The 144,179-nt window shown below is 49.6% G+C and overlaps 1 protein-coding gene across 4 annotated transcripts; it reads right to left on the bottom strand.

Annotated features, from left to right (window-relative positions):
• Positions 1–34,468: 34,468 nt before the first annotated feature.
• LOC121280096 (sodium- and chloride-dependent taurine transporter-like) lies at positions 34,469–117,956 on the bottom strand. Of its 4 annotated transcripts, none has more exons than XM_041191728.1 (15): positions 117,797–117,956; positions 117,148–117,214; positions 116,086–116,313; positions 70,902–71,036; positions 69,298–69,532; positions 63,007–63,139; positions 61,108–61,242; positions 59,822–59,925; positions 59,528–59,652; positions 52,926–53,038; positions 48,836–48,973; positions 47,603–47,705; positions 38,915–39,015; positions 37,236–37,406; positions 34,470–35,364 (listed from the first exon to the last, which is right to left on the bottom strand). In XM_041191728.1, the coding sequence occupies exons 3-15, from the start codon at positions 116,309–116,311 to the stop codon at positions 35,212–35,214; spliced, it is 1,872 nt and encodes a 623-aa protein (XP_041047662.1). In that variant the 5' UTR covers positions 116,312–116,313; positions 117,148–117,214; positions 117,797–117,956; the 3' UTR covers positions 34,470–35,211. The 4 variants fall into 4 exon arrangements, with proteins under 4 accessions (XP_041047663.1, XP_041047664.1, XP_041047662.1 ...); XM_041191727.1 differs by having other exon boundaries at positions 117,148–117,211; XM_041191729.1 differs by lacking the exon at positions 117,148–117,214 and having other exon boundaries at positions 34,469–35,364.
• Positions 117,957–144,179: the final 26,223 nt, after the last annotated feature.

Below are 144,179 nucleotides of genomic sequence, written 5' to 3'. Positions count from 1 at the left end.
TGCCCCCAGTTTCATTTTATTCTTCGGCTCATCCGACGCCTCAACAAGAAACTTTGTCTCTTTCTTTCAGGTGAAATGGAACACAAGCTCCAACAACTCATCGACACCAACGCCCATCCAGGACCCTCCACCCCTGCCTGTCCCTCCGTCCCCACCCCATCTTCCAATCCCAGCCCCAGCCGTGTATTCACTATACCCCCTGACCTTCCCCTCTCCGATGCTGAACGTTCAGTGCTCAGCAAAGGAGTTAGTTTCATTACCTTACGCCCTCATCTCAATGAATTTCGGGCTCGGCACGATGCTGGACTCTTCTTCCACGGTCTTCGTCTCCGGGCTCACTTCTTTGGGCAGGAGTCCTCTCCCCATTCAACGGATCCTATCACCCACCTCCAATATTCTCCCTCCACCTGGACCTGTCCCTCTGGATTCTTACCTTCTCTTGATCTTTTCATTGAGAACTGTCGGTGTGACAGTAGTCATCTCAATTTCTCTGCTCCTCTCACCCATTCTAACCTGTCTCTCTCTGAACTTGCTGCACTCCGTTCTTTCAGGTCCAACCCTAACATTGTCATCAAACCCGCTGACAAAGGTGGTGCTGTTGTTGTCTGGCGCACTGACCTCTACCTCTCAGAGGCTGAGCGTCAACTCGCAGACACTTCCTCCTACCTCTCCCTGGACCATGACCCCACCACTGAACATCAAGCCATTGTTTCCAGGACTGTCACTGACCTCATCTCCTCTGGAGATCTTCCTTCCACAGCTTCCAACCTGATAGTCTCCCAACCTCGGACGGCCCGCTTCTACCTCCTACCCAAAATCCACAAACAGAACTGTCCCGGTAGACCGATCGTGTCAGCCAGTTCCTGCCCCACAGAACTCATTTCTTGCTATCTTGACTCCGTTCTCTCTCCCCTTGTCTAGTCCCTTCCCACCTACATCCATGATTCCTCTGACACCCTACATCATATCAACATTTTCCAGTTCCCTGGCCCCAACCGCTTCCTCTTCACCATGGACGTCCAATCCCTCTACACCTCCATCCCCCACCAGGATGATCTGAGGGCCCTTAGCTTCTTCCTCGAACAGAGGCCCGAACAATCCCCATCCACCACTACTCTCCTCCATCTGGCTGAACTTGTTCTCACGCTGAACAATTTCTCCTTCAACTCCTCTCACTTCCTCCAAATAAAAGGTGTGGCTATGGGTACCCGCATGGGCCCCAGCTATGCCTGTCTCTTTATGGGGTATGTGGAACATTCCTTGTTCCAGTCCTACTTCGGCCCCCTTCCACAACTCTTTCTCTGGTACATCGATGATTACTTCGGTGCTACTTCATGCTCTCGTCGGGACTTGGAAAAATTTATTAATTTTGCTTCCAATTTCCACCCCTCCATCATTTTCACGTGGTCCATCTCTGACACTTCCCTTCCCTTCCTTGACCTCTCTGTCTCAATCTCTGGTGATAGACTGTCCACCAATATCCATTACAAGCCTACCGACTCCCACAGCTACCTCAACTACAGCTCCTCACACCCCGCTTCCTGTAAGGACTCCATCCCATTCTCTCAGTTCCTTCACCTCCATCGCATCTGTTCTGATCGCAACAGTTCCTCTGACATGTCTTCCTTCTTCCTTAACCGAGGTTTTCCACCCACGGTCGTTGACAGGGCCCTCAACCGTGTCTGGCCCATCCCGCACATCCGCCCTCACGCCTTCCTCTCCCTCCTAGAACCATGATAGGGTCCCCCATTGTCCTCACTTATCACCCCACCAGGCTCCGCATTCAAAGGATCATCCCCCACCATTTCCGCCAACTCCAGCATGATGCCACCACCAAACACATCTTCCCTTCACACCCCCTGTCGGCATTCCGTAGGGATCATTTCCTCCGGGACACCCTGGTCCACTCCTTCATCACCCCTTACACCTCAACCCCCTCCCATGGCACCTTCCCGTGCAACCTCAGAAGATGCAACACCTGCCCCTTTACTTCCCCTCTCCTCACCGTCCAAGGGCCCAAACACTCATTTCAAGTGAAGCAGCATTTCACTTGCACTTCCCTCAACCTAGTCTACTGCATTTGTTGCTCCCAATGTGGTCTCCTCTACATTGGAGAGACCAACCACAGACTGGGTGACCGCTTTGCTGAACACCTTCGGTCGGTCTGCAAGCATTACTCAGACCTCCCTGTCGCTTGCCATTTCAACACTCCACCCTGCTCTCTTGCCCACATGTCTGTCCTTGGCTTGCTGCATTGTTTCAGTGAAGCTCAACGCAAACTGGAGGAACAGCACCTCATCTTCCGACTAGGCACTTTACAGTCTTCCGGACTGAATATTGAGTTCAACAATTTTAGTTCATGAACTCTCTCCTCCATCCCCACCCCCTTTCCGATTCCCCCTTCCTTTTTGTTTTTTCCAATAATTTATATAGATTTTTCTTTTCCCACCTATTTCCATTATTTTGAAATGTATTTCCATCCATTGTTTTATCTCTAGCTTTTAGCCTGTTTCGATCCCCCCACCCCACCCCCACTAGGGCTATCTGTACCTTGCTCAACCTGCTTTCTACCCTTAATTAGCACATTCCTTAGATAATATCACCACCTTCAACACTTCTTTGTCCTTTTGCCTGTGACATCTTTTGGTTATCTCCACCTATCACTGGCCCTCTATCCAGCTCTACCTGTCCCAACCACCTCCCCCCCCCTTAAACCAGCTTATATTTCACCCCTTTTCTATTTTTCCTTAGTTCTGGTGAAGAGTCATATGGACTCGAAACGTTAACTGTGTTCCTCTCTGCAGATGCTGCCAGACCTGCTGAGTTTTTCCCAGGTATTTTTGTTTTTTTTTAGAAAGGTTATGTTCTTTTCCAATCCAAGTTGACACCGTTGTTTCCTGATGCCCTCGAGGGGCAACTATAGACTGGCAACAAATGCAGCTTTGTCAGCAATGCCCACATAATAATAACCTTTTAATAACAATTGGAAATGTATTTCTGCCACATCCAGTTTGCTCAGGACAATGGGTTAAAATTCTTCTTGCTTTCTATATATGCACTAATGACTTGTGACTGCAATGCTCCAGAAAGCTATAAATATTTTCATGTTCAGAGTTACAGACGGATTTCATTATGTGTTTATTGGGTGCAGGTTCGTGGAATTCAGTTTCCTTTTCAGTCCTATCTTTTTGGCCAGGTCATGACACTTTAGAATGTGGAATAACTTTAACTGTATCTATTCTAGAATGAAGGGGATGGATGTTCCTCATATGACAGAATCGACACAAACTCCTTTGGCATAAGTCAGTCAGCGGTGGTGTTAGCGGGAGGGGTTGTGCCCATGAATATCTTCAAAGCATTTCTGAAACTCAGTGAACTTTAGGTGCTATCTACAGACAGTAAATAATTGCCTGTGACAAGCCATTGTGTGCTGATGAGATTAGGGTAAATAATTTACCACAATAGGATCTGGAGCCAATAACTCGACTCAGGTAGAAGATCCAGAATAGAAAGTTGAGTTACTGCCTCGCTGTTTGGTCTAGGTACTTGAGGCAGATAGTGAGGTAGATAAGACAGTGCCTATGGACTTTATCTTAATGGATTTCCAGGAGTTATATGATAAAGGATCCACACAAGAGATGGGGTGGAATTGTCCCAGATTTGCACTAAGTGCAGGAGTGGGCAGGAAAAGGAATGTTGCACCCGTCAGCCGCAATGGCGGCTTTCCACGCTGTATCGCCCCATTCCCGCTTCATCAGCCGTGCATTCCCAGCAAACGCCCTGTTTTGATGGCGGGTGGGCGGGGTCTCGTTTTACTGTCACCTCGCCGCTTCCTCAAGCCAAGCTCCACAGTTAAAGTGCAGCCACGCGCACACCTCTCGCCGCTTCCAACCCAGGACCCGCTGCATGGAAGACATGGCCCCGAAAGGCAAGAAGACTACAGCCCTCCCACAGCCACCCCACCCACCTCCGATTCAGTGGCGCCTTCTGGATGTCATGGGGGCTCAGCCCGATGTCTTCCACCCCCGCTCTGGGTGAGGGACAGCGAGCAAGGTCATGAATCCCGCTTGGGAGGCGGTGGCAGTGGTGGTCAGTGCCAACGCCCTGCAAAAGAGGACAGCTGCCTAGTGCCACTACAGGATGACAATATGCTGCACCCGAACACAGTTGCTCAATCTACGTGCGGCTCAGTTGAAGGGAATCGTTAATCAATGCCAGCATCTCATGCCGATTTAGATTGTCATTGGTCACAGATGTAGAAGAAACGTTCGCTGCCATTTTCTTTTTACCGTTCCGCCAGGGTAACTCACTCTTCTCATCGCTCTCAACTCACACACTCCCAAACCCATCACACACCCACAGGGATCTCACACCTCAAGGGACAACACCACTAACTCCCACACACACCCTCACATCTCCGTCAGCCTCATATCCCCTCGAGCTCTCATCCTCATCCTGTCCATGGTCTCTCTCACCACACAAACATTCCACCCAGTGCCATGTGTTCCTGCTCACTCCCTGTCCCCCTGTGTTCATGCAGGAGAAGCTGGCTCACATCAGCAGAGAGAGGTCCCACATTGGGGGTGGAGTGGTCCACATTAGGCCCCTCACTCCCTTTGAGGTGTGTGCCAACGTGCTGACTGGTGAGGATGTGGGTCGTGCCTGTGACAACGGTGAGATCGGTGGCGAACACCCACCTGAGGATCGTGCACCACATCATCCCTCCCTCAACACAACTGCGAGTGTCTCTCTCTCTCTCTCCTGCTATTGACTCTGCTGCCATGTGCTAATTATCCCTACTTCGGTTCACAGGGAGCTCTGCCGGGGGACAGACCCCCTCAGCCAGCCAGACGCTCAGCTCCATCCAGGTCCTCACCTCCAGCCAAAAGGACACCTCCTACCAGTGAAGAGCTGGAAATAAGCAGCCTGGAAGACCCGTCACAGTGTTTACCCACACCCTCCACCAGTGCAGAGACACACACCTCAGGGGGATCTAGATCTAGAGCAGGCTCGGGTTCACATTCTGGTGGTCACTGCACAGACACACGCCCACAGCAGGAGGAGGCAGGTTCAGCCTAGCTCCCCGGCACTCGGAGGACTGATGGGGAAGAGGCATCTGTGAGATCTGAGCCAGATGATGAGCCCCTGGATTCAGCCTTCCAACTCATTGTGAAGAGTCAGCAGAAGGTGAGGGAACACTCGCAGAGCTGTTGGAAGCCCTCAACAGAGTGGCATACGACTTGGAGGAGTGCATCCACCTGCTGTCTGATGAAGTGGTGTCCACATGTGTGCATATGAAGGCCTCCATGGGAAGGATGACAGGTGCAATGGGGCCGCTGGTCCAGCAGAACGTGGAGATGCACGTAGGCCTGCGCTGCCATTGTGGTAGCCATGGGTGAGTTCCTGCAATGCAAGAGGGGAACCTCGATGTCCCTCCAGGTGCTCCTTCCTCTTAAGTAGTCAGGCCAGGATCCTCAGGCACCCAAAGGGGGGGAAGAATGGCAGCTGGACACCCCTGGGTCATCCACTCAGGAATCTCAGAGGTTGTCCTCTTCCTCCAAGTCTCCTCTGCCTGTGAGGGCCTTAACCCACAGGGGGGCACAGGCATAGCAAGCCAGGGCCCTCAAGGCCTCAATTCTCCAGAGGATGGATGCCAATGTCATCAGAGCCAACCAGTGCACAGGCTGTCTCCACCCCTGCTGCAAATGTCAGGGGCAAGTACCTAGAAGTTATTTTTATTCATGGGATGTGGGTGTCACTGGACAGACCAGCATTTATTGCTCATCCCTAATTGTCCTTATTCAGAGGCATTTAAGAGTCAACCACATTGCTGTGGGTCTGGAGTCACATGTAGGCCCAGACCAGGTAAGGACGGCAGATTTCCTTCCCTAAAGGACATTATTGAACCAGATGGGTTTTTATGACAATTGGCAATGGTTTCATCAGCGGACTCTTAATTCCAGAATTTCATTGAATTCAAATTCCACCATCTGCTGTGGCTGGATTCGAACCCTGGTCTCCAAAGCATTACCCTGGGTCTCTGGATTACCAGTAACCAAACCGCTACTCTACCACCTCCCCATATAGTGTCCAGCCTAGGAAAGTTAAGAAATTCTGATCGCAGTTGGTTCGACAGGTGAACACAGTTTGTCTCTTTATAATCTGGAAATATATTCACTTTCACTGAATATTGTGTAATTGTGTCTTTCAGCTTCATTGACAGACTCCCCGAGTCCTCTCCCTGCATCCCCCCCACATCCCCCCTCTGCCCCCACATCCCCCCCACATCCCCCCCACATCCCCCCTCCACCCCACATCCCCCCCACATTCACCCCAACACCCCCACGTCCCCACCACATCCCCCCTCTGCCCCCACATCCCCCTCATGCCCCCCACATCCCCCCACCACCCCCACATCCCCCCACCACCCCCACATCCCCCCACCACCCCACATCCCCCCCACATCCCCCCACCAACCCCACATCCCCCCCACCATCCCCCACATCTCCCCCCACATCCCCCCTCTGTCCCCACATCCCCCCACAGCCCCCCCACATCCCCCCCACATCCCCCCCTCTGCCCCCCACATCCCCCCCACATCCCCCCACATCCCCCCCTACCACCCCCACATCCCCCCCACCACCCCCACATCCCCCCACATCCACCCTGCCCCACATCCCCCCCACATCCCCCCACATCCCCCCCTCCTCCCCCACATCGCCCCCACATCCCCCCACCACCCCCACAGTCCCCCCATCCACCCCCACATCCCCCCACCAACCCCACATCCCCCCCCACCAACCCCACAGTCCCCCCACCACCCCCACATCCCCCCCACCACCCCCACATCCCCCCCACATCCCCCCACCACCCCCACGTCCCCCCCACCACCCCCACATCGCCCCCACATCCCCCCACCACCCCCCACATCCCCCCACCACCCCCACGTCCCCCCCACCACCCCCACATCCCCCCCACCACCCCCACATCCCCCCCACATCCCCCCACCACCCCCACATCCCCCCCACCACCCCCACATCCCCCCCACCACCCCCACATCCCCCCACCAACCCCACATCCCCCCCACCACCCCCACATCCCCCCCACATCCCCCCACCACCCCCACGTCCCCCCCACCACCCCCACATCCCCCCCACATCCCCCCACCACCCCCACATCCCCCCCACATCCCCCCACCACCCCCACATCCCCCCACCACCCCCACGTCCCCCCCACCACCCCCACATCCCCCCCACCACCCCCACATCCCCCCCACATCCCCCCACCACCCCCACGTCCCCCCCACCACCCCCACATCCCCCCCACCACCCCCACATCCCCACAACCACCCCCACATCCCCCCCACATCCCCCCACTACCCCCACATCCCCCCACTACCCCCACATCCCCCCCACCACCCCCACGTCCCCCCCACCACCCCCACATCCCCCCACTACCCCCACATCCCCCCACCAACCCCACATCCCCCCCACCACCCCCACATCCCCCCACCACCCCCACATCCCCCCCACCAACACCACATCCCCCTCTGCCCCCACATCCCCCCCACATCCCCCCACCACCCCCACGTCCCCCCCACCACCCCCACATCCCCCCACCACCCCCACGTCCCCCCCACCACCCCCACATCCCCCCACAGCCCCCACATCCCCCCTCTGCCCCCACATCCCCCCACCACCCCGACATCCCCCCACCACCCCCACATCCCCCCCACATCCCCCCACCGCCCCCACATCCCCCCACCACCCCCACATCCCCCACCAACCCCACATCCCCCCACCAACCCCACATCCCCCACACATCCTCCCACCAGCCCCACCACCCCCACATCCCCCACCGCCCCCACATCCCCCCCACCGCCCCCACATCCCCCCATCACCCCCACCTCCCACCCACCACCCCCACATCCCCCCCACATCCCCCCACCACCCCGACATCCCCCCCACCACCCCCACATCCCCCCCACATCCCCCCACCACCCCCACATCCCCCCACCAACCCCACATCCCCCCACCAACCCCACATCCCCCCACCAACCCCACATCCCCCCACCACCCCCACATCCCCCCACCACCCCCACATCCCCCCATCACCCCCACATCCCCCCACCACCCCCACATCCCCCCATCACCCCCACATCCCCCCACCAACCCCACATCCCCCCACCAACCCCACATCCCCCACACATCCTCCCACCAGCCCCACCACCCCCACATCCCCCCACCGCCCCCACATCCCCCCCACCGCCCCCACATCCCCCCCACCGCCCCCACATCCCCCACTACCCCCACATCCCCCCCACCGCCCCCACATCCCCCCACCGCCCCCACATCCCCCCACTACCCCCACATCCCCCCCACCGCCCCCACATCCCCCCACTACCCCCACATCCCCCCCACCCCCCACATCCCCCACCACCCCCACATCCCCCCCACCCCCCCCCCCCACATCCCCCCACACCCCCACATCCCCCCCCGCCCCCACATCCCCCCACCACCCCACATCCCCCCCACATCCCCCCCTGCCCCCACATCCCCCCCACATTCCCCCCACCACCCCCACGTCCCCACCACCACCCCCACATCCCCCCACTACCCCCACATCCCCCCCACCACCACCACATCCCCCCACCAACCCCACATCCCCCCACCACCCCCACATCCCCCCCACATCCCCCCCACCACCACCACATCCCCCCCACCACCCCCACATCCCCCCCACCACCCCACATCCCCCCACCATCCCCCCACCACCCCACCACCCCCACATCCCCCCACCACCCCCACATCCCCCCACCCCCCACATCCCCCCCACCACCCCCACATCCCCCCACCACCCCCACATCCCCCCACCACCCCCACATCCCCCCACCACCCCCCACATCCCCCCACCACCCCCACATCCCCCCCACCACCCCCACATCCCCCCACCACCCCCACATCCCCCCCACCTCCCCCACATCCCCCCACACCCCCACATCCCCCCCACCACCCCCACATCCCCCCACCACCCCCACATCCCCCCCACCACCCCCACATCCCCCCACTACCCCCACATCCCCCCACCACCCCCACTCCCCCCACACCCCCACATCCCCCCACCACCCCCACATCCCCCCCACCACCCCCACATCCCCCCACCACCCCCACATCCCCCCACCACCCCCACATCCCCCCACCACCCCCACATCCCCCCACTACCCCCACATCCCCCCACCACCCCCACATCCCCCCACCACCCCCACATCCCCCCACCACCCCCACATCCCCCCACAACCCCACATCCCCCCACCACCCCCACATCCCCCCCACCACCCCCCCACATCCCCCCCCACCCCCCACCCCCCCCCACATCCCCCCACCACCCCCACATCCCCCACATCCCCCCCACATCCCCCACCACCCCCCCACATCCCCCCACCACCCCCACATCCCCCCCATCCCCCCACCACCCCCACATCCCCCCCACCACCCCCACATCCCCCCTGCCCCCACCCCCCCACATCCCCCCACCACCCCGACATCCCCCCACCACCCCCACATCCCCCCACATCCCCCCCACCACCCCCCCACATCCCCCCCACATCCCCCCCCCACCCCCCCCCACCCCCCACCCCCCCAACCCCCCACCACCCCCACATCCCCCCCACCACCCCCACATCCCCCCACATCCCCCCCCCCCCCACCCCCCCACATCCCCCCCCCCACATCCCCCCCACATCCCCCCACCACCCCGACATCCCCCCACCACCCCCACATCCCCCACACATCCTCCCACCACCCCACCACCCCCATCCCCCCACCCCCCCATCCCCCCCACCCCCACCCCCCCCCCCCCCCCCTCCCCCCCCCCCCCCCCCCCCCCCCCCCCCCCCCCCCCCCCCCATCCCCCCCCCCCCCCCCCCCCCCCCCCCCCCCCCCCCCCCCCCCCCCCCCCCCCCCCCCCCCCCCCCCCCCCCCCCCCCCCCCCCCCCCCCCCCCCCCCCCCCCCCCCCCCCCCCCCCCCCCCCCCCCCCCCCCCCCCCCCCCCCCCCCCCCCCCCCCCCCCCCCCCCCCCCCCCCCCCCCCCCCCCCCCCCCCCCCCCCCCCCCCCCCCCCCCCCCCCCCCCCCCCCCCCCCCCCCCCCCCCCCCCCCCCCCCCCCCCCCCCCCCCCCCCCCCCCCCCCCCCCCCCCCCCCCCCCCCCCCCCCCCCCCCCCCCCCCCCCCCCCCCCCCCCCCCCCCCCCCCCCCCCCCCCCCCCCCCCCCCCCCCCCCCCCCCCCCCCCCCCCCCCCCCCCCCCCCCCCCCCCCCCCCCCCCCCCCCCCCCCCCCCCCCCCCCCCCCCCCCCCCCCCCCCCCCACCCCACACCCCCCCACCACCCCCCCCCCCCCACCCCCACCCCCCCACATCCCCCCACCAACCACATCCCCCCCACCCCCATCCCACCCACCCCCCCACATCCCCCCACTACCCCCACATCCCCCCCACCCCCCCACATCCCCCCCACCATCCCCCCACATCCCCCCTCCCCCCACATCCCCCACATCCCCCCACATCCCCCCTCTGCCCCCACATCCCCCCCACACCCCCACCCCACCCCACCCACCCCCACATCCCCCCTCCCCCCACATCCCCCCACCACCCCCGTCCCCACACCAACCCCATCCCCCCACCACCCCCACATCCCCCCACATCCCCCCCCCACACCCCCCCACCACCCCCACATCCCCCCACCACCCCCACATCCCCCCTCACCCCCATCCCCCCCACATCGCCCCCACCATCCCCCACACCCCCCAATCACCCCCACACCCCCCAACAGTCCACCCCACCACCCCCACATCCCCCCACACACCCCCCACTCCCCCCCACCACCCCCCACCCCCCACGACCCCCCACCCCCCCCGCCCCACACCCCCCACATCCCCCCACCACCCCGACATCCCCCCACCAACCCCACATCCCCCACCAACCCCAACACCCCCCAACCAACCCCACATCCCCCCACCACCCCACATCCCCCCCCACCCCCACATCCCCCCCACCAACCCCACATCCCCCCACCACCCCCCACATCCCCCCCACCAACCCCACATCCCCCCACCAACCCCACATCCCCCCCACCAACCCCACATCCCCCACACACTCCCACCAGCCCCACCACCCCCACATCCCCCCACCGCCCCCCACATCCCCCCACCACCCCCACATCCCCCCCACCGCCCCCACATCCCCCACCACCCCACATCCCCCCCACCACCCCACATCCCCCCCACCGCCCCAATAACCCCCACCACCCCACATCCACTCCCACCGGCCCCATAACCCCCACCAACCCCACATCCCTCCCACCGCCCCCATATCCCCCCACTAACCCCACATCCCTCCCACCGCCCCCATATCCCCCCCATCACCCCCACATCCCCCCCACCGCCCCCACATCCCCCCCATCACCCCCACATCCCCCCACCAACCCCATATCCCCCCCATCACCCCCACATCCCCCCACCAACCCCACATCCCACCCACTAGCTGTTCAGCTGCACACAGCTGGCTCACCAGTGATTCTGGAGGGAGAGGTGTGTGTGTGTGTGTGTGTGTGTGTGTGTGTGTCGGGGCCTTTCAGAGCCTCGTGCCAGCCTCTCGCACACACACACGGAGCCTTCCTCGATCACACTCATCCCAACGTCCCCAGCATTTTCAATGCCGCCTGCCGGGGTTCTCTTTCAGTTGTCTATCTGAGCCGACCTGCATCTCCACCCACCCACTGACCGTCCAACACGAGTCTGCTTTCACTTTCGGATTTGCAAGCCTGGTGCGTTTAACATTCTTGTTCAGCTCCCCCACCCTCAGTCACCCACGTCCTTCCCCCCATCACTGTCGACCTCCCTGACATCACCTTCCAACTCCCCACCGTCACCTACCAACCGGAACCCTTTTCCTTCTGGGATATCCAGGAGAATGTGTATGTTCCCTATCGCCCCCGGGAATCCCAACCCCATTCACATTGACCTCCCCAACCTCCTCCTTTCCACCCCCAGGGTCCGTGTCTGCCTCTGTCCCACCAACTGCCCTCGCCATCCCTTCTACCGATACCATTGCACCCTAAACCTCCCACCCTACCACCTCACTCTGCCCTTTGTTATTCTCACCATTCCCTCCTACATGCCCACCCTCATTTTACTCCCCAGGAGGCAGTCATCAACTCTAGAGCCCCCTCCCTTGCATGTTCACCTGGACATCCCCCCACCCCTGCACTCCTTCCCCCCCTTGGAACTCCTCCCCCCACAGAAATTCCTTGCCCCCCCACCCCAGACTCCTTCCGCCCCTGGACTCCGTCCCCCCACAACTTAGTCCTTTCCACCTTACTGCCTTCTTCCTCCACCCTTATTCATTCCCCTCTCTGGACTCCTTCCTCCCCCCCCCAAGGCTCCTTCCGCCCCCCCTTACACCTACCTCCCCAGTTGCTGTATTCTCCCCCGTTACCCCCTCCTTCGCCCGTACTACCTCCCCCCTCTCACCTTCACCACCCTGACACCTTCGTCCTCCCCTCCCACCCCTCGTCTCTCACTCACAGCCGGTCTTCCCCATCCACCCCCTCAATGGTTGCCCACGCAGACCAGGGCCAAGAGTCACTGATGTCCCGAAGCAAACCCTCAACGGCGATTTCCCACCCTCCGTGAGCTGCTCCACAGCAGAGCCATACCCATGAGAATCCACCCAGCTTGCCATCCGGTAGCTGCCGGGATCCAGCGTCTCCTGCTCCTCGGACATCTGTGGTGTGAGCAAGGACCCTGGCGGTGAGTCTCAGCCTCTGCACATCACACTGGTCAAGGTGCGTTCTGCACAGGAGCATTTTCTTGCCGAGGTGGGTGGTCAGTGTGATGTCGGGGGGAGGGATGATTCCATCGATGATGATTATAATGGTGTGCGGCTATATTAAAATGAAGTGCCTGATGTCTGGGCGGTGGGAAATGCAGCCAGGCTGAGTGAACAATTGCAAACGGGCGGGAAATCGATGTTTGGTCTTCCCACCGGATTGTCCGCTGATGCCCGCCACAATACCCAATGCCAGCGGGCACGGAAAATTCCCCCCATTCTTACCAAATGTTAGAAATTAAGGATAACGTTTTGTGGCGCTCGAGCATTTTCCAGCATTTGATTAGATGATGTCTGACCTGCGCATCTCTATTTACCCACCTCTACCATGTTCTTGGCCACTCCCTCACCCTGCCTATATCCAACTGCTTCCTCGTTGCAGCCTCTTTACCCAGCTTTGTAACATCAGCAGATTTACGTTGCACTCTGCCCCTTCGCCTAAGTCATTAATATAGATTGTAAATAGCTGGAGATCCGGCACTGATCCTTATGGCATTCCACTACTCACAGCCTGGCAATCTGACAATGATCTCTTTATTCCTATACTCTGTTTATTTGTCCATGAACTAATCCTCAATCCATGCTAATACAGCGCCCTAATTCCATGGACCCTAATTTTGTGAAATAATCCCTTGTGAGGCACTTTATTGAATGTTGTTTTGAAAATCCGAGTACACCACATCCACTCGTTTCCCTCACCTACCCAGCTAGTTACATCCTCAGAAAGTTCCAACTGATTGGTCAAACGTGACTTCCCTTTCCAAAATCTGTGTTGACTTCACGGTGTCATTGGCCTTGTTAGTGAACTCAGATTCCAGAGACTCAGTGTATGGGTTTGAATCCCACCAGGGCAGATGGTGGAATTTGAATTCAATAAAATTCTGGAATTAAACGCCCACTGATGAAATCATTGTCGATTGTTGTAAAAACCCCATCTGGGTCACTAATGTCCTTTAGGGAAGGAAATCTGCCATCCTTACCCGGTCTGGCCCTACATGTGACTCCAGACCCACAGCAATGTGGTTGACTCTTAAACGCCCGCTGAACAAGGGCAATTAGGGATGGGCAATAATTGCTGGCCCAGCCAGTGATATCCACATCCTGTGAATGGCTAAAAAAAATTCTGCCCAATCATGTTATGATTTTCTAAGTGCCCGGTTACCACCCTCCATAATAATAGATTTCAGCTCTTTCCTGAAAACTCATAACAGGCTAACTCCTGTTTTCTGTCTCCCTCCCCTCTTCAGCGTTGGAGTTACCTTTACTCCCTTCCAATCCATGGGAGCTGCTCCAGAATGTGGAATTTAGGAAGATTAAAAGCAATGGACCCACTCTTGCTGCAACCTGCCCCCCCACCCCCCACCTTTAAAAGCCTGGATGTGGGTCATTAGGCTGTGGGGGACTTTTAAGTTTCATAAACTTCTCCAGTGTTAGTTTTTGCTAATACTGATTTCGTTAAGTTCCTCATTCTCCCTTCCTTCTCTGCTATTTTGGGAGTTATTATTTGTTTCTTCTACTGTGAAGGCAGACACAGAGTCATGTGTTTAACGTCTCTACCGTTTCTTTATTCTGCATTGTAATTTCTGTTCTTTGTGCCTCAGGGAGGATTACTTAAATTAATCTGTCCGCAGCCTGCCTGCTCCCTGAGGTGTGGCGCCCAGAGCTGAGTGCTGTCCTCCAGGTGACCTCAAGGCTCTCATATGACTGAGGCATCACTTCCTCATTCTGTATTCTGAACGTGTTGAGGTGAAAGCCAACTTTCAACCATCTCTTTCTTTTTCTAGCGCCCACTGCATTATGGCAGCGGCAGGCGACCTGTGACCGCCCGCCCTCCCCCCACCCCCCACCCAGGGCTCTGAGTGCAGCCTGCGAGACCCTCGCACGGCAGGGCGGCCAGATTCCGCAGGTTTCCCTCCGCGTGGTTTTTACTAAAGTGATGCGTACACAAAGCGAGGGTGTGTGAAGCGAGGCGTGTGCTGATTGCGCGCAACATTGACTGTGAGAGCCCGTGCGCTCCCTCGGTGTCCAGTCAAAGCTCTGCTACAACTCAATCGGTGGTCCCCGCAAATTCTTATTCACGGGGTCATGGTTAGTTCACATCCCCGATTTCAGTCTTGCGGCTCACTGAGAGGGACGAGGGCCACTCACGCGGCCCACTCTCTAGCCCAGGCTGCCCGTCACTGCGTTATGGTGGACAACTGAGGTGTGAGGGCCGATCGCTTGGGAACATCGCTCATCACATTCCACCAGTGATCAATCAGAGAACATTAACAGAATTACCTGGAAAAACTCAGCAGGTCTGGCAGCATCGGCGGAGAAGAAAAGAGTTGACGTTTCGAGTCCTCATGACCCTTCGACAGAACTTCAGTTCTGTCGAAGGGTCATGAGGACTCGAAACGTCAACTCTTTTCTTCTCCGCCGATGCTGCCAGACCTGCTGAGTTTTTCCAGGTAATTCTGTTTTTGTTTTGGATTTCCAGCATCTGCAGTTTTTTGTTTCTGTTTTAATCATAGAACATTCCCTACCTCCTGTCTCCTAACTCCCAACCAATGACTGACGTTTATCGCAGGGTTACCTCCAATACCACGCACTCTCACTCTTGCTAAAATTCCCTTGCGTTTGTCGCTGGACTGAATTCACAAGGGCATCATTTCAAAAGCTGCAGATAAACTCAAGAATGTAATAAACAGTTAGGAGAGCAGAAAGAGACTTCAGGAGCATAGGGAGAGACTGCAGAAATGGCTAGAGACGTGGCAGGTAGAATTTAACACGGAGAAGGGTGAAATGCATTTAAGAAGGAAGAATGAAGAGGCAATCTAACCTCAGATAAAAGCAAAAAACTGCAGATGCTGCAAATCCAAAACAAAAATAAAAATACCTGGAAAAAAATTTCCAGTTCCCTGGCCCCAACCGCTTCCTCTTCACCATGGACGTCCAATCCCTCTACACCTCCATCCCCCACCAGGATGGTCTGAGGGCCCATAGCTTCTTCCTCAAACAGAGGCCTGAACAATCCCCATCCACCACTACTCACTTCCGTCTGGCTGAACTTGTTCTCACACTGAACAATTTCTCCTTCAACTCCTCTCACTTCCTCCAAATAAAAGGTGTGGCTATGGGTACCCGCATGGGCCCCAGCTATGCCTGTCTCTTTATGGGGTATGTGGAACATTCCTTGTTCCAGTCCTACTTCGGCCCCCTTCCACAACTCTTTCTCTGGTACATCGATGATTACTTCGGTGCTGCTTCATGCTCTCGTCGGGACCTGGAAAAATTTATTAATTTTGCTTCCAATCTCCACCCCTCCATCATTTTCACATGGTCCATCTCTGACACTTCCCTTCCCTTCCTTGACCTCTCTGTCTCAATTTTTGGTGATAGACTGTCCACCAATATCCATTACAAGCCTACCGACTCCCACAGCTACCTCGACTACAGCTCCTCACACCCCGCTTCCTGTAAGGACTCCATCCCATTCTCTCAGTTCCTTCACCTCCATCTCATCTGTTCTGATGATGCTACCTTCAAAAACAGTTCCTCTGACATGTCTTCCTTCTTCCTTAACTGAGGTTTTCCACCCACGGTCGTTGACAGGGCCTTCAACCGTGTCCGGCCCATCTCCCGCGCATCCACCCTCACGCCTTCTCCTCCCTCCCAGGAACATGATAGGGTCCCCCTTGTCCTCACTAATCACCCCACCAGCCTCCGCATTCAAAGGATCATCCTCCGCCATTTCTGCCAACTCCAGCATGATGCCACCACCAAACACATCTTCCCTTCACCCCCCCCGTCAGCATTCTGCAGGGATCGTTCCCTCCAGGACACCCTGGTCCACTCCTCCATCACCCCCTATACCTCAACCCCCTCCCACTACACCTTCCCATGCAACCGTAGAAGGTGCAACACCTGCCCCTTTACTTCCCCTCTCCTCACCGTCCAAGGGCCCAAACATTCCTTCCAAGTGAAGCAGAATTTCACTTGCACTTCCCTCAACCTAGTCTACTGCATTTGTTGCTCCCTATGCAGTTTCCTCTACATTGGAGAGACCAAACACAGACTGGGTGACCACTTTGCAGAACACCTTCGGTCTGTCCGCAATCATGACTCAGACCTCCCTGTCGCTTGCCATTTCAACACTCCACCCTGCTCTCATGCCCACATGTCCATCCTTGGCTTGTTGCATTGTTCCAATGAAGCTCAATGCAAACTGGAGGAACAACACCTCATCTTCCGACTAGGCACTTTACAGCCTTCCAGACTGAATATTGAGTTCAACAATTTTAGCTCATGAACTGTCTCCTCCATTCGCACCCTCTTTCTGATCCCCCCTTTTTTTTCCCAATATCCCACGTATTTCCATTATTTTTAAATGTATTTCCACCCATTGTTTTATCTCTGCCTTTTAGCCTATTTTGATTCCTGTACCTTGCTTGTCCTGCTTTCTACCCTTAATTATCACATTCCTTAGATAATATCACCACCTTCAACACCTCTTTGTCCTTTTGTCTGTGACATCTTTTGGTTATCTCCACCTATCACTGGCCCTCTATCCAGCTCTACCTGTCCCACCCCCACCCCCTTAAACCAGCTTATATTTCACCTCTCTTCTATTTTTACCTAGTTCTGCTGAAGAGTCATACGGTCTCGAAACGTTAACTATGTTCCTCTCCGCAGATGCTGCCAGACCTGCTGAGTTTTTCCAGGCAAACTTACCTAATTGTTGCAATTTTAGAGGGGGCAGGAACAGAGAAACATGGGGGTGTAAAATCTTTGGAGGGGACAGGACAATTTGGGAAGGCTGGTAAAAAGCAAAGTCTCATTGGTTTTTTAAATTGAGCCGTACAAGCAAGTAGGTTATACTAACACTCAGTAAATCATTGGCTTGACCTCAGCTGGAGTATTGTGCCAATTCTGGGCACTGCGCTGTAGGAAGGATGTCAGGCCCTGGAGAGTATGCAGACCAGATTCACCAGAATGGCAACAGGAAAAAGGAACTTCGGTTACCTGGACAGATTGGAGAAGCTGGGATTGTCTTCCTTTGAGCTGAGGTTAAGGGGAAATTTGATGGAGGGGTTCAAAACCATGCAAGGTTGGGTGGTAACCAGAGGGACACAGATTTGAGGAGATTGGCAAAAGAACCAGAGGCAAGATGAGAATTAGTTTTACGCAGCGAGTTGTTGTGATCTGGAAGGCGCTGCCTGAAAAGCCGGTGGAAGCACATTCAATTACTTTCAAAAGGGAATTGGATAACTGCTTGAAGGGGAAAGCATTGCAGGACTATGGGGGGAGTGGGACTAATTAGAGAGCTCTTTCAAATTTTACCCACATGCGCTTGTGTCTTTCCTCTAAGTCATTGCTCCTCAATTGTAATGTCTAATTTCCCTGTCCTTTTTGAAGATCCTATTGCCTCAAAGATTCTGCTCCAGTTTGTGCCCAGCCACATCTGTACAATGGCTCCTACAGGTTTTCTACTCTTTCACGGGATGTGGGCTTCGCTGGCTGGGCCCAGCATTTATTGCCCATCCCTAAATGCCCCTTGAGAAGGTGGTGGTGAGCTGCCTTCTTGAACCGCTGCAGTCCATGTGGTGTAGGTACACCCACAGTGCTGTTAGTGAGGGAGTTCCAGGATTTTGCCCAGCGACAGTGAAGGAACGGCGATATATTTCCAAGATAGGATGGTGAGTGACTTGGAGGGGAACTTCCAGGTGGTGGTGTTCCCATCTATCTGCTGCCCTTGTCCTTCTAGATGGTAGTGGTCGTGGGTTTGGAAGGTGCTGTCTAAGAAAATCATTGCCCTACAAGCTGATTTGAGTTTTCCAACACATTTATTTTATTTCTTATCTATTTGTACCCAGAACTCTTATCTTGGGAACTATCTTCACCCTGTCTGTACATATTATGGGTTCGGTATTTTTCATGTTTTTAGTCACTGATGTTAGGTAAACACTGGTGACTTAATATGTTATAAATTTTAACACTCCTGCTTTATTAATAGCATCTTTATTATTTCTTGTTGCAACTGGTTCCTGTTGTATTTATATTACCCTTATCTCCTTTTGTACTTTGACCTTTGTTCCAACCTCTCTCTCCTTATCTTTAGGTTATTTTTATGTTCATTAGGAACCTCCCCTCTTTTTATTGGTTTAGGATCATCTCTACTGCCCTATTTAGCCTCCCTGCCAGGACCTTGGTGTCAGCCTTGTTCAGGTGCAGGCTGCCCAAACAGGGCAGCTCCCTCTTGTCCCAGCACTCGTGCCAGAATCCCTTTGTCCCTTCATTCCCACACCAGGCTTTTCAGTCACACATTCACTCTCCTGACCTGACTGCCCCCACGGCAATTAGTGTGTGGTTGAGTTTACTTTTGCAGGCCTGGTTTTTAGTTTAGCTCCAATACTTCCTCAGTGCACAGTCCTCACTGTCCTTTCTGATGTCCTTGGTTCTCTGATGTCAGCTGGATCTTCACCCTCCCCTTCCCAGTAGTTCTCCGGCCACATCGAGACAGGGGAATGTCGATTTTGGACTTCCAGAAGGCATTTGATAAAGTTGCTCCTGAGAGGCTGTTTGCAAAACTTTGGAACTCCTGAAACTGAAGGCAAAACATTGACACGTTTAGGAAATTAGCAGCAGATGGGGAGATGGGAGAATTGGCAGGATGTGACTGGTAGAGGGAGATAGAGTGAGAGAGCGGGGGGGAAAAGAGAGGGGGAGCTGGTGAGAGAGAGAGTGGGGGAAGAGAGAGACAGAGGGGAGAGAGAGGTAGAGGGAGAGAAGGGGCGCAAAAGAGAGGGAGAGGGGGAAGACAGAAGGGAAAGGGACAGAGAGGGACAGAGAGAAAGAGGGGGAAATAGAGGGTGAAAGCGAGGGAGAGAGAGGGTGAAAGAGAGGGAGAAAGAAAGAGAGGGAGAGAGGAAAAGAGAGAGAGGAAGGTTGGGAGAGAGGGGGGATGGGGCAGACAGAGAGAGGTGGAAAGAAAGAGACAGGGAGGGAGAGGGCGATATAGAGAGGGAGAGGGAACTAGGGTGAGGGGGAAAGATCGGGAGAGAAAGAGGGAGAGTGGGGAAGATAGAGAGAGGGAGAGAGAAGGGGCAAAGAGAGAGAGAGAGGGAAAGAAAAAGAGAGGGGGAAAGAGAGAGAGAGGGGGAGAATGAGAGAGGGAGTGAGAGAGGGAGAGGCAAAGGGAGCAAGGGCGAGAGAGAGGGAGAAAGAGAGAGAGGGAGGCAGAGAGAGGGGGAAAGAGAGAGTGAGAGAGAGAGAGAGAGAGAGAGGGAGAGAGGGGAGAGAGAGGGGGAGGCAGAGAGAAAGAGAGAGGGGGGAAGCCAAAGGGGGGAGAGAAAGAGATAAGGAGAGAGAGGGGGAAAGAGAGAGAGAGGGGGAAAGCAAGGTGGGGGGAAGAGAGAGGGGGAGGGAAAGAGAGAGCGGGAGGGGTAAGAGTGACAGAGAGGGTGAAAGAGACAGAGTGGGAAAGAGAGGGAGATGGAAAGAGAGATGGATAGAAGGAGAGGGGGAAGAGAGAGAGGTGGGGAGAGAGGTGGGGGCAAAGGGAAAGGGAGAAAGGGAGAGAGAGAGGGAGAGGGAAAGGGAAAGAGGGAGAGAGGTAGAGAGAGAGAGGGAGCAGAGAGAGAGAGGGAGAGAGAGAGAGAGAGACAAAGGGAGAGAGAGAGAGTGATGGGGAGAGAGAGGGGGAGGGGGAGAGAAAAAGGAAGAGGGGGAAAGAGAGAGTGGGGAAGAGATAGTGAGGGAGAGAGGGGGAGAGAGGGGGATAGAGCGAGGAAGATGGAGACAGAGGGGGAAAGAGAGAGAGAGAGGTCAGGAGAGAGTGAGAGAGAGAGGGAGGTGGAGCAAAGGGAGATAGGGGGAAACAGAGAGAGTGTGGGGAAACGGAGAGAAAGGGAGAGAGACAGAGGAAGAGGGAAAGGGAAAGAGAGAGGGGAGCGAGAGAGAGGGAGGCAGAGAGAGAAAGAGAGAGGGAGGGAGTGAGGGAGGGAGGCAGGGCGAGAGAGGGGGAAAGAGAGGGATAGAGGGATAGAGGGAGAGAGGGAGGGTGAGAGAGAGAGAGGCATGGACAGAAGAAGGGGGAGAGGGGGGAAAAGAGAGAAAGAAAGGGAAAGAGAGAGGGAAAGAGGGAGAAGGAGGCAGGGAGAGAGAGGGAGAAGAGAGAGAGGGATAGAGGGAGAGAGAGAGAGAGAGAGGGAGGAAGAGGGGGGCAAAGAGAGAGAGAAAGGGAAGGAGAGAGGGAAAGGGGGGCAAAGAGAGAGAAAGGGAAGGAGAGAGGGAAAGAAGGAGAGGGAGGGAGAGAGGGAGGCAGGGTGAGAGAGGTGGGAAGAGAGAGAGGGGGGGAATAGGGGGGAGAAAGAGAGAAAGGTAGAGAGGGAGAGAGGGGGGAGAGAGTGTGAGTGAGGGGGGAGAGGGTTGGGTGGAAGAGAGAGGCAGAGAGAGAAAGATAGAGAGAGGGAGAGAGGGAGAGAGGGAGGGTGGAAAGAGAGAGGGAGAGAGAGAGGGGGGAGGGGGATGGAGAGAAAGAAGGGGGATGGAAAATGAGAGAGAAAGAAAGCATGAGGGAGGAAGAGTCAGCAGGAGAGAGGGAGAGGGAAAATGAGAGAGAGCGAGGGAGGTGTTGAGGGAGAGGGGAAGAGAGATAGTGAAAGAGAGGGAGGAAGAAAGAGAGAACTGAGGGGAAGAGGGAGAGCGAGAGTGCACCTCTAGATGAAGGTAACCGATGAAGGTTTCTCAATACAGCTGTGATTGATACTGGCCACAATTACCAGACTGCTACTCTCGTGTGGAACCCCCCTCCCCACCCCACAGGGAAAGCCACAGCCATCTCATAGGCATGGCCAGAGTAGGGGCCGCTGGTTAAAATAGTTCTTTGGAACACTGGGCCTCTGGTCTGTCACCCTCCAGACACTGATTGGAATTCAGTCGCTGTGCTGGGGGGGGTGGAGTGCAGTGGTAGTAGGTGCTGGGGGGGTGGAGTGCAGTGGTAGTAGGTGCTCGGGGGGTGGAGTGCAGTGGTATTAGGTGCTGGGGGGGGTGGAGTGCAGTGGTATTAGGTGCTGGGGGGGTGGAGTGCAGTGGTATTAGGTGCTGGGGGGGTGGAGTGCAGTGGTATTAGGTGCTGGGGGGGTGGAGTGCAGTGGTATTAGGTGCTGGGGGGGGTGGAGTGCAGTGGTATTAGGTGCTGGGGGGGTGGAGTGCAGTGGTAGTAGGTGCTGGGGGGGTGGAGTGCAGTGGTAGTAGGTGCTGGGGGGTGGGTGGAGTGCAGTGGTAGTAGGTGCTGGTGGGGTGGTGGAGTGCAGTGGTAGTAGGTGCTGGGGGGGTGGTGGAGTGCAGTGGTAGTAGGTGCTGGGGGGAGTGGAGTGCAGTGGTAGTAGGTGCTGGGGGGGTGGAGTGCAGTGGTAGTAGGTGCTGGGGGGGTGGAGTGCAGTGGTAGTAGGTGCTGGGGGGGTGGAGTGCAGTGGTAGTAGGTGCTGGGGGGGTGTGGATTGCAGTGGTAGTAGGTGCTTGGGGGGTGGAGTGCAGTGGTAGTAGGTGCTGGGGGGGGGGTGTGGAGTGCAGTGGTAGTAGGTGTCTTGAGGGCTTTTGGTTGGTTATCCACCCCTTGTGGGTGGGGAGTTGTCACCATGTTTAAAATGGGCCAGAGGCAGCAGCTTCCTGATAAAGCAGAGCAGCCCACACCAACTCTCCAACCCTTCCACCTCCGGTTCTGTCTCCAAAGAATCAAGAATTCTGCCCACGGTGTCTCACAAGGATCTGGGTTTGGGACTCAACTGATCACCTTCTTTATTAGCAAGTATAGTAGCTGTGGGTATAGCCCCTCCTGCTGCCTATCAAAGGTCACATGATGTTCTATGACGCTCCGACCAATGAGTCCTAAGTTCCGGCAAACTGAGGGGGGTTGGGGGTGGGGCTTCCCGACGAGGGTCCTGATCGAACATGGAGCACCTGAAAGGCTCTCTGTAATAAAGTTTATCTGTTTCTTGTTGAAACCTGTCCAGTACGTCAAGTCATGACATTTGGTGACGAGGGTAAAATATCTCCCAACTCTGCACCTCGCCCTGTTACTGTGGGTGCATCGAATGTTAAGATAAAAGAAAAGACTACTCACCAGTCATGCTGCTCTTTGGCAGAATCGATCCTTACGATGTGACTATGGAAGACTGGAGCCAGTATGTGGACAACCTTGGGCCGTATTTCGTAGCGAATGAAATTACCGCGGAGGGGAAACAGAAAGCCACCCTGCTGTGTGGGACATACATCTGCAACCTGACAGCCCCGAGCGTGCCCAATTCCACGTCCTATAATAAATTAGTGAACCTCGTGAAACATATTTTCAGCCGAAGCCATTTGTAATAAAGCAACGGTTTAAATTTAATTCCAGAGTTAGGGACCCAGGGGACAGTCCATCGCAGCCTGTGCAGTGAAGCTGAAGTAGTTCACAGAGCACTGGGACTTCGGGGACACATTAAATGAGATGCTGCGGGACTGATTAGTTTGTGGGGCTCAGGACAACACCATACGGTGCTGTTTACTCACAGAGGCCGACATCAACGTGAAGCGCACCCTAGAAATCCCCCTCACCATGGAAAGTGCTGCGAGAGACTCACAGGCTTTGCAACACATACAACATGGCTCCATTCTTCATGTGGGCAGGAGCTTAACACTGAGCGTGGTGTGAAAACCAGAGACACAGCATCGCAGCCAGAGGCAGTATCCACCATTAGAAACATGAAAAGGCCTAGTAAGAACACTTCAGTAGCAACTGCGACCACAGACCAGACACCTGTAGATTCAAGGAGGCAGAATGTCATTACTGCTTCTGTGAGAAAGATCACGTGGTAAGTCAATGCCGTAAAGCAGTAAACCAACACCATTGAATTAAAGAATACAGCAGAACCTGAAGCTGCCGACACCGGTCTTTATTCCCTGTATAACGTCACCACTGTAAAAACCAAACCAAAACTGTCACAATCCAAGTTAATGAGAAGCTACTAATAATGGAGGTGGATGCAGGAGCCTCAGTGGTTGGAGAGCATACTTTCAATACCTTAATGAAGATAGACAGCCAATAAACCTGGAGCAGATAACCACTAATTTAAAGACATGCGCTGGCGAATCTATTCAGGTAAAAGGCATCGCCACAGTATCAGTGTCTTACAGGCAGCAGACAGCCCAGCTTCCTGTGATAATAGTGACAGGAGAAAGACCCAGTCTCTTAGGCGGAGACTGGTTACAGAAAATCAAGCTTGACTGGTCTGAGATATCTCACCTGAAAACAGGAAGAGTTCTTGAACTGCTAAGGAAATATGATGAGGTATTTTGGGGTGAATTAGGGAAGTTAAAATGTGTGCAGGCCAAGATATATGTGGATCCTCAGGTGACACCACATTTCTTTAAGGCTAGACCTGTGCCTGATGTGTTGAAGGAGAAGGCGGATGTAGAACTGTGCCGGTTAGAAAATCTGGACATCATCATCCAGCCTGCCCAATTATCGGAGCGGGCAGCACCAGTGGTTAAGCGTGACCAAACCATATGCATTTGTGGGGACTATAAACTGACCATAAACAAGGCAGCAAAACTAGACAAGTACCCATTCCAAGTATAGACGACTTATATGCAAAGCCTGCCAACAATTAGAACTGGACAGCCCATCGAGAGAATATGTGACCATTAACATTCACAAGGGTCTTTATCAGTCCACTCGTCCACCCTCTGGAGTGTCGTCTGCATGCGCTATCTTCCAAAGAACAACGGAGAGTCTTTTGCAAGGACTCCCTTGAGCGGTAGTCTACCTAGATGATGTTCTGATCACAGGGTCAACTGAGACTGAACCCTTGGCTAAGCTGGAGGAGGTGCTAAGAAGGTTCATGGAAGCTGGCGTACAGTTAAGAAGGAAAATTGCACATTTCAAGGGTTAGAAGTTACTTACCTGGGTCACAGGGTGGACGCCATGAGTTTGCATCCGGTAGAAGAGAAAGTTTGGGCAATAAAGGATGTAGCCTCACCATCCAATGTAATCAAGTCCTTCCTGGGCATGATCAACTACTATAGCCACTTCTTGCTGAAATGATCAACTGTGTTAGCACCATTACACTTGCTATTAAAAAAGAATCATCATTGGTTGTGGAATTCACAATAGGAAGAAGCCTCTGTGAAACTAAAGAAACTGTTGTTTTCATCATGTTTACTGATACACTATGACCCATTGAAAGAGTTGGTATTAACATGTGATGCTTCTCCTCATGGTGTAGGAGCTGTGTTATCACATCGAATGGAAAATGGATCAGAAAGGCCCATTGGCTATGTCTCGAGAACCCTCTCCACAGCCAAGAAGGGTTATTGCCAGCTGGAAAAGGAAGGTTTATCAGTGATATTCAGAGTGAAGAAATTCCACCAGTGTCTGCATGGACAACATGTCACCATTGTGTCAGACCATAAACCATTAATGGGTTCAGAAACACAGAGTTAAGCTGTCAAGGTGGAATTTTGTTGTGGGGATCAAGAGTTGTCGTCCTATCACAAGGAAGAGAACCCCTTCTGACAGAGCATCCAGGCATATTGAAGATGAAAATGCTTGTGCGAAGCTATGTCTGGCTGTCAGTCATTGACAGACATTGAAAGCATGGTCAAGAACTGTCTCCACTGTCAGCAACAACAGAAGTTTTTTTTTACTCATTCATGGGATGTGGGCCTCGCTGGCTGGGCCGGCATTTATTGCCCATCCCTAGTTGCCCTTGAGAAGGTGGTGGTGAGCTGCCTTCTTGAACCGTTGCAGTCCATGTGGTGTAGGTTTACTCACAGTGCTGTTAGGGAGGGAGTTCCAGGATTTTGACCCAGCAACAGTGAAGGAACGGCGATATATTTCCAAGTCAGGATGGTGAGTGACTTGGAGGGGAACTTCCAGGTGGTGGTGTTCCCATGTGTCTGCTGCCCTTGTCCTTCTAGTTGGTAGTGGTCATGGATATGGAAGGTGCTGTCGAAGGAGGCTTGGTGAGTTCCTGCAGTGCATCTTGTAGATGGTACAACTGCTGCTACTGTGCGTTGGTGGTGGAGGGTGTGAATGTTTGTGGATGGGGTGTCAATTAAGCAGACTGCTTTGTCCTTGACTGTGTCAAGCTTCTTGAGTGTTGTGGGAGCTGCACTAATCCAGGTAAGTGGAGAGTATTCCATCACACTCGTGACCTGTGCCTTTCTGATGGTGGACAGGCTTTGGGGAGTCAGGAGGTGAGTTACATACTGCAGGATTCCTAGCCTCTGACATGCTCTTGTAGCTACAGTATTTATATGGCTAGCCTAGTTCAGTTTCTGGTCAATGGTAACCCCCAGGATGTTGATAGAGGGGGATTCAGTGATGGTAATGTCAATGAACATCAAGGACGATGCTTGGATTCTCTCTTTTTGGAGATGGTCATTGCCTGACACTTGTGTGGTGTGAATGTTACTTGCCTCTTGTCAACCCAAGCCTGGATATTGTCCAGGTCTTACTGCATTTGGACATGGACTGCTTCAGTATCTGAAGAGTCACGATTGGTGCTAAACATTGTGCAACCATCAGTGAACATCCCCACTTCTGACCTTATGATGGAAGGAAGGTCATTGATGAAGCAGCTGAAAGTGTTTGGGCCTAGGACACTACTATGACACCAACAGTGAGGAAGCACTGATTTTATGGCGCAGCGGGAAAATCTGAGCCTGCCCACCAGCGTTCCGGAGTGTTCCCTGTGAATGAGGTATTAATGAGATGGGATGCTCCGGGAATGTGAGGATATGGCGCAGAAACCTCCAATCGTGGCCGGCTGGTAAAGCGACTCTTTTCAAGCCCACCGCTGCACTCAGCGCAAATCTGGAACAATTCTACCCTAAGTTTCAGGATAAGGGGCCGATCATTAGGGCTGAGATGAGGAGAAATTACTTCAAAGTCTTGGTGACACATTGGAATTCTCTACCTGAGGGGGTTGTGGAGGCTCCATTGTTGAATATATCGAAGGCTGGAATAGACAGATTTTTGGCCTCTCAGGGAATTAAGGGATATGGTGAGCGGGAGGGAAAATGGAGTCAAAGCCCAAGATCAGCCATGATGGGATTGAATGGTGGAGCAGGCTCAATGGGCTGAATGGCCTTCTCCTCTCCTATTTCCTGTGGTCTTGTCTATTTCCAAGTTGGACAGCCAAGTCCCAGCCGTGTATGTGTGCGTTGTTAGGTGAGTTGTTAGGTAGAACCTGTAGCAAGTTTTCGAAGGCCGGTCCATCCACAAAGGCAGTGAAGAGTCTGATCCGGGTGACTACAAATCGCAAGCTGGGGCTGCCCTTGAAATTCCTTGTGTAGAGGAGGGGGTGTGCCGCCCTTGCCTGGAGAGTGTGGCTCCTGTTGAGTGTAGATCAATATTTTGGAGGGAGGTTGAGCCCTGGAGGCCCCTCCTGTCAGATCACTCATCAGCTCTTTGTTGACAATGATGGTGTCAGCCCTGCAGCTGTGCCATTTGGCCTTTCATTAAAACCTGCATCACTCAAAGCGATCGCAGAGTCCCAGAAAGGTTTGCTTGCTATGAGTCATATATTTAGTCAGCTCCGAAAATTTCCATGGACATTTCTAGGTCGGCTGTGATGTGGTCAAATTCTTTCAATGTTTTTGCATTCCAGCACACATCAGGAGGTGAAATATTGGACGGGATTGGGAACCACTGAACATCTGCAGCTCCGCTATTACAGCTTGTTCAATAATACTCCTTGAAGACAAGGAGCCCTTAACAAAGGTCAGAGGTGACCAAGTATCCCACACAGGGATTGCCATGGAAACTACCTCAGTGGAATGTGGGAGTAGGGGGGGGGTGGATTTGAAAGCTGTAGTTTGTTGTGGTCACTCTGATATCCGGTAATTAAATCCAGGTTATTACATAAGAGATTGTTCTATGTCTCCGCAGGCTTTCCAACTCCCTGAAGAGAATTAATAAGTTGTCTATAATCCCTGACATTGCAGGATGTAAGTTGGGAAGGAATTGGCTGCCAGAGGGAGAGAGAGAAGTCAGAGCGATTTAACAAGTGAGATTACCTTCTCTTATGGTGACGTAGTGTACACACTGTGGGCTGGATTTTCCCATAGCTTTCAGGACCCCCAGCATCAGGACCAAATGGGGGTCCCAAGACCAAACGTTGCAGGGGCAAGAGCAGCTCAGGATATTCCCACAGGCTCATAGGCCGCCTACATGCTTGGTGGGCGGGTCCTTGACGCTGGGGCCCAGTCACAGGGCCAACAGCTCTGGAGCCTCGCCAGCCCACAAGGAGAACTGGGCACTGCTGAGGCAGGCCGGTGATCACAAGGGCCTCGCCGGGGGGCTGCACACACATATGAGCGGCATCCTCGCCAGTGTGTCGTAGGATGGAGGAGCAAATCTCCCACTGGATTGGTCTTGGCCACGACTGCAGTCTTTTATAAACACAGTTCTCCGAGCAGCAGGGGGACGTCCAGCTACTACCCACCCCGATCAGCCACGGGGGAGATGGCGGCCTCTGGACATGGGCAGGGGTCTCGCTCCTCTGTTGGGGAAAAAGAAAACGCCCCTTTGGGGAGGCCATAACAATGTGAATTTGGTGCCCGCCTCTCCATCGGATGTGGCCAATCCCAGCACCACATGGCCAGGAGAATTCAGCCATGTTGCTGATCCTCTCTCTTGGCCTAATTTGGATCATTCCATTCTTCCCAACGAGGGAGGAAGAGTGCAAACTGCTGGAGCTTTTTAATCAACTTGTTTAATGGTTCCTTCTACTCAGGATGCTGAGGTAAACTCCCCTCCCGAAAACATTTCAACTTATGATGCCAGCAGTCCTGCTAAGTTCGGGTACAGCTATGTGAATCTCAACAAAAAGAAACATTTCTATAGTGACTTTCCCAACCTCAGGATGTCCCAGACTGCTTCATAGCCAATAGTTACTTTGGAACTGTTCTAACGTAGGAAACAGGACATCCAACTTGCACACAGCAAGATCCCATGTGATAATTTATTTTTCAGTGATGTTAGTTGAAGTACTAGGGAAAGTGACATGCCTCTTCTTCCGACAGAGCTCATATGATCTTCCACATTCAGCTGACATAGCAGAGCCTCAGCTTAACAGCTCACCTGAAAGACAGCCCTCCCTCAGTACTGACCCTCTGACAGTGCAGCGCTCCCTCAGTACTGACTCTCTGACAGTGCAGCACTCCCTCAGCACTGACCCTCTGACAGTGCAGCCCTCCTTCAGTACTGATTCTCTGACAGTGCAGCACTCCCTCAGTACTGACCCTCTGACAGTGCAGCACTCCCTCAGTACTGACCCTCTGACAGTGCAGCACTCCCTCAGCACTGACCCTCCGACAGTGCAGCACTCCCTCAGTACTGCACTGGGTGTATTATCCTGGATTTTCTGCTCACCTCTCTGAGTTGGGATGTGAATTGATGGGAAAGTGAGACTGTGACCCTGTCAGTTATGGCTGAATATGCCTCACAAACAAGAAACGAATGAAGAATGAAACTTCCAGTGAAAACTGTAAACATTTATTCATTTTTTTTTAAACTTGTTTTATTTTTCCACACGGTACAAGATCAACATTTCTAATACAATTCTCGAACCATCACCTAAGAAAGCACAGGACACTTGGATATACGGTATAATATAAATACATATCTTTATATCTTTTCTTTCCTTCTAAAAAAATGCAAACGGCTAAAAATGGAACGTTTAATCTCGTTCCACAACAGCACAAAACGTCCAAGAGAGGAATGGACAGGCGTCACTCATCCATGACCTGTTAACAGCACAAGAGGGGGGAGAAAACCACACAGTGCTTCAGTTTTGCTCCCCGAATATACTCATCTGAAATCCCTCTTCCACTTTAAGGGAGGGGTGGGAGTGGGAGTGAGAGAGAGAGAGAAGGGGGGAGGGAGAGAGCAAAATGGAAGGAATGGGGTAAGGGAGGGTAGGAAAGAACAGTTGAGACCAGTGCTCTTATTTCCCAGCTCTTACTGTTCCTTTTGTTCTGGGAGGGAGGGGTGAAAGAAATGCAGAGAGGGAAGGGGGGGGTGGTGGGGGGAAGGAGGGGTGGGGGAGCGAATGAGGAACATTCTTTCAGGTAAGGAAGAATGGATTTCAAATGCCTGGGGGTCTGAAGTGTGGGTGGAGAATCAGGGAAGGCTCCCCCTCCCCCTCCCCTGTGCTGTTAGTTCAAGCCTAACGCCTGGAAGGTCAGGGGTGAAAGTTCCTGCCAGCTAAATCAAAATGAATCTACAAAAAAAGGATAGAGAATTACCAGCTTGTACATGTTGAATTAGGAGACACACTCCTTCTCAAAAGTTTTAAAAATAAAAAAAATACACATTGTTTTTTTCCAAAAGCTTATTCACTATTAAAAGTGTAGCTTAATACCTATGTTCATGATGCGTAGTTTTTTGACACAAAAAAGCCAGAGTAATGATGAAATGTGATTGTGAAGTTCCGGGCTGGTCAATATTTACAGATGGAGGAATAAGTCAACAGTTTCTGAGATTTCTTTCTGCCCAAGTCAGATTCACATTGCCAACTTCAGTCAGGGTATTTGAGTCAATGAACCAAAATATGAAACACAGCAGCACCACAAGGGTGATGAAGCTTCTGTTAATACACTAGTTACCTTCAACATTAATTAAAGCAGCCAATTCCTTTATAACACTGTATGATTCACTGTAGTGCACACTGCACTAGGGCCGCGCACTGCCCGAGATCCTCATGGGGTTGAAGCCAGTGCAGTTTGCATGGCACACAATGATTTCTGTCTCTCTCTCTCTCTGTGTGTGTGTGTGTGTGTGTGTGTGTGTGTGGGTGTGTGTGTGTGTGTGTGTGGGTGTGTGTGGGTGTGTGTGTGTGTGTGTGTGGGTGTGTGTGTGTGTGTATGTGGGTGTGTGTGTGTGTGTGTGTGCGTGCGTGCGTGCGTTGGAGTGAGCACCTGGCCCAGTCCTCCCCAAAAAAATTTCCACTTGCTTCTATCTGCACGGGCCCTTTCATCGATCGGTTCCCTGCTTGCAGCCCAACTCCAGACCCTAAACCCAACCTTAATACAAGGCTGGCAGAGAAAACTATAACTCATGCAAAGAAAAAAAGTCTGCCCCTCGACCCACCCTGTGCCCCATGAAAACGTCTGGGGGTGGGGGTGGGGGTGGGGGGGCGGTGGTGGGGCTGGGAATTTCACTGCAACAAGTTTCCTCACCATTTTGGTGTCAAGCCAAGTGCTTTAATAGCTTGGCTTCGTAATGTGTGTTTAACTCTCTGAAGCAATGTTTTCTGATCGACCAAACTGAAAAAGACCCCCCCAAGTCAAAAACAACTTTTAACATGGACTTCTCCTTTGTGAAATGTTCTCTGAATCAGGTCCAGCTTCTCAAAGTGGCCAATAAATACAGTGTGCAGTGAGAGGGGGGTGGGTCAGGATTTTATTGAGCTGTGAAATGTTTCCTTGTCAAAACACTGGAGTTGAGGCTGGGAGGAGACCCAGGGTCGTGTGAGGCTGTGGGACAGAGCCTGGGGTGGGGGAGGAGGAGGAGGAGGAGGGAATCTGTGGCATTCAACACCCTGTGACTCCCAGGGAGCGATCAGGATGGGGGTGGGGGGGAGAGATCAGGTCCCTGATCCCCAGTTCTGACCGGGCCTCCTGGAGGCTTAGCCAAATAAGCAGCTGACCCGCCCAGCAAACTGCCCGACACCCCCATCTTTGACACTCTTACCATTTTTAAAAAGTGCCGAAAGAAAATGAAGAAACACAATTTTATTGTCTCTGCTTTTCTTTGCCAACAGATTTGCTCGAGTGTGGAATCCCTGTCAGTTTAATCATTCACTTGTCAGTTGGAAAGAGTCAATATAAAAGTCCTGGAGCTCAGAGCCACTCATTCATTATTATCTCACTGTTCTAACTGCCGACATTGACCCACCTTTCGTCAGTGATCACACCCCCATAATATTGCTCTGCCTCATGAGCTTGAGGACTTGGACAGAATGTAAATTGCTGCGGTGAGAAATCTTTATGCTTTGTACAGCGGGGACTGAAACTGCCGTTAACATAAATCGGAAAGAACATACCCTCCCTCACCTCCTACAACCTCCAGATTAAAGCACCACAGCAAAGCAGTCATAATAACTCCTTTCCCCACCCTATCCCACTCACCACCAGCAACCCCCCCACCCCCACAGCTAACCCTGGTGTCCTGCGCTGCAAACTCTCAGTCTAGTTTCTCATGAATAAGAGAATATTCATTTAGATTGTGTGGAGAGAGCTCGTCTATCAGATGGATGCAATTCTGGACAGGTTGTCAGTGGGGGGGGGGGGGGGGTGGCGCAGACATGGGGTGGGTGGGAGTGAGAGCAGAGTCAGGTTATGGGACCGTCATCTAAAGGAGATGGGCCATGTGATATTACCAGTGTGCTGGGCTCTTGGAGCGATGTCTCATGGTTACAGCACTGGTCTTGATCAACTGGCCAGAGTGAGTGGAAAACTTAATTTTTTATACATTTGTAGGCATCGCTGGCTAGACCAACAGTTATTGCCCATCCCTAATTGCCCTGGAGGAGATGTTGGTCAGCTACCACCTTGACTACAACTGCGTGTCTTGCTTGGCCATTTCAGGGGGCAGTTAAATATTAGCCACACTGGTGTGGAGACTACAGTCACATTTAGGCCCAGACTGGGTAAAGAGAATAGGCTTCAACTCATTCAGCTAGTGCGATAGGAATGGAGTTTAGTGATTTGCGGGATCAGATGGAAGGTTAGGGGCACAAACCATCTCCAGCCAACAGAACAGGCAGTCAGAGCGCTGAATTAACCAGATAACCAAAAGCACTTCAATAGGTACCGTGGTCTGGTCTGGAAAGTGGGGTTTGTCTCTGATGGTTGAGTTGGATGCCATGTTTTGGAGGTTTGAGGAATTCTCTTTAGGACAATTTGGGGGGTGTTTAGCTGTGAATTTCCCTCTGAGGAGATTGATTGTTTTTTTTTTAAAAAAGTGTGCCCTCGGGCATTTATCACCTGTCCCTAGCTACCCCTCAAGAAGGTGCAAGTGGGTCTACTATCTCAGAGTCCTATCGTGAGAGAGTGGAAAAGGCAGGATGGATGGGTTTAATTATTGACACATTCTAGTCTGAAAGCTAAATCACTGCCCCACCCTTCAAAAGACTTCCTTTCTCATATTAAAACTGCAGAGCCATTGGCCTCCGTCTGGATCGGGTGTGAGGTGTGTGTGTGTGTGTGTGTGTGTGTGTGTGTGTGTGAATGAGGGGGGTGGGGAAATGAGAGGGGCTGGAGAATATTTGGTTAGTTACTAACACAGGGATAAGGACGGAAACATTCCCCCGCCCCCCCACACTCTTTTCCATTCTACTTTCTCAGGTCATTTAAAACAAAATTTTTTTTTAAAAAATCAATGTTTTATTTTTAAAAAACGGTTTAAAAACAGGCCAATGATTCGAAAGGAATGGGATCAGTCGTCAGTCCTTTTAAAACCATTGTTACAACAAATGCAGTGTGTGATAGAGAGAGAGAGAGAGACAGAGAGAGAGAGAGAGAGAGAGAGAGAGAGTGTTTCTCTACACTCTCCTGCTTTGTTTATATATTCAGTGATACAGACTAGAAGTAACGTGTTGCTGGAACATTGGCAACACTTTGCACAATAATTATAAAGCCTATAACAAGGGGATTACAGATTGAAAAATAGGCTTCATACGAAAAAAGAACAAGGGTTAGAAAATCTTCATTGGACTCCCTATAACATTGAACTGAAATCATCAGTATTGTTATATACACAATGATTGTAGTTTAAAAAAAAAGCCACAGGTACAATGTCATATTATTTCTTTTACCACACACACACACACACACACGCACACACACACACACAAAAAAAACTTAAAACATTGTGCAACATTTTTTTTTTAAGCTTTTTGTAAATCTATCAACTGCAAGTTATTCACAAAATAGCTCCCTGCTGTTAATAACCCAGTCCACTGTGGTTTGGTCCAGTGCCTTGTGGGATCAGGCCTCTCACCTTGACCGCAGGGAGAGGGAGGAGGGGTGGGGGGGGGGGAAATGGAGAGGGGGAGGGGAATGGTAGGTGGAGAGGGAGGGAGAGGATTGAGGAGTGGTAGGTGCAGAGGGAGGAGAGGGATGGAGAGGGGGAGGGGAATGGTAGGTGGAGAGGGAGGGAGAGGATTGAGGAGTGGTAGGTGCAGAGGGAGGAGAGGGATGGAGAGGGGGAGGGGAATGGTAGGTGGAGAGGGAGGGAGAGGATTGAGGAGTGGTAGGTGCAGAGGGAGGAGAGGGATGGAGAGGGGGAGGGGAATGGTAGGTGGAGAGGGAGGGAGAGGATTGAGGAGTGGTAGGTGCAGAGGGAGGAGAGGGATGGAGAGGGGGAGGGGAATGGTAGTTGGAGAGGGAGGGAGAGGATTGAGGAGTGGTAGGTGCAGAGGGAGGAGAGGGATGGAGAGGGGGAGGGGAATGATAGTTGGAGAGGGAGGGAGAGGATTGAGGGGTGGTAGGTGCAGAGGGAGGAGAGGGATGGAGAGGGGGAGGGGAATGGTAGGTGGAGAGGGAGGGAGAGGATTGAGGAGTAGTAGATGGAGAGGGAGGAGAGGGATGAAGGGGAAGGGGAATGGTAGGTGGAGAGGAAGAAGGGGGTTAGGGAGGGGTGAATGGGAGGTAAAGGGGGGGAGGAGGGGGAGGGAGCAGACTCCTACAATGCAACAGTGTTTTGAACTGAATTCCTGTTTCTTGAATATTTTACCTTAAAAAAAAGAAAACGAATTGGGGGGGGGGGGGGTCGCGTAGGGGAAAATGTGGGGGAGGAGGGAAAGGATGAGAAAGAAATCGGAATTCCAATGGTTCTGCTCCAAGCTTCATCACCTGATCACACCACCAAAGCAATCAAGGGAGCCTCTCAGACCTGCCTGCAACACTTGCGGGTCTGCACATCAGAATATTGTGTTGAAGTTCATGATGAGGAGGTGGGGATGAAGAAGGGAACTGAGCAAAAATAAAGAATAACCTCCAGAGGGTCACCTTAATGTTGGGAAGACAGTTAGCGTCTTCATGCAAGGATCAGGAAGCAAGATCTAGCCTTCAGATTGGAGTGAACAGTGTTCGAAACGCTTGCTAGTGATTGCTTGAATAAGATACGTAGGTTAGTTGCTTCCATTGTTTTATTTAATGTGAACTCTGAGGGGGTTAACCATTGAGTTTAGACCTAGGTCTAGGATGAGCACAGCTTTAGGGTATGGGGATATCTGGTCCTAGAAAGGCTAGAGTTTATGTCAAAAAAAGCACAATTTTAGTCTCTCATAGAGAGCTTACATCGCAGTCTCTATTATTATCTGTGTGGGTTTTCCGACATCATTTCCTGCAGTCCCATTGGGACTGAGTGGAACTGTGGCCTCAGCATCCAAAGCTAGGTCTTTTGGTTTTCTTCCTTCTCCTTTGGGTGCAGTGAGCATCTTTATCCGCTGGTGGGGGAGATCAGAGAGGAGACACAATTAGAACCGATAGCAACAAAATACAGACAAAATCACAACACCGAGAAACAACTATTCGGGATAGAATTGATAGATGGAAAAATGTGGGTTGCTTCGGAAGAGCCAGCATGGATTCATTGAGAGAAAATCCTATTTAAACAAGTCGCTGGAGTTTTTCTTTTGAAGAGGTAATAGATAGGGATGATGAGGGTAATGTTGTTGATGTGGTGTACATAGACTTGCAAAGGGCAGTTGATAGAGTGCCACATAATAGACTTGAGAGACAATTTATAGCTCATGGAATAAAAGGGACAACAGTAACATGGATACAAAATTGGCGGGAAACAGCAAGTAATGATTAATGGATATTTTTGGGGGCTGAAGGAAGGTTGCAGTTAATAAGGCATACAGTAGCCTAGGCTATATTAATAGAGGCATAGAGTACAAGAGCAGTGAGGTTATGCTGAACTCATATAGGACACTAGTTAGGTCTCAGCGGGAGTATTGTGTACAGTTTTGGGTGCCTCACTTTAGGAAGGATGTGAACACGTTGGAGAGAGTGCAGAAGAGGTTTACAAAAATGGTTCCAGGAATGAGAAACTTCAGTTATGAATATAGTTTGTGGGGGGGGGGTGGGGTTTGGGACTGTTCTCCTTGGACAGGAGAAGGCTAAGTGGAGATTTGATAGAGATGTTCAAAATCAAGAGGGGGCTGGACAGAGTAGACAGGGAGAAGCTGTTCCCGCTCGTAAACAGATTGAGAATCAGAGGGCACAGATTTAAAGTGTTTTGCAAAAGAGGCAAATGTGATGTGAGAAAAAACTTTTTCACACAACGAATGGTTCAGGGCTGGAATGCACTGTCTGGAAGTGTGGTGGAGGCAGGTTCAATTGAGGCATTCAAGAGGGCATTAGACATTTGAATAGAAACAATGCGCAGGGGTACGGGGAACAGGAAGAAGAATGGCACTGAGTCATAATGCACTTTTCGGAGAGCCAGAGCAGACACAATGGGCCGAATGGACTCCTTCTGCACCATGATTATTGTGGAATGGGAGGAGGCCACTCAGCCCCTCCAGCCTATCCCACCATTCAATTAGATCAGGGCTGATTTGTATCTTAACTTCATCCACCCACATTGATTCCATAACCTTGTCAAAAGAACAATCGATCAATCTCAACGTTGACATTTTCAATTGATCTCCAGTCTCAGCAGCCTTTTCTGGGGGGGTGGTGTGGGGGAAAAGTTCCACATTTCCACTCCCCTTTGTGTGAGGGAGCGCTTCCTGACATCACCCCCCAACAGCCTATCTCCAATTTTAAGGTTCTGTCCCCTTGTTCTGACACACCGCTCCACCCCACCAGAGGAAATACTTTCTCTTTATCGACCCTATTACGCACCCCTTATACATACGGAGTCATACATCCTGAGGTTGTGAAAGGCGCTAAACAAATGTAACTTCTTTCTTTCATGCACTGGATGCAGAAAATCTTCCTGAGCTGCAATGCTCAGAACATAGCACAGCACTCCGAGTGGAGTCTGACTACAGCTTTAAGTAACTGTAATATAACTACCAACCATTATTAGGGGCTGGGAGGAGGCCTGAACGGAGCATAAACGCCAGCAAATCAGTCAAATGGCCTGTTTCTGTGCCGTAGATTCTATCCAGTTCTAAAAGCCTGAAAAGTATTCTATTTGGATTCCATTCTACGAACAGGTGGGAACATAGTCTGCATTGGTCAATGGAACTTGCGGAATAATATTTCGGCACAGACTAGAAGGGCCGATGACCTGTTTTCTGTGCTGTAGTGTTCTATGGTTTAAGTGTCAGGTCTAAACATCTAGCATCCATTAAAACCTTACCTCAATTATTGGCCCATCCAATTGAATAATCTTGACAACCACTACCAGTGGGATGCATATCATGGAGGACAGAGCCAATAACCAACCCAAACCTTCTGCCCAGTGAGGGAACTTGTAGATTTTGTTGTAGGTCAATGGCGTGTACTTGGCAAGAGAGAAGACAAAACAGGCCTATAAGGGAAAAAGGAAATAAACAGTCACATTGAAAACTCTGGTGCAACCAAAGCAAAAAAATCTCCCTCTACACTGTCTCCATCAAACACTCCCAGGGCAGGTACAGCACGGGGTTAGATACAGAGTAAAACTCCCTCTACACTGTCTCCATCAAACACTCCCAAGACAGGTACAGCACAGGGTTAGATACAGAGTAAAACTCCCTCTACACTGTCTCCATCAAACACTCCCAAGACAGGTACAGCACAGGGTTAGATACAGAGTAAAGCTCCCTCTACACTGTCTCCATCAAACACTCCCAGGACAGGTACAGCACGGGGTTAGATACAGAGTAAATCTCCCTCTACACCGTCCCCATCAAACACCCCAGGGCAGGTACAGCACGGGGTTAGATACAGAGTAAAGCTCCCTCTACACTGTCTCCATCAAACACTCCCAGGACAGGTACAGCATGGGGTTAGATATAGAGTAAAGTTCCCTTTATTTCATCCTGTTCTCCGTCTAGGGAAGTTTTTCTGCTCTACAATGTGAACTGTTTACAGAAATGAGGTAGCTTCTGGGCATAATTGAGTCATGTTGTGTTGTGGAGCCAACACTTACTCATAACTGGATTGAGAAGAATCCAAATGTATTTCTTGTGCAAGGCTAAAAGCCAGAGGGAACACGTTCCTGTCTCAGCAGCAGTCTGGTCTGGATCAACCCCCGGAGTTGAGCGCTGAGGGGATTTGGTGTTTGACTCACACCGGTGGCCATGGAAACATTGAACAAAGTGCGTAGATTGCTCCATCTTTACTGCTAAGCAACATTTTCTCAAAGCTGAACAGTGATAGCTGAGCTGAGGGATGAATTAGTGCAGAAGGATGGAGATTTCTACTCCCCTCTCATTCTCTCCTGAGCATGGGAGTTGAAGTTATTGCTCATCTTTGCTCCTTCCTTCCCACTTTGTGTCATAGTGGCTCTGACCAGCTCACTCACTTTGGACTGATGCTTCTTAGCAGTGTCAATGGGTAACACACTAACCTCTGTGTCAGAAACAAGCAGGTTTGTGTCCCAGTCCAGAAATTCAACCCCTAATCCAGTCCGATAACTGCTGTGCGGTACTGAGGGAATGCTGCCCTGCCAGAGGCACCATCTTTCAGATGAGATGTCAAACAAAGGCCCCATGCATCCTCTTAAGGCGGAGGGATGCTAAAGATCCCATGATCCCTATTGGAAGTCAAGCAGGGGCGTTTCCCCTGATGTCCTGGCCAATACTTATCCCAAACCAACATCACTTAAATGGTCATATATCACATTGCTTTTGGTGGGATCTTGCTGTGCACAAATTGGCTGCTGAATTTCCTACCCTACAACAGCAACTATGTGTGAAAAGTACTTCATTGTCTGTAAAATGCATTGAAATGTCCTGAGGATGGGAAAGGCATTATAGAAATGCAAGTTCTATCTTTCTTCCTGGCAGTGCATTCAGGCGATTGAGTGACAGTGGATTGAGATTCTGAACTCACCATGCACAGCAATGGAGTGACTACAGTCCAACTCCACTTCATCCAAATCCCAGGCCTGTAGCCAATCATGTCTTCAATTGCATCATAGAAATCATCAGCTCCTGTTGTGGTTGGAAAGGAGATACATTATTTGCCTATGAGACAAAGTCACACACGCGGCTTCAACCTCATGTTGCCTGACCACCTGTGTCCCCTGTCAGCTCTGACCATCTGCCCACTGGATCACTACAATCCCTCTGACCAACACAATTAGACTGGGCAGCTCAGTCAAAGTTCAATCAACAATAACTTGCACTGAGAGTCCTGTTGCCATTTTGTTCCCCTTCTCTCGGCTGATTTTTGGTTTTAGCTTCGTCTTTGCTTTAGGGACAGCAGTTGTTCATCACCCGGCCAACCACACCTCCTCTAGGCACATCTTTTTGGTTCTTTACTTGTCCCGTCACCACTCCCTTTAGAGTCTGGGCCATCAACTCATCTGTGATTTAATCTCTCCTGTCACATTTCTAACGGAGCCCAGTTCTGATGAAAGGTCAGTGATCTGAAACGTTGGGCTGGGTTTCTTTGTGGGCTACCAGACCCCAATGTTTGGACCCTTTGGGGATCCTAAGCCTGGTTCTGGCTGGCTGGCTGCAGTGAAACATCCCAGAGGCAGCTGTAGGGTGGACCCTCAATGTTAAGGCCCAGTTACAGTGCCTCTAACACAATAAAACATCCCAGGGCGCTTCAGGAGCATTAATCAAACAAAATTTGACACTGAGCCACACAAGGGGATATTTGTTCAGGCGACCAGAAAGAGACAGTTTTAAAGGAGGAGGGGGTAGGTAGCGGGGGGGAGACGGTTAAAGGGTGAAGGTCTGATATTAAGCCACTCAAAAGCTTTTACTCCAGCTGATATTTTTTCCTCTCTCACGAAACTGCAGACTCAAGGTTGGTGAAACGGATCACCTGAATGTCACCACTCTACTGTTGGTGGGATCTTGCTGTGCACAAATTGGCCGCTGCGTTCCCTACATTACAACTATTCAAAAGTATTTCATTTGCTGTAAAGGGATGTCCTGAGGCCATAAAAGGGGGCTATGGAAAGGCAAGTTCTCTCTTTCTTTCCTGTCAGGGGACAGGATTGGAGTTGGCCATTCTGCCCCTCAAGTTCTCCAACCAAGCGATATGGCACCACTTGGGACCTCAGCGGTGTGGCTGCTCTTCTCGAGGACATGTCCGTGTGGGAGACGAGAGCCCCCATGGACAGTACCATCATCCTCCGAGTTATTCGAGGAGCAGGTATGTTGAAGCTCAACACTTGCTTTCAGCATCCAGAAGGATTAATAGATTACCCAGGCAGTCTGTATGAGTTCATAAACCCCAGAATGCAGTCTTTCCAGTTTCATGCTAAATAGGGATGTCTCGTTCTCTGGAGAGTGTCCGCTAGAGGATCCTGGGATTGCCCTTTGGGTTATACAATTCCTAAAACAAGGCACAGGAGCAGAAGGATCTTGGGGCACAGATTCACCAACCACTAAAAGTAGCATGTGCAGGTTAGGCCATAAGTAAAAGCTAACAAAGCACTAGGGTTTGTAATCCAGAGGGGACTGGACTGAAAAGCAGGGAGGTTATGTTAAACTTGTATCAATCTTCAGTTAGACCACACTTGGAGCGCTGTGCTTATTTCTGGCCTCCATATTATAGAAGGGATATAGAGGCACTGGAGAAGGTGCAAAAAAATATTTATTAGGATAGTACCAGAACTGAGAGGTTATAGCTATCAGGTAGGACAGAACAGGCTGGGGCTCTTTTTTCTGGGAAAGAATAGGCTGCGAAGTAACCTGATAGAGACCTTTAAAATAACAAAGTGGTTTGATAGGAGGGTTAACGTGGAGAAGGTGTTTCCACTTGTGTAGGATCGTCCAAAACTAGGGGCCATAAATATAAGACAGTCCAATGGGGAATTCAGGAGAAACGTCACCACCCAGCGAGCGGGGAGAATGTGGAACTCGCTCCCACAGAGAGTGGTCAAGGGAAGCTGGATAAACACATGAGGGAGAAGAGAATAGAAGGATATGCAAAGGGGGTGAGGTGAAGAAGTGGAGTGAGAGGAGGCTTATGTGGAGTATAAACAATGGCACAGACCTGATGGGCTGAATGGCCTGTTTCTGTGCTGTAAAATTCTACATAACCATCCTTTAATAACCAACATTTCGTCAACATTAACAACAGCACCCTCAGTGCAATGACTTGAGTGTTCACTAAAAAATTAAATTGCTCTCTCCCAAGACTTGCACCCAGTCAAGCCTTTCGGTGTGATAGGGATCTTTAAAAGGGAACATGAAACTCAGCCAGAGTGTCGTAAAGGCTGGAAATGGGCAGGAGGAGCAGCTGCAAGTCTGAGATAAAAAAGTATTCAAATTCAGCTAACCTTATTTTACCTTACATCACAGGACAAACAAATGGAACAGCACTCATGTAAATTAAAAAACAGAATAAGCTGATTCACACAGCGAACGGGATTACAGGGAGGAGGATTCTGCACAATGGAGACCTTTCTCTAAGGGTCATATAACCAGTGGCCGTTTTCACCCTGATAAGAAAATCAAAATACTGCAGACGCTGGAAATCCAAACAAAAAATGGAAAATGCAGGAGACGCTCAGGCAGCATCAGAGGAGAGAGAAAGAGAGTTAACGTTTCAGGTTGATTGGTCATTAACCTGAAACATTTCTCTCTCCGCAGAAGCTCTCTGACCTGCTGAGTATTTCCTGCATTTTCCGGTTTTAACCAGGCTCCAGTGTGTGATTACTGCGCAGGGACCAAGGTTATTGGAAGACAGTTTACTCTCCGGAGGGTGGGTGTATAGGGGCCAGAGCTCGAACATGCAGGCACCACCCACCCACCACCCCCACCCCCACCAGGGGATCGCCAGCCGATCACAGGCTCTCCCTAAATTCTGTCCTTAACGCTGTTCGGCTATTAGCAGCTGATCGGGAATGGAGATTTCAGGATACAGGCAGCAGCTGTGGTTGCAGGGAGTGAATGACAGCAGTGATGACACACAGATTTCACTTACGCGGCCTGTGTGAATTTTATGTAGAATTACATACAGATAGAGTTTACAGCACAGAAATTGTGCTCCACATGAGCCTCCTCCCACTCCTTTTCATCTCAGCCCATCCCCATATCCTTCCATTCCTTTGTCCCTCATGTGTTTATCCAGCGTTTCCTTAAATGTATCGAAACCGATCACCTCAGCCACTCCCTGTGGGAGTGAGTTCCACATTCTCCCCATTCTCTGGGTAAAGAGGTTTCTCCCCAAATTCCCGAGTGGGTTTATTATGGACTATCCTATATTGCTGGCCCAAAATTCTGGTGTCACGCCCCACCCCACCCCACACAACATGGGGACATCTATCTCTACACTCTCGTAATTTTAAAGACTTCCAGTTTCGGTTTTCTGAAGAGACACAGACTGTCCTTACTGATATATATATATATATAACCTCACAGGACTGGCATCAATCCAGTGAAACTGTGGCAATTCAACTGTCAAAAATATCCTGCATAAGTCTAGATATGCTACTTCAAATATCATAATAGGGTGCAGGTCTGTCACTGTATAACACTGGGGTACAGTACAGGTGGGGACGGGTCTGTCACTGTATAACACTGGGGTACAGTACTGGTGGGGACGGGTCTGTCACTGTATCACACTGGGGTACAGTACAGGTGGGGACGGGTCTGTCACTCTATAACACTGGGGTACAGTACTGGTGGGGACGGGTCTGTCACTGTATCACACTGGGGTACAGTACAGGTGGGGACGGGTCTGTCACTCTATAACACTGGGGTACAGTACTGGTGGGGACAGGTCTGTCACTGTATAACACTGGGGTACAGTACTGGTGGGGACGGGTCTGTCACTGTACAACACTGGGGTACAGTACAGGTGGGGACAGGTCTGTCACTGTATAACACTGGGGTACAGTACAGGTGGGGACAGGTCTGTCACTGTATAACACTGGGGTACAGTACAGGTGGGGACAGGTCTGTCACTGTATAACACTGGGGTACAGTACAGGTGGGGACAGGTCTGTCACTGTATAACACTGGGGTACAGTACTGGTGGGGACAGGTCTGTCACTGTATAACACTGGGGTACAGTACTGGTGGGGACAGGTCTGTCACTGTATAACACTGGGGTACAGTACAGGTGGGGACGGGTCTGTCACTGTATAACACTGGGGTACAGTGCTGGTGGGGATGGGTCTGTCACTGTATAACACTGGGGTACAGTACTGGTGGGGATGGGTCTGTCACTGTATAACACTGGGGTACACTACAGGTGGGGACGGGTCTGTCACTGTATAACACTGGGGTACAGTACAGGTGGGGACGGGTCTGTCACTGTATAACACTGGGGTACAGTACTGGTGGGGACAGGTCTGTCACTGTATAACACTGGGGTACAGTACAGGTGGGGACAGGTCTGTCACTGTATAACACTGGGGTACAGTACTGGTGGGGACGGGTCTGTCACTGTATAACACTGGGGTACAGTACTGGTGGGGACGGGTCTGTCACTGTATAACACTGGGGTACAGTACTGGTGGGGACAGGTCTGTCACTGTATAACACTGGGGTACAGTACAGGTGGGGACAGGTCTCTCACTGTATAACACTGGGGTACAGTACTGGTGGGAACAGGTCTGTCACTGTATAACACTGGGGTACAGTACAGGTGGGGACGGGTCTCTCACTGTTTAACACTGGGGTACAGTACTGGTGGGGACAGGTCTGTCAGTGTATAACACTGGGGTACAGTACAGGTGGGGACAGGTCTGTCATTGTATAACACTGGGGTACAGTACTGGTGGGGATGGGTCTGTCGGTGTATAACACTGGGGTACAGTACTGGTGGGGACAGGTCTGTCACTGTATAACACTGGGGTACAGTACTGGTGGGGACAGGTGTGTATAACACTGGGGTACAGTACTGGTGGGGACAGGTGTGTATAACACTGGGGTACAGTACAGGTAGGGACAGGTCGGTCACTGTATAACACTGGGGTACAGTACTGGTGGGGACAGGTGTGTATAACACTGGGGTACAGTACAGGTAGGGACAGGTCGGTCACTGTATAACACTGGGGTACAGTACTGGTGGGGACAGGTGTGTATAACACTGGGGTACAGTACAGGTGGGGACAGGTCTGTCACTGTACAACACTGGGGTACAGTACTGGTGGGGACAGGTGTGTATAACACTGGGGTACAGTACTGGTGGGGACGGGTCTGTCGGTGTATAACACTGGGGTACAGTACTGGTGGGGACGGGTCTGTCGGTGTATAACACTGGGGTACAGTACTGGTGGGGACGGGTCTGTCGGTGTATAACACTGGGGTACAGTACTGGTGGGGACGGGTCTGTCACTGTATAACACTGGGGTACAGTACTGGTGGGGACGGGTCTGTCACTGTATAACACTGGGGTACAGTACTGGTGGGGACGGGTCTGTCACTGTATAACACTGGGGTACAGTACTGGTGGGGACGGGTCTGTCACTGTATAACACTGGGGTACAGTACTGGTGGGGACGGGTCTGTCATTGTATAACACTGGGGTACAGTACTGGTGGGGACAGGTGTGTATAACACTGGGGTACAGTACTGGTGGGGATAGGTGTGTATAACACTGGGGTACAGTACTGGTGGGGACAGGTGTGTATAACACTGGGGTACAGTACTGGTGGGGACAGGTGTGTATAACACTGGGGTACAGTACAGGTAGGGACAGGTCGGTCACTGTATAACACTGGGGTACAGTACTGGTGGGGACAGGTGTGTATAACACTGGGGTACAGTACAGGTAGGGACAGGTCGGTCACTGTATAACACTGGGGTACAGTACAGGTGGGGACAGGTCTGTCACTGTATAACACTGGGGTACAGTACTGGTGGGGACAGGTGTGTATAACACTGGGGTACAGTACTGGTGGGGACGGGTCTGTCGGTGTATAACACTGGGGTACAGTACTGGTGGGGACGGGTCTGTCGGTGTATAACACTGGGGTACAGTACTGGTGGGGACGGGTCTGTCACTGTATAACACTGGGGTACAGTACTGGTGGGGACGGGTCTGTCACTGTATAACACTGGGGTACAGTACTGGTGGGGACAGGTGTGTATAACACTGGGGTACAGTACTGGTGGGGACAGGTGTGTATAACACTGGGGTACAGTACTGGTGGGGACAGGTGTGTATAACACTGGGGTACAGTACTGGTGGGGACAGGTGTGTATAACACTGGGGTACAGTACTGGTGGGGACAGGTGTGTATAACACTGGGGTACAGTACTGGTGGGGACAGGTGTGTATAACACTGGGGTACAGTACTGGTGGGGACAGGTGTGTATAACACTGGGGTACAGTACTGGTGGGTGCAGGTGTGTATAACACTGGGGTACAGTACTGGTGGGGGCAGGTGTGTATAACACTGGGGTACAGTACTGGTGGGGACAGGTGTGTATAACACTGGGGTACAGTACTGGTGGGGACAGGTGTGTATAACACTGGGCTACAGTACTGGTGGGGACAGGTGTGTATAACACTGGGGTACAGTACTGGTGGGGACAGGTGTGCATAACACTGGGGTACAGTACTGGTGGGGACAGGTGTGTATAACACTGGGGTACAGTACTGGTGGGGACAGGTGTGTATAACACTGGGGTACAGTACTGGTGGGGACGGGTGTGTACAACACTGGGGTACAGTACTGGTGGGGACGGGTGTGTACAACACTGGGGTACAGTACTGGTGGGGACGGGTGTGTATAACACTGGGGTACAGTACTGGTGGGGACGGGTGTGTATAACACTGGGGTACAGTACTGGTGGGGACAGGTGTGTATAACACTGGGGTACAGTACTGGTGGGGACAGGTGGGTATAACACTGGGGTACAGTACTGGTGGGGACAGGTGGGTATAACACTGGGGTACAGTACTGGTGGGGACAGGTGGGTATAACACTGGGGTACAGTACTGGTGGGGACAGGTCTGTCACTGTATAACACTGGGGTGCAGTACAGGTGGGGACAGGTCTGTCACTGTATAAGACTGGGGTACAGTACTGGTGGGGACAGGTCTGTCAGTGTATAACACTGGGGTACAGTACTGGTGGGGATGGGTCTGTCACTGTATAACACTGGGGTACAGTACTGGTGGGGACTGGTCTGTCACTGTATAACACTGGGGTACAGTACAGGTGGGGACGGGTCTGTCACTGTATAACACTGGGGTACAGTACTGGTGGGAACAGGTCTGTCAGTGTATAACACTGGGGTACAGTACTGGTGGGGACAGGTCTGTCAGTGTATAACACTGGGGTACAGTACAGGTGGGGACAGGTCTGTCACTGTATAACACTGGGGTACAGTACTGGTGGGGACAGGTGTGTAAAACAATGGGGTACAGTACAGGTAGGGACAGGTCGGTCACTGTATAACACTGGGGTACAGTACAGGTGGGGACAGGTCTGTCACTGTATAACACTGGGGTACAGTACTGGTGGGGACAGGTGTGTATAACACTGGGGTACAGTACTGGTGGGGACAGGTGTGTATAACACTGGGGTACAGTACTGGTGGTGACAGGTGTGTATAACACTGGGGTACAGTACTGGTGGGGACAGGTGTGTATAACACTGGGGTACAGTACTGGTGGGGACAGGTGTGTATAACACTGGGGTACAGTACTGGTGGGGACAGGTGTGTATAACACTGGGGTACAGTACTGGTGGGGACAGGTGTGTATAACACTGGGGTACAGTACTGGTGGGGACAGGTGTGTATAACACTGGGGTACAGTACTGGTGGGGACAGGTGTGTATAACACTGGGGTACAGTACTGGTGGGGACGGGTGTGTATAACACTGGGGTACAGTACTGGTGGGGACGGGTGTGTATAACACTGGGGTACAGTACTGGTGGGGACAGGTGTGTATAACACTGGGGTACAGTACTGGTGGGGACAGGTGTGTATAACACTGGGGTACAGTACTGGTGGGGACAGGTGTGTATAACACTGGGGTACAGTACTGGTGGGGACAGGTGTGTATAACACTGGGGTACAGTACTGGTGGGGACAGGTGTGTATAACACTGGGGTACAGTACTGGTGGGGACAGGTGTGTATAACACTGGGGTACAGTACTGGTGGGGACAGGTGTGTATAACACTGGGGTACAGTACTGGTGGGGACGGGTGTGTATAACACTGGGGTACAGTATTGGTGGGGACAGGTGTGTATAACACTGGGGTACAGTACTGGTGGGGACGGGTGTGTATAACACTGGGGTACAGTACTGGTGGGGACAGGTGTGTATAACACTGGGGTACAGTACTGGTGGGGACAGGTGTGTATAACACTGGGGTACAGTACTGGTGGGGACAGGTGTGTATAACACTGGGGTACAGTACTGGTGGGGACAGGTGTGTATAACACTGGGGTACAGTACTGGTGGGGACAGGTGTGTATAACACTGGGGTACAGTACTGGTGGGGACAGGTGTGTATAACACTGGGGTACAGTACTGGTGGGGACAGGTGTGTATAACACTGGGGTTACAGCCTCCCTATGAGAGTTCATAGTCATCATGTAAACTTGTCCTTTTTGGGTTTGAGATGAAAGGAGAACGATCACTTACCATACACCCAAGCTATTGCAATACATTCAAAGAATGCCACCCAGAGAAGGCACATGCCGCTGGCTGCATAGTAGTCAAACAGCTGGAACACATACAACCCACCCTGTAAGGAAACAGAGAACATTACATCACTCAGAATAGAGAGAACAGGCCCTCCATTGCTGCTCTCCCTCCAACTCCTTAAAATGAGGGCCAAGCTGTTCAGGGGTGATGTCAGGAATCAATTGTTCCCAAAAGGGGGAGTTGAAATCTGGAACTCCCTCCCTTAGAGAGCTCTTCAGGCTGGGGTGAGGGGGTGGTCAATGGAAAATATCGAAACTGGGGAACGATAGATTTTAGTTGGGTTGTTGGGTAAGGGGATTAAAGTTTCTGAATGGAGCTCAGATACAACGATCTGAACGAATGGAGGACCAGCTTCAAGGGGTGGAATGCCGCTTGCGCACGCTCCTTACCCCATCGCTGCCGGTGGGATCTTGCTGTGCACAGGTGGTCTGCTGTGTTTTTCAAGCATTACGGCAGTGACTCCGCTTTAAAGCGCTTCGGGACATCCTAAGGTGGTGCAGGGCGCTATAGAAATGCAAGTCCTCTCTTTCTAAGGCGGGGCACCTCTTGCTCAGTACGACTGCTAACGGCTGCAGGGTCCACGTGAGCTGCTGATCGTGGCTGCAACTTTCTGCTGCAGTTTAATGAGCCCTGATCAGAGCCGGAGACATGAAGAGCCCTCAGAAACCAATCCGATGGGGCTGGGAACGCCAGGGCACTGTGGCAATGGGTGCCCATCGACGGGTGGGCGAAAGCGGGCCACCCCGAGGATGGGAGTGTCGCACGACCGATGGCGAGAGCGTTGGGGGCGGGGCCGGCAGAAGCAGGAGGGCCGTCTGAAGAAACCCTCCCCAGGAGTGCCCCGGCCTCGGTTGGCAACCCGAAGACCGGGGTTTTCAAGAAGGGTTTTGGCGTCTGTTTTAAGCCTGGCTTCTCGGTAAGAGTCGCGGACATACAGAAGGAAGCTGGAGGTGCTTTGAGGCACTTCAGAGGCGGGGGCGGGGGGGGGACACGCTGTATGGAGAAAAGTTTAATTTCACTGCACCTTCTGTAATTTTCAAGTCAAAATGTTTGGTCGTGTACTCTTTTTTTTGTTTTTTTTTTTAAACAAAATTTACAAACAAAGTGTATTTTTTAAAGAGAACGAAAAAGTTCAAAGATGGGAGAAGAAAAGTCCTGCCCAATACTTACTTCGGTCACCATAACCAGCCCCAGCAAGTAGCTGAATGAGCACGTTATAGCTATGAAGATTTCCCGTCTGTAACCCTTCCTTAGGAAGGATGGGTAAAGATCAACGAGGGAAGTAATCTGCCCTTCGACCTCAACGAACTGGCGGAAAACAAGTCAAAGACAAGACAAAAAACCATCAGGCTTTACGGTGTCAAAACAAGTCAAAGACAAGACAAAAAACCACCAGGCTTTACGGTGTCAATCGCATTCCCAGCATTCACACTTTCCCAGGTTCCCCTGTGTCTAATCATTGTCTGTCACTCCTTCAGGGATAATCAAACGGATAACACAGATCCGATCCTGTGTGAGTGAACAGCAAACTCTTAATCAGCGACAACCCTGAACTCCTGGGTGCACAATGCACAGCCTGAGGGCCTATAACTAATCCCTCTTGATCTCCCCCCTCACCGTGGGCTAAATGTCCCTCAGCAATCAGTCATTCTGGCAATCATGACCCACCCACCCACCAAACCCCAGCCACCGAGAGCTGGCACAGTTAGCAACTGCGGTGAGGGGTCGGAGTAAAAACCCACACCTGCAGACACCCGATGTCCACGTGTGCAGTCGCTGTCGGGACCACTGAATGGAACCCAGTCCATTAGGAAGTGAGGAGAGAAGTATAGAGAGAAGAGGGGGAGGGAGGAGTGAAGGAGAGGAGGGGAGACAGAGGAGTGGACGAGAGGAGTGGACGAGAGGAGAGGGGAGGATGGGGGACCAAGGGAGAGCGTGCAGAGGGAGGAGTAAGTGCAGGATATCTCTCAGGTTTAACAGGCTGCCTGTGAGGAACCGTCAGGGACTGGACTCCATTCAGGTACAACAAGCACAACAGGAGTCACTTCATCTTAAATTGGAGGATTTAACATTAACAAATCTGCAAGCCCAGTGGAATTAATAAATTGCAAAAAAGTGACAGTTAAATTTAATTTCATTAACAACTGTTTCATTTAATCTCTTTATCATCCAAGTGAGGTACCTCAGTGGTGGGAATGGTTATAACACGGGGTTAGATACAGAGTAAAGCTCCCTCTACACTGTCCCCATCAAACACTCCCAGGACAGGTACAGCACGGGGTTAGATACAGAGTAAAGCTCCCTCTACACTGTCCCCATCAAACACTCCCAGGACAGGTACAGCACGGGGTTAGATACAGAGTAAAGCTGCCTCTACACTGTCCCCATCAAACGCTCCCAGGACAGGTACAGCACGGGGATAGATACAGAGTAAAACTCCCTCTACACTGTCCCCATCAAACACTCCCAGGGCAGGTACAGCACAGGGTTAGATACAGAGTAAAACTCCCTCTACACTGTCCCCATCAAACACTCCCAGGACAGGTACAGCACGGGGTTAGATACAGAGTAAAGCTCCCTCTACACTGTTCCAACCTCAAAAAGCCGTACCCAATGCACTGTTGCTGACTTTGCAGTTTCCCAGAGCAGACTGAGGATCCAAACCCATTAAAACACGACTCTGACACCCAGCAGGATTGGCTCCAAGGCCAAGTGTCAAAGGTTAGAAGTTAGAGTTGGAATTAACCAGTCGTGTTTGTGGTGAATGCTCAATAAACTTAGCATTAAGGTGCAACAGGTATTCCTGGCTGATTTGTGTTTTATCAAAGTTACACCTTTAGGTAAATATTATTCACAGCATGTGATTTAGTACCATTTGCTTCTTTGATGTTTGAGGTCAGTGGGAGGATGTATAAAGTCTGAACTGTAGTCCCAGCTGATCATAGGTAAACACTGGGGTGAGTTGTATCTGGAGCTCTCTATCCAGCACCTGTTCTTTGTACGCCTCGGGAGAAGATTACGACACAGCACAGTGAGACTGGCTGCCCGTTACAGGCGGCTTGGGAGGGGGTGGGTCAGAGGTTTAGTCACCTCCCCTCTGCTCCCAAGGGCACCTTCCTTCGTTTGGGGTAACGGGTACCCACGAGGTCCTGGCTGCCCATTCGACATGTCGCCAACTGTTGCTCTGATGAGGTGAGCCTGGAAGCCACGGGGGAGGGGCAGGGGACGGACTATTTGGCTGTAAATATTACCGCAGGTGAGCCTTTCCCATCCAGGCCACATTCTAACCCGTGCTTCCTGCCGGATGAGCAGTCCAAGGGCAGATAAAAATCAGCTCCAGGTACAAACACCACCCAAGGCAGCCCCACCCTCAAAAAACAAAGAACAAGCAAGCTAACAATCACTTACCTGTCCACACACATTAAACAGGATGTGATGTACAATCATTAACTCATATGTCAAGTCTCTCGGCCAATTGCCAGGAGCCTCTATGCAAAAATGTTCAGGCCTCCCAGATTGGCAAAAAAAAACCACACAGAGGTTTCATTGTATTTTTACTTTAAACACTGGTAATAGTCCCAATCTAAGTTCATAACATTCCGTCTCCCTTCGCCTTCCCAGAAGCCGAGATAAGGCACTCATTTGGACAAGGCACTAAAATGCTTACTGTTCCCTCATCGTAAAAGAACCTCCCTTTGAAAACAGGATGAATTTTTCCCTCACATGTCTCCTCCCAAGGCAGTGGAGGGTGGGAGAGGGGTTCTGATCTGATCTGGTCTTTATTTATTTATTTGCCATTGGTTTTGTTGAGAAGAAATAAAATAAAAACCTCACAATGGAGGCAGCGAGCAAGAGGGAACTTGAAGCCATGTGTGATTTAACTGACCAAGCCATGTGTGTTTGATGTTTGTGAGCAGAGGCGGTCCTGTGTGGAGGCATGTTACACCTATTTCGCACTGACGGGATCAGAAGCACACACACGTAGAGCTAACCGCATACACATGTGTCCAAATGCACGCGCATGCACATATGAACCTATAAAGGACATCCAGGAGCACCTGGGCAGGTATGTGTGTGTGCGTGGGCACATGACGACCCAGAGACATGTGTGTGGGCACACGCCAAACCAGGCACGCGTGTGGGAACACACACGGCCCAGAGAAACGCGGGAGAGCACACGCTAACTCAGAGACACGTGCGTGGGCACACGGCGGCCCAGAGAAACGTGTATGGGCACACGCCAAACCAGACACGTGTATGGGAACACACACGATCCAGAGAAACGCGCGAGAGCACACGCTGACTCAGAGATATGCGCGTGGGCATATGAAGACCCAGAGATGTGCGTGTGAGCACACGCCAAACCAGAAACGTGTGTGGGAACACACACGACCCAGAGAAACGCGGGAAAGCACACGCAGACCCAGAGACACGTGTGCAGGAACACACAGATGCAAAGACACGCGTGTGGGCGCCGCCAAACCAGACACGTGTGCGGGAACACACACACACACATGACCCAGAGAAACACGTGTGAGCACACGCAGAGCCAGAGAAACACGCGTGATGGACACGGTGCATCCCCAATCTGTCGGTCTAGTTGCGACAATCAACGGGACAAGATTCGTGACCAGCGCTCCTGCGTCTGGTGGATGGTAAGCAGCCCCCCAAATACACTGGCAGCAGATGGCACAGTTTGACGGTGCTGGTGGGGAAGAGGGATGGTGCCTGGAGGTGTTTTGCAACATCCCTGAGTGAGCTGATGGGCTGGGGAGGGGGGCGGGCGCGGTGGAATCACAGCCTCTACACTGCAACGTAAGCCACCGGTTATCCCACCGATTTGGTTCAATGGCAAAAATGAGGGTGTATGAAATGCCAGGACAGGTTCTCCATCCCCCCCCCACCCCCCACCCCAAAACCCTGGTAAGGAAAACAGTGCCAAGGAAAGTTACATGGCAGAAAAAAATCCACAACGAGAGACACGGCTGGAGAGTGGGGGTTGTGGTGGGGGGAGTGGTGGTGGGTGAAGTGCAAAACGCTCTCAAAACCAGATCGGAATTCTCTCTCTCCTTTTCTTTTTAAAACGAGTAGAGAGAGAGAGAGAGAGAGAGAGAGAGGAGAGAGAGGGAGAGAGAGGGAGAGAGAAGCCGAGCCCTCTCTCACCAAAAACCCCGCCGCTTCCCCCCCAGCTAACCACGGAGAGCCGGTTATTGCTCGTGAATTAAGACACATGACCCCCCCACTACGAGTTCAGACTGACCTGACTGTCCAATCCGAGGAGCAGGAGCATTACGAAAAACAAGATAGCCCAGAATGTAGGCCATGGCATCATGCTCACTGCTTTAGGGTAAGCGATGAATGCCAAACCGGGACCTAGAAGGAGGCAAATGCAGAGAGATGGGGGTGGGGGAGGGGTGGGGGAGGTGGGGGGTTGGGTTGGTGGGGGGGTGGGGGTTTTGGAGGGAGAGATAAGGGGGGGGAAGGGGGGAAAAGGTGAGGAAAGGAGGGGGTTACAAGAGGCACCAAATGATCATGTAATTTCATATCACAAAAAAAAATACACAGGTACTTTATAATTACAGCAGAAACTCAAACACAGCTAGCATGCGAATCAAATTTTCTAACTCCCTTTTCAATTGGCAATGGAAAAGTGCTTAAACCCAGTGATTCAAAAATGCCCCATCTTACCACCTCCTTATTTAACCAGGTGCCCATGTGGAGCAGGAACACCAGCATGGACAAGATGGGCTGAATGGCCTAATGTCACAAAACTCAAATGTTGTTCCAGGACATGGTCGAAGGATCATTGCACATTCATAATAACAGGAAGTTAAACCTTGTTTTTTAATTCCACCACCCCCCCCCCCCCAAAAAAAAAGTTATGATTAGAAATCTTGGTCCCCCTGCCTGTAACAGGGAAGACACACACTTCCTTTTCCTCTTTTTATTTTGAACCGCGTGAGAGATTATTAAAATTTCTACTCGGAGGAGGTCAGCTTCCCAGGTCAGGAACGTTACAGAAGCTCGCGAGGAACGTGGGTTTGAAAAGATGTCCAGCGCGGAAAGCTCGGAACCCAAGTGACACGTTCGGAAAATGATTAACAGGGGCTTTCCACTCTCTCTCTTTGACGTGGTGTTTACGGAGCTAAACGATTGACGGAACTCACAGTTCACACTTAACACTTTCTGAATCGACTAGTAAAACATATCGAGTTTAACAGTGTGTGTTACTAATTTGTGTTCAACATGACGGCAGTTATACTGGGGGATGATGGCAGTGGATCAGTGGTGAGCTGCACTCTGTGGGTGCGTTGATGGTGAGTGCGATCCCATCTCTAGAAACAGTATTTGTTTAAAGCCTTTTCCCTAGAAGAGCGGCTTTTGGATAGGGACAGGGAATAGATGGGGATGGAGTGAGTGGGTCGATGGGGAGGGAGATATGGAGGGTGGGGGGGGTGGGGGGCAGGGGAAGAAGTGAATGTTGAGGGGGGGGGGTCGTTGGGCGATGGGTGAATGTTGAGGGGGGGATCGTTGGGCGATGGGTGAATGTTGAGGGGGGGATCGTTGGGCGATGGGTGAATGTTGAGGGGGGGTCGTTGGGCGATGGGTGAATGTTGAGGGGGGGTCGTTGGGCGATGGGTGAATGTTGAGGGGGGGTCGTTGGGCGATGGGTGAATGTTGAGGGGGGGGTCGTTGGGCGATGGGTGAATGTTGAGGGGGGGTCGTTGGGCGATGGGTGAATGTTGAGGGGGGTTGGGTGGGCAATGGGTGAGTGTTGAGGGGGGTTGGGTGGGCGATGGGTGAATGTTGAGGGGGGTTGGGTGGGCGATGGGTGAGTGTTGAGGGGGGTTGGGTGGACGATGGGTGAATGTCGAGGGGGGTTGGGTGGACGATGGGTGAATGTCGAGGGGGGTTGGGTGGACGATGGGTGGATGTGGGTGGGACGGTTAGGAATGGGTGGATGTCAAGGGGGATGGATTAAGGGTAAAGATGGGAGGCTAAATTGTAAACCAAGCACCTTCAGGTCTCCCCGTGAACTCCGGTGACAACAGGTCCTGAGGTGAATGTCAAGCCATGATCCAAATCTGGCGAGTCTGGGCTGGAAGTGCTAGAACAGTGGCAGTGTAGAACAGTGTACAGTGGCTCAGAATGTGATTGCAGCCAGTCACTGCACAAATCTCACAGGTACAACAACACAGAGGTCAGCCTTTGTAAAATATCCTTATTGAGAATTAAAGCTGCCCAAAGGGACACAGATTTAAGGTGATTGTTCTGACAATCTGAAGTGTGAGGAGGAAACATTGTTAATGTGGTGAGTGGCTGTGATCTGGAAGGCGCTGCCTGAAAGGGCGGTGGAAACAGGTTCAATAATAACTTTCAAAAGGGAATTGGATAAACACAAAGGGGAAAAAGCAGTGGGAGTGGGGCTAATTGGATAACTCCTTCAAATAGCCAGCACAGGCACGATGGTTTACGCTGTATGATTCGGTAAAAGCGTGCTCCCTGATGATTTCCCATCCGGAAATTTCTGTCAAGTTATTCCCAAAAGTCCCCTTGGAGGTTCAGTGGTTTAGGGTACAACTGATGTGATACATCCCAGCGCAGAGCATCCGTCAGTCTCACATTATTTGTGTGAGGGTGTGTGAATGTGAGTCTGTGTGAGCATGCGTGTGTGACCTTGAGAGTGTGAGTGTGGGTGTGAGAGAGTGTGTGTGAGTGTGAGAGAGTGTACGAGTGTATGTGTGAGTGTGTGTGAGAGAATAAGAGTGTGCATGTTTTAGTGTGAGAGTGCATGTGTGAGAGAGAGCGTGCGAGTGTGTGTGTATGTGTGTGTGTGTGAGAGAGAGAGAGAGAGAGAGAGAGAGAGAGAGAGAGTGTATGTGTGTGTGAGAGACAGCGTGCGAGTGTGTGTGAGAGTGTATACATGATGTTGAGTCAGACTGTCTTAAAAGGGCCCGACACACAAATGGAAATAAGCACATATGCACACACAGACACACACGCACACACAGACACACACGCACAGATTTGTGCCTCTCCATCATGGCGAAAATGGCAGACGGGCCTGGAAAGTCCCACCCCCAAATATGGCACTTCCTATTTTTGTAGGGGCCAAGACTGGAGTCAGCCCGGGGTTTGTGCATTCGCAGTTTACGGAGTCAGCTATCCATTTAACTCACCAGCTGCCTCCTCTGGAGGGGTATTTTGGTTGGCCAGGAGTGTGAAACCCGGAGTGTGCAAATTAGACCAGGTAAGAGGTCTGAACTTGGTGGATTCGTTTAGATAGCCAAGGCATCCATTTGGGATTGTTAAAAGTAAACATAGTTGCACGTGAAAAGTGAAAAACTAATTTGAACTGTCAAAGCTGTCAAAGAACTGTCAAAATGCATTGGAGCTGTCAAAGGATACCAGGTGAGTTGGCATGGAGGGGGGGTAAGGGTATACACACACACACACACACACACACACAAACACACACACAGCCACACACACAGCCACATTGTTTGTAAGAAGCAGGAGAGGCACGGGATGGTGATGGGGGGGAGGGGTACAGCGTGGTGATGGGGAGGGGAGGGATGGTGAGTTTGACCCTCAAAATCCCCTGTGTAGATGGCAGTGATCTTTCAGAAAGGAAGAGACAAGGAGATTGTGGGAGAAAGTAACTGGACTGTCAGTAAGTGCAGGGCTGAACTCGGGGAACTTACAGCCTCTGGAAAACTCAGAACTGTTCCCCTCCCCTTCCTCCTCTGCACCCCATCCCTCAGCGGAGGGTGTAGGAAACACTCTTATGACATTGGAGCGGAGTTTTGTTGATTCTAGCAGAGGGGCAACAGGAAGGGGGGGGGGTCGGTGGGGGGAAGCAGAGGTAATTGCTGCGTGTTGGGGGTGTAGAGGGGGTTAAATGGCAGAGCTGAGACTGAATGAACATCGCAGGGGTGGAGGGGGGGGTGGTGGGGGGGTGGTTGTATTTACAGAGACGCTTCCTATGGAAGGTAAAAATCAGCAGAATTGGAGTAATTAATAAAAAAGTCGGTGATTCAATTGGTTTAACCGTTACCAGAATGATGTTGGAATGGCTCCATTTTGTCAGTCTGATAAATTGGAAGGAAGCTAAAAATTAATTTCCTCAATGCCAGCAAAAATTACAAATTTTTCCGACCACAAGACACAGCTGGGGAGCCTTGGCATCAGCCGCAATTCATAATTCTGCGCTCCTACGAGTATTTTTAAACCTTAAGGAAGCACTTAAAAGGGAAGAGTTGGAAATAAGAGTATAGCACGGCTTCTAATCGATAATCGATTTCAAGAAAACAAAAAAGAATTTCTACTTGAACCTGGCTTAAAATTTTAATGCACACTATACTATGTGTGTTTTTTTTAAAAAACAGAAATCCATTAAAAAATACCTTGCTGAAGAACTTGCCTTTAACGGCAGTGAGAGATTCTAGCCATTCACAGGATGTGCAAGCATAATAATTAAATTCTACAAGGTCTCTGATGGCAATCACTCAAGTCTCTCTTTTATGCCTTCATGTTAATTTAATCTCGGAGAGCTCAGCAGCCTGAGTACAGGCAGTGTTTAACTCCAGCTCCAGGTTTGAAGCAGCTCTAGACTGCAGATTCCTTTTTGGCTGATGGCAGGTGAAGGATTGAGCTCCACACACACACACACACACACAAAGAGTTTTCCATTGCCAGGGTCACAACTCCCAAGTCTGACCTGAAATTGTCCTCTCCCCTTCCCCCAGCAACTGCTGATCATAAAGAAACTTCACTAAAGCCCAACACACGGACAGGAGAGACCTGTGAACGATGCAGTAAACAAGGAATCTTGGGCAGGGACAAAAAACCTGAGGAAACATTTCGTGCTTTAGGGTTTTTTCTGTGAACAGCTTTTGTCCCTTTTGGGTGAGTTTTATTAGTGATCTCAGTGATGGAACAGCAGTATCAGCATCAAACACTCCCAGGACAGGTACAGCACGGGGTTAGATACAGAGTAAAGCTCCCTCTACACTGTCCCCATCAAACACTCCCAGGGCAGGTACAGCACGGGGTTAGATACAGAGTAAAACTCCCTCTACACTGTCCCCATCACACACTCCCAGGACAGGTACAGCACGGGGTTAGATACAGAGTAAAGCACCCTCTACACTGTCCCCATCAAACACTCCCAGGACAGGTACAGCATGGGGTTAGATACAGAGTAAAGCTCCCTCTACGCTGTCCCCATGAATGTACCTTAGCATTAATCCCACAAAAATAATCCTTAAATGCACCAGTTGTCCTTGTGGGCTGCCTGAGTGTTCTTACCAACCTTGGACCAGTCTGTTGGGAGCAATTTGCTTTGATCCTTGCCCATTGAGTATGTATGTGAGAAGGGAGAAGGCAGCTGCCATGTGCCAGTGTGTGCTGGATTAGAACCCCAGTGGCAAAGATCAACAGATGGAAGGGGTGGATGCATTGCTCCATCGTCTTGTCATGGGGCTGTCTGTTGGCCATGGAGGTTGGTGATCAAAGTGCCTTTGGTGGTTCGCAGGAAGGTAGCACCTCGTGTTTAAACCTATGACAATGCCACTCATCGGGAGGTGAAATTACGCAACTGACGGACATGTGGAACTACATGGAAAAAAACTGCTCAGTTGTCACAGAAAACAAACAGTCACAATTGATCCATAACTGGCACACTGCCGGGGACAGGGACTCCACTGAAAGTACAGACTCCAGCGAGCGATCCCAAAGGCTGCAACAACTCGAGGCAGTTGGACTAATCACCAACTGTGGCATCACAAAGCAGCTCGTGTCGGTCCAGTAGAGGTGATTGGACAGTGGGTCGGGGCAGTGGTGGGGGTGGGGGGGGGGTGTACCTGGGGATGCTGCCAATACCGTTTTCCTTCACCCCTCTTTCCTCAACTCCAAGGGAGTGGAATCAAAGAGAAAGGCTCTCCCCTCCACCACCTCCCCAACCACCTTCACCCCCCCCCACCAACCCCCACCCCCCCACCCCACCCCCCCGCCGCCTCAAAACCCCCCACCACGCCAGAAGTTGCTGCTGTCCCGGGGTGGAGACGGAGTAAGTAGGGACTGGGAACAGTCCGGAATGTCTTCGCAGTGCACCAGCACGGTACAGCCACACTGCTGGGAAGCGCCAATCACAAGTTAGGGGGAGGTGGTGGTGTGGTGGTAATCCAGAGAGCCAGGGTTATTGCTCTGGGGGCCAGGGTTCAGATCCCTGCGAGACAGATGGTGGAATTTCTAATGGTGACCATAAGACCATTGTCGATTGTTGTAAAATCCCATCTGGGTCACTAATGTCCTTTAGGGAAGGAAATCTGCCGTCCTTACCTGTTCTGGGCCTACATGTGACTCCAGACCCACAGCAATGCGGTTGGCTCTTAACTGCCCTCAGAACAAGGGGCAGTTAGGGATGGGCAATAAACGCTGGCCTAGCCAGCGACACCCACATCCCACGAATGAGTAAAAAAGTTACTTGGTTTTAAACGTTTGCCAGCAAGTGAGAGGGAAAATGCCAACTGCTGGCTAATTGGTGAGGCACTGATTAACACTGGCATCGCAGCCTAGCTGCTGGAGGGGGCTTCCTGCAACTGACTAAACAAGGGGGCAGATAAACAGCGCGCTGGGGGGGGGGGTGGTTGGGGTGGGGTGGGGCGATGTAGTGGTTTGTCTGAAAAGCCAGGCAGGAGTAATCGCCAGTTAAAGTCAGACAGACTCTGGAAGGGAGGATCAACTCATACAGCAAAGCTAGGATTACGCATGCTACAAATATAACCATTAAAGACGGAATCAAATCTCAAAGTTGCGCAGATTCATTACGTTGTCAGTGGTGCCGGGTGCTGCTCGTACCTGACTCAGCTACATCCGCTATGTCCACCCCTTGTTCTTGAGCCATGAAGCCAAGGATGGAAAATATGGCGAAGCCCGAGACAAAACTGGTGCCGCTGTTCAGACATCCCAGGAGCATACAGTCCCTATTTGTACATATGTCATAATTGATGGATCATGTTAATAAAGTGCGGAACAGGACCTGTGTGAACAGACCCATTTTTCTTTTTTTTTTTGTTTCCCCTTCACCCTCCGCCCTGTTCCCCCCCCTCCCCCTCCCCGTGTGATAACCTCACACCCGACATCTCCACGTACCGGTAACAGTTGTATTTGTATTTGTTGTAACTTCCCAGTGATGTCATCGCTCCCAAGCAGATTGCATAAGAGAAGAAGATCTGGGTCCCAGCGTCAATCCATACCTACGGGGAGAGAGAGAAGGGGGAAGAGGGAAAAGGAGGGCGAGATGGGGGAGGGAGAAAAGAGGGGGGAAGAGAGGGCAGGGAGGGCAGAGAGGGGGAGAGAGTGACAAAAGAGAAAAAAGGGAAAAGGGGGAGAGGGAGAGGGTGAAAGAGAGAGGAATGGGGAGAGGAGGAGAGGGAGAGAAAAGTGATTGAGGCAGCTGATCAACCAAGGGAGGCAAACGCACACAATACAGAATTCTTTTGTTGGCTGGTCACTTTTCTCCAGCTTGCGTTGGGTTTGACCCCTCATGTAGTGACACCCCCCCCACCCCGCTGCCCCTCACACCCGACTCCCTGCCTTGTCCAAGTAGCCGTTCTACCACGGGAGTGAAGGCTGGCTGTTTGACCATTGCGGGCCTCACACTGTATGGGAATGCCCTCTTCACCTGACACCCATTCACATGCACGCCCCCCCACTACCCCCCCCGCCCCACCCCCCACTCCCCACTCCCCACCCCCCCACCACTGTCAGATAGTGATCAGAGCGCTGAGGTCAATAAATAGAAATCCTTACTCTGGCCAAGGTCAGTTAAGTCAGCACAGTCAGAGGCCTGATTCTGGGACCATCACAGTCTGTAAAAGGGTAATACTTTGCTAGGCAGCACCCTTACACACCCAGGCCTGAGAAGCAGTCTATCAACAGATTCCCAGAAAGCTGGGATCATTTTCTGTTTTATTTGGACTGACAGTACATCTCTCTGTATCCTGATGTGCCTACCATCAGAGACCACTAAGGCAAACCATTTTCTTCTGGTGTGATTTGTATCGTGGATTGAAGATGAGAACATGCATAAAAAAGGCGGTTTCAAAAATATTTTTCAATATTCTTTCACGGGATGTGGGCTTCGCTGGCTGGGCCAGCATTTATTGCCCATCCCTAATTGCCCCTTGAGAAGGTGGTGGTGAGCTGCCTTCTTGAACCGCTGCAGTCCGTGTGGTGTAGGTACACCCACAGCGCTGTTAAGGACGGATTCTGATCCAGTGACAGTGAATATTATTGCACTCTTACAGCACAGATGTGTTTGTTAAAAACTGCACGTGCAGTTGGAACATATCACATCTGGAATTGGTCACGTTCACAGAGGACAGGGAGGCGAGATTTTTGGGCGGGCAAAAATTGAACCCCGGCAGGACACTTACTTGTGGATCACCAAGGCGTGTAATATCAGGATACAGATAAAACTTGATTCCCTGAGCTGCTCCTGGCAGAGTGACTCCACGGATCAACAACACCAACAGCATCAGGAAGGGAAATGTTGCAGTGATATAAACAACCTGTTCAGCGGGCGAGAAACCAGACAAGAACATTGGGTTAATCACATTGTCGTCAACTCCCTGAGGGGTTGGGACTGGAAAAAATACACAAAGCAAGGTGGAGAAGCGAGTTGGAGCAGCAGAGAGAGATTCGAGTGTCCACTGGTGGGGGAAGATTTCTTATTAGGTAAAATAGTCAAAAAAGAGGCCAATGGAAAGTTGGCCTTTATCTCAATGGGTTTGGAATTCAGTGGGGAATGAAGCGATGTACAGAGACTTGGACAGACCCCGTCTGGATTAACTGGGTTCAGTTCTGGGCACCGCATCTCAGGAAGGAGAGACTGACCTCGGAAGGCAGACGGAATAGATGACCCCCGGGACCGAAAGGGTTAAATTATGAAGGACAGATCGCATAGATGAGGTTTGTATTCCCTTGAGTTTAGAAGATGATGAAGGGGTGATCTGACCAGGTGTCTAAAATGATTAATAGATTTGATTGGGTCGATAGAGAGAAACTATTTCCTCTTCTTGGGGGTGGGGGTGGGGTTGGGGGTCCGGAACAAGGGGGTAGAACCTTAAAATTAGAGCCAGACTGTTCAGGGGGTGATGTCAGGAAGCACTTCCTCACACAAAGGGGAGTGGAACTTTGGAACTCTCGACCCCCACCTCAAAAAGCCTAAAATTGATAGAGGTTTGTTAGGTGAATATGTTTTTATTCTTTCACAGGATGTGGGTGTCGCTGGCTAGGCCAACATTTGTTACCCATTCTTTAGTGCCCTTGAGAAGGCGCTGGCGAGCTGCTGTCTTGACACCAGAGTGGTTTGCTCGGCCATTTCAGAGGGCAGCTAAGGCACATTGCTGTGGGTCTGGAGTCACGTGTAGGCCAGACCAGGTAAGGACAGCAGATTTCCTTCCCTCAAGGGCATGAGTGAAGCAGATGGGCCTCAGGGTGATCCAGTAGTTTCTTAGTCACCATTACTGAGACAAACTTTTTAAATCCTGATTTATTTATTTACTCACTCTGTTTGCAAGGCTATTTATTAGTCCAGGCCTCTGTGTTATAGGTCCAGTGAAATATGTGACAGTTCCTCAACTGTTGGAGTTACATGCACAGCATAAGCACTTTATTGGTTTAAGTGACAACAGGCAGCTCAGGGCCATTGCAAGAATTCAAGATGGCCAAAGAAGGTAAACATTTGTTTGAAGGATGTCCTCCTCCAACAGTTCAGAGTTTCTCAAGGGTTTGTAACAAACTAAGATTAAAAATATGAGGCCCGTCAGAGCTTTGGAAGCTGTCACAAAGAGACAAAACTCAATTGTTTTGTCATTTTTTTTGACCTGAATGTACTGGGGGAGGGGGAGGAGAGGGAATTGGTCACATTCTTCATCAAAAAAGAGCTGGAGTGAACCAATTTCTGAGCACTGTTTGGTGGGTGAGAGAGAGGTGGAGAGGTTCAGGGAGGGAATTCCAGAATTTGGGGCCTAGGCAGCTGAAGGCACGGCTGCCAATGGTGGAATGATTAAAATCCGGGATGTGCAGAGACCAGAATTAAAGGAGAGCAGAGATCTCGGAAGGCTGGAGGAGGTTAGAGATAGCGAGGAGCCATATATAGTGCCTGTGGCAACCTCAAGCCACCCAAGTTATTGTTACAGTGTGTAATACAGGGAGACATTGCAAGCCCAGGGGTTAACTGATTTGGGAGGTGGGGCGGGGGGGGGGTGCTGCTGCTGTGGGGAATAAAGGGTCTTCGTGCCAACCATTCATCAAAACATCTTCAGTCTCACCTTCCCTGTCGATCGGACGCCCTTCCAAATGCAGAAGAAACAGATAACCCAAACGGCCAGGAGACAGAGGGCCAGTTCCCACTTCAGAGAACCCACGTTGTCAATTCCACTAGACAGACCTAACACATTCCGCCTGTGAAAGTGAGGGAGGGGGAGAGTGATAGGGAGAAGGCAAGAGAGAAAAATGGAGGGGGAGAGACAGAGAGAGAGGGAGAGAGAAGAGAGAGAGAGAGAGAGAGAAAGAGAGAGAGAGAAAGAGAGAGAGAGAGAAAGAGAGAGAGAGAGAAAGAGAGAGAGAGAAAGAGAGAGAGAAAGAGAAAGAGAGAGAGAGAAAGAGAAAGAAGAGAAAGAGAAAGAAGAGAAAGAGAAAGAAGAGAAAGAGAAAGAAGAGAAAGAGAAAGAAGAGAAAGAGAAAGAAGAGAAAGAGAAAGAAGAGAAAGAGAAAGAGAGAAAGAGAAAGAAGAGAAAGAGAAAGAGAGAAAGAGAAAGAAGAGAAAGAGAAAGAAGAGAAAGAGAAAGAAGAGAAAGAGGCACACCGAGGGGGGAAGATAGTGAGAGAGAGGGAGAGGGTAGGCAAAGGAAGAGAGAAGAAATGGGGGAGAGAGGTAAATAGAGAGCCAGGGACAGACGAAGAGGTTGAGAGTGAAACAGAGAGAGATGGAGAGAGGGGGAGCAGGAAAGGGAGAGAGGAGGAGGAGGCAGAGAGAGAGAGAAGAGGGGGAGAGTAACAGAGATAGAGGGAGAGGCACAGAGAGAGAAGAAGGGAGAGAGGAGAGAGGGGGAGAGAGACACAGGGAGAAGAAAAAGGCGAGAGGGAGAGGTATAAATCGAGAGGGGGGGAGAGAGAGAGACACAGAGAGAAAAAAAAAACACAATATTAATAGGAGAGCACAAAAAAACAAGAGAGAAGCAAAGAAGTGAAATGAAGGCAGGTGCCACAGTTCCATTCAGACAGTGCTGCTGTTGGCATGCTCACTGAAAGCAGGCGAGCATGCCACGGGGGTCCTCAGAGAGGGTGAGAAGCTGGCATGCAAAAAAAAAATATGTTTCTGGTAAAGATTAAAAAACAAAATAGCCAAGGGCTACCTTTGGATTAAAACAACTTCCAATTTACTCTGCGAACTCGACATCACAATAAGGAACCCTGGCAAGGCCTCGGAAACTCAAGGGTAAAGGATTATTAAGGATTCCCAATGAATGGACTGACATAGCTCCTGTCCCATTCATCTACACGGTTTAGTGTTCTGGACGGCTGACTGGGCAGCTCGGGCACCCTCTGCCCACAGTATAAGACACCGCCATGTGTGTACAAGTGGCACAGAGGCAAACAACTGTAAGATAACAGTGAAAACACAAATAGTTGTACATACTGATCTCGACACTTCCGTGCTTATATTTGAAAAACATTCCCTAATGGTTTAAAGAGCAACTATAAATAAATATATTTTAAAACATCTTTAAATATGTATCAGTTCAAAGACTCAGGGTGTCATTACTGAGGTAATATCCCAGATACCAAATGATAGCATCAAACACTCCCAGGACACGTACAGCACGGGGTTAGATACAGAGTAAAGCTATCTCTACACTGTCCCCATCAAACACTCCCAGGACAGGTACAGCACGGGGTTAGATACAGAGTAAAGCTCCCTCTACACCGTACCCATCAAACACTCCCAGGACAGGTACAGCACGGGGTTAGATACAGAGTAAAGCTCCCTCTACACCGTCCCCATCAAACACTCCCAGGACAGGTACAGCACGGGGTTAGATACAGAGTAAAGCTCCCTCTACACCGTCCCCATCAAACACTCCCAGGACAGGTACAGCACGGGGTTAGATACAGAATAAAGCTCCCTCTACACTGTCCCCATCAAACACTCCCAGGACACGTACAGCACGGGGTTAGATACAAAGTAAATCTCCCTCTACACTGTCCCCATCAAATACTCCCAGGACAGGTACAGCACGGGGTTAGATACAGAATAAAGCTCCCTCTACACTGTCCCCATCAAACACTCCCAGGACACGTACAGCACGGGGTTAGATACAAAGTAAATCTCCCTCTACACTGTCCCCATCAAATACTCCCAGGGCAGGTACAGCACAGGGTTAGATACAGAGTAAAGCTCCCTCTACACTGTCCCCATCAAACACTCCCAGGACAGGTACAGCACGGGGTTAGATACAGAGTAAATCTCCCTCTACACTGTCCCCATCAAACACTCCCAGGACAGGTACAGCACGGGGTTAGATACAGAGTAAAGCTCCCTCTTGCTCTGACTTAAAACCCCCTCACTCACCGTGTGTGTGTGTGTGTTTTTGTGAGATGTGTGTGCGTGTTTTTGTGTAGATGTGTGTGCGTGTTTTTGTGTAGATGTGTGTGCGTGTTTTTGTGTAGATGTGTGTGTGTGTTTTTGTGTAGATGTGTGTGTGTGTTTTTGTGTAGATGTGTGTGTGTGTTTTTGTGTAGATGTGTGTGTGTGTTTTTGTGTAGATGTGTGTGTGTGTTTTTGTGTAGATGTGTGTGTGTGTTTTTGTGTAGATGTGTGTGTGTGTTTTTGTGAGATGTGTGTGTGTGTTTTTGTGTAGATGTGTGTGTGTGTTTTTGTGTAGATGTGTGTGTGTTTTTGTGTATATGTGTGTGTGTGTGTGTGTGGAATATCGTGTTGCACTCGAATAACATTTCTGTTTCTCTCCCCATTCTTGCGGGAGAAATTATAAAATTTGAATTAAAAGCAGAAAATGTTGGAGACACAGGACTGGTTCATCATATCTGTAAAGAGAAAGGAGAGGTTAATGTGCTGGCTGCTGTTCTTGGTCAGCAGTGAGGGAAGTGAAGAGGCTGTTCATATTCCAGAACAAAGCGTAGATTCAGGGTTAACTCCACCAGCTGTAATGTCACGTGCTCTGCGATTGCCTATTAATCCTACTGCTAGGATCATAACCCAAAATTTGATATTTCATGAAATTACACGAAACAAAGAGTAAAAATGGAACTCCTTAAAACTGGCAACACTAGAGAATGATCACATAAGCTGCCAGATTGTTGTCAAAACCCAACTGGTTCCCTAATGTCCTATTGGAAAGGAATCCTGTCAGTCCCGGCTAGCAGCTGACTACATGGTTGAGTATTAGTGAACCTAAGGCAGCCATCTGAGGGGGTGGGGGGGGGGGGGGGGGGGGGGGGGGTGTAAGTGCTGGATAATTCATGAGGACCCACCCCAGGTTGGCAATGGAAGTGAGAGACATGACTGAGGCCTGGGGCTAATGCACAGTCAATGCTACCTACACCACATGGTCTGCAGTGGTTCAAGAAGGCGGCTCACCATCACCTTCTCAAGGGCAATTATTGATGGGCAATAAACACTGGCCCAGCTAGTGACATCCTCATCCTGTGATTTAATGAAAAAATAAATGCTCTGACCAGTAGGGTTGCAGAATGCCAAGGAGGAGGGGAAGGCCTTGATCCTAAAGTTTTCATTAATCTAGGTTTACATCAGTGTGAATGGTTGAAGGCTGGAAGGGTAGATAAGGATTGGGAGAGCATGCGAGTTGGTGTGTTGAGCCACAGAGAGGACACAATCAGACGTGTGGGCACATCAGAGATGTTTAATGAAAGAGTATAGTACTTTTCACAACCTCGGGACAAGCCAATGGGCTTCACAGCCAATGAAGTACTTTTGAAGTGGAGTCACTGTTGTAATGCAGGAAAAGCAGCAGCCAATTTGTGCACAGCAAGATCCAACAAACTTCAACGTGACACTGACTAAACGTTTCAGTGATGTTGGGGAGAACTCCCCTGCTCTTCTTCAAATAGTGGCTGTGGGATCTTTTTACATCCGCCCGAGGGGGCAGATGGGGTCTGGGTTCATTGTCTCAACTCAAAGGTGACAATTCTAACAGTGCAGCACTCCCTCAGCACTGGTACTGGGAGCATGTGCCTGGACCGAGGGTGGGATTGTCCGATCCCACCCACCACGGGGATCGACATGGGTGAGACGGAAAAGTTGACAGACCAAAGGGTCTGTTGACATTGGGTGGCAATTTCTGGTCCTGTGGAGGGCGGGGATGGGAAGATCCCACTCTAAGTGCTCGGCTGAGAGTGCTACCCACTGAGTCACATCTGATAGCCAATCAGATGCAGGCTCTGCCAGTGTAATCGAGGCCTCACTACGTGCAAAGGAAATGGGAAAAACGATAGATGGCTTAGAAAATAAGAGATTGGGAAGAGGTCATGGGACAGATGTTGTGCATGGGGTCAGTGACTCAGGAAGGTTTCTCTGTCAAGGAACAGTCCCTTGGGAGATGGTGGAGGTGAAGGTACTTTTGGTGGTGGACTGATACATTAGGTAGTGGAAATTGTTAACTGATAGACATGCTAAGTAACGGGCAGAAGGTGAGAGATAGAACAGTCTTTGAATGTAGACACCTGTCCACCAGGGTAAGGAAGATCACCCCAGGAGCAACAATCCAAAAACTTGGAAGTGTCGCCTTGGAGATGGAGAAATGGAAAGTGTTGGGAACTTTTGCAGGAAAAGGAATTCCAAGAAACCAAGTAACCTGTGAATTGTATCAACACCTAACTGAGACCACAAGGGTCAAAGTCCAAGACCAAGAGCGGTGACGTGGTAGGATTGAGAAGGTCCTGGTGTAAGGCTGAGGGACAGATCAAAGTAAGAAGCAGAGTCAACAACAATTGACATTTATATAGCACTTTTTACACAATAAACTGTCCCAAAGTGCTTCATTGGAGCTTAATCAAATACGATTTGACATTGAGACACAGGAGGAGACATTAGGACAGGTAACCAATGGGTTGGTAGATTTTAAGGAGCATCTTAAAGAAGGGGAAAAACATGGAGGGTTTAGTGGTGGGGGGGGGGGGGGGATTTCCCGATCTTAGGGCCCAGGCAACCGAAGGCACAGCTACCGATGGTGGAGCGATGGAAATGAGGGATGCTCAAGAGGCCAGAATTGGAGCAATGCAGAGATCTCACCAGGTTGGAAGAGATTACACAGAAAGGGGTGGGGAGGGTGAGGAGAAACTGAAAAGCAAGTTTGGAAATGTTATAATTGAACCGTTGTCAGACTGGCAGCCAGGTCAGGGTGGATATGCAGGATGGATATGTGGGATATACAGGGTGGATATACGGGACTTGGTCCAAGTTCTGATATGGGGCAGCAGAGCCAAATCAGGACTTTTTCAAATTGAAGTGAGAGCACTCTCTCCACCACCGACGCACAGTAGCAGCAGTATGTACCATCTACAAGATTCACTGCGGGAATTCACCAAGGCTCCTTCGACAGCACCTTCCAAACCCACAACCACTACCATCTAGAAGGACTAGAGCAGCAGATAGATGGGAACACCACCATCTGGAAGTTCCCCTCCAAGTCACACACCATCCTGACTTGGAAACATATCGCCGTTCCTTCACTGTCGCTGGGTGAAAATCCTGGAACTCCCTCCCTAACAGCACTGTGGGTGTACCTACACCACACGGACTGCAGCGATTCAAAAAGGCAGATCACCACCACCTTCTCAAGGAGCAGTTAGGGATGGGCAATAAATGCTGGGCCAGCCAGCGACGCCCACATCCTGTAAATGAAAAAAAAAGGAAGTTTTACCAACACAGCCAGTGTTACCCAGAGAAAGTGAGCTGGATTTCAGAGAGAAGTACAACTTTAAGCCAAATGGTGGAGGTGGGTATCCAGTGGGGACTGGTGAGTCACTACTGAGGTTATCACAGTGACAAATGGAGAAGTAGATTGTCTAATGAGGAGACAATTGGAGTTAGAAGCCTTTCCAAATTGGTTAGTGCACCAGAACACTGACATGGGTAGTAGCAATGAGGACAGAGGGATAGGAGTCGACCAGAGGAATTACATGTGACAGTGAGCTTCATGGCTCTCTGCAACTGGGGCACAGTCCTGATTTTATGCTGCATTTGTACAGTGTGCACGATCAGAGATTGATACAGCACACAGAGAGGCCATTCAGCCCATCATGCCCATGCTTGCTCTTTGAAAGAACGAGTGTGGTTTTACCCAGCATGCTCACACAGGGGCCTGCGAGTCCAAGGGCAGCCACCACTGCAGTGGACAAGCAGGCTTTGTACAACTCACACTGGGTAGCACGTTTAACAACCTGAGCTGCCCAGAGTGTCAGCTGCCCACTGGTGGAGCGATCAGCCCTATGAGCATGGCCTGATCTGGCTGGATTGCGGCTTTGTTTTATATGTGGTTTATATTAAAAGACACGAGAATGGAATTGCTGGCTTTCCTTACTCCCAAAATTCTGTCACAGGTGACGTGTAGTTGGTGCCATTGCAGGTCATGCAGACAGAGAGGTTCCTCCTCAGTGTGTCCTCGATGCAGTGCGGAGTGTTCCATTTGTGGCCACATCTAGCCCAGGGCAGTTCACTCTGAAAGGTCTGGAAGAGGTAGTAGAGTCCCCAGGCCAGAATTACGATGTAGTAAACATTCAACAAGGAGACAATGACGATGGACGCACAGCCGATTCCTAGCCAACCAAAGACACAAGATAATCTTTCTCTTTAAGAAGGAAGTAAGCAAACAATTAACAATCCACCGCCCACCCACTGGTCCCTCCTCCCGCCTCCAAACCCACATTCCCACCCATCCCATTTCCGCATTCTCCATGATGTCGAGCACCTCCTTAACTACCCCTCACCTCCCATCCTGATTTCCGATCTAACTGGGTGTGAATCCCGCAACCAAGTGGTTGGCTCTTAACTGTCCCTCTGAAATGGCCCAGCAAGGCCACTCAGTTCAGGGGCAATTACGGATGGGCAACAAATGCTGGCTTTGCCAGTGGCGCCCACATCCCGTGAAAGATGAATACAAAGGGGTAACTCCCAACTCTCGTTGAGGTGCAGAGTGTAGATCACCTCATAGTGTACTGATTCATCTTGACTGGAATCCTCAGTAAGCCCTAGCTGGGCATGTGACCTTGGGGGGATGTGGGGTGGGGAGGGGCTACCTGCCAAGACCTGATTCTTCCCCACACATCCAGCAGGATGCGCACCGGATTGGGTTGGGGGCTGTTGGACTGCCTGCATTAATGACCCAGTGGAACCCCAATCCCAATCCGGGCATTTGAATTAAAGAATAAACCGTTGGGTGTCACACTAAATGTAACCATGAAATCCGGTCAAAATCCAACAGGTTTATCCAGCCTGGGCCTGTGTGTGACTCCAATCCCCACACCAATGTGTTTGGCTCTTAACTGCCCTCTCAGTTGTCCGAGTGAGGCATTCCGTTATTTCAGACATGGCCAGTAGTTCATGAAGAAGGTTCACTGCCATCTTCTCAGGGCAGGAAGGGCTGGACATATCAACGATGACAACGTCCTGAGAATTAAATTTTAAAAACACAGATGATTCGGGGGTGGGGGTTGGGGAGGTGTGGGGTTCAAATTTAACCTCTGCATTGGGTGGAGCAGTGCTGCCCTCTGTAATAATACTCTTCATCGACTTCAAATCAGAAGGCTACAGGAACTCAAGACCAGGTTTTTAGCTTGCGTCGTTCATGGCTTTAATTAGACCTGGGCTACAAAATTTCCTTTACCTCTCTCTTAACTTTCTCAATCATAGGAAGAGAGGAAGAGAAGGAGGACAGGCCAGAATGCCTATTCTGGCATTCAGTCAGATCTTGGTTGATCTGTACCTTAATTCCATTCACCCACTTTAGCTCCATCTCCCTTGATATCCTTGGCTAGCAAACAAGCCTATCCATTCGTTCTTGACAATTTCTTGGCCACACCGCCGCCACCCCCCCCCCCATCCCCCATCTCGATTCTTCCCTCCGCCTCTTCCTCAGGCCCCCTGAGGGAGATTAGCCTCGACATTACACTGAGTGTTGTCACTTACCAGAGAAAATGGGACAGAGTTTCTCCCAACAGGTGATGCCCCCTTGGGAAGTGTACTGACCAAGTGCTACCTCCAGGAAGAACACAGGCAGACCTCCACCAATCAGGAAGATAAAATATGGGATAAGAAAAGCACCTGCACAGAGAAAAAACAATTCAGAAATATTAAGTGAGGGAACCAAGATCCTCACAGGGATAAAAAAAAACTCATTCTTGTTCTTTATCCATTAAAATGAAGTCAGTCTACAAAGCTGCTGGTTGGATCTCAGTGAGGGAATTGTGTCTACACTTTAGGAAGGTCTTGGAGAGGGTACAAAAGGAGATTTACCAGAAAGGTACCAGAATTGAGGGACTTTAGATCACGTGGGGAGACAGGAGAAGCTGGGATTGTTCTCCTTAGAGCACAGAAGGTTAAGGGGAGATTTGATAGAGATGGTTGAGTGAGGGAGGAATGAAGAGTTTTTACCCAGTGAGTTGTTGTGATCTGGAACGCGCTGCCTGAAAGGGCGGTGGAAGCAGATTCAATAATAACTTTCAGGAGGGAACTGGATAAATATTTGAAAAGGAAAAATATTCAGGGCGATGGGGAAAGAGCAGGGAAGAGCTGGCACCGACACAATGGGCTGAATGGCCTCCTGCGTAGGGTAATTTTATGATGTGGGAGGCTTTTGCAAATCTGATTTGAATTAAAATAATTTGAGGCTCAATACCTGCCTCAATCTAGGCTGCAGCACCACAGAAAAGCTTGGTACCCAGAGGGAATGATTTCCCTAATCAGAGGGTCTAGATGTAAAATTATGTGAAAACTTCCTCCCCTTCATTTCTAACAATCATTTCCAAATCACCAAGGTAGCAATCAGAAACCCTGTTTAACATGCTATCTGCTTTCGTCTTCTGTTGAAGTTAGCCTCTTTCATTCACGTGAAGCAGCCAGGTAATTTGGCAATTTGTGTTTTCAAAGGTTTAATTTAATTTTCTACTAATTGATCACTACAGTGCAACAACAATGCAGTCCTGCAGGAGGCGCTGTGTTTGGGTGTCATGGTCTCTGCTGCCTCCAGGGGCCATGTGTGTGTGGATGTCAGTGTCTGTGCTGCCTCCAGTCTTCTAGGGGGTGCTGTGTGTGGACGTTAGGGGAGATACTGTCTCCAGTCCTAGAAGGGACACTTTGTGTGGATGCCATGAGCAGTTCTGCCTCCGGTCCTAGAGGGGGCGCTGTGAGAGGATGTCATGAGCAGTGCTGCCTCCAGTCCCACAGGGGGTGCTGTGTGGATACCCCCCCCCCCCCCGCCCAGCACCATACCACATAGACATAAATATGGCAGCTGGAACAAGGCTCCAATTTCATGCTGTGCATGAGACTCAATGAGCCCCTTATCCTTGACACTGACGAGAATCCTAACCTTGCTATTGAGTGGGGAAAGACCGAGTTGAGCACCAGCTGGCCCAAGGGGGTTACTAACTCAAAAGAGACTAAACTATTGTGCCATCTAACCATTAAAGACTCTCGATCCCCGGTCTGTGCTATTGAACGTTCTCTGGTTCCATCACTGTTCATTCAGTCCTGCTTGGTCAAGGATTGGAGGATGGGGAGTAGAAGGGCGATAGGCTGCAACGTCTTCCACAGTTGAACCTCCCACTAGCGCCTAAGGACCTGAGTTGATGACAGAAGGAGGCTGGCAGTCACCTCCCCACTCCCATTTGGCTTCAGACAAAAATAGAGGGGAGACATTGGGAGATTTTTGTTTTGTTTGTTTGCTTTTAAAACAGATTTTTGCTGCTGACAGCACAAGTTTGTGTTCTTCTTGCCCGCTGGCGCCAAACATTTATGCCTTAGCCACATCACCGATATCAACCGCCTAGAGTCCAAGGGTTGCAGAGAGGCCACACACGCTGCTTAATTGAGGGGCATCGCACCCTGACTGCAAGTTATCTCACAATTCAAATGGCTTCACGTTAAAGGTCGTTTATTCTGTCTGAGAGGCTGAAGTTGGAACAAGTCCAGCTTTAACATTAACAGCATTAACATTTTTTCCTGAGATATATAAATACACTATAATTCACTTTCTGATAAATTTAACCTTGGGTTTATTAATGTAAAGGTTGAGTAAGTACTTCATATAAATGCCTATGACTCACTTTGCGCCGTAAGAGCTCTATAATCTCGCTATGAACTCAGGGTCATTGCACTCCCAGGAGCAGCCTTCAAGTACAACAATTCTTACTTTCTAGCTTTCCCCATTTCCATTTATTAAGATACTTTCTCAGAAATTTATGACTTTCTCTTTACTTTTTCCAAAAAAAAAGATTTAATTCAGAAAAAGAGGCCATGCATTTCATTCCTCTGTGAAAATTAGGGTCAAACTCCATGACATGCATGAACTGAAGATATCTCCCCTTGAATGTCTCCTGCTGCATTACTTCTAGGGTCTGCCACAAGCTCATGGGCTTCACCCATCCTGAAGGCCACAGCTCGGGTATCCTAAGAAGGGGATTCAATAGGTAGTAACCTGAGTGGCTAGTTACAGAGCGAGATTACTCTTGTTTATTCCCAGGCTGTAAAATCTCTGGCTTCTTTCTGCTGGTGGTCACCACAATAAATAAAACGTGTTTATATTGTGCTAATGGTATCCCAAGGAGCTTCACAAGACCGTAAAATCGGACAAAATTTGACACCGAGCATCATTCGGGCAGGGGACCAAAAGCTTGAGGTGAGGTAGGTTTTAAGGAGTATCTTAAAAGGGGGAAAGAGAGGTAGAGAGGTCGAGAGCGTTAGGGGGAGAATTCCAGGGCTTGAGACCCAGGCAGCTGAAGGCACAGCCACCAATGGTAGAACGATTAAAACCAGGGATGGTCAAGAGACCAGAATTGGAGGAACGCAGAGATCTCAGAGGGTTGTGAGGCTGGACGAGGTTCCAGAGATAGGGAGAGGCAAGGCTGCACAGAGGGTGATGGGTGTTTGCACTTTAGTCGGCAAAATGTATTTCAAAATCTTAAGCACTTCTAGGATCTGGAAGGGACTAACTGGGATAAACTGCATACTGCAGAGTGTTTCTAAAACAGAATCATTAGAGGGCCTCAAACCCATCTGGATTGCAGCATTGGTCCAGAGGAGGTCAGCAATGATACCGCCTCAGCAGTGTACTGAGAAAATAGCAACCAACAAAGATTTACACTTCTGTCGTGTCTTTCCCAACCTCAGGACACCCCGAAACACTTTACACTCAGTTCAGTATTTTAGAAGAGTAGCCACTGTTGCGACGTAGCAAGTGTCACACCAATTTGCACACAGCAAGATCCCACAAACAGCAATACATTGAACGAGCCAACAATTTGTTTTTTTTTGTGGTATCCGTCAAGGGATAAATATTATCCAGGGCATTGGGGAGAGAAACTCCTGTGATCTTCAAATAGTGGCCTTGGGGATATTTTACATCCGCCTGAGAGGACAGACAGAGATCTTGGCTCCATGTCTCATCTGAAAGACAGCACGTCCAACAGTGTGGCGCTCTCTCATTAACGGCACCAGAATTACTCCTGGATTATAGGCCTCAAGTCTCTGGACGTCTCCCCTCTTGGGTGGGTGTAAAAAACCCCACGGCACTATTTTAAAGTAGAGCGGGGGAGTTTTCCCTGGGATCCTGGACAATATTTATTCCTCAAACAACATCACAAGAACAGATGAGATTGTTGTTTATCTGATTTTCTATGTAACTGATTGAATTTTAAAAATAGTACACTGATTGGCAAGTGTTCTGGAATATGTCCAGAAAAATGCGGTAAAATTATGTCCTTTCTTCTTTCATTCTTGAAAGGAACACAGTCTAGTGCAAATTCAACAACAACTTGCATTTACATAGCAGCTACATTAAAACCCCCCAAGGTGCATCACTGGGGTGTCACCAGATTAAAAATAGCACCGAGCCAAAAGAAAGAAACATTAGAACAGATGAGCAAACAGCTGTCCAAAGAGGTAAGTTGAAAGGAGGGTCTTAGGAGGAGGAAAGAGAGGCAGAAAGGACCCTCACAAGGCATCAACAGTCTGGAAGTAATTTGCAGTAATGGCCCCTGACTGGATCGACACATTGGGAGGACCTGTTCACCATTAGACAATGAGCAGGATCAGCAAATGGGCTGCAACTCACAAGACTTGTCAGCCTGTTGGAGAGAATAGACCCAGATTAAAGCTTCAGCTGTAAAGAGTTTTACTTGCTTGGTGCTGCTGGTGTTACAATCTAGTATTTTTTTAATTCATTCACGGGATGTGGGCTTCGCTGGCTGGGCCAGCATTTATTGCCCATCCCTAATTGCCTCTTGAGAAGGTGGTGGGTGAGCTGCCTTCTTGAACCGCTGCAGTCCATGTGGTGTAGGTACACCCACAGTGCTGCTAGGGAGAGAGTTCCAGGGTTTTGACCCAGCGACAGTGAAGGAACGGCCGATATATTTCCAAGTCAGGATGGTGTGTGGTTTGGAGGGGAACTTCCAGGTGGTGGTGTTCCCATCTGTCTGCTGCCCTTGTTGTAGGTTCAGAATTTCTACATTTGCATAAGAGGGTGTGTGAGAATCTGTCCATGTGTGTTTGTCTGAGTGACTGAGTATGTGTGTGTATACATGTGAGAGTGTGACACTGTGTGTGTGTGAGCTGCTGGGTGAAAGGGAAGGGGCTATATTTGGACGTCCTTTAGGTAAACATTTTGCTACTGAACCGAGTGGTTATAACGTCATTGTTCAATCATTGCAAAACAATCACTGGAAACAGCAGCAACAACAGACCAGTCTGGTGTCTTTTTTGAGACAGGGCTGATGCTGACACACAAGCTGCTCAATTGGAACACACAGCACCAACACGCTCAGCTCAGCTCCCTCGATGGATTTTATTACCGAGAGGCTGATGGCTATGTGCTGTCCTATATTTAGAACACTTACCCTTGCCATATCAGTGTGAAGGACTATACAGTAAATTACAATGCCAAGACAGTGTGAGGGAGAGGAGAGAGGAGGTGGAGAGTTCGTCAGCCCAAACTGACAGGCTGTTCACAGGGTGATGTGCACAGTTGCGCTGATGTAGCGTAGGGCTGGTGATGAGGGGGCTGAGTTTTTACATAGAGAATTGGAGGCAGAATAAAATAAATGCCAGATAGGAACACTGCTCGCAATTCCCAGATTCCTGTCACCAGTGATCGTTAAGGCTGAACTGCCACAGCAAATTTGGGTGAAACTTATTTCTTTTCAAGAGCTGCTTTGGTCACAGTAGAGGAAATAGATGAGGTAGATACTGAGCATGTGACAGAAACAGGGTGAGAATGTAATTGGAGCAATTGCCACTGTCACTGTGTCACCATGACTCAGCCTGAACATGAAAACAAAGGATTCTGCTCTGCTTTTACCATCTTTCCACTTCCGAGAGGCAGAGAGCAAATCTTTATCAGAAATCTCACTGCATCAGGAACACAGGAACAGGGGGAGGCCGTTCAGCCCCTCGAGCCTGTTCCAACATTCAATTAGATCATGACCGATCTGCATTTTAACTCCAATCTCAAGGGTCTCTCTCCAACTCCAGGGGGGGAATTCTCTTCCCAGGGGTCATGCCACTTCTTACTTTGCACAATGAGATAATTCATTTCAGTGAGAGAGGCCCTCTGTCAAACGTTTCACCTTATCTGCAGTCCCTCAGTAACCTGGAATCCACCACTAGCATCTCTGTCTGACACCATCTTTTGTTTTTCTTTTCAGATTTTAGGTCATTTATGACCTGAGGTGCCCTGCAATCTTGTCAGGCGGAGTCTCCGGCACAGAAGTACACTAGCCATTAACACGGAGCTCTCACAGCTCAGGGCTCTGAGCTGGGCCATTAGATAAGCTCAGCAAGGGAGACAAATAGTCCTGTGGAACCCCACGAGAGGTAGATGAATTACCCACGGAGTCTCCTCGGACTAACTGCTCCAGACAGAGTCGGTATAAGAACAATGCAAGAGGCACAACACCAAAGTAAAATCATCTTCTCCAATTACTGCCCCCACTACAATCAGACTAAGAGATTGCAACTCCAGGAATTGCCAATAGGAGACTAATTCAGTCAAATGATGTTTTGGTGTCTTCATAACTTTCCATTAGAGCACAGGGTGCATTAGTGGAACAGTTCATGGGCCAATTAATAGTCTAAAAGGTAACAATGTGAATGCATCTTCCAGGACCCTAATCACCTTCATCCCAACAGATGTGAGGGGTTAGTTTTATACAGAGTGAGAGTTTTATAGGACCCAGTTATGTCCTGTTGACGAAAAGTAGGACAAATCCAATCCGACCAATAAGCATCTCATCAGTCTTTTATTGTTCCATGGGCTGTGGATGTTGCTGACTAGGCCAGCATTTGTTGCCCAACCCTAACTGCCCTTGAGAAGGGGATGGTGAGTTTACCCTCAATCATCAGCAAGGTGGTGGAAGTTGTTGAGAGCATGATCAAGTAGCACCTACTCAGCAATAACCTGCTCACTGATGCCCAGTTTGGGTTCCGCCAGGGCCACTCAGCTCCTGACCTCATTACAGCCTTGGTTCAAACATGGACAAAAGAGCTGAACTCCTGAGGTGAGGTGAGAGTGACTGCCCTTGACATCAAGGCTGCATGTGACCGAGTGTGACATCAAGGAGCCCTAGCAAAACTGGAGTCAAAGGGAATCAGGGGGAAAACTCTCTACTGGTTGGAGTCAAACCTAGCACAAAGGAAGATAGTTGTGGTTGTTGGAGGTCAATCACCTCAGCTCCAGGACATCACTGCAGGAGTTCCTCAGGGTAGTGTCCTCGGCCCAAACACCTTCAGCTGCTTCATCAATGACCTTCCTTCCATCATAAAGTCAGAAGTGGGGATGTTCACTGATGATTGCACAATGTTCAGCACCATTCGCAACTCCTCAGATACTGAAGCAGTCCATGTCCAAATATAGCAAGACCTGGACAATATCCAGGCTTGGGCTGACAAGCGGTAAGTAACATTCATGCCACCCAAGTGTCAGGCAATGACCATCTCCAACAAGAGAGAATCTAACCATCTCCTCTTGATGTTCAATGGCATTACCATCACTGAATCCCCCACTATCAACATCCTGGGGGATTACCATTGACCAGAAACTGAACTGGACTAGCCATATAAATACTGTAGCTACAAGAGCAGGTCAGAGGCTATGAATCATGCAATGAGTAACTCACCTCCTGACTCCCCCAAGCCTGTCCACCATCTACAAGGCACAAGTCAAGAGTGTGATGGACTCCCCACTTGGCCTGGATGAGTGCAGCTCCAACAACACTCAAGAAGCTGGACACCATTCAGGACAAAGCAGCCCACTTGATTGGTGCCACATCCACAAACATTCACTCCCTTCACTACCGATGCACAGTAGCAGCAGTGTGTGTACCATCTACAAGATGCAGTGCAGGAATTCACCAAGGCTCCTTAGACAGCACCTTCCAAACCCATGATCTCTACCATCTAGAAGGACAAGGGCAGCAGATAGATGGAAACACCACCACCTGGAAGTTCCCCTCCAAGTCACACACCATCCTGACTTGGAAATATATCGGCCGTTCCTTCACTGTCGCTGGGTCAAAATCCTGGAACTCCCTCCCTAACAGCACAGTGGGTGTACCTACACCCTCCTGTGTTTTTTTTTCACCTTGAAGGTATACAGAGGCTGACAACAGTTTATTTGTCTGAACAGGAACTTTATTTACAGTTGCTTTTAAAATTTCTGCAGCTTATTTTCAGTTTCTCTTCCTGTAACCTCGCCCAGACTCGGCTAATAGCAGGCAACAGTCAACAGGCACACATAATCAAATGCCAAATAATTAAACAGCCCAGTGCTACAACAGGGACTGTGGCAGCTCAAGGCGGACGGTTCATCGGTCTCAACGATGGGGAACCAATCCCGGCCTGCCAGCGGTGCCCACATCCCCATGAAAGAATAAAAGAAAATAAACCACTTGTTGAAGTAACGTTCTGTCCTTTGGGATCAGTTCTAGTCTGTCCAGCTCTGCTAACATTCCTTCTGACTGAATCATCACTTTGTAGGCCGATTTTACATGAACATAAAATGAATTCAGTTGGCACATTGTTTTTCAAACTTTGCCACATTCTTAATGGCAGCACAGTAAACGCCAGTGCCAGCGCCTGCAGAATGCAGTTTGCTAATGGAGCACTGAGAGCTTCCAGACCCCGAGAGGCAGCCTCACTCGTAAATATTCCAAAAAACCACACACAATGGCCCCTTATGTAAGTAAATGGGATGAGATTATGCGCGTCAACATGACTGCGCCATCTGCATGGGCAAGTGTGTGCCAGCTCCCAGAAAGACTGACAGCATCACTGACACACCCAACTCAATGGGTAACACTCTTACCTTTGAGTCTCAATGTTGTAGGATTAAATTCCACTCTAGCATTTGAACATAAAAAAAAATCAGGACTGACACTTCCAGTGCAGCACTCTCTCAGCTGGAGGCACCATCTTTTGGATGAGATGTTAAATCGAAGCCCCATTGGCCTGACTGGCAGCTGGGGTGGGGTGGGAGGTATAAAATATCCCATGGCTACCTTGTAGGAGAGAGTGTGTCCTGGTTGATATTTATTCCTCAACCAACATCACAAAAACCAGATGATCTGGTCATTATCACCTCGCTGTTTGTGGGATCTTGCTGTGCACAAATTGGCTGCTGCTTTTGTACATTACAACAGTGACTCCACTTCAAGAAGTACTTCATTGGCTGTAAAGTGCATTGAGATGTCCTGAGGTTGCTGTAGAAATGCCAATCTTCCTTTGTCTTTATCGCTGGAGTGCCTTTCCTGACAGGAGGACATCCCAATCATCTAAAGGCCTGTGGTGTTGGGCCCCAAGGCTGTTCCCACACAAGTTCTCATACTTGAGAACCTTCAGCCACTTACAAAGGCATAAGTAGCTGAGGTGCCTTCCCAGTGTGTTCCTCTTCATCTTCGCACCCTCCCTAAAGTATCGTCATTACATAGAGAGGCCCTCATACATCTTGGAGCTAAGGACCAGTCCAGAATATCAACCCAGCGTTCAGAATTGGAGAAGCGCAGAGATCTCAGAGGGCTGGAGGAGATTACAGAGATCTCAGAGGGCTGGAGGAGATTACAGAGATCTCAGAGGGCTGGAGGAGATTACAGAGATCTCAGAGGGCTGGAGGAGATTACAGAGATCTCAGAGGGCTGGAGGAGATTACAGAGATCTCAGAGGGCTGGAGGAGATTACAGAGATCTCAGAGGGCTGGAGGAGATTACAGAGATCTCAGAGGGCTGGAGGAGATTACAGAGATCTCAGAGGGCTGGAGGAGATTACAGAGATCTCAGAGGGCTGGAGGAGATTACAGAGATCTCAGAGGGCTGGAGGAGATTACAGAGATCTCAGAGGGCTGGAGGAGATTACAGAGATCTCAGAGGGCTGGAGGAGATTACAGAGATCTCAGAGGGCTGGAGGAGATTACAGAGATCTCAGAGGGCTGGAGGAGATTACAGAGATCTCAGAGGGCTGGAGGAGATTACAGAGATCTCAGAGGGCTGGAGGAGATTACAGAGATCTCAGAGGGCTGGAGGAGATTACAGAGATCTCAGAGGGCTGGAGGAGATTACAGAGATCTCAGAGGGCTGGAGGAGATTACAGAGATCTCAGAGGGCTGGAGGAGATTACAGAGATCTCAGAGGGCTGGAGGAGATTACAGAGATCTCAGAGGGCTGGAGGAGATTACAGAGATCTCAGAGGGCTGGAGGAGATTACAGAGATCTCAGAGGGCTGGAGGAGATTACAGAGATCTCAGAGGGCTGGAGGAGATTACAGAGATCTCAGAGGGCTGGAGGAGATTACAGAGATCTCAGAGGGCTGGAGGAGATTACAGAGATCTCAGAGGGCTGGAGGAGATTACAGAGATCTCAGAGGGCTGGAGGAGATTACAGAGATCTCAGAGGGCTGGAGGCCAGGGAGCAATTTGAAAGCAAGACCGGGAATTTTTAAACTGTAGTGTTGCCTAACCAGGGAAAAGTGACCCACTTGATTGGCACCTCATCTACAAACATGCACAGTAGCAGCAGTGTGTACCCTCAACAGCACCTTCCAAACCCACGACCGCTACCACCTAGAAGGACAAAGGCAGCAGATAGATGGGAACACCACCACCTGGAAGTTCTCCTCCAAGCCACTCACCATCCTGGCTTGGAAATATATCACTGTTCCTTCACTGTCACTGGGTCAAAATCCTGGAACTCCCTCTCTAACAGCACTGTGGGTGTACCTACACCACATGGGCTGCAGCGGCTCAAGAAGGCAGCTCACCCCCACCTTCTCAAGGGCAATTAGGGGTGGGCAATAAATGCTGGCCCAGCCAGTGACACCCACATCCTGTGAATGAATAAAAAAAACAAGGAGCCATCGTAGATCAGCAAGTAGGAAGGTGATAGGTCAGTTGGATTTGGTACATGTTTGGAAATAGACAGCAGAATTTTGGATGACCGGGAGTTTATGGTGGGTAAAATGTAGGAGGTAGGTCACGAGTGTGTTGGAATAGTTGAATCCAGAGGTAACAAAGGGAAGGGCAAGGCTTCAGCCGCAGGCGATTGGGGTGGAGCTGGCTGACGTTACTGAGGTGCCAGTAGGTGGTGTTAGTGATGGCGGGAATATGTGGCTTGAAGCTCAGCTCGGGGTCAAATGTGACACCAAGATGGCGAATGGTTTGCTTAAGCCTGAGACTGTTGCCAGGGAGAAGACCGGAATTGGTAGCTAGCGATTGGGGTTTGTGACAGGGACTGAACACACTGGAAGTTTCTGCTTACCCCTGTAGCGAATGTCGGATGAGTAGTCTGATCATTTAGGGGCAGTGAGAGGGTCGAGAGAGGGGCTGGTGAGGTAGAGCTGGGTCTGGTCACCGCACACTGTGCCTTCGGATGATGTCACCAAGAGGCAACATGTAGATGCGAAACAGGAGCGGGGGGCAGGGTGGGGGGGGGGCTGCGGTCAAGGATAGATCCTCGGGCCAAACCAGAGGTAACGGTGCAGGAGAAGAGAAGCCGAGTGAATCATTGGTGGCTGCTGGGATCGATAAGGAACCCCATTGTGTCCATTGAGGTCATTCCTCAGTAGACTATCTACTATTCACCCAAATATGGACAATATTCCATAATGCCCGGGAGAATAAATTAAAGCCTCTGAAAAGAGGAAACTCTGAAACTTCTCAAAAAGGTTAACTGGACAATCCAGGTCTATTCTTTCCACAGCAGGACCTCCAGTACCTGCAGAGTGTTTGCAGAGGGCCGTGTGTCCAGACTGTTTGTTACCTCCGCTCACTGGTGTATCTTTTAACCCTGCTTCATAACATCAACGTTGAGCTTGCTTTGTGTGGGCACAGGCTCGATCTCCATGCAAAGTGTGCTTTAAACTGTTTGCATTCCTTGGAGACCGGCCTTGTTATCAGTTAAGGCTGCGCTTATGTCTGACTGAGTGCCAAATAAACAAGTTATCTCAGTAACTCAGAGCTACTTTCCCTTTCCATCCCCACATCTAATACACAACCAACCCCAAATGGCCTGAAATGAAAACCTCTTGGACTTCAACCAGTGACTTTAACAATTCTGGCTGGAGTTGCGCACATGCATGTGCGCACACACACACCCACACATGTCCTGCTTTGTTTGTGCATCGACAACTGACCACTGTTGCTCCTCCCGTGAGGCGTCTCCAAAATTCTACCCGCTCCCCACGGAGGCTGCCCGCCTCCTGCCTGTTCCCACCGCAGAGTGGGAGTCTACAAACAAAGTTGTTGTGAACAGTTATGCTCAGCTGTTTCTGTTCTTCTGAAACACTCTACAGCGACTGGCAGTGGGATCATCTCAGTTACATTGCCCATCAAAAGCAAGCTGATGCAAGCAGCGCTTTGTCAGACAGTCAAGCCCAGACAGTGAGTGCTGGCCAACTATTCAACCAAGTGGTGCATCACAGTTCCATCCTAACAGCCCTCGGCCAGCGCTCATGCCCATACTTTCCCCCCGGCATCACTGGATTGTAATGGGCTGCTGGGATCTGGGAGAACTTCCCCCTCACTGTCTGATATCAGCTCAGCACATACCTGGGGGACTGAGCCTGCCCCACCAACGCACCCCACCCCCCCACCCCCTCGCCCCCTGGGCCTCGCCCCCATATCACCCTGCTCCTCCACTGAGTCTCCCATTTGTCTAAATGCCCCGAAATGGCCCAGCAAAAACCTGAAAGATGGGTGAGAATTTTCTGCAGTCCTCTGGGAAAAATGAGAAATGATTTCTTGTATTAACCTGCAGCAGAATCCCCACAGCGCCCAGCAAAAACCCAACTGTTCCAACAGAAACACACCTGTCCACAGCTTCACTGCCCCCTCTGCAGCCTCCATTCTGACTCCTGTGTTTCTGGAAAGGGCTCTGGGTAGAAGCAGTTGTTCTCCGGCTCAAAGAACATTGCCAAGAGAGTCCTGATTCCTTTTAAACCAACTCACACACAGTCACACACATCCCACCCCCCACACACACGCACCCCCTCCAAACACACGCAACCCCCCCCCCCAAACACACACACATACACACACAATGACAGAGAAATTATTGCCCATAGGGTTCAGGAGGTCAGGGTCACGGTGTTACTTTAACCCTGCTTCAGCACAAAGGTAATGGAACCTTCGATTGGTCACTTGGCAGGAGCTAGGGAAAGGTGACTGCTCGCTCCCTCCCCCTCTAGAGAGTGATCTCGTCACTCAAGCCTTCTGTTAGCAGTCAGGGATTGTTAATTATAGCACCTAAGCCTGTTGTGTCAGTCACGTTTGAGTGAAGGAGCCAGATATCACCGGAATCAGGAGAGAGCAATATGGGGAAGCAGCTTTGTTTGAATTCCACACGATGTGTAGTGATGTTGGATAGCTCTTTCAAAGAGCTGGCATCGGCATGATGGGTTGAATAGCCTCCTTCTGTGTGGTTTGATATCATTAACTCCCACCTCTCCTGATAACTCAATTGTTTCCCTGAGCTCAGCGTTCTGCTGCACAGGACAATGAAGCCATGTAAACAATGCTGATTTCTTTTCTGAAAATATTTAGAATAAGTTATTATGTGGGCGGGCAGGCAATCAGAATAAGCAACGCTTGCTGCTTGGCAGTTGCTGCAAAACCTTAAACTCTGAGTTTTCCATTCAGCCGTGTCTGCAACTCTCAAAGGCTCCTTGTGTGGCTGGGTGAAAGCAGAGGGCACTGACACTCAGCTGCATCATACAGACTGTGAGGGACACACGTGCCCTCTACCCCTGGCTCCTCCCCCTACACACGGGACCCCTTGCAAAACGGGGCTGCTTTAAGTATCGGCTCAGCCCTCGCTCCACGATGAGGGTGTGTGGAGGTGGGGTGTGGAGGATGGAGAGCTCGGGGCAGTTGAGCTTTTATTTTTACGGCCTCCTGAGAGCTGCCCAATCGTTTATTTACAAGACAACATTGGCAGGCTCTGCAAAAGGAAAACATTTCACAAAATGGCTGCTCCCCACTGACCAGTAAGAATCGGAAACACAGACTGTCTGAATTTTGCCAAGGGAAGCAAAGAATATATTTCACAGCACAATATTTTTGGGTAGATATCAACACAAGGTTATCGGTTAAAACCCTGCAAAATTACTGCCTGTTTAAGCAACTGTTTTTTTTTAATATTAGGTTTTTGATTGTTGGTGTATGAATTTTCAACCCATTTTTAAAAATTTGTTCACGGGATGTGGGCTTCGCTGGCTGGGACCAGCATTTTTGCCCATCCCTAGTTGCCCTTGAGAAGGTGGTGGTGAGCTGCCTTCTTGAACCGCTGCAGTCCATGTAGTGTAGGTACACCCACAGTGCTGTTAGGGAGGGAGTTCCAGGATTTTGACCCGGCGACAGTGAAGGAATGGCCGATATATTTCCAAGTCAGGATGGTGAGTGACTTGGAGGGGAACTTCCAGGTGGTGGTGTTCCCATCTATCTGCTGCCCTTGTCCTTCTAGATGGTCGTATTTGTGGGTTTGGAAGGCGCTGTCCAAGGAGCCTTGGTGAATTCCTGCAGTGCATCTTGTAGATGGTACACACACTGCTGCTACTGTGCGTCAGTAGTGGAGGGAGTGAACATTTGTGGATGGGGTGCCAATCAAGTGGGCTGTTTTGTCCTGGACGGTGTCGAGCTTCTTGAGTGTTGTGGGAGTTGCACTCATCCAGGCGAGTGGGGAGTATTCCATCACACTCCTGACTTGTGCCTTGTAGATGGTGGACAGGATTTGGGGAGTCAGGAGGGGCTTACCTTCTGAAGAAAGGTTGAACAGGCTGGCCTTTAACTATTGGAGCTGGGAAGAATGAAAGGTGATCTTATTGAAACATATAAGATTCTGAGGGGACTTGACAGTATGGATGCTGAGAGGATATTTCCCCTCATGGGAGAGACTGTTTAAGAATAAGAGTCTCCCTTTTAAGACAAAGATGAGGAGAATTTCTCTCTCAGAGAGTCATTGGCCCGTGGAATTCTCTCTCGCGCTGAGCAGTGGAGGCTGGGTCATTGAATATATTTAAAGGTTAAGTTAGACAGATTTTTAATTCACAATGGAGTCAAGGGTTAAGGGGGACAGACAGGCAATTGGAATTAAGACCACAGTCAGATCAGCCACGATCCTATTGAGTGGCAGAGCAGGCTCAAGGGGCTGAATGGCCTCCCCCTGCTCCTAAGACCTTAGTTCCGATCAGATTTGGATGCCCATGTACACAATTCACTGGATGCTCCTGCACAAGTACAGAGAGAATGCTGCACTGTCAGAGGAGCATGGCCTTTCATGACCTCAGGACATCTCAAAGCACTTGATAACCAATGAATTACTTTTTGAAGTGTAGTCATTTTTGTAATGTCGGAAATGCAGCAGCCAACTTGTGCACAGCAAGATCCCACAAACAGCAATGTGGTAATGACCAGATAAATCGATTTCTGTGATGCTGATAGATGGATAAATATTGTTCACAGCACCATGGAGAACTCCCCTGCTATTCTTTGGGGGATCTTTGCAGTCCCCTAAATGACAGGTGGTGGGGTGGGGTCTCAGTTTAAGACTTGACCCGAAAGGTGGAACCTCTGACAATGCAGCAGTCCCTCACTACTGCACTGGGAGGACTAACCTGGATTTTGTGCTCAGCTCTATGGAATGGGATTTGAAGCCACAAGCTCCTGATTTAGAGGCGAGAGGGAGCAACTCACTGAGCTGCAGCTGACTCCTAAACATAAAAGGAGAGCCTGTGGGATCATGCTGTGCAGTGGTGTTCACAGCTCTCCCATAATGCAAACTAAACTGGAGAGAAGTGTGAAGTGAAGCTATTGATTTCCTAACACTGAATGTTACACAGCATCACAGTCTACCTTAAGATTTATTAGTAATGAATTTAGGAAGGAATGAATTTGGAAACAGAAGTCCACCATGAGAGAATAATTCCTCAGGATTGTATAATCACTGACATCACACACATCTGTTCACCAACTGTTATACTTACACACACAACACACCCCTCACTATAGGGTGAGTGTTTCATTGGTAAGGCTGACACTTATTGTCAGCCTCCAGATGCCCTGGGAATGTGGTAGTTGAAAAACTGCTAAATTTTCAAGGAAATGAAGGGGGTCACCAAAGAGCAGTTAGGAGTCATCCACATTGCTGTGGGTCTGGAGTCACATATAGGGCCAGACTGGGTAAGGATGGAAGATTTCCTTCCCTAATAGACATCAGTGAACCAGATGGGTTTTTACAATAATCTGACATTTTTAAAACACATTTTTGACTGGCCATGGCAAGATTTTAATTCAGGTTTTTTGGAGCAGACCAGGCCTTTGAGTTAAAAACAAAAAAACTGCGGATGCTGGAAATCCAAAACAAAAACAGAATTACCTGGAAAAACTCAGCAGGTCTGGCAGCATCGGCGGAGAAGAAAAGAGTTGACGTTTCGAGTCCTCATGACCCTTCGAAGGGTCATGAGGACTCGAAACGTCAACTCTTTTCTTCTCCGCCGATGCTGCCAGACCTGCTGAGTTTTTCCAGGTAATTCTGTTTTTGTTTCAGGCCTTTGAGTGATTGGTCTAATAACATAACCTACACACCACCACCCTGACACTAGGTCATTCCATCTGTTACCCCTGTTGCGCAGGGATAAGGATCCTTGGGTCAGCCCTTGTTTGGTGGGTAAAACCTTAGTCTCTGAATTGGAAGGTCACAGAAACCATGCTGGCATTTCAGTGCAGAATGGAGAGCATGCAGCACTGTAGAGATTCTGTTGTTCACATGATCGGAGCGTCGCTGGCTAGGCCAGCATTTACTGCCCATCCCTAATGTCCCTCGAAGTGGTAGTAAGCCTCCTGCTTGAACCACCACACAAACAAATTAAAAGACAATAAAAGAGTAGCAATACATCTTATTGTCCCTCCAGCTCACTCTGTCATTCAACACAATCATGGCACAATCTTCTTTATCAGCTCCCCTATCCTGTCTTCTCACCAAATTCCCTTGGTGCCCAGGAATCTATTAATCTCAGCCTTGAATGTACTCCTAATGCAGAGCTGCTAAGTCGAGGTTCCATCCCCCCTCTCAGGTGGGCATAAAAAAAAACCCCACAACCACGGTTCCAAAGAAGAGCAGAGGAGTTCTCTCCGGCATGCTCAGAGCAACCCTTCAACCAACGTTGCTAAAATAGATCGTCTCCTCATCATCACATTGCTGTTTGTGGGAGCTTGCTGTGCGCAAATTAGCTGCCACATCTCCTACATGACACAATGGCTAACACCTCGAAAGCACTTTCAAACCTGCATCATCTGCACAAGTCACAGACACTTGACAGGCTATTTCTGATCTCTGGTCTGTGGAGAGAGTGCACGCGAGTCTGTCGGAAGTTAGAATATTTAAACCAAACCATAATGGACAAAATAACATGAAGAAAATGTTAGAACCTGCTGATAGCAAAAGTGATTTTAGTGGGTTTAGGTAAATCATTGAAATTGTGTGAGACTGGTGGGAACAATTAGAGATGGGCAAGAAAGGCTGGGTGTTGACACTCATATCCCATGAATGAATAAAAGGTGAGTTTGATTCCAGTCTCTGTGCTCTCACTGGGAGTTAATGCACTGTTGTTACATGATGTGAGATTATCATACTGCTGCTGAGAATGAGGCAGCAGGCAGAGACTCAACTGATGCATGAGCTAATTAATACCTGTTGTGGATGTGAGGCTTTGGGATCTGAACACCCAGGAATCTCGCTCCAAATAAGAGCTGGGCATGGAGCCTCTCGCTACCTGTCCGTGTCAACTGTTCAAAACATCATCCAAATATCCTAGATTGGGTCTAGCGAGTGGATTGAATAGAAGGGCAATATGGTGGCTCACTGTGTAACACTGGGGTACAGTACTGGTGGGGACGGGTCTGTCACTGTATAACACTGGGGTACAGTACTGGTGGGGACGGGTCTGTCACTGTATAACACTGGGGTACAGTACTGGTGGGGACGGGTCTGTCACTGTATAACACTGGGGTACAGTACTGGTGGGTACGGGTCTGTCACTGTATAACACTGGGGTACAGTACAGGTGGGGACAGGTCTGTCACTGTGTAACACTGGGGTACAGTACTGGTGGGGACAGGTCTGTCACTGTATAACACTGGGGTACAGCACTGGTGGAAACAGGTCTGTCACTGTATAACACTGGGGTACAGTACTGGTGGGGACAGGTCTGTCACTGTATAACACTGGGGTACAGTACTGGTGGGGACAGGTCTGTCACTGTATAACACTGGGGTACAGTACTGGTGTGGACAGCTCTGTCACTGTATAACACTGGGGTACAGTACTGGTGGGGATGTGTCTGTCACTGTATAACACTGGGGTACAGTACTGGTGGGGACGGGTCTGTCACTGTATAACACTGGGGTACAGTACTGGTGGGGACGGGTCTGTCACTGTATAACACTGGGGTACAGTACTGGAAAGGACGGGTCTGTCACTGTATAACACTGGGGTACAGTACTGGTGGGGACGGGTCTGTCACTGTATAACACTGGGGTACAGTACTGGTGGGGACAGAGCTGTCACTGTATAACATTGGGGTACAATACAGGTGAGGACGGGTCTGTCACTGTATAACACTGGGGTACAGTACTGGCGGGGACAGGTGTGTATAACACTGGGGTACAGTACTGGTGGGGACAGGTGTGTATAACACTGGGGTACAGTACTGGTGTGGACAGCTCTGTCACTGTATAACACTGGGGTACAGTACTGGTGGGGATGTGTCTGTCACTGTATAACACTGGGGTACAGTACTGGTGGGGACGGGTCTGTCACTGTATAACACTGGGGTACAGTACTGGTGGGGACGGGTCTGTCACTGTATAACACTGGGGTACAGTACTGGTGAGGACGGGTCTGTCACTGTATAACACTGGGGTACAGTACTGGTGGGGACGGGTCTGTCACTGTATAACACTGGGGTACAGTACTGGTGGGGACGGGTCTGTCACTGTATAACACTGGGGTACAGTACTGGTGGGGACGGGTCTGTCACTGTATAACACTGGGGTACAGTACTGGTGAGGACGGGTCTGTCACTGTATAACACTGGGGTGCAGTACTGGAGGGGACGGGTCTGTCACTGTATAACACTGGGGTACAGAACTGGTGGGGACAGAGCTGTCACTGTATAACATTGGGGTACAATACAGGTGAGGACGGGTCTGTCACTGTATAACACTGGGGTACAGTACTGGTGTGGACAGGTCTGTCACTGTATAACACTGGGGTACAGTACTGGTGGGGACAGGTCTGTCACTGTATAACACTGGGGTACAGTACTGGTGGGGACGGGTCTGTCACTGTATAACACTGGGGTACAGTACTGGTGGGGACGGGTCTGTCACTGTATAACACTGGGGTACAGTACTGGTGGGGACGGGTCTGTCATTGTATAACACTGGGGTACAGTACTGGTGGGGACAGGTGTGTATAACACTGGGGTACAGTACTGGTGGGGACAGGTGTGTATAACACTGGGGTACAGTACTGGTGGGGACAGGTCTGTCACTGTATAACACTGGGGTACAGTACTGATGGGGACGGGTCTGTCACTGTATAACACTGGGGTACAGTACTGGTGAGGACGGGTCTGTCACTGTATAACACTGGGGTACAGTACTGGTGGGGACAGAGCTGTCACTGTATAACATTGGGGTACAATACAGGTGAGGACGGGACTGTCACTGTATAACACTGGGGTACAGTACTGGTGTGGACAGATCTGTCACTGTATAACACTGGGGTACAGTACTGGTGGGGACAGGTCTGTCACTGTATAACACTGGGGTACAGTACTGGTGGGGACAGGTCTGTCACTGTATAACACTGGGGTACAGTACTGGTGGGGACAGGTCTGTCACTGTATAACACTTGGGTACAGTACTGGTGGGGACGGGTCTGTCATTGTGTAACACTGGGGTACAGTACTGGTGGGGACGGGTCTGTCATTGTATAACACTGGGGTACAGTACTGGCGGGGACAGGTGTGTATAACACTGGGGTACAGTACTGGTGGGGACAGGTGTGTATAACACTGGGGTACAGTACTGGTGTGGACAGCTCTGTCACTGTATAACACTGGGGTACAGTACTGGTGGGGATGTGTCTGTCACTGTATAACACTGGGGTACAGTACTGGTGGGGACGGGTCTGTCACTGTATAACACTGGGGTACAGTACTGGTGGGGACGGGTCTGTCACTGTATAACACTGGGGTACAGTACTGGTGAGGACGGGTCTGTCACTGTATAACACTGGGGTACAGTACTGGTGGGGACGGGTCTGTCACTGTATAACACTGGGGTACAGTACTGGTGGGGACGGGTCTGTCACTGTATAACACTGGGGTACAGTACTGGTGGGGACGGGTCTGTCACTGTATAACACTGGGGTACAGTACTGGTGAGGACGGGTCTGTCACTGTATAACACTGGGGTACAGTACTGGTGGGGACGGGTCTGTCACTGTATAACACTGGGGTACAGTACTGGTGGGGACAGAGCTGTCACTGTATAACATTGGGGTACAATACAGGTGAGGACGGGTCTGTCACTGTATAACACTGGGGTACAGTACTGGTGTGGACAGGTCTGTCACTGTATAACATTGGGGTACAGTACTGGTGGGGACAGGTCTGTCACTGTATAACACTGGGGTACAGTACTGGTGGGGACAGGTCTGTCACTGTATAACACTGGGGTACAGTACTGGTGGGGACATGTCTGTCACTGTATAACACTGGGGTACAGTACTGGTGGGGACAGGTCTGTCACTGTATAACACTGGGGTACAGTACTGGTGGGGACGGGTCTGTCACTGTATAACACTGGGGTACAGTACTGGTGGGGACGGGTCTGTCACTGTATAACACTGGGGTACAGTACTGGTGGGGACGGGTCTGTCACTGTATAACACTGGGGTACAGTACTGGTGGGGACGGGTCTGTCATTGTATAACACTGGGGTACAGTACTGGTGGGGACAGGTGTGTATAACACTGGGGTACAGTACTGGTGGGGACAGGTGTGTATAACACTGGGGTACAGTACTGGTGGGGACAGGTCTGTCACTGTATAACACTATGGTACAGTACTGATGGGGACGGGTCTGTCACTGTATAACACTGGGGTACAGTACTGGTGGGGACGGGTCTGTCACTGTAAATCACTGGGGTACAGTACTGGTGGGGACGGGTCTGTCACTGTACAACACTGGGGTACAGTACTGGTGGGGACGGGTCTGTCACTGTACAACACTGGGGTACAGTACTGGTGGGGATGTGTCTGTCACTGTATAACACTGGGGTACAGTACTGGTGGGGACGGGTCTGTCACTGTATAACACTGGGGTACAGTACTGGTGGGGACGGGTCTGTCACTGTATAACACTGGGGTACAGTACTGGTGGGGACGGGTCTGTCATTGTATAACACTGGGGTACAGTACTGGTGGGGACAGGTGTGTATAACACTGGGGTACAGTACTGGTGGGGACAGGTGTGTATAACACTGGGGTACAGTACTGGTGGGGACAGGTCTGTCACTGTATAACACTATGGTACAGTACTGATGGGGACGGGTCTGTCACTGTATAACACTGGGGTACAGTACTGGTGGGGACGGGTCTGTCACTGTAAATCACTGGGGTACAGTACTGGTGGGGACGGGTCTGTCACTGTACAACACTGGGGTACAGTACTGGTGGGGACGGGTCTGTCACTGTACAACACTGGGGTACAGTACTGGTGGGGATGTGTCTGTCACTGTATAACACTGGGGTACAGTACTGGTGGGGACGGGTCTGTCACTGTATAACACTGGGGTACAGTACTGGTGGGGACGGGTCTGTCACTGTATAACACTGGGGTACAGTACTGGTGAGGACGGGTCTGTCACTGTATAACACTGGGGTACAGTACTGGTGGGGACGGGTCTGTCACTGTATAACACTGGGGTACAGTACTGGTGGGGACAGAGCTGTCACTGTATAACATTGGGGTACAATACAGGTGAGGACGGGTCTGTCACTGTATAACACTGGGGTACAGTACTGGTGTGGACAGATCTGTCACTGTATAACACTGGGGTACAGTACTGGTGGGGACAGGTCTGTCACTGTATAACACTGGGGTACAGTACTGGTGGGGACAGGTCTGTCACTGTATAACACTGGGGTACAGTACTGGTGGGGACAGGTCTGTCACTGTATAACACTTGGGTACAGTACTGGTGGGGACGGGTCTGTCATTGTGTAACACTGGGGTACAGTACTGGTGGGGACGGGTCTGTCATTGTATAACACTGGGGTACAGTACTGGCGGGGATAGGTGTGTATAACACTGGGGTACAGTACTGGTGGGGACAGGTGTGTATAACACTGGGGTACAGTACTGGTGTGGACAGCTCTGTCACTGTATAACACTGGGGTACAGTACTGGTGGGGATGTGTCTGTCACTGTATAACACTGGGGTACAGTACTGGTGGGGACGGGTCTGTCACTGTATAACACTGGGGTACAGTACTGGTGGGGACGGGTCTGTCACTGTATAACACTGGGGTACAGTACTGGTGAGGACGGGTCTGTCACTGTATAACACTGGGGTACAGTACTGGTGGGGACGGGTCTGTCACTGTATAACACTGGGGTACAGTACTGGTGGGGACGGGTCTGTCACTGTATAACACTGGGGTACAGTACCGGTGGGGACGGGTCTGTCACTGTATAACACTGGGGTACAGTACTGGTGAGGACGGGTCTGTCACTGTATAACACTGGGGTACAGTACTGGTGGGGACGGGTCTGTCACTGTATAACACTGGGGTACAGTACTGGTGGGGACAGAGCTGTCACTGTATAACATTGGGGTACAATACAGGTGAGGACGGGTCTGTCACTGTATAACACTGGGGTACAGTACTGGTGTGGACAGGTCTGTCACTGTATAACACTGGGGTACAGTACTGGTGGGGACAGGTCTGTCACTGTATAACACTGGGGTACAGTACTGGTGGGGACAGGTCTGTCACTGTATAACACTGGGGTACAGTACTGGTGGGGACAGGTCTGTCACTGTATAACACTGGGGTACAGTACTGGTGGGGACAGGTCTGTCACTGTATAACACTGGGGTACAGTACTGGTGGGGACGGGTCTGTAACTGTATAACACTGGGGTACAGTACTGGTGGGGACGGATCTGTCACTGTATAACACTGGGGTACAGTACTGGTGGGGACGGGTCTGTCATTGTATAACACTGGGGTACGGTACTGATGGGGACGGGTGTGTATAACACTGGGGTACAGTACTGGTGGGGACAGGTGTGTATAACACTGGGGTACAGTACTGGTGGGGACAGGTCTGTCACTGTATAACACTGGGGTACAGTACTGATGGGGACGGGTCTGTCACTGTATAACACTGGGGTACAGTACTGGTGGGGACGGGTCTGTCACTGTAAATCACTGGGGTACAGTACTGGTGGGGACGGGTCTGTCACTGTACAACACTGGGGTACAGTACTGGTGGGGACGGGTCTGTCACTGTACAACACTGGGGTACAGTACTGGTAGGGACGGGTCTGTCACTGTATAACACTGGGGTAGTACTGGTGGGGACAGGTGTGTCACTGTATAACACTGGGGTACAGTACTGGTGGGGACAGGTGTGTATAACACTGGGGTACAGTACTGGTGGGGACAGGTGTGTATAACACTGGGGTACAGTACTGGTGGGGACAGGTGTGTATAACACTGGGGTACAGTACTGGTGGGGACAGGTCTGTCACTGTATAACACTGGGGTACAGTACTGATGGGGACGGGTCTGTCACTGTATAACACTGGGGTACAGTACTGGTGGGGACGGGTCTGTCACTGTAAATCACTGGGGTACAGTACTGGTGGGGACGGGTCTGTCACTGTATAACACTGGGGTACAGTACTGGTGGGGACAGGTCTGTCACTGTCTAATACTGGGGTACAGTACTGGTGGGGACGGCTCTGTCACTATTTAACACTGGGATACAGTACTGGTGAGGACAGGTCTGTCACTGTATAACACTGGGGTACAGTACTGGTGGGGACAGGTCTGTCACTGTATAACACTGGGGTACAGTACTGGTGGGGACGGGTCTGTCACTGTATAACACTGGGATACAGTACTGGTGGGGACAGGTCTGTCACTGTATAACACTGGGATACAGTACTGGTGGGGACAGGTCTGTCACTGTATAACACTGGGGTACAGTACTGGTGGGGACGGGTCTGTCATTGTATAACACTGGGGTACAGTACTGGTGGGGACAGGTGTGTATAACACTGGGGTACAGTACTGGTGGGGACAGGTGTGTATAACACTGGGGTACAGTACTGGTGGGGACAGGTGTGTATAACACTGGGGTACAGTACTGGTGGGGACAGGCCTGTCACAGTATAACACTGGGGTACAGTACTGATGGGGACGGGTCTGTCACTGTATAACACTGGGGTACAGTACTGGTGGGGACGGGTCTGTCACTGTATAACACTGGGGTACAGTACTGGTGGGGACGGGTCTGTCATTGTATAACACTGGGGTACAGTACTGGTGGGGACAGGTGTGTATAACACTGGGGTACAGTACTGGTGGGGACAGGTGTGTATAACACTGGGGTACAGTACTGGTGGGGACAGGTCTGTCACTGTATAACACTGGGGTACAGTACTGATGGGGACGGGTCTGTCACTGTATAACACTGGGGTACAGTACTGGTGGGGACGGGTCTGTCACTGTAAATCACTGGGGTACAGTACTGGTGGGGACGGGTCTGTCACTGTACAACACTGGGGTACAGTACTGGTGGGGACGGGTCTGTCACTGTACAACACTGGGGTACAGTACTGGTGGGGATGTGTCTGTCACTGTATAACACTGGGGTACAGTACTGGTGGGGACGGGTCTGTCACTGTATAACACTGGGGTACAGTACTGGTGGGGACGGGTCTGTCACTGTATAACACTGGGGTACAGTACTGGTGAGGACGGGTCTGTCACTGTATAACACTGGGGTACAGTACTGGTGGGGACGGGTCTGTCACTGTATAACACTGGGGTACAGTACTGGTGGGGACAGAGCTGTCACTGTATAACATTGGGGTACAATACAGGTGAGGACGGGTCTGTCACTGTATAACACTGGGGTACAGTACTGGTGTGGACAGATCTGTCACTGTATAACACTGGGGTACAGTACTGGTGGGGACAGGTCTGTCACTGTATAACACTGGGGTACAGTACTGGTGGGGACAGGTCTGTCACTGTATAACACTGGGGTACAGTACTGGTGGGGACAGGTCTGTCACTGTATAACACTTGGGTACAGTACTGGTGGGGACGGGTCTGTCATTGTGTAACACTGGGGTACAGTACTGGTGGGGACGGGTCTGTCATTGTATAACACTGGGGTACAGTACTGGCGGGGACAGGTGTGTATAACACTGGGGTACAGTACTGGTGGGGACAGGTGTGTATAACACTGGGGTACAGTACTGGTGTGGACAGCTCTGTCACTGTATAACACTGGGGTACAGTACTGGTGGGGATGTGTCTGTCACTGTATAACACTGGGGTACAGTACTGGTGGGGACGGGTCTGTCACTGTATAACACTGGGGTACAGTACTGGTGGGGACGGGTCTGTCACTGTATAACACTGGGGTACAGTACTGGTGAGGACGGGTCTGTCACTGTATAACACTGGGGTACAGTACTGGTGGGGACGGGTCTGTCACTGTATAACACTGGGGTACAGTACTGGTGGGGACGGGTCTGTCACTGTATAACACTGGGGTACAGTACTGGTGGGGACGGGTCTGTCACTGTATAACACTGGGGTACAGTACTGGTGAGGACGGGTCTGTCACTGTATAACACTGGGGTACAGTACTGGTGGGGACGGGTCTGTCACTGTATAACACTGGGGTACAGTACTGGTGGGGACAGAGCTGTCACTGTATAACATTGGGGTACAATACAGGTGAGGACGGGTCTGTCACTGTATAACACTGGGGTACAGTACTGGTGTGGACAGGTCTGTCACTGTATAACACTGGGGTACAGTACTGGTGGGGACAGGTCTGTCACTGTATAACACTGGGGTACAGTACTGGTGGGGACAGGTCTGTCACTGTATAACACTGGGGTACAGTACTGGTGGGGACGGGTCTGTCACTGTATAACACTGGGGTACAGTACTGGTGGGGACGGGTCTGTCACTGTATAACACTGGGGTACAGTACTGGTGGGGACGGGTCTGTCACTGTACAACACTGGGGTACAGTACTGGTGGGGACGGGTCTGTCACTGTACAACACTGGGGTACAGTACTGGTAGGGACGGGTCTGTCACTGTATAACACTGGGGTAGTACTGGTGGGGACAGGTGTGTCACTGTATAACACTGGGGTACAGTACTGGTGGGGACAGGTGTGTATAACACTGGGGTACAGTACTGGTGGGGACAGGTGTGTATAACACTGGGGTACAGTACTGGTGGGGACAGGTGTGTATAACACTGGGGTACAGTACTGGTGGGGACAGGTCTGTCACTGTATAACACTGGGGTACAGTACTGATGGGGACGGGTCTGTCACTGTATAACACTGGGGTACAGTACTGGTGGGGACGGGTCTGTCACTGTAAATCACTGGGGTACAGTACTGGTGGGGACGGGTCTGTCACTGTATAACACTGGGGTACAGTACTGGTGGGGACAGGTCTGTCACTGTCTAATACTGGGGTACAGTACTGGTGGGGACGGCTCTGTCACTATTTAACACTGGGATACAGTACTGGTGAGGACAGGTCTGTCACTGTATAACACTGGGGTACAGTACTGGTGGGGACAGGTCTGTCACTGTATAACACTGGGGTACAGTACTGGTGGGGACGGGTCTGTCACTGTATAACACTGGGATACAGTACTGGTGGGGACAGGTCTGTCACTGTATAACACTGGGATACAGTACTGGTGGGGACAGGTCTGTCACTGTATAACACTGGGGTACAGTACTGGTGGGGACGGGTCTGTCATTGTATAACACTGGGGTACAGTACTGGTGGGGACAGGTGTGTATAACACTGGGGTACAGTACTGGTGGGGACAGGTGTGTATAACACTGGGGTACAGTACTGGTGGGGACAGGTGTGTATAACACTGGGGTACAGTACTGGTGGGGACAGGCCTGTCACTGTATAACACTGGGGTACAGTACTGATGGGGACGGGTCTGTCACTGTATAACACTGGGGTACAGTACTGGTGGGGACGGGTCTGTCACTGTATAACACTGGGGTACAGTACTGGTGGGGACGGGTCTGTCATTGTATAACACTGGGGTACAGTACTGGTGGGGACAGGTGTGTATAACACTGGGGTACAGTACTGGTGGGGACAGGTGTGTATAACACTGGGGTACAGTACTGGTGGGGACAGGTCTGTCACTGTATAACACTGGGGTACAGTACTGATGGGGACGGGTCTGTCACTGTATAACACTGGGGTACAGTACTGGTGGGGACGGGTCTGTCACTGTAAATCACTGGGGTACAGTACTGGTGGGGACGGGTCTGTCACTGTACAACACTGGGGTACAGTACTGGTGGGGACGGGTCTGTCACTGTACAACACTGGGGTACAGTACTGGTGGGGATGTGTCTGTCACTGTATAACACTGGGGTACAGTACTGGTGGGGACGGGTCTGTCACTGTATAACACTGGGGTACAGTACTGGTGGGGACGGGTCTGTCACTGTATAACACTGGGGTACAGTACTGGTGAGGACGGGTCTGTCACTGTATAACACTGGGGTACAGTACTGGTGGGGACGGGTCTGTCACTGTATAACACTGGGGTACAGTACTGGTGGGGACAGAGCTGTCACTGTATAACATTGGGGTACAATACAGGTGAGGACGGGTCTGTCACTGTATAACACTGGGGTACAGTACTGGTGTGGACAGATCTGTCACTGTATAACACTGGGGTACAGTACTGGTGGGGACAGGTCTGTCACTGTATAACACTGGGGTACAGTACTGGTGGGGACAGGTCTGTCACTGTATAACACTGGGGTACAGTACTGGTGGGGACAGGTCTGTCACTGTATAACACTTGGGTACAGTACTGGTGGGGACGGGTCTGTCATTGTGTAACACTGGGGTACAGTACTGGTGGGGACGGGTCTGTCATTGTATAACACTGGGGTACAGTACTGGCGGGGACAGGTGTGTATAACACTGGGGTACAGTACTGGTGGGGACAGGTGTGTATAACACTGGGGTACAGTACTGGTGTGGACAGCTCTGTCACTGTATAACACTGGGGTACAGTACTGGTGGGGATGTGTCTGTCACTGTATAACACTGGGGTACAGTACTGGTGGGGACGGGTCTGTCACTGTATAACACTGGGGTACAGTACTGGTGGGGACGGGTCTGTCACTGTATAACACTGGGGTACAGTACTGGTGAGGACGGGTCTGTCACTGTATAACACTGGGGTACAGTACTGGTGGGGACGGGTCTGTCACTGTATAACACTGGGGTACAGTACTGGTGGGGACGGGTCTGTCACTGTATAACACTGGGGTACAGTACTGGTGGGGACGGGTCTGTCACTGTATAACACTGGGGTACAGTACTGGTGAGGACGGGTCTGTCACTGTATAACACTGGGGTACAGTACTGGTGGGGACGGGTCTGTCACTGTATAACACTGGGGTACAGTACTGGTGGGGACGGGTTTGTCACTGTACAACACTGGGGTACAGTACTGGTGCGGACGGGTCTGTCACTGTATAACACTAGGGTACTACTGGTGGGGACAGGTGTGTCACTGTATAACACTGGGGTACAGTACTGGTGGGGACAGGTGTGTATAACACTGGGGTACAGTACTGGTGGGGACAGGTGTGTATAACACTGGGGTACAGTACTGGTGGGGACAGGTGTGTATAACACTGGGGTACAGTACTGGTGGGGACAGGTCTGTCACTGTATAACACTGGGGTACAGTACTGGTGGGGACGGGTCTGTCACTGTAAATCACTGGGGTACAGTACTGGTGGGGACGGGTCTGTCACTGTATAACACTGGGGTACAGTACTGGTGGGGACAGGTCTGTCACTGTCTAATACTGGGGTACAGTACTGGTGGGGACGGCTCTGTCACTATTTAACACTGGGATACAGTACTGGTGAGGACAGGTCTGTCACTGTATAACACTGGGGTACAGTACTGGTGGGGACAGGTCTGTCACTGTATAACACTGGGGTACAGTACTGGTGGGGACGGGTCTGTCACTGTATAACACTGGGATACAGTACTGGTGGGGACAGGTCTGTCACTGTATAACACTGGGATACAGTACTGGTGGGGACAGGTCTGTCACTGTATAACACTGGGGTACAGTACTGGTGGGGACGGGTCTGTCATTGTATAACACTGGGGTACAGTACTGGTGGGGACAGGTGTGTATAACACTGGGGTACAGTACTGGTGGGGACAGGTGTGTATAACACTGGGGTACAGTACTGGTGGGGACAGGTGTGTATAACACTGGGGTACAGTGCTGGTGGGGACAGGCCTGTCACTGTATAACACTGGGGTACAGTACTGATGGGGACGGGTCTGTCACTGTATAACACTGGGGTACAGTACTGGTGGGGACGGGTCTGTCACTGTATAACACTGGGGTACAGTACTGGTGGGGACGGGTCTGTCATTGTATAACACTGGGGTACAGTACTGGTGGGGACAGGTGTGTATAACACTGGGGTACAGTACTGGTGGGGACAGGTGTGTATAACACTGGGGTACAGTACTGGTGGGGACAGGTCTGTCACTGTATAACACTGGGGTACAGTACTGATGGGGACGGGTCTGTCACTGTATAACACTGGGGTACAGTACTGGTGGGGACGGGTCTGTCACTGTAAATCACTGGGGTACAGTACTGGTGGGGACGGGTCTGTCACTGTATAACACTGGGGTACAGTACTGGTGGGGAAGGGTCTGTCACTGTACAACACTGGGGCACAGTACTGGTGGGGACGGGTCTGTCACTGTATAACACTGGGGTACAGTACTGGTGGGGACAGGTGTGTCACTGTATAACACTGGGGTACAGTACTGGTGGGGACAGGTGTGTATAACACTGGGGTACAGTACTGGTGGGGACAGGTGTGTATAACACTGGGGTACAGTACTGGTGGGGACAGGTCTGTCACTGTATAACACTGGGGTACAGTACTGATGGGGACAGGTCTGTCACTGTATAACACTGGGGTACAGTACTGGTGGGGACGGGTCTGTCACTGTATAACACTGGGGTACAGTACTGGTGGGGATGGGTCTGTCACTGTATAACACTGGGATACAGTACTGGTAGGGACGGGTCTGTCACTGTCTAACACTGGGGTACAGTACTGGTGGGGACGGGTCTGTCACTGTCTAACACTGGGGTACAGTACTGGTGGGGACGGGTCTGTCACTGTATAACACTGGGGTACAGTACTGGTGGGGACGGGTCTGTCACTGTATAACACTGGGGTACAGTACTGGTGAGGACGGGTCTGTCACTGTATAACACTGGGGTACAGTACTGGTGGGGACGGGTCTGTCACTGTATAACACTGGGGTACAGTACTGGTGGGGACAGAGCTGTCACTGTATAACATTGGGGTACAATACAGGTGGGGACGGGTCTGTCACTGTATAACACTGGGGTACAGTACTGGTGTGGACAGATCTGTCACTGTATAACACTGGGGTACAGTACTGGTGGGGACAGGTCTGTCACTGTATAACACTGGGGTACAGTACTGGTGGGGACAGGTCTGTCACTGTATAACACTGGGGTACAGTACTGGTTGGGACAGGTCTGTCACTGTATAACACTTGGGTACAGTACTGGTGGGGACGGGTCTGTCACTGTATAACACTGGGGTACAGTACTGGTGGGGACGGGTCTGTCATTGTATAACACTGGGGTACAGTACTGGCGGGGACAGGTGTGTATAACACTGGGGTACAGTACTGGTGGGGACAGGTGTGTATAACACTGGGGTACAGTACTGGTGTGGACAGCTCTGTCACTGTATAACACTGGGGTACAGTACTGGTGGGGATGTGTCTGTCACTGTATAACACTGGGGTACAGTACTGGTGGGGACGGGTCTGTCACTGTATAACACTGGGGTACAGTACTGGTGGGGACGGGTCTGTCACTGTATAACACTGGGGTACAGTACTGGTGAGGACGGGTCTGTCACTGTATAACACTGGGGTACAGTACTGGTGGGGACGGGTCTGTCACTGTATAACACTGGGGTACAGTACTGGTGGGGACGGGTCTGTCACTGTATAACACTGGGGTACAGTACTGGTGGGGACGGGTCTGTCACTGTATAACACTGGGGTACAGTACTGGTGAGGACGGGTCTGTCACTGTATAACACTGGGGTACAGTACTGGTGGGGACGGGTCTGTCACTGTATAACACTGGGGTACAATACTGGTGGGGACAGAGCTGTCACTGTATAACATTGGGGTACAATACAGGTGAGGACGGGTCTGTCACTGTATAACACTGGGGTACAGTACTGGTGTGGACAGGTCTGTCACTGTATAACACTGGGGTACAGTACTGGTGGGGACAGGTCTGTCACTGTATAACACTGGGGTACAGTACTGGTGGGGACAGGTCTGTCACTGTATAACACTGGGGTACAGTACTGGTGGGGACGGGTCTGTCACTGTATAACACTGGGGTACAGTACTGGTGGGGACGGGTCTGTCACTGTATAACACTGGGGTACAGTACTGGTGGGGACGGGTCTGTCATTGTATAACACTGGGGTACAGTACTGGTGGGGACAGGTGTGTATAACACTGGGGTACAGTACTGGTGGGGACAGGTGTGTATAACACTGGGGTACAGTACTGGTGGGGACAGGTCTGTCACTGTATAACACTGGGGTACAGTACTGATGGGGACGGGTCTGTCACTGTATAACACTGGGGTACAGTACTGGTGGGGACGGGTCTGTCACTGTAAATCACTGGGGTACAGTACTGGTGGGGACGGGTCTGTCACTGTACAACACTGGGGTACAGTACTGGTGGGGACGGGTCTGTCACTGTACAACACTGGGGTACAGTACTGGTAGGGACGGGTCTGTCACTGTATAACACTGGGGTAGTACTGGTGGGGACAGGTGTGTCACTGTATAACACTGGGGTACAGTACTGGTGGGGACAGGTGTGTATAACACTGGGGTACAGTACTGGTGGGGACAGGTGTGTATAACACTGGGGTACAGTACTGGTGGGGACAGGTGTGTATAACACTGGGGTACAGTACTGGTGGGGACAGGTCTGTCACTGTATAACACTGGGGTACAGTACTGGTTGGGCCGTGTCTGTCACTGTATAACACTGGGGTACAGTACTGGTGGGGACGGGTCTGTCACTGTATAACACTGGGGTACAATACTGGTGGGGACGGGTCTGTCACTGTATAACACTGGGGTACAGTACTGGTGGGGACAGGTCTGTCACTGTCTAATACTGGGGTAAAGTTTTGGTGGGGACGGCTCTGTCACTATTTAACACTGGGATACAGTACTGGTGAGGACAGGTCTGTCACTGTATAACACTGGGGTACAGTACTGGTGGGGACAGGTCTGTCACTGTATAACACTGGGGTACAGTACTGGTGGGGACGGGTCTGTCACTGTATAACACTGGGGTACAGTACTGGTGGGGACGGGTCTGTCATTGTATAACACTGGGGTACAGTACTGGTGGGGACAGGTGTGTATAACACTGGGGTACAGTACTGGTGGGGACAGGTGTGTATAACACTGGGGTACAGTACTGGTGGGGACAGGTCTGTCACTGTATAACACTGGGGTACAGTACTGATGGGGACGGGTCTGTCACTGTATAACACTGGGGTACAGTACTGGTGGGGACGGGTCTGTCACTGTAAATCACTGGGGTACAGTACTGGTGGGGACGGGTCTGTCACTGTACAACACTGGGGTACAGTACTGGTGGGGACGGGTCTGTCACTGTACAACACTGGGGTACAGTACTGGTGGGGATGTGTCTGTCACTGTATAACACTGGGGTACAGTACTGGTGGGGACGGGTCTGTCACTGTATAACACTGGGGTACAGTACTGGTGGGGACGGGTCTGTCACTGTATAACACTGGGGTACAGTACTGGTGAGGACGGGTCTGTCACTGTATAACACTGGGGTACAGTACTGGTGGGGACGGGTCTGTCACTGTATAACACTGGGGTACAGTACTGGTGGGGACAGAGCTGTCACTGTATAACATTGGGGTACAATACAGGTGAGGACGGGTCTGTCACTGTATAACACTGGGGTACAGTACTGGTGTGGACAGATCTGTCACTGTATAACACTGGGGTACAGTACTGGTGGGGACAGGTCTGTCACTGTATAACACTGGGGTACAGTACTGGTGGGGACAGGTCTGTCACTGTATAACACTGGGGTACAGTACTGGTGGGGACAGGTCTGTCACTGTATAACACTTGGGTACAGTACTGGTGGGGACGGGTCTGTCATTGTGTAACACTGGGGTACAGTACTGGTGGGGACGGGTCTGTCATTGTATAACACTGGGGTACAGTACTGGCGGGGACAGGTGTGTATAACACTGGGGTACAGTACTGGTGGGGACAGGTGTGTATAACACTGGGGTACAGTACTGGTGTGGACAGCTCTGTCACTGTATAACACTGGGGTACAGTACTGGTGGGGATGTGTCTGTCACTGTATAACACTGGGGTACAGTACTGGTGGGGACGGGTCTGTCACTGTATAACACTGGGGTACAGTACTGGTGGGGACGGGTCTGTCACTGTATAACACTGGGGTACAGTACTGGTGAGGACGGGTCTGTCACTGTATAACACTGGGGTACAGTACTGGTGGGGACGGGTCTGTCACTGTATAACACTGGGGTACAGTACTGGTGGGGACGGGTCTGTCACTGTATAACACTGGGGTACAGTACTGGTGGGGACGGGTCTGTCACTGTATAACACTGGGGTACAGTACTGGTGAGGACGGGTCTGTCACTGTATAACACTGGGGTACAGTACTGGTGGGGACGGGTCTGTCACTGTATAACACTGGGGTACAGTACTGGTGGGGACGGGTCTGTCACTGTACAACACTGGGGTACAGTACTGGTACGGACGGGTCTGTCACTGTATAACACTGGGGTAGTACTGGTGGGGACAGGTGTGTCACTGTATAACACTGGGGTACAGTACTGGTGGGGACAGGTGTGTATAACACTGGGGTACAGTACTGGTGGGGACAGGTGTGTATAACACTGGGGTACAGTACTGGTGGGGACAGGTGTGTATAACACTGGGGTACAGTACTGGTGGGGACAGGTCTGTCACTGTATAACACTGGGGTACAGTACTGGTGGGGACGGGTCTGTCACTGTAAATCACTGGGGTACAGTACTGGTGGGGACGGGTCTGTCACTGTATAACACTGGGGTACAGTACTGGTGGGGACAGGTCTGTCACTGTCTAATACTGGGGTACAGTACTGGTGGGGACGGCTCTGTCACTATTTAACACTGGGATACAGTACTGGTGAGGACAGGTCTGTCACTGTATAACACTGGGGTACAGTACTGGTGGGGACAGGTCTGTCACTGTATAACACTGGGGTACAGTACTGGTGGGGACGGGTCTGTCACTGTATAACACTGGGATACAGTACTGGTGGGGACAGGTCTGTCACTGTATAACACTGGGATACAGTACTGGTGGGGACAGGTCTGTCACTGTATAACACTGGGGTACAGTACTGGTGGGGACGGGTCTGTCATTGTATAACACTGGGGTACAGTACTGGTGGGGACAGGTGTGTATAACACTGGGGTACAGTACTGGTGGGGACAGGTGTGTATAACACTGGGGTACAGTACTGGTGGGGACAGGTGTGTATAACACTGGGGTACAGTGCTGGTGGGGACAGGCCTGTCACTGTATAACACTGGGGTACAGTACTGATGGGGACGGGTCTGTCACTGTATAACACTGGGGTACAGTACTGGTGGGGACGGGTCTGTCACTGTATAACACTGGGGTACAGTACTGGTGGGGACGGGTCTGTCATTGTATAACACTGGGGTACAGTACTGGTGGGGACAGGTGTGTATAACACTGGGGTACAGTACTGGTGGGGACAGGTGTGTATAACACTGGGGTACAGTACTGGTGGGGACAGGTCTGTCACTGTATAACACTGGGGTACAGTACTGATGGGGACGGGTCTGTCACTGTATAACACTGGGGTACAGTACTGGTGGGGACGGGTCTGTCACTGTAAATCACTGGGGTACAGTACTGGTGGGGACGGGTCTGTCACTGTATAACACTGGGGTACAGTACTGGTGGGGAAGGGTCTGTCACTGTACAACACTGGGGCACAGTACTGGTGGGGACGGGTCTGTCACTGTATAACACTGGGGTACAGTACTGGTGGGGACAGGTGTGTCACTGTATAACACTGGGGTACAGTACTGGTGGGGACAGGTGTGTATAACACTGGGGTACAGTACTGGTGGGGACAGGTGTGTATAACACTGGGGTACAGTACTGGTGGGGACAGGTCTGTCACTGTATAACACTGGGGTACAGTACTGATGGGGACAGGTCTGTCACTGTATAACACTGGGGTACAGTACTGGTGGGGACGGGTCTGTCACTGTATAACACTGGGGTACAGTACTGGTGGGGATGGGTCTGTCACTGTATAACACTGGGATACAGTACTGGTAGGGACGGGTCTGTCACTGTCTAACACTGGGGTACAGTACTGGTGGGGACGGGTCTGTCACTGTATAACACTGGGGTACAGTACTGGTGGGGACGGGTCTGTCACTGTATAACACTGGGGTACAGTACTGGTGAGGACGGGTCTGTCACTGTATAACACTGGGGTACAGTACTGGTGGGGACGGGTCTGTCACTGTATAACACTGGGGTACAGTACTGGTGGGGACAGAGCTGTCACTGTATAACATTGGGGTACAATACAGGTGAGGACGGGTCTGTCACTGTATAACACTGGGGTACAGTACTGGTGTGGACAGATCTGTCACTGTATAACACTGGGGTACAGTACTGGTGGGGACAGGTCTGTCACTGTATAACACTGGGGTACAGTACTGGTGGGGACAGGTCTGTCACTGTATAACACTGGGGTACAGTACTGGTGGGGACAGGTCTGTCACTGTATAACACTTGGGTACAGTACTGGTGGGGACGGGTCTGTCATTGTGTAACACTGGGGTACAGTACTGGTGGGGACGGGTCTGTCATTGTATAACACTGGGGTACAGTACTGGCGGGGACAGGTGTGTATAACACTGGGGTACAGTACTGGTGGGGACAGGTGTGTATAACACTGGGGTACAGTACTGGTGTGGACAGCTCTGTCACTGTATAACACTGGGGTACAGTACTGGTGGGGATGTGTCTGTCACTGTATAACACTGGGGTACAGTACTGGTGGGGACGGGTCTGTCACTGTATAACACTGGGGTACAGTACTGGTGGGGACGGGTCTGTCACTGTATAACACTGGGGTACAGTACTGGTGAGGACGGGTCTGTCACTGTATAACACTGGGGTACAGTACTGGTGGGGACGGGTCTGTCACTGTATAACACTGGGGTACAGTACTGGTGGGGACGGGTCTGTCACTGTATAACACTGGGGTACAGTACTGGTGGGGACGGGTCTGTCACTGTATAACACTGGGGTACAGTACTGGTGAGGACGGGTCTGTCACTGTATAACACTGGGGTACAGTACTGGTGGGGACGGGTCTGTCACTGTATAACACTGGGGTACAATACTGGTGGGGACAGAGCTGTCACTGTATAACATTGGGGTACAATACAGGTGAGGACGGGTCTGTCACTGTATAACACTGGGGTACAGTACTGGTGTGGACAGGTCTGTCACTGTATAACACTGGGGTACAGTACTGGTGGGGACAGGTCTGTCACTGTATAACACTGGGGTACAGTACTGGTGGGGACAGGTCTGTCACTGTATAACACTGGGGTACAGTTCTGGTCGGGACGGGTCTGTTACTGTACAACACTGGGGTACTGTACTGGTGGTGACGGGTCTGTCACTGTATAACACTGGGGTACAGTACTGGTGGGGACGGGTCTGTCATTGTATAACACTGGGGTACAGTACTGGTGGGGACAGGTGTGTATAACACTGGGGTACAGTACTGGTGGGGACAGGTGTGTATAACACTGGGGTACAGTACTGGTGGGGACAGGTCTGTCACTGTATAACACTGGGGTACAGTACTGATGGGGACGGGTCTGTCACTGTATAACACTGGGGTACAGTACTGGTGGGGACGGGTCTGTCACTGTAAATCACTGGGGTACAGTACTGGTGGGGACGGGTCTGTCACTGTACAACACTGGGGTACAGTACTGGTGGGGACGGGTCTGTCACTGTACAACACTGGGGTACAGTACTGGTAGGGACGGGTCTGTCACTGTATAACACTGGGGTAGTACTGGTGGGGACAGGTGTGTCACTGTATAACACTGGGGTACAGTACTGGTGGGGACAGGTGTGTATAACACTGGGGTACAGTACTGGTGGGGACAGGTGTGTATAACACTGGGGTACAGTACTGGTGGGGACAGGTGTGTATAACACTGGGGTACAGTACTGGTGGGGACAGGTCTGTCACTGTATAACACTGGGGTACAGTACTGATGGGGACGGGTCTGTCACTGTATAACACTGGGGTACAGTACTGGTGGGGACGGGTCTGTCACTGTAAATCACTGGGGTACAGTACTGGTGGGGACGGGTCTGTCACTGTATAACACTGGGGTACAGTACTGGTGGGGACAGGTCTGTCACTGTCTAATACTGGGGTACAGTACTGGTGGGGACGGCTCTGTCACTATTTAACACTGGGATACAGTACTGGTGAGGACAGGTCTGTCACTGTATAACACTGGGGTACAGTACTGGTGGGGACAGGTCTGTCACTGTATAACACTGGGGTACAGTACTGGTGGGGACGGGTCTGTCACTGTATAACACTGGGATACAGTACTGGTGGGGACAGGTCTGTCACTGTATAACACTGGGATACAGTACTGGTGGGGACAGGTCTGTCACTGTATAACACTGGGGTACAGTACTGGTGGGGACGGGTCTGTCATTGTATAACACTGGGGTACAGTACTGGTGGGGACAGGTGTGTATAACACTGGGGTACAGTACTGGTGGGGACAGGTGTGTATAACACTGGGGTACAGTACTGGTGGGGACAGGTGTGTATAACACTGGGGTACAGTACTGGTGGGGACAGGCCTGTCACTGTATAACACTGGGGTACAGTACTGATGGGGACGGGTCTGTCACTGTATAACACTGGGGTACAGTACTGGTGGGGACGGGTCTGTCACTGTATAACACTGGGGTACAGTACTGGTGGGGACGGGTCTGTCATTGTATAACACTGGGGTACAGTACTGGTGGGGACAGGTGTGTATAACACTGGGGTACAGTACTGGTGGGGACAGGTGTGTATAACACTGGGGTACAGTACTGGTGGGGACAGGTCTGTCACTGTATAACACTGGGGTACAGTACTGATGGGGACGGGTCTGTCACTGTATAACACTGGGGTACAGTACTGGTGGGGACGGGTCTGTCACTGTAAATCACTGGGGTACAGTACTGGTGGGGACGGGTCTGTCACTGTATAACACTGGGGTACAGTACTGGTGGGGAAGGGTCTGTCACTGTACAACACTGGGGCACAGTACTGGTGGGGACGGGTCTGTCACTGTATAACACTGGGGTACAGTACTGGTGGGGACAGGTGTGTCACTGTATAACACTGGGGTACAGTACTGGTGGGGACAGGTGTGTATAACACTGGGGTACAGTACTGGTGGGGACAGGTGTGTATAACACTGGGGTACAGTACTGGTGGGGACAGGTCTGTCACTGTATAACACTGGGGTACAGTACTGATGGGGACAGGTCTGTCACTGTATAACACTGGGGTACAGTACTGGTGGGGACGGGTCTGTCACTGTATAACACTGGGGTACAGTACTGGTGGGGATGGGTCTGTCACTGTATAACACTGGGATACAGTACTGGTAGGGACGGGTCTGTCACTGTCTAACACTGGGGTACAGTACTGGTGGGGACGGGTCTGTCACTGTCTAACACTGGGGTACAGTACTGGTGGGGACGGGTCTGTCACTGTCTAACACTGGGGTACAGTACTGGTGGGGACAGGTCTGTCACTGTATAACACTGGGATACAGTACTGGTGGGGACAGGTCTGTCACTGTATAACACTGGGGTACAGTACTGGTGGGGACAGGTCTGTCACTGTATAACACTGGGATACAGTACTGGTGGGGACAGGTCTGTCACCAGGGGTGGTAATGATTTAATTAATTTAGCTCTCATTATGGAAATCTTACCTCAGGTGAGCAGGTTTCATTGCCGCTACAACTTGCATCCTCTGCTCCTGAAAATCCTGAGATGGATTATCCTGGGCTTCCATCATATCTGTGCTCCTGCAATTCTGGCCGCTTGACCATACCTGATTTTAATCACTCCAGCATTGGCGGCCTGGGGCCCCAAGCTCCGGAATCCCCTCCCTGACGGCCTCTGCCTCTCTGCCCGTCCCGGTTCTTTTAAGACATCAATTAAACCTTTGACCCAGCTTTGGATTACCTGCACAAATATTTCTTTTTGTGTCTCGAAGTCAAATTCTTGTCTTGGTTTACACTCCTGTGAAGTGTCTTGGTGTGTTTTACAACATTAAAAAGGTACTATATCAATGCAAGTATCTATTGTTTATGTATCATTTTGGCAGGCATGCAAGTTATCTACAAGAACTGGATGGTTTACAAATCAATTCCAAGCCTTTCCACTCAATACCAGTGATATAGACCTCACTCATTGGATCTCCTACCTACAGGAATCCCTCCCCTATAGGGTTACCACTTGGAATCCAGCCTCTGAGGCATGCACAGGGTTTCAAACACAAGATAGCCACCTTCTTGGTAAGTTAGTGCTGCCAAGGCTTGTGCTGTCTTGTATAATATTACTCATTACCGCCACATGGAATTTACTGCACAGAATCCATTCAGCCCAACTGGCTCATGACAGTGTTTGTACTCCACACAATCTTACTCCCAGCCCCTCTTCATCTCAGCCCCTCTCCCTCGGATGCTTATCCAAGTTTCCCATTAAATTCCCCCCCCGCCACCCCCGCATTTTCACCACTCCCTCCCTGGGTAAAGAGATTTCTCCCAATTTCCTGACTGACTGACCAGCTCTGGCTTCTTGTATTGGAAAATTGGAAACATCCACTGTGCATCCAGCTCATCGAAAGCCCCTCCATAATGTTTTTTTAAAAACAGCATCGTGACCAGATCTCTTTCTGTAATTCCAGTAAACCACTAGGGTTGCAACTTTCTTTTGGGACATCAGCCCTCTGTTGCAATTTCCTCCTTGTCAATGCTGCAATCTCATTATCTGTACTACCACAATGTTTCAAGCCCAAACTTGCTATGAGGTGCACTGTGTTAAGCACACAACAGCTCTTGCCAGACCTGCCTAACAATGCCAAAGGGAAGGGATGGAAGGTGGGAAAACATTTCTTGTAGGATCTGCATTAGGTACAAGTGGGCTTCGTTAAGATAACTGTTTCTGCTGAACCCTGTGATTTAATTCAAGCAAATTGCACCACTTTGCTTGTGTGATCACATATACAGAAAGCTGATTATAGGCCAGAGACAGCACGACAAGATATCTTTCAGTAGTTTCAGCAACCAAAAAACATACAGGAAATGCTTTTGAAGTTCAGCACAGCTACAAAAGCAAAAAGAAACCAGCGGCTGTGAGTTAAGGGAAGATTGTGGGACTGGAAGAAAGTGGGGAATTGGTGTCCCAAAGGGATTAGTCGCTGGCACCACTTCAATTCACCGAATCAGAGATAAACCAGACTCAGCAATCACACGAACCATGTCGAAATTTGCAGATGCTACTAAATCGGAAAGAAAAAGACTTGCATTTCTATAGCTCTTTTCAAAGCCACATTGTGCCCCAAAGCATTTTACAGCCAATGAAATAAATGGAGTCACGGTTGAAATGTAGGAAAGAGAGCTGCCGGTTTGTACAGAGCAAGATCCCACATGCAGCAATGTGATAGTGACCAGGTTATCTACAGTGCTTAGACTTCAAAATTGCTTCACTGGCTGTAAAGTGCTGTGGGATGTATCGTTGTTGCGAAAAGTGTCAGAGAGATAGAAGTCTTTCTTTCTGTTCCCAGTTTGGCATCGTGTGCAATGATCAGATAATCTGCTTTAGCGACATTGGTTGAGGGATAAATATTAGTCAGGACACCGGGCAGAACATCCTGCTCTTTTCCAAACTAGTGACTTTGGAATCACTTATGTCCACCTGAAAGGGCAGTCTGGGCCTCAGTTTAACATCTCATCCAAAAGATGGCAGCTTCAACAGTTCAGCACTCTCACAGTGCTGCACTGGCTGCATCAGCCTTGGACCTGTTTTGCTGCAGCCTCTGGAGCAGGACTTAAACCCACAACATTCTGGCTCCGAGATGAAATTGAGCCATGGCGGGGGGGTGCTGCTGGCGGAGGCATAATCCATAATAATTTGGAGGACTGCACCAAATGTAGAAAAAATATAGATAGAACATGATAAGGTCATGATTAAATGCCGGATGAAGTTCAATTGGGCAGAGTGGGAGATAATGCAATTCAGAAGCAGGAATTAGGTGGCAACAATTCTGGGAATATTAAGTAAATAAAGTAGAGGAGCAAAGACATCTGTGTATAAATATACAAAATAATTAAAAGTAACCACATTGGTGTATAACGGGTGTAAAATACTTGGGGGCGGGTGTTCACTTCTGGAGAAACAACACAAAATCTTGAAGGTAATGTTTCAATTTACACAGATACTTTGATAGGCTATGTTCAGAGTACACTTCTGTTATCCTTATTATAAAATGGATATTGCAACATTGAAGAAAGTGCAGAAAAGATTTATAAAATGATACAGAATTAAGAAGTTGCAACTGTCAGGAAAGGTTGAACAGGCTTGGGGCTCCTTTCAACATTAAAGAGACCAGGCAGTGACCAAGTTTTTTTATTCGTTCTAAGCATGTGAGTGTCAGCATTTATTGCCCTCCCCTAGTTGCCCTTGAGAAGGTGGTGGTGAGCTGCCTTCTTGAACCGCTGCAGTCCATGTGGCGTAGGTACACCCACAGTGCTGTTAGGAAGGGAGTTCCAGGATTTTGACCCAGTGACAGCGAAGGAACGGCGATATATTTCCAAGTCAGAATGGTGAGTGACTTGGAGGGGAACTTCCAGGTAGATGTTCCCATCTATCTGCTGCTCTTGTCCTTCTAAATGGTAGTGGTTGCATGTTTGGAAGGTGCTGTCGAAGGAGCCTTGGTGAGTTGCTGCAGTGCATCTTGTAGAATTCTGATGAAAGTCCATCAACCTGAAACACTAAGTCTTGTGCCCTCCACAGATGTTGCCAGACCTGAATATTTCTAGCATTGTCTGATTTATTTCAGATTTCCAACATCTGCAGTATTTTGCTTTTGTATCAGTACCTGAGGAGTTGCTAATGGAAGTCAACACTGTCCAATCATCAGAAAACATCTGGTGACTCAGGGAAAGTCATTGATGAAGCTGCTTCCCTAGGAAGCCCTGCAGTGATGTCCTGGGACTGAGATGATTGATCTCCGACAACTAAAACCATCTTCCTTTGTGCTAAGTATGACTCCAGACAACCAGCGGAGGGTTTTCCCCCAATTCCCACTGACTCATTTTGTTAGGGATCCTTGACACCACACTCAATCAAATGCTGCCTTGATGTCAAAGGCAGTCACACTCACATGACCTCTGGAGTTCAGCTCTTTTGTCCATGTTTGAACCAAGGCTGAGTGGCCCTAGCGGAACCCAAACTGTGTGTCAGTGAGCACTTTACTGCTAAGCAAGTGCCACTTGATGGCACTGTCGATGACTCCTTCCATCACTTTACTGATGATCAAGAGCAGACTGATGGGGTGGTAATTGGCAGGACAGGTGGAGAGAGCTGTTTCTAAAGCATACAGTATTCTAGGCTTCATTACTAGGGGCATAAAGTACAAGAGCAAGGAGGTTGTGATGAACTTATATAAGTCACTGGTTAGACCTCAGCTGGAGTATTGTGTACAGTTCTGGGAGCCACACTACAGGAAAGATGTGAATACATTGGAGAGAGTGCAGAAGAGGTTTACAAGAATGGTTCCAGAAACGAGACACTTCAGCTATGAGGAAAGATTGGAGAAGCTGGGACTGTTTTCCTTGGAGAGGAGGAGGCTAAGAGGAGACTTGATAGAATTTTTCAAAATCATGAGTAGATAGGGAGAAACTGTTCCCATTCAAACGGATCGAGAACCAGAGGGCACAGTTTTAAAATGTTTTGCAAAAGAAGCAAATACAAGGTGAGAAAAAACATTTTCACACAGCGAGTAGTTAAAGAGTTTGGAATACACGACCTGGAAGTGTGGTGGAGGCAGGTTCAAACAAAGATTTCAAGAGGGCATTAGGGATTTTTTAAGAAATAGTAACAATGTGCAGGGCTATGGGGAAAAGGCAGGAGATTGGCACTGTTAAAATGCTCAGAGAACCGGTGCAGACACAATGGGCTGAATGGCCTCCTTCTACACCGTGACAATCCTGTGATTCTGTGAATTGGCTGGGTTGGATTTGTCCTGCTTTTTGTGTACAGGACATACCTGGGCAATTTTCCATAGTTGGGTAGATGCCAGCGTTGTAGCTGTACTGGAACAGCTTGGCTAGGGGCGCGGCAAGTTCTGGAGCACAAGTCTTCAGTACTATTGCTGGAACATTGTCAGAATCCATAGTCTTTGCAGTATCCAGTGCATTCACGTAGAGTGAATCGAATTGGCTTATGTGATGCTGTGATGCTCAGGATCTCTGGAATAGGCCAAGATGGACCATCCTTTTGGCAATTCTGGCTGAAGCTGGTTGCAAATACTTTAACCTTATCTTTTGCACTGATGTGCTGGGTTCCCCCATCACTGAGGATGAGGATATTTGTGGAGCCTCCTCCTCCAGTGAGTTGTTTAATTGTTCACCACCATTCACGACTGGATGTGGCAGGACTGCAGAGCTAAGATCTGATCCGTTTGTTGTGGGATTGCTTAGCTCTGTCTATCACTTGCTGCTGATGCTGTTTGGCACACAAGTAGCCCGGTGTTATAGCTTCACCAGATTGACACCACATTTTTAGGTATGCCTGGTGCTGCTCCTGGCATGCTCTTCTGCACTCTTCACTGAACCTGGATTGATCCCCTGGCTTGATGGTAATGGTGGGTGGGTGGGGGGGGGGCGGGGAGGCGGTGGTATAGAAGAGATATACCAGGCCATGAGGTTACAGATTGTGGTTGTGTGTTGGTGCATATGCCAAGAAAATTGGAAATAGAAGGATATGTAGGGACAGAACATAAAGAGTTAATTAGAGGGGTGGAGGATCCTCTGGAGCATAAATACTGGCATGGGCCAGATGATTTTATTTGAGACTTCACCAATGTTACTCTTCATCCTTGTAGCATTTACCATCACTACTGCAAAGCTGATATCACAGCTGGTAATTACAATGATCTTCAAACTAAAGCGTCTGCTTTTCATTGGAGAAAAAGATAATTTGGCAAACCTTGTTTTCGTTGTGTATGAGTGCACATGCTGCTCACTTACATGATAACAAACCTGCCTTTGTAGATCACAACTGTCCAATAGAAACTGCTAGCCACAGGTGACCCTATTTTAACCTCGTGCATTAGTTTTAGTGGCTGCCTTACATGTAATACAGGGGAAAGGTACAGGAGGTGGCCATTCAGCCCACTGAGTCCATGCCAGCTGGATAGTTACTTCATAAACATCTGTCACATTCAATAACCATGAGAGTGAAGCAGGCACATACACTCTGTTCCTGCTTCCACCATTTTATCAATAGACAGGTCAGATTTAACATGGTGAAGGGATATTGAGATCACCTGATGTGTACAGGACCTGTCGCCAGCGTTTTACTTTACTGATCAGGATTGTAACATGTGGTTTCCCGATTATCCACAAGCAGCTGATTTATAATTAACATGGGGTAGCTACCAGCCCCCCAGACAAGTTCAAAAAACATTTCACATAATAAATTGAATGCCACCGTTTCTGCTTTTCCAATTTCAGATGACATCAGGACACACACTACCCCCACCCTCAAAACATGACATAATATCCCACCTGCTGCTCCTTCCAACCAAGCCCCCCACCCCACCCCACCTAGGGAAGGAATAAACGGTTAAACCAAAGCTCTCTCCTGCAATTGAGGCCCCTGAAAACGCTTCTTACCTCCACCATTCTTGTAGCAGAGATAAGGGAACCTCCAAACGTTGCCTAGTCCAATGAAACCCCCAGCCACAGACAGGATGAAATCGAGTTTGTTAGCCCATTTCTCTCGCTGCATTTTGCCGTCTGCTTCATCCTCGGGTCGGGTCCCTGGGCTCTTTCCGGGAGAGGGTTTCAGGATGTCTTTGTGAAAATCTTTTAAGCAATGCATCTTTTCACCCCGGGCCATTCCTGATCGCACACACACACACACACATACACACACACACACAAGAGGGGGAGAAAGACAGAGGATTTATATCAATATTGTTCGCCACAAAATGCAAGGAGCAAGTCACAATTCTCTATCTAATCTGATCCAACTAGCCCTCCACACTAACCGACTAGTCTAAAAAGATTTCTCTGGACATCAATCAACCGTGTTTTATTAATCTGTCTCTCCCCACCCCAGCCAACCCCTCTCCAAAAAGCCATTTCTCTTAAAACTTGGCCCAATCTCCATTTTGCCTCTCTTTTAATTTTTTTTTAAAATAAATCATATTTAACCTCTCCCCTCATTCTGCCCGCCTCTGGCTTCCCTCTCGCAATAGCTAAACCCCAATTCATCCCTTCCCTTAAATACCTACACACCCGGTGCAGTTTTATCGTGAGGAGAATGGAAAAAGGGTAACTTTCGACTTTCATTTCAAGCTCTCTCTGACTCTGGCTCCATTTCCGCTAGGTGCATCTACCCTCCCTCGCTCGCTCGCTCGCTCCTTCCCTCCTTGTGTACGCAATTCAATTCACTTGGTTGTTCTGCCTGTAGCCGCCACACATTCCTGTTTAAAACCTCCTCCTCCTCCTCCTCCTCCCTCCATATCTCTCCTTCCCCCCCCCCCCAAACAAAATCTAATCCTCATTTTAATTTTTTTTTAAAGAAACGATTATCTACGCTTCCCTGAAATAATTTTCTTTTGATTGAAAGCAAAGTTAATATCTCTTTTCTTTTTTTTTTAAAAATTGTTTTTTTTTTAAAAGAGAAACAAACAATGAAAGGCAGTAATTCGCTACATCAACAATACATACAACAAAAGCAGTACTGTATTCCGGGAATAACGCCCTTACTCTCCGTCCAGTACACTTGTCCAGCCTTCTGTTTGAGAGAATAAAAAAAAACCAGAAAAGAACAAAAAACGAGAGAGAGAAAAAATACAATTCCGGGAAAAGGATCCAGTACAATTCGCAAATAAACACGGAAAATACATCAAGTTTTCTTTTTTTAAAAAATCCTTTCCACCTAGGCTTGCCCACCTTCGAATTAGCAAAACTCTCAGGGAAATGAGCCGATCAAATCATTAAACACTTAAAAGATCGCTCGGTATATATATTTTTTTCCCTCAATCATTTTAACTTGGTATTTTCTAATGGTTTCTTTGTTTCAATAACTCGGAAATTAACCAGCCTGGTCAATTACACCAGCTCAGAATTCTCTGAATCAGTTCTCTTAAATATTTAATATATATAATTTGCTTAAATTCAGAGTTCTCTCCGTGATGTTGGGTTTATAAAGAAATGTGTCCCCTAAGAAATAATTCCCAACGCGGACACAAAGCCCGCAGGAGTCAATTTTATACATTGTAGTTAACATAATTAAAATTCATCATTATCTAAATGTTTCAAAGCTAGAATGTATCTTTCGCTCAAAAAAAAATGTCCCTGAATTGTTCTTGATTACCTGTGTCTGGGATCCCAGAAGCTGGAGGATCCCTGAGCTACCCACAGATCTCTCGGTTAGTTCACTGCAACTGGATCGGTGACTGGAGAAGGAGTCAATTTCATTTATAGGGGCCTGTTCTTAAGCAGCCCTCCTTCAGCACTAACCTCATGCATGAGTGGAAAAACCCAGAGCAGAGCTGCCTCTGTGCGTCACGACGTAAAGTTGGCACACTGCAGAGAGAGAGAGAGGGGGAGAGAGAGAGAAAAAGCAGCCTTAGTAGTAAGACAGAAGGGGGAGATGGTACTCCTGGTACATGCACACACACACTGACAGACACATACACAAATACACACACAGACACATCAGGCACACAAAAACAGACACACACCAACCACACACACACACAAACAGACACACCAAGGCACATCAACGACACACACACACAAACAGACACAAAAACAGACAGACACACTCAGACACACACTTGCATAGTCACAGACTCAAACACACACATACACACAGTCACAGAATGAGAGATGTAATAAAAGCCAGTTGAAATTTCTATCAGAATCTCACACACCTCTCCTTCCCTCCACTTCCCTTTGTCTTTTTTTTATTCAACAAACCTCGAGATGTGCCCCAGGACTCAGGTAGAATGCCTATTCTCGTTGACTATTTTCATCCTTTGCCATATGGAATCAGGAACTGATCAAACACTTATCCACACCCTCCACCTCCACCTCCACCTCCAGAATCCTGTGTTCCCAACTCTATTTATTTATTTACTCTGCAGCATCTGCTGCCCTCATTGTTTGTGGGGCTGGGGAGAGGCTTTAGATCAATCTCTCCAAAAGCAGCCATGCCCTCTCACTCACTTCCTGCTGGCAGTGCACTAGTTAACCCCTCGGTGTTAGCTCAGTCAGTGCAATAGGGTTTTAATACGATTGTTAACAGGTTTACTTTAATGCCTGGTGTTAGAATAGCAGACACAGGAGTTTTTGTCAGTGAACACAGTAAACAGGAAATCCTGCTGTGTGAGCTAGTGCACCCATTTTGTATCACCAGTGCACCCATTTTGTATCACTCTTTCTCCAGCCCTGTGAGTTGCGGAAGGTTTCTGATTGGTCTCAATCTTTCCCATCACAGCAATCGCAGCAACTTGCATTTATATAGCACCTTTAGCATAATAACACACCCCAAAGCACTTCACAGGAACATTAACTGATAAATTTGACACTGAGCTATATAAAGAGGTATTAAGACAGGGGCCATTGCTTGGCCATGAGATAAGATAAGGAGAGTCTGAAAGGAAGAAAGCGAGTTGGAGAGTTATAGGGAGACAATTCCAGGGTTGAGGACCCAGGCATCTGAAGACTTGGCCATCCACTGTGGAGCGATGGAAATCAGGATGCTCAAGAGGCCGGAGTTAGATGAGAGGGGATCTCTCGCAGAGTTCTGGGATCAGAGGGAGTTACAGAGATGGGGAGGGATGAGACAATGGAGGGATTTGAAAACAAGGATGGGAATTTTAAACTCAAGATGTTGCCTAGCTGGAAACAGTGTAGGCCAGTGAGCACAGCAGTGATAGTGGAGCTGGACTTACTGTGAGTCAGGATACAAGCAGCAGAGATTGAATCAGCTGAAATTTACGGAGAAGTGGGGGTCAGGAGTGCATGGGGAAGTCTGGAGGTAACAAGGAGGTGGATGAATGTTTCAGCAGCAGATGAGCTGACAGGCTGAGGCAATGGCCAAGTCAGGCATTTCCAATGGTGCAAATTGATCTATTGATCACCCCTTTTCCATTCCTGCTTCTCCAGCTATAAAGTATCAATCTCTTGGAAACTCACGGTTTTAGTGCTTCGACCCTGGTTGGTCCATCTACACACGGCATCTTCACCCAACCATTCCTTTCTCCTGTCCTGTACTTCCACTGATGCTATTTTGACAAAATCTGTCAGGACCTCAGGACATTCCGAAGCACACAACCAATGAGATAGAACCATAGAAACCGTAGAACCATAGATAAGTTACGGCACAGAAAGAGGCCATTCAGCTCATGGTGTCTGTGCCCGCTGAAGGAAACTAGCTGCCCATTCCAGTCCCACATTCCAGTACCCGGTCCGTAGCCTCGCAGGCTCCAGCACTTCAGATGCAGATCCAGGTACCTTGTAAATGAGTTGAGCGTTTCAGCCTCAACCACCAATTCAGGCAGCAAATTCCAGCCACCTGCCCCCCTCCTCTGGACAAAAAAGTTTTTCCTAATATCCCCTCTACTTCTTCTACTGATCACCTTAAATCTTTGCCACTGGTAATTGACCCCTCAGCTAGGGGGAAACAGGTTTTTCCTGCCGACCCTATCTAAGCCCCTCATAATTTTATACACCTCAATTAGGTCATCCCTCAGTTGCTTCTGTTCTAAGGAAAACAACCCTAGCCTATCCAATCTCTCCTCATAGCTGCAATTTTCAAGCCCTGGCAACATTCTTGTAAATCTCCTCTGTACTCTCTCCAGAACAATTATGTCCTTCCTGCAATGTGGTGGCCAGAATTGTAAACAAAATCCAGCTGTGGCCTAACCAGTGTTTTATACAATTCCAGCATTACATCCCTGCTTTTGTATTCAATATCTCGTCTAATAAAGGGAAGCATTCCATATGCTTTCTTTACCATATTATCCACCTGTCCTGCCACCTTCAGTTACCTGTGGACATTTACTCCAAGGTCTCTCACTTCCTCAATCCCCCTCAATATCCTCCCATTTATTGAGTATTCCCCTGCAGATTCAATATATTCAGTCCGGTACAAGTGATCTTTTAAATTTATTGTGGGATGCAGGCATTGTTGGAAAGACCAGCATGTATTACCCAGGTTGACAGAGCTTAGATCTGATCCATTGGTTGCAGGGTCACTTAGCTCTGTCTATCACTTGCTGCTTATGCTGTTTGGCACACAAGTAGTCCTGTGTTATAGCTTCACCAGGTTGACATCTCACTTTTAGGTATGCCTGGTGCTGCTCCTGACATGCCCTCCTGCACTCTTCATTGAACCAGGGTTGATCCCCTGGCTTGATGGTAATGGTAGAGTGGGGGATATGCTGGGCCATGAGGTTACAGATTGTGTTTAAGTACAATTCTGCTGCTGCTGATGGCCCACAGCACCTCATGGATGTCCAGTTTTGAGCTGCTAGATCTGTTCAAAATCTATCCCATTTAGCACAGTGATAGTGCCACACAACACGATGGAGGGTATCCTCAATGTTAAGACGGGACTTAGTCTCCAGGAGGACTGTGCAGTGATCATTTCTACCGCTACTATCATGGACAGCTGCACCTGTGACAGGTATGTTGGTGAGGATGAGGTCAAGTATGTTTTTCCCTCTTGTTGGTTCCCTCACCACCTGTCACAGACCCAGTCTAGCAGCTATGTCCTTTAGGACTTGGCCAGCTCGGTCAGTAGTGGTGCTACCGAGCCACTCTTGGTGATGGACATTGAAGTCCCCCAACCAGAGTACATTCTGCACCCTTGACACCCTCAGTGCTTCCTTCAAATGGTGTTCATCATGGAGGAGCACAGATTCATCAGCTGAGGGAGGGCGGTACGTGGTAATCAGCAGGAGGTTTCCTTACCCATGTTTGATCTGATGCCATGGGACTTCATGGAGTCTGGAATCGCTGTTGAGAACTCCCAGGGTAACTCCCTCCCGACTGTATCCCACTGTGCCCACACCTCTGCTGGGTCCGTCCTGCCAGTGGGACAGGACATACCCAGGGATGGTGATGGTGGTGTCTGGGACATTATCTGTAAGGTATGATTCCGTGAGGATGACTATGTCAGGCTGTTGCTAGACTAGTCTGTGAGACAGCTCTCCCAATATTGGCACTAGCCCCCAGAATTTGCAGGGTTGATAGGGCTAGGTTTGCCCTTGAGGTTTCCGTTTGATGCCGGGTGATCTGTCTGGTTTTATTCTTTTTCAACTTTTCTGTTGCAGTTTGATACAACTGAGTGGTTTGCTGGGCCATTTCAGAGGGCATTTCAGAGTCAACCGCAATGCTGTGGGACTGGAGTCACATGTAGGCCCAGACCAGGTAAGGAAGGCAGATTTCCTTTGGTGAAAGGCGTGAGTGAGCTAAAGGGATTTTTTATGACAATCGTTGCTGAGATTAGCTTTTTATTGCAGGTTGCTTTATTAAATGAAGAAATTCCCCCAGTTGCCAAGGTGGGATTTGAACTTAAGCTCCTGGAGATATAGGGCTGAATAAAACTGTGGGGGGTGGTGTTGGGGGAGGAGGGGCAGTGGATGGCTTGCACCCACCCACCACCCACCGCCCCCCCCACCCCCCAGCTGCCCCTGGGGAGCTAAGTCACTGGCCCACCCCATTGCCCTTCCGCCCTGTGGGTGGGCTTAACAAGGGCCAAGTGGCACATCGGCCCCTCACTGAGGAGGAAGTCCCGCTCCCTGGAGCTGCCAGCCCACTATCAGTCCCCCAGCAGAGCCACCAGGGCGTTTGAAGGTTGCATTAAAAAACATGCAGCCCACCCCCCCAGCTGCCCATGCCAAACGTTTTATGGCGCCCACTCTAATTTAGACGCACCCATCCCCTGCCCCCTGCCTTGTGGGAGACATGCCCGACAGGGGCATGTGAAATGCATCCCTTAGCCCTCGTACAATAGCATCACCATTATGTTACCGTCTCCCATTGGTGGGGGAGCAGGGCACTTACTCCCCTGATGGCCCCAAAGTGTTCGAGTACAGGCAGTGGGAGGATTGGTGCAGCAATGCAACCCTGGAGGCTTCACAACCAAGCTCCAACCCATCTCCATTCACAGTAAACATCAACGCAGACACACACATATGGATTCACACATGCATATGCACGCATGTACCCACACCCCCATGTGCACACACACACATAAATGCACACACAAGCACACACACGCACACACTCATGCATGCACAAATGTGTGCAAGCACGTGCACACATGCATAGTCACATACTCACATGTACATGCACCAATACACACCCATTCTCTCACATGCTCACACGTGTGTGCACAAACATCCATGCATGTGAACAGACATGCACATGTGCACAAACACAAGGGTACATGCATAAATATGCTTGCAAAAGGCACATGTGCACACAGAGCGTTACACAAATGTTAGCAGGACTGAGAGACTGTAGCTCTCAGGAGAGATTGAACTGGTTGGGGCTTTTTACTTTAGGTAAAAGACTTAGAGGAGACCTCAAGGGCAACTAGGGATGTGCAATAAACGCTGACCCATGAATGAATTTTAGAAACGATGAATGGATTGAACAGGTTAGATGCAGAGGAGGTGTTTCCACTTATGGGAGAAGGGGTCATAAATAAGAGATTGCTTTAATAAATCAAATAGGAAAATAAGGAGGCATTTCTTTACTCAGGGGATGGTGAGAATGTAGAACTCGCTATCACAGAGAGTGATTGAGGCAAATCGACCAGATCCTTTCAAAAGGAAACTAGATGAGTAGATGGGAGAATAGGGGCCAGAAGGTGTGTTCAGAGGCTGAGATGAAGTTGCTGTAATGAGAGGAGATTCATGCAAATGTGAAAAGGCAGCAGAGACAGGTTGGCCCAATGGTCTGTTTCTGTGTGGAATCATTAATCATTAATCATTTATCCATTCCTGTGACTTCCCAAGTCAACCCCTTCCCACTTCCTCCCCCCACCCACAGCAGTACAGGACCAATTTCTACCACCATGGAGAACTTGACCATCCCACTTCTGATACTTGTCCCGGTAAAACCTATCTCCCATCAACCTCCCCTCCTCCCCATTCCCAACCAGGCACTTCTCCGGCTCTTTCTTGCTTTCGGCCTGTTTCATGTCTGGTGTTTTGTGAAGGGAGAACTTCTCCACTTGAGACCTGTTCATTTGAGCTAAAATGGGGGTTGTGACCGAGGCATTGTGCTGTCAGAGTTTACTAACACCCTGGTTCCCATAACAACCATGGGACTCACTGACTGGCAATATTGAGAAAAAAAAATTCTAGAACAGAACTTATGTTAATAACCTTCCCGCCTGTTGACACGAGATAAAACATCCTCACACATCTGGAAAGCTGAGAGGTATCTCACCAGCCTCTCATCACAATAGCAGAATCAATCAGGCAGCACAGAAGGAGGCCATTCAGCCCATTGTCTCCCTGCTGGCTTTTTGAAAGAGATATCTAATTAGTCCCTACTCTCTCCCTGTATCCCTGCAGACTTTTCTTCTGCAAGTATTTATCCACTTCCTTAAAAGTTATTAAATCTGCTTCCAATGCCCTTTCAGGCAGCACATTCCAGATCACAACAACTCGCTGTGTAAAAACATTTCTCCTCAACTCTCCCACCCTCTCTCCCCTAGTGCATAATTGTTTTGCTACTTATCATGTGTCCCCTGGTTGCTGTTCTTCCTGTTAGTGGAAATAGATTCTTCTTAATTATTTTATGAAACATCCTCATCATTTTGAATATCTTTATGAAATCTCCCCTTGAACTTCTAATGAAAATGATACCAGTCTCTCCATGCATCCAAACGTCCTCATCCCTGGTACCATTCTGGTAAATCTCCTCTGCACCTTCTCCAAAGCCTTGCCATCCTCCCTGAAGTGTGGTGCCCAGAACCCGACACAGGGCTCCCGCTGAGGCCTAACCAGCAGCGATTTATAAAAGGTTTTAGTGGCATTTCACTTAAGAATCGCCTGTAAAAAAAAATGTTGTGGTGGGGTAAAGGAAGGTTGCAAAGTAATAAATAGGGAGGAATAGAAGCCCTGAATTGTGAGAAGGGTGACACTTGTTGATGGACCCAGAGAGACAGAGGCAGACCCTAACGATCAGTCTTTTGTGACATCATAATTAAAGCATTTAAACAGAAAGTCTCCAGGTTTGATCTATCAGGTCACAGACTCACAGAACTGTTACAGCACAGAAGGAGGCCATTTGCCCCATCGTGTCTGGGCTGTCTCTCCAAATGAGCAATCTACTTAGTACCATTCCCCTGCCTTCTCCCTGTAACTTAGCAAAGCCCATTGGAACAAACTCAGAAATACCTGTTTTCAAAGTAGCATTTGAGTGGTGTGATAATGGCATAACTCATACTAGTGTCATCTGGCCCGGGGTGTTGCTGGCTGGTGAAGTCATTCGTTGGGGGGTGTGGAGTATTTGACTGGACCCTTTATAAGAATGATCATCATTATCTCAACCTGGTCTCTTCAATGACACAACCAAGGCAAACAGTGTCCAAGTGCTCGATTGGCTGGTGAAACAGCCTTTGGATCCTGCTCTTGGCCAATTGGATGTCCTGTTTCAAAGATGTGGGAATGCATGTCAGCCCGGTGAAGATTCTATTCTACAAGTGACATGAATATGAGAAAAGATAAAAAGGAAGGAAAATAAGTGGAATACGTAAGGATTACATAGGATTCAGTTAGAGTTAGGTACAGCACAGGAACAGGCCATTCAGCTCAACCTGTCCTGAATGGTGTTTATGATCCACTTGAGCTTCCTCCCATCTTTCCTCACTAACCCTCATCATAACCCTCTATTCACTTCTCCCTCGTATGCTTGTCTAACTTCACCTTAACTGTACTATTTGCTTCCTGTGGTAATGAGTTCCAAGTTCTCACCACTCTCTGGGTAAAGAAATCTCTTCTGATGGAACAAAAGGGATGTATAATCCTCAAATCTAAACACTAACTGTGGGGTTTCCCAGGAGTGTGACAGAGATGGAGCTACAGCAGAGTACCCCGATTCTCCAACCTGTGCAGTTCCTCACTGGATCATCCCCTAATGTGTCAGCTCAGCTCAGTCTGTTGTTCCCTCACCCCTGACTGAGTAGCTTGTGGTTTCTCACTCCTCTCTGCACTCGAACCATTATTCCAGACTAGGGTGTGATGTTAAAGCTTGTTTGCTCACTCCCATTGACATCTCATCCACCTCATTAAATATCCTCTCCCTCCAGCATCAGTACACTGTGGCAGCAGTGAGCACTACCCATAGAAATCATTTCAACTCACCTAGGCTCCTTCGCCAGCATCTTCCAAACTCATGGCCGTTACCTTCTGAAAGGACAAGGGCAGCAGAACACATGGGAACACCACCAGCTGAAAGTTCCTCTCCAAGCAACTCACCACCCTGACTTGGAAATGTATCGCTGTTCCTTCACTTGAACTCCCTCCCTAACAGCACTGTGGGTGTACCTACACCACATGGACTGCAGCGGTTCAAGAAGGCAGCTCACCACCACCTTCTCAAGGGCAATTAGGGGTGGACAATAAATGCTGGCCCAGCCAGCGATGCCCACATCCTAAGAATAAAGAAAAATAAAGAATATTCTTATCAAAGATTCAACGATGCTATTTGGAAGGAAATATTCAGATTTACTAATCTTCTTCCAAGCAACACCTGCAAGATACTACACCACTGAACTCCTGCCAATCCCATAACACTATTCAAAGAAGATTATGGGAGTTTTCTCCCTGTTGTCTTCACCAATATTTATCCCTCAACCAACAGAAAAAAATAGATTATCTGGTCGTTATCAGATGGTTTTTTTTTGTGGGATCTTGCTGTGCACAGTTTGCCCGGTCACATTTCCAACATTACAACAGTGACTACATTTCAAAATGAGCATCGCTTTGGCTGCAAAGTGCTTTGGGGTGTCCTGTAGATGTGCAAATTCTTCAAAAAAAAAATATGCAAAAGTGAAAAACAGTGTGGGAGCACCTTCACCACATGGACAGTTCAAGAAGAATGCCAGCCATCACTTTCTGAAGGGACAATTAGAGTTTGGACAATTAAATGCCAGTTTTGCCAGGGATGCCAAGAATATGATCACAGGAGTTTGCCAGTATAACACACATTACCCAATATTTAATCCAAATTGCTGCTCTTTGTTTTGTGACTCTGAGAGGCTAGCTAGGCTGTGGGGCAATGCTAATGTGTTTTGATTTTACCTTGAGGGAGTCATTCATGCCTGTTTTTATACTTCCTTCTTGTTAAAAGCAATTAGTCGATTTCTGACACGTCAAAGCTCATTAAGCTACTTGTAAAAGGCTTTGGCAACATTTATAATATTATACACCCCTGGTGACCCCCAGCTTGTCTGATTTAATCATTTGATGACCTGCCTTGTGGGTCAATCGTTCTTTTCCTGTTTCCTGCATCGTGTGCTAGCCTGTGTTTCCATAAATTTCAACCCAAGTTTTTGATTCTTTTTCATGTTGTTTTTGTTTCTCATGATATATAGGAATCACAGGTAAAGGTGCCCTGCATAGCCCAGGCCCAAGCTGACCTTGGAGTGTCTTTGAAGCTTTCTCTTTAACCTCCCCTGGAATGTTGGCCGTTTGAGAGTCGTGAAAACAGGACCTGGGAGGGGAGACACTTTTTGGCTCTCCAGGCAGTGTCCAGTCCATCAAAGATAAAAGCAAAATACTGCGGATGCTGGAAATCTAGAACAAAAACAAAAATATCTGGAAAAACACAGCAGGTCTGACAGCATCTGTGGAGAGGGATACAGTTAACGTTTTGAGTCCGTACGACCCTTCGTCAGAACTAAGGAAAAATAGAAAAGAGGTGAAATTTAAGCTGGTTAAAGGGGGGGGAGGTGAGACAGGTAGAGCTGGATAGAGGGCCAGTGATAGGTGGAGATTGCCAAAAGATGTCATAGACAAAAGGACAAAGAGGTGTTGCCGGTGGTGATATTAGCTAAGAAATGTGCTAATGGGGGCATGAATGCTTGTGGAGCTGGCTTCAAGAAGGACGCGAGTGTTTAATACCTTACTCAAGAGTATCCTTTCTTCATGTGTGGGCCCAGACAGTGAGTATTAACAGATTATTTGGTCACAGTGATTTAGTATTAGCGGCTCAGTTACTGAGCTTGGCTCATCAATTCCTGAGGTGCGGTGCCCAGAACTGAACCCAATTGCTCCAGACGGGGTCTGCCCAAGTCTCTGTGCAACTGAATCATCGCTTCATTCCCCACTGAATTCCAAACCCATTGAGATAAAGGCCAACATTCCATCGGCCTCTTTGATTATTTTCTGTATCTCCCTGCTAGTTTTCAGTGAATTGGGTATATGGACACTCAAATCTCTCTTCTCCCCACAATCTCTCACCATTAGGAAATATTCTTACTTGTCTTTCTCACACCCACAGTGAATGTCCTCACACTTGGCCACATTGAACTCCATCTGCTACAGTTTGATTCGCTCTCTGAATCTATCCGTGTCGATTTGTAACTTGCTGCTCCCATCCACACCACTTCCTGTCCTTCCTAAATGAAAATCCATCCACAAAGCTGGATATACAACTCTCGATTCTTTCATCCGAGTCGTTGGTCATTATGGTGAACGTTAATGTCCTAAGATAGATCCCTGAGAACATTGCACATCACATCCCACCAATCAGAGAATGATCCCTCTAACCCATCTCTCTGTCTCGCTGCAACACAGGATTACCTCTATTTCCACAAGCAGAAATCTGAAGGAAAGTGGTTGCTGAAGGGAGTAATAAGTGTTTGAATTAATCCTTTAGGTACTTTTTGTTGGATAGATAGAAATAACCATTAAATATTATCGTTTACTCCATCCTCTTATCAGTAAAGGCTGTAAACTTCCTACTACAATTTGTTTTTCCATATGGGGGATGCTCCTTTTATTCACTTGATATAATTTATGAATGATCTCTTGTATGGAATCTTCTCCAACACCTACAACTTTCAAAATCCAAATTGGCCAGATTAGGGCTGACAAGTGGCAAGTAACATTCACGCCACACAAGTGACCATTTTTAAAAAGAGAGGATCTAACCATCACCCCTTGACATTCAACGCCATTACCATCACTGAATCCCCCACTATCAACATCCTGGGGGTTACCATTGACCAGAAACTGAACTGGACTAGCCATATAAATACTGTGGCTACAAGAGCAGGTCAGAGGCTGGGAATCCTGTGGTGAGTATCTCACGTCCTGACTCCCCAAAGTCTGTCCACCATCTACAAGGCACAAGTCAGGAGTGTGATGAAATACTCCCCACCAGCCTGGATGAGCGCAGCTCCCACAACACTCAAGAAGCTTGACATCATCCAGAACAAAAGTGCCCACTTGTTTGGCACCACATCCACAAAAATTCAATCCCATCACCACCGACGCCCAGTAGCAGCACATCCAACCGTTTGAATCAAATTGAAGGGCTTCACTAATCCCAATTCAGTTAAGACACCACCACCTGGAAGTTCTCCTCCAAGCCACTCACCATCCTGACTTGGAAATATATCGCCGTTCCTTCACTGTCGCTGGGTCAAAATCCTGGAACTCCCTCCCTAACAGCACTGTGGGTGTACCTACACCACATGGACTGCAGCAGTTCAAGAAGGCAGCTCACCACCACCTTCTCAAGGGCAACTAAGGATGGGCAATAAATGCTGGCCCAGCCAGTGAAGCCCACATCCCATGAATGGATAAAAAAAGAGTCAAGCACATTGGTGAGGCCCTGGAGTAACCTACAGACCGAGACCAGGTAAGGATGCTAGTTTTCCTTGTTTAAATGTCATTGGTGAACGGGTTGCGTCTTTAGGACAATCTGACAGCTTCATGGTCATTTTTACTGAGACCAGCTTTATTTTTCCAATTTTCTTTTAAACAACATTTTAATTTGGTTGAAATTCTCTCTTCTTTCTGTCCAGTAAAAAGACCAATAGATTGGATAACTCGGTGTAATCCAAATATTGAATTAAAGGCCTTCTTAAAATAGGCCTAATTAGTGGAACTACAGGGACTGTGGGATTACAGGAGAAGAATATTGCTTTATTCTGCATCCTTTGACCCGTTAAACCAAATTAGGACAATGTGCGATTTTTGAAACATCATTTCCGAGCATGTTCTTCTGTTCTCAGGTCATTTATTTTGGGACTGATGGGGGTAATTCTGAAATTGTGAGCTAGTGTGAGATGGGTGATAGAGGTTGACAAAAAAATTTGCATCTCTGCCCAATGTTATTTCAGTTGACGCTGTCCCTTCACCGTGTGGGGAAATCACAGACCCACGTCCCATCACCGTGCGGGGGAACCACAGATACACACCCACGCCCTGTCACCGTGTGGGGGAGTCACAGGCACAGACCCACGTCCCATCACCGTGCGGGGGAACCACAGATACACACCCACGCCCTGTCACCGTGTGGGGGAGTCACAGGCACAGACCCACGTCCCATCACCGTGCGGGGGAACCACAGATACACACCCACGCCCTGTCACCATGTGGGCGAGTCACAGACACAGGCCCACGTCCCATCACCGTGCAGGGGAACCACAGATACACACCCACGCCCTGTCACCGTGTGGGGGAGTCACAGGCACAGACCCACGTCTCATCACCGTGCAGGGGAGTCACAGGCACAGGGAGGAATTTAATCCAGATGACGGGGGCCTCTCCTGTTGGCTGGAGATTCAGTAAGAGCCTCTTTAAGGAAGGCCACTGGTATTAAGTACCAGTCAGGCACTTAAGTAGCCAGCGGAGGGTCTTGCCTGGGATCAAGGACCCTTGGGAAGGAAATTCTGCAGCCCAAGAGCTGCTGGCCAGCCGGAAGCCAGCGGTTCCTCATTGCTGTCAACACCACCAGGGGCTGTCAGCATGAGAGGCCCAGGATCAGTGAGGGACCCAGGGCACAGGTGATGTGGCATCGGGATGTGGGCTTCACTGGCAAACGCAGCACCTATTGCCCATCCCTAATTGCCCTTGAGAAGGTGATGGTGAGCCATGTGAGGGCGTGATGGGGTTTGCAGAGAGGGGTTCACTGGCTGTGGGTTGGGGGGGGTGGTGGTGAGGAGGTGTTTCGAAGAAAAGGCAGGGGACTGGCTTTCATTAGGCCCCTTTCTTCCTAGTGCCGGGTCCTTTGATCAGGAGGGATAACCCCCTCCCCACCGGGGTCCCATAAGCAAACTCGACAGGGTTTGCCCATGGAGCTCCCTGTGTGGTGACTGCTCTGCCCGCTGCTGGCTGTTTAATTCCCAATTTAAGGGCCTGAACAGGCCTTGAATTGGGAAGGCCGACCAGGGGCCTTCCCACCCAGGACTTAATTGGGGCAGGAGACCCCACCTGGTGTCCTCGCACCTGATTAAATGACTCCCACCTCAAATTCTGCCTTGGGGGAGGGCATTAAATTCTGCTCACAAAACCATACCCCATCACTGTGTCGTGGAATCACAGGTTATCTGTACAGAGCTGGATTAGTGGAGATTAATCGTATACAGTTTGCACAATGGACATCATATCCCTCAATCCCTCCCACCACCTAGAAACGCAGTTATAACTTATCTAGTTTAATAACCTGCCCTACTAACTTATTCTACACCAATGTGTGACTGGGTAAAAGAAGTTATGTGGCTTTCCTTTCTTGCTATGCACGCCTTTGTGTCAGTTGTCTGAAGAACAATTTACTTAGACTGACTTCATCAATCTGCAAATTCCCAATGAGCTCAAACTGAGCCTCCTCTTCTTCTTCAAAACAACAAAGGCAACCTTTCTCCCGAACTTAAATTCCTGATTCTCTAAATCATCTTGGTCACGCAACTCACGGCCAATAATAATATCTTTCCTTTATTTGGTGGTGTAATAACAGGGAGAGGCCTAGGGAAACTTTAACAAAGGCAGTTGCCTCATGGACTTAACCCTGGTGGCTACTGGGGTCGCGGAAAGCTCTGGAAGGAATCAAACTAGGCTAAAAAAAAAAAAGAGCCAGATATTTCCTGCAGCCTGAAGTGACCTCACATTGCAAACTCTGTGTAGATAATACAGAGAGCCAGAAAATGAAGCAGGTCAGGAGAGAGACTTCCCCTAGAAAAGAAAACATGTGGGACATTGAGTGGAACGAGCCCCCAGATACTTCATCATTCTGCTCATACCGAGACGAAAGTCTGAACAAACATCACATTTAGAACCTGAAAAGTCCTAAGAACAATGAGGTCAGGAAACACAATAAATCTATCCATTCTTCACAGTTATTTATTCTAGTTATTGGAATCTACTCCCAGGGACTGAGGCATTGAGCACCTGGACTGGTATCAACTGATCAAAGAGAGTCAGGGAGGATTGGCGAAGAGTAGATAATGTCGGACCAATCCAGTTGAAACTTTTGAGGAGGTCCTGAGCTTGGATGATAGGGGGATGGATGTTGAAGGAAGCTTTTTGGAAATTCTTTCATGGGTTGTGACCATCGCAGGCTAGACCAGCATTTATTGCCCATCCCTAATTGCCCTTGAGAAGGTGGTGGTGAGCTGCCTTCTTGAACCACTGCAATCCATGTGGTGCAGGTACACCCACAGTGCTGTTAGGGAGGGAGTTCCAGGATTTTGACCCAGTGACAGTGAAGGAACAATGATATATTTCCAAGTCAGGATGGTGAGCGACTTGGAGGGGAACTTCTAGGTGGTGATGTTCCCATCTATCTGCTGCTCTTGTCCTTCTAGGTGGCAGTGGTCATGGATTTAGAAGGTGCTGTCTAAGGAGCCTTGGTGAGCTGCACTCATCCAGGCAGGTGGAGAATATTCCATCAAACTCCTGACTTGTGCCTTGTAGATGGTGGACAGGCTGTATAGAACCTTGGTTAGGCCACACTTGGAATATTGCGTGCAATTCTGGTCGCCACATTACCAGAAGGATATGGAGGCATTGGAGAGGGTGCAGAGGAGGTTTACCAGGATGCTGCCTGGTCTAGAGGTTATTAGCTATGAAGAGAGGTTGGAGAAACTCGGATTGTTCTCACTAGAGTGACGGAGATTGAGGAGCGACTTGATAGAAGTTATGAGCGGCATGGACAGAATAGATAGTCAGAAGTTTTTCCCAGGGTGGAAGAGTCAATTACTAGGGGACATAGATTTAAGGTGAGAGGAGAAAACTATAGAGGAGATGTGCGGGGCAAGTTTTTTATGCAGAGGGTAGTGAGTGTCTGGAATTCGCTGCCAGAGGAGGTGGTGGAAGCAGGTACCATAGTGGTATTTAAGAGGCAGCTTGACAAATACATAGCTAATAACCTCCAGACCAGGCAGAATCCTGGTAAACCTCCTCTGCACCCTCTCCAATGCCTCCATATCCTTCTGGTAATGTGGTGACCAGAATTGGACGCAATGTTCCAAGTGTGGCCTAACCAAGGTTGGACTCTCCAAAGCCTGTCCACCATCTACAAGGCACAAGTCAGCAGTTTGATGGAATATTCTCCACTTGCCTGGATGAGTGCAGCTCACTAAGGCTCCTTAGACAGTACCTTACATGAATAGGATGGGATAGAGGGATACGGACCCCGGAAGTGCAAAAAGTTTTAGTTGACGGGCGATATGATCGGCGCAGGCTTGGAGGGCCAAAGGGCCTGTTCCTATGCTGTACTTTTCTTTGTTCTTTGTTCTTTGAGTCAGGAGGTGAGTTACTTGCCCCGGGATCCCTAGCCTCTGAGCTGCTCTTGTAGCCACAATATTTATATGGCTAGTCCAGTTCAGTTTCTGGTCAATGGTAACAAATGGATCCATTGGTTATCAATGGTTAGTTGAACTATGGCATGTGGGACTAGAGTCATAGATAGGCCAGACTGGCTAAAGGGTATGGTTGTGATTCTTTCAAGATTAAATAGCCATCTGAACTCATAGGGCAGAATTTTGCCTTTGGCGAGCAGGGGGCAGGGGGCAGGGGGCAGGGGGCAGGGCCCACTCACCGACGTGTAAAATGATGCTGGATGATGTCGGGCAGAACTCCCAACATCACCCCGGTCCATTTAAATTTTCAGGAAGGTGGGGGCGCAACAAAATCAGCTGCGCACCCGCCGACCTGTCACTGGCCAATTGAGGCCATTGACAGGATCATTTAAATAATTAAAGGACCTGTCTGTCCAGCCTCAAGGTTAATGGGTCGGCCAGGAGCCCCGGCGACAAATAGAGAAAACATGAAACCTCATCCAGCGGCGGGACGAGGTTTCATGTAGGGGTTTAAAACTTGTAATAAAGTTGTTCAGTAAATTATGAACATGTCCCAACTCATGTGACATTGTCAGGGGACATGTAAGGGATTTTTCTTTTCTCTATTTTGAAAAGTTTTAAAAGTTAAAGCGATTTCCCTGAGGCTGCACTTAGCCTCAGGGAGATGCGGACTCTTCCGTGCGTATGAAAGGGCGCACTCTCACTTTTAGGGATTCCCCCTCCCGCCTGTACAGGGAGCGCATGGCGCTTCCCGGTGTACGTCATGCTGGGCGGGCACTCACTGCTGATTGGATCTGACCTGCCTGCTCACTGCTGATTGGATCTGACCTGCCTGCTCACTGCTGATTGGATCTGACCTGCCTGCTCACTGCTGATTGGATCTGACCTGCCTGCCCAATAGGCAGAAAATTCTGCCCCTAGTCTGGGCTCAGAGGGCCCTTGTACAATTGTCCACAGCAAGAGTCAGGAGATAAACATGGGTTTGAACCCATGCAGGAATTTAAACAGAATGGTCTGAGTTTGTCAGTTGACAGGAGGTAGTTCAGGATCTGCAATCGAATCTTGGGGGACCTTCTCTGATCACTGCATAAGCTGAGCTCCTTGACCACATTGTACAGTCATTCCCTCTATCCATTAATCTGCAGCAGGGCTACACACCATAATGTTGAGGTGCTGTGTGTGGCCTCTTCCTGCCTTTTCACCTTTGACCTCAGGCAGGCTTAATCCTGGCATCTCTTAACCTCAGTCCTCAGACTGCCATTTGGGAAATGGGCATCACTGGTAAGGCTATCATTTATTGTCAACCCCCTAGATGTCCTGGTGGTTACCAGCAACACCCAAGAAGCTGGATACCGTCCAGGACAAAGCAGCCCTGCTTGATTGGCAAGTCCACATCCACAAACATTTACTCCCTTCACCACTGACGCAGAGTAGCAGCTGGGTGTACCATCTACAAGATGCACTGCAGGAATTCACCAAGGCTCCTTTAACAGCACCTTCCAAACCCACGACCACTACCATCTATAAGGACAAGGGCAGCAGATAGATGGGAACACCACCACCTGGAAGTTCCCCTCCAAGTCACTCACCATCCTGACTTGGAAATATATCGCCGTTCCTTCACTGTCGCTGGGTCAAAATCCTGGAACTCCCTCCCTAACAGCACTGTGGGTGTACCTACACCACATGGACTGCAGCGGTTCAAGAAGGCAGCTCACCACCACCTTCTCAAGGGCAATTAGGGATGGGTAGAAAGTGCTGACCAAGTCAATGTTGTACACATCCCATGAAAGAATATTAAAAAAAATCCCACATGCCAAGAATAAATGTTAAGATGGGGAAACAAAAAAACATTGGGCAGAAAAAATTCACCAGCTTTCTCTCTGGTCGCAAAGTCATGGCCTCCCCAACTAAGCTGTTGCCCGGCCTTCATAACTTTCCTAACACATTGAAGCAATGTCACTTTAAATAACAGGTAATGTGGACATTTATCACACTGCTGCTTGTGGGGTTGTGATGAGCATAAACTGGTTGCCCTGTGATATAACAGGGACTGCACTTCAGTGGTTGTCAGCCTGAAATTCTGGAATGTGCTTTGAAATGCAAATAGTTTTCTTTTTGCCTGTAAGTTATCCTTTCCCTTGCTTCAGAGCACACAATCCCCACCCACCAGCCAACACTGGGTTCAGATCAATGGATGCCGTGCAAAACAGAGGGCAAACAGAAATCCTCGATGTTTGTGTGTCAGTCCCACGCTCATCAGTGACTTCACTCACTGGAGGAGATGCTGACAAAGGTGTGGGAGAGGATAATGTTTAAATTTTGAGAGAATGGTGACTATTACATTCTCTTCTTCACGCTTTATTTCTTCACATGATATTAATTTATGAATGGATAAGCAGGTCAGAAACTGCTCCCTTTCAACATTAACCAATTTATTGCAGCAAAAGCACTAACAAATCAAAAATAAGTGTCAAAAGTTCTGAAGGTGAGTTCAAATGGACATGATCCTCTCATTAAAAGAGCTCTGTCCCTCTGGAAAGTTGCCACGATCTGAGTTTTCCCTGTTATTAAGTAACATAACGGTAACCTTGTTAGAAAAACATCGATGGCATTTAATAACTTGGATAACGTGGATTTCTCAAGTTATCTAAGCATCTTTACCAGGACCTGTATCACAGACCAATATTGAATGGATACATCATCAGTACACCACATCACAGTCAGCTCAGGGTGATCAGATTATCACTTCCAATAAATGATCAATATGCGATATGGGACCTCTCGCCCCAGTATGGAGACCAAAAGATAACTCCCGACCGAGGAACAGGGAGGGTTTTAAGGAAAAAGAAATGACCATTTAGTTCAGGCAGATGTATTGATTGCTCTCGACTGCGCTTGCTCCCCAAGTTCTTCGATCCTTCTCACTTCAGAGTCACAACGAGCAATTTCTTGAAAAAAATTCGCTGGAAACATTTGGGTCTGGCAGGATCTGTGGAGGGAGAGACAGAGTTAATGGTCGGAATCTTCTGCACTCGCTGGTGGTGAGCTTGGAGGTGGGATGGTGACGTACTGGAACACTTCTGCCTTCCTGCCTCCACCAGAATTAAGGTATAGATGGTAAGGCCCATGGGCAACTTTCCTGACCAGCTGCCAATTGAGGTGCTTACGTGGTCAAATAATGAACCCTTATCCTACTGCTGCTGGTGCCTACCTTGCTGCCAACCCCCCTGTCCTTCCAGCAGCAGCCACTGCTCCCACAGTGGTGCTGCTGAGCAGAAGAGCTGTCAGCCTCCCATTGGTCAGCAGCTCTCACTCGGTGAGACATCCACCCCCAGGGTCTTGGTTCCAGGAGAAGGCCATTACCTGAGCGGTTCGGTGGCTTTCCCGAAAAGAGGCAGTGTTGGTCTCTCGTGACCCCCAGTGCCTCAACAAGATTCTGCCCCTCATTTCAGGCCACACTGGAAAACGGAGGAACATAGGAAAAAGGAGGAGGAGTGTTGGCCATTTGGCCCCTCGAACCTGGTCTGCTGTTCAGCTAGGTCATGGCTGATCTTATACCTCAACCACCATCTTCCCAAACTATCCCCATATCCCTTAATATCTCTAATCACTTGATTCCTGGTTTGAACATATTCGATCACTGAACCTCTGCAGCCCTCTGGTGTAGAGAATTCCAAAGATTCACCACCCTCTGAGTGAAGAAATTCCTCTTCATCTCATTGCTAAATGCCCTGCCCCTTATCCTGAGAGTGTTGCCGGGATTTTCCAGCCCTGTGTTGGTGGGACCCGCTGCGGGCAAGGTGGTGCCCCAGCCAGAAGCTCATTGACTTGCGGTGGGACTGGAAGGTCGCGCCCTGTGACCCCTGGTTCTAGACTCCCCCAACTAGGGGAAACATCCTTCCTGCAACTACCCTGTCAAGCCCTGTAAGAATTTTGTTTGCTTCGATGAGGTCACTTCTCATTCTTCTAAACTCTAGAGAATACAGGCCCAGTCTCCTCAATCTCTCCTCATAAGACAATCCCGCCATCCCAGGGATCAGTCTGGTGAACCTTCATTGCATCCCCTCTATGGCAAGTGTATCCTTCCTTAGATAAGGAGACCAAAACTGCACACAACACTCCAGGTGCTGTCTCAACAAGGCTCTATACAATTGCAGCAAAACATCTTTACTCCTGTACTCAAATCCTCTTGCAATAAAGGCCATCTTACCATTTGCCTTCCCAATTTCTTGCTGTACCTGCATTATAGCTTTCACTGATTTATGATCAAGGACACCCAGATCCCTTTCCACATCAACTCTTCCCAGCCTCTCACCATTTAAGAAATACTTTGCCTTTCTGTTTTTCCTACCAAAGTGGACAACTTCACATTTTTCCACATCATATTCCATTTGCCATGTTCTTGCCCATTCACTCAGTCTGTCTGAATCCCCTTGAAGCCTCTTTGTATCCTCCTCACAACTCACACTCCCACTCCCACCTAGCTTTGTGTCATCGGCAAACTTGGAAATATTACATTTAATCTCCACATCCAAATCATTGATATGGATTGGGAAAGGGGGTAGCATAGTGGTATTGTCACTAGATTGGTGTCCCACAGACCCAGGGTAATGCTCTGGGGACCCAGAATTTGAATTCAATTAAAAATCTGGAATTAAAAGTCTAATGATGACCATAAAACCATTGTCGATTGTCCATCTGGTTCACTAATGGAGGAAATCTGCCACCCTGACCCAGTCTGGCCTACATGTGACTCCAGACCCACAGCAATGTGGTTGACTCTTAAATGCCCTCTGAACAAGGGCAATTAGGGTTGGGCAATAAATGCTGGCCTAGCCAACGACACCCACATCCCGTGAATGAATTTTTAAAAAATGAGAATAACTGGGGCTCCAGCACTGACCCTTGCGTTACCCCACTCATCACACAGTCTGCCAATCTGATAATTACCCGTTTATTCCTACTCTCTGTTTTCTGTCTGTTAACCAGTTCTCAATCCATGTATATTACATGTGCTCTAATTTTGTTTACTAATCTCCTATGTGGGGAAAGCCTTCTGAAAATCCAAATACACCACATCCACTAGACACTCTCCCCCTTATCTATTCTGCTAGTTTCACCCTCAAAAAACTCCAACAGATATGTCAAACCCGATTTCCCTTTCATAAATCTATGTTGAGTCTGCTTAATCCTACCATTATTTTCTAAGTGGCCAGTTATCACATCCTTTCTAATAGATTCTAGCATTTTCCCTACTACTGATGTCAGGCTAACAAGTCTGTAATTCCCTGTTTTCAATCTCCCTCCTTTCTTAAATAGTTGGGCTATATTTGTAGATTTAATTGACATTTTAGAGATTTAAAGTCCAGGAAGTTGAAGGCATGGCTGCCGGTGTTAGAACAATTTAACGGCCATAATCTTTCAGTCTTCCCTAGACTCAGGGGAGGTGCCAGAGGACTGGAGAATTGCAAACCTTATGCCCTTGTTCAAAAAAGGTTGTAAGGATAAGCCCAGCAATTACAGACCCAGTCAGTTTAACTTTAGTGGTGGGGAAGCTTCTAGAAACAATTATTCTGGACAGAATTAATAGTCACATGGAAAAATGTTGATTAGGAAGAGCCAGCATAGATTTCTTAAGGGAAAATCATGTTTAACTAACTCGCTAGAGTTTTTTGAAGAGGTAACAGAGAGGGTTGATGAGGGAAGTGCTGTTGATGTGGTGTACATGGTCTTCAAAAAGGCATTCGATACAGTGCCACACAACAGACTTGTGAGAAAAGTTATAGCTCATGGAATAAAAAGGACAGGAGCAACATGGATACAAAATTGGCTGAAAAATAGAAAATAGTAAGTAATAGTTAACGGATATTTTTCGGGTTGGAGGAAGGTTTGTAGTGGGGTTCTCCAGGAGTCAGTATTGGAACCCTTGCTTTTCCTGATATATTTTAATGATCTAGATCTTGGTGCGCAGGGGACAATTTCAAAGTTTGTGGATGCTATAAAACTTGGAAGCATTGTAAACTGTGAGGAGGAGAATGTGGAACTTCAAAAGGACATTGACACGTTGGTGGAGTGGACAGACAGGTAGCAGCTAAAGTTCAATGCAGAGAAATGTGAGGTGATTCATCTTGGTAGGAAGAAAATGGAGAGACAATATAAAATAAGGGGTACAACTATAAAGGGTGTGCAGGAGCAGAGGGACCTGGGTGTATATGTGCATAAGTCCTTAAAGGTGGCAGGACAGGTGGAGAGAGCAGTTAATAAAGCATACAGTATCCAGGGCTTTATTAATAGGGGCACAGAGTACAAGAGGAGGGAGGTTATGCTGTGCTTGTATAGGGCACTAGTTAGAGCTCAGCTGGAGTATTGTGTACCGTTCCGGGCGCCACACTATAGGAAGGATGTGAAAGCATTGGAGAGAGTGCAGAAGGGGTTAACAAGAATGGTTATAGGGATGAGACAATTCAGTTATGAAGATAGATTGGAAAAGTTGGGACTGTTCTCCTTGGGGAGGAGAAGGCTAAGAGGAGATTTGATAGAGAAGTTCAAAATCACGAGGGGGCTGGACAGAGTAGATAGGGAGAAACTGTTTCTGCTTGTAAAAGGATTGAGAATGAGACGGTGCAGCTTTAAAGTGATTTGCAAAAAAAATGTAATATGATAAAAAGCTTTTTCACACAACGAGTGGTTTGGGTCTGGAATGCACTGCCTGGAACTGTGGTGGAGTCAGGTTCAATTGAGGCATTCAAGAGGGCATTGGATGGTTATTCAAACAGAAACAATGTGCAGGGTTATGGGGAAAAGGCAAGAGAATGGCACTGGGTCATAATGCTCATTAGGAAATCCGGCAGACACGATGGACTGAATGGCCTCCTTTTGCACTGTAACAACTCTGTGATTCTGTAATATATGGGATGCTTAAGAGTCCAGAATTAGAGAAGCGCAGAGATCTCGGAGGGTTGTGGGGCTAGAGGAGATTACAGAGGTAGTAGGGAGGGGTGAGGTCATGAAGGGGTTTGAAAACAAGGATGAGAATTCTAAAAAACAAAGGATTTGCTCAGCTGAGGGGTTATGTAGCTGAGAAAGAGCAGGCGTGATGTGTGAATGGAACTTTGATGCAAGTTAGGAAAAGGGTAGCAGAGTTTTAAATGACGTAAAGTTTACAGAGGGTGGAATGTGGGAGGCCGGCCAAGAGACCGTTGGAATAGTCAGGTCCAGAGTTAACAAAGACATGGATGAAGGTTTCGGCAGCAGATGAGCTGAGACAGGGATGGGATTGGGTGAAGTTTAGGAGCTGAGCATCAACAGTCTTAGTGATGGTGCGGTATGTGGTCGGAAACTCATCCTGGGGTCAAATGTGACACCAAGGCCGGGATTTTCCTGCCCGGTGTCAATGGGCCTTTAGCTGGTCCTGTCATATTCTGCGCCCAGCGCGCGGTGATTCCTGGCACAGCTGGGACCGGAGAATCCCGGCCCAAGATTGCAGTCTGCTTCAGCTGGGACTGTTGCCAAGGAGAAGCGTAGAGTCCGTGACTCGGGAGCTGAGTTTGTGGCAGGAATCAAAGACTGTTTTTTTGTCTTCCCAATATTTAAACAGAGGACATTTCTGCTCACCCAGTGCTGGACGTCGGATAGTTTAGAGACCTTAGAGGAGTTGAGGGACGTGGCAGTGAAATACAATTTGGTGTTTTCAGCGTACATGTGTAAACTAATGCCGTGTTTTTGGATGATGTTGCCAAGGGGCAGCGTGTAGATGAGAAACAGGAGGGGACCAGGGATAGATCCTTGGGGGATGCCAGAAGTAATGATGCAGGAGCAGAACGAGAAGTCATTGCAAGTGACACTGTGGCTATGGCTAAATGGAAAAGAACTCAACCAAGATGGAGCAGCCCCACTGAGCCGGACAGCAGTGGAGAGGTGTTGGAGGAAGATGGTGTGGTCGACCATGTCAAAGGTGGAAGGTGTGGCGTAGTGGTATTGTCACTAGACCAGTATTCCAGAGGGCCAGGGTAACGATCTGGGGACCTGGGTTCGAATGATGATGAAATTTGAATCCAATAAAAATCTAGAATTAAAAGTCTAATGATGACCATGAAACCAATGTCAACAACAAAAACAGAATTACTTGGAAAAACTCAGCAGGTCTGGCAGCATCGGCGGAGAAGAAAAGAGTTGACGTTTCGAGTCCTCATGACCCTTCGACAGAAGGGTCATGAGGACCCGAAACGTCAACTCTTTTCCTGAGGACTCGAAACGTCAACTCTTTTCTTCTCCGCCGATGCTGCCAGACCTGCTGAGTTTTTCCAGGTAATTCTGTTTTTGTTTTTGTTTTGGATTCCCAGCATCCGCAGTTTTTTTGTTTTTATCTATGAAACCATTGTCGATTGTTGTAGAAACCCATCTGGGTCACTAATGTCCTTTAGGGAAGGAAATCTGCCATTCTTACCTGGTCTGGGCCTACATGTGACTCCAGACCCACAGCAATGTGGTTGACTCTTAAATGCCCCTCTGAACAAGGGCAATTAGGGATGGGCAATAAATGCTTGCCCAGCCAGCGAGCAAAGCCCACATCTCAGAAACGAAAAAGAAAAGACAGGTTGAGAAGGACGAGGAGGGTAGGGTTCCCTTTGTCACAGTCACACAGGATGTAATTTGTGACGTTGATAAGAGCTGTTTACAAAGGGATATACACAGGTTAGGTGGGTGAGCAAAAACTTGGGCAATGGGCTATAATGTGGGAAAATGTGAACTTTGGCCAGAAGAACAGAGGAGCAGCAAATTATTTAAATGGAGAGAGATTGCAGAACCCGCTTGAACTGAGGGACCTGATGCATGAATCACAGAAGTTAGTATGCCAGTGATTAGGAATGCAAATGGAATGTTGATGTTTATTACAAGAGAAATGGAACATAAAAGTAAGGAATTTTACTGCAGTTGTACAGGACCTTGGTGAGACTACATCTGGAACGCTGTCTGCAGTTTTGGTCTCCTTATTTGAAAAAAGATATAATTGCATTAGAAGCAGTTCAGAGAAGGTTCATTCCTTGGATGAGTGGCTTATCTTGTGAAGAAAGGTTAGGAATATAGGAACAGGAGAAGGCTATTCAGCCCATTCAGCTTGCTCCTCCATTCAGTATGATCATGGCTGATCGAACACTTCAATGCCTTTTACCCACACTATCCCCATAACCCTTTACGTTATTGTTAGTCAGAAATCTATCAATCTCTACCTTATACGTACTCAATGACTGAGTTTCCACAACCCTCTGGGGTAGAGAAATCCAAAGATTCACAACACTCTGAGTAAAGAAATTTCTCTTCATCTCAGTCCTAAGTGGCTCCCCCCTTATTTTGAAATTGTGTCCCCTGGTTCTAGACTCCCCAACCAGGGGAATCATCTTACCTGCATCTACCCTGTCTATCCCTTTAAATATTTTGTAGGTTTCAATGAGGTCTCATTCTTCGAAACTCTAGAGAATACAGGTCCAGTTTCCCCAATCCCTCTTCATAAGACAGTCCCGCCATCCCAGGAACAAGTCTGGTGAATCTTCATTGCTCTCCCTCTATGGCAATAATATCCTTTCAGAGGTAAGGGGACCAAAACTGCACACAGCACTCCAGGTGCGGTCTAACCAAGTTTCTATATAATTGATGCAAGACTTCACTACTCCTGTACTCAAATCCTCTTGTGATAAAGGCTAACATTCCAATAGCTTCCTAATTCCCTGCTGCACCTGCATGTTAGCTTTCAGTGACTTATGGACAAGGACACCCAGGTCCTTTGGACATCTACACTTACTAATCTCTCACTAATTAAGAAATACTCTGCATTTCTGTTTTTCCTACCAAAGTGAATATCCTCACATTTTTCCCACATTATATTCCATCTGCCATGTTCTTGCCCACTCTAAGTCTGTCCCAATCCTCTTGAAGCCACTTTGCATCTTCCTCACAACACACATTCCCATCTAGCTTTGTTTCATCTGCAAACTTGGAAATATTACCTTTGGTCCCCACATTCAAATCACTGATATATATTGTGAACAGCTGGGGCCCAAGTACTGATCCTTGCTGTACCCCACTAGCCACAGTCTGCCAATGTGAGAATGACCCGTTTATTCCTACTGTCTGTTTACTGTCCGATAGCCAATGCTTAACCCATGCCAGTATATTGTCTCCTATCCCATGTGCTTTTATTTTGCTAATCAACCTCCTGTGGGGGACTTTATCAAAAGCCTTCTGAAAATCCAAGTACACTACATCCATCAACTCTCCTTTATCAAATTTGTTAGTAACATCTTCAAAAACCTCCAACAAGTTTGTCAAACATGATTTCCTATTCGCTGATCCATGCTGACTATGCCCAATCAGGTCATGTTTATCCAAGTATCCACGTGGAACAGGTTGGGCCTGTATCCATTGGAGTTTAGAAGAATGAGAGGTGATCTTATTGAAACAGATAAGATCCTGAGGGGACTTGACAAGGTCGATGCTGAGAGGGTGTTTCCTCTTGTGGGAGAGACTAGAACTAGGGGACACAGTTTAGAAATAAGAAATCTCCCATTTAAAACGGAGATGAGGAGAATTTCTTTCTCTCAGAGGGTCATTAATCTGTGGAATTCTCTTCCTCAAAAAGCAATGGAGGCTGGGTCATTGAATATATTCAAGGCTGAGTTAGACAGTTTATTGATAGACAAGGGAGTCAAGGATTATGGGGGACAGACAGGAAAGTGGAGCTCAGATCCCAATCAGATCAGCCATCAGATTGAGTGGCAGGGCAGGTTTGAAGGGTTCAATGGCCTAGACCTGCTCCTAAATCCTATGTTCCTATATTTCAGCACTGTGGCTGGGGTGAAAACCTCATTGGATGGATTTAAATACGCAGCAAGCTCTCACAAACAGCAACCAGGTA

Source organism: Carcharodon carcharias, chromosome 7 (assembly GCF_017639515.1).
Source record: "Carcharodon carcharias isolate sCarCar2 chromosome 7, sCarCar2.pri, whole genome shotgun sequence".
Classification (NCBI taxonomy): Eukaryota; Metazoa; Chordata; class Chondrichthyes; order Lamniformes; family Lamnidae; genus Carcharodon; species Carcharodon carcharias.
The sequence above is the reverse complement of the archived record's forward strand: the minus strand, read 5'-3'. Positions and strand labels throughout refer to the sequence as shown.

What these genes read in the sequence shown, in the direction of transcription:
- LOC121280096 (XM_041191729.1), bottom strand. Translation starts at nt 116,311, where the DNA reads ATGGCCCGGGGTGAAAAGATGCATTGCTTAAAAGATTTTCACAAAGAC. An exon ending in ACTCTGTCCCATTTTCTCTG is followed by an intron (nt 69,533 to 70,901) that starts GTAAGTGACAAC and finishes TTGGTTGGCTAG; the next exon opens with GAATCGGCTGTGCGTCCATC. An exon ending in TGGATGGGCCAATAATTGAG is followed by an intron (nt 35,365 to 37,235) that starts GTAAGGTTTTAA and finishes CTCCCCCACCAG; the next exon opens with CGGATAAAGATGCTCACTGC.